The following is a 141,130-nucleotide window of genomic DNA, read 5'->3' as shown; positions in this document are numbered from 1 at the left end:
TCCAAATACAAACCAGAGCTTGGGCCACAGGACTCAGGAGACTAATACAAGATAAATAATGTTAATTTGGAGGCACTGCCCAAGTCCAGTTTGAGGCTGGTGGACAGCTGGTGCTTCCACCTCCTGTATGATAAAGGCACACATGGTTTAGGGAGCTCCTTGCAAGCGGTTTTAATCGATGTCTAGTTATGCTGCTGGACTCAGCTCCTGGAGAAATTTGTGGTTCTGTCCAGGCAGAAAGGGAGCCCAGGCACTGCCATCCTTGGTTCCAGGGTCTTGACTCTCTGTCTGTGATGTCTGTGGACCAAATCCACCCAGCAGGAAATGAGGAGGGGTTTGTGTGAACTGATCCTGGGAACAGAAAACTCTGGAACCTAGAGAGTGCACTGTGGAGCAGGAGCCTCTGCTCACGCCCATGACTTCACATGGCTGTGCCTCACGTCCCTCACTTTAGCACAGTTCTGCTGTTGACATTTGTGCACATCTCAGCAGAGGTGGCCAGCTGCAGCAGGAGCACTCCTTCAGTCTTTGCTGGTAAGGGAAAGCCCAGAGACCTGCATCTTCTGGGGAAAGAGCAGAAGGTTGGTGTGCTTAGAGGGGCTGAGGGATACACTGATTCAGTGCATCCTCTGCGAAGATCATACCAAGAAAATTCTTCTTTCTTATGATCTCTTATGGTCTCCAAGGAAGGTAGCAAGGTACACCCACGTGCAGGTGAGCAATCCTAAGCAGTAGCAGACTGCTCCGGATTTGAGAAGCAGCTCTTACATTGGTGGGTATAAAATGAGTCATTCCTGCTTAATATCCAGAGGCTGAAGCTGGATGGCGAGGCAAAACAGGTAGTATTTAATTGTCCCATAAAATGAGTGAAGATATTCTCAGAAGATTTCTTGTAGGGACAGTTGCTGCATAGAAAACATAGAACTGTCTGGTGCTAACGTCTCCTCTAGAGAGATCAGACATTTCAAGTGGCACTTGATGAATAGTTACTGAAGGATTTTGCAGGCCTCCCAGATGAAAGAGGTTGTTGGAAAACAGGACTATGGGGTGGCTTTTCCACCGTGGTTGTTCATCACCAGAACGGCTGTTTGCAAACCTGCCTTTTTATTTACTGCACAAAATCTTTTTGAATGGAGTTTTTACACTAATATCTAAAAGGACAGCTGTACAGTTGTTAATGGATATACACCTCTGTTGGCTTTGAAGCTGCTCAGCGTATCTGCATTAAAGAAAAGTTCACTGCATTTGTTGAGAAGTGCCAGAGAACCAGGATAAATTAACTCTAAGCTCTGCTGGACTGAAAAGCAAAGGGGATAGAACAACTGAGCTAAAAATCTAAGGCCATCACTGCAGCAGAGAGGAGAGAACAACATGCAATATTGATAATGCGCTGGCTGGGGTCAAGGGACTGTGGCTGGAGATATGCAAGAGTACTGTCAGAACAAAGCATATGACAGAGGTGTACCCTATACCCAAACACAGCTATATGTCCCAGCCCACTCCCACTACATCAGAGCTCTCTTTGGGTCATTAGTGCTTGTTTTAATTTATTTCGCCAATTTTATCGCTGGAAACACAGTGATTTACAACCTTTCCTGAGTGCACAGATTAATAAGTCTTCTTCTCACTTCCCCTAGAGACAATTAGCACGTGGCCATGATGGGAAATGACTGCAAGGAACACACAGGCAATATGCTGTGAGAGCTAGACATTAGGCTGAATTCTGCTTACGCACAGGGTCACTTGAAAGCCAGTAACCATGCTTTCCTCATCTGGAGGGAAAAGCCACCCCCATCACTGAGCAGAACACACAACAAAATGGACTGAACCACCTCTGGGGCACATCTGGTCACAGGGTGCAGTTTGAATTCAGAATCCTCTGGAAAGCTGGCATCTATTGGCCAGGAGGGGGCAGAGACCCCAGCCTCCTGCCTGTTATGCCACTGATTTTGTGTGTGCCCTCGAAGCCTCTTCTGCCTGCCCTTTTGGAGCTGACCCTGCTTTAGGTAGAGGTGAGTCCAGACACCTCCCAGGGTCTCTTCCAATCTGAACTGTTTTGTGACTGTGACACTCTCCTCTTATTACAACAGGACCCCAAGTTGTAACTCAGCCTGGGAAAGAGTTACAGCGACTGTCCTTAAGGCTACAGACCTGACTTCCAGCTTCAGAAGGCTTTACTATTAGATGAAACATAACCAACAGATTGAAAAAAACACCCAACCAAAATAATGTGATCATCTTCCTCTTTTCCTTCAGGTTTGTCTGTTGCTTCCTATCCCAAGCCATCACTCTCTCACTTCCAGGCAGCTCCCTCCCTGCAAGCACTTTCACAGACTTGGATTTTAAAACAAGAACCAAGAACTCAAACTCATTCTTTCAAAATCAAAGGAGAAAGAGATGGCAAAAATATGCTGACTATTTTCTCACAGTTTTTTTTAGCTTACTGAAACTTCTTTCCTCCAGTTCGGATAAGTCAACAATACTTTTATTCTTCAAAGCAGAAAAAGATCCAGATTCTGAAAGTGAATATTCGAGAAAATTTTATCAAAAATTTTAGCAAACTTGCAGTCTTTTTTATCTCCACAGGTAATTTTTAAGTAACCCTTTCCACATATGTTCTGATGAAGATAATATGGTAAACCCCACTTTACAAGCAGGAAAACTGAGTCAGATACAGATAAAAACAAATATGGTGCTTCTGCTTCCCTGGGAATCTTCTTTTTTATTGCAGAGTACCATAATTAGCTACACAGTGTTCTCCGATCCACTTGTATAGCTGGAGCTGTAAAGGTGCTGTTAATAACCCAACACTGCCACTGCTCTACTGACCCACACTTGTCACCTTGCTAAAGGGGTCCCGTAGGAAGCTGACAGACCTTTCAGTTGCCCTGAGACACCACTTAGGTGGTGTAGAGCTGTGAACACAGGATTCACCAGAGGTGACTGAGGAGTGTGTCCATCACTGTCCCTCAGCAAAGCCCTGGTCTGCATCTGCCTGCTCTCATCCTTTCCTCCTGAGCAGCTCAGTCTTGGTTCTCTCCTGAAACCCCATCTCTGAGCATCTCAGACTAAACCAGGAAGGTTTGGGAGTGACTCTTGTGGCATTCCAGCAACTCCTTGGAGTTTGCTGGTCTCCTCTGTCTCCTTTTCCTTTCCTGTGTCCCGATGAACGTGGCCACTGCCCACAAGCACTATGTGCTCACTGCCTTCCCAGCAGCTGCAGCTTATAGGTCTTGTGGGGCATATCCCCACAGCAATTGTATGACCTCTTGAATAGCACTGCTGTGATTTTGCTCTCCCATTCAGGTTCCAGTGACAGCATTGTCCTGCATATTATCCATGGCTTCCATGGAGCTCATTGCCATGGCAGGGCCCATATGGAGGTCTGTAAGGACAGTTTCTAGTGTTTAAAACATCACTGAGGAGCTCAATTTCTCTGCTCAGGCAGAGCTTGTCCTGTCCTGGGAGTGTCTCATCTCATCTCTTTGCTCAGGTTATCCAGGGTTGCTTCCACCCTTGGTCTCCACAGATCCCCTTTTCCCTTCCCAGAGCAGCAGTGAGGCTGAGGGAGCAGCAGGACTACAGTGGGTTTCTGCAGAAGATGATGGGTCAGAGAGGCCAACGGGAGTGACTTTTAGGGTGTAACAGAGCTGACTGTGTTGCCTTTCCCTCCTCTCTGAACCCAGCCCCACTGATAGACATTAGTGGGTGGGAGGCTGGCTCACTCCAGAGAGCCTTTGACATAAAGGGAGTTTTCACCCCACCTCTTCATCAATCAAAACTTAAACTTATTTGTGCTTATACGCTACTTCTTAAGTAGAGAAAATAAAAACTGGGTTTAGGAGAGTGCAAATATTTAACAATAAAAAAACCACATTAATTTACCCTTTTTCATTTCTACAGAAGGATCCTTAATGGAGTCACATGACTCTTATTCTAAGTGATAAACCACAGGTCATAAAGCACCACTTTATCACTCTGCACAAGCAGTATAAATAACAGCTATTACCCAACCTCACTCCATCTGATAAGCTCAGAGATTTTCTAATATACATTTCTGATTTTTTTAAATAATATTCATGATCATTTCCTCTTGAGCGTTATGAGTCTCTGGCTATGTGGCCCTTGAAACCAGGGCCTGCAAGCCCTTGTACCATCTCCCTGATTTATGGCCATGTTGGTTGGGACTGACGCCCTAATGAAATCTGTGACACTGCATTAATGGGGCTGTTTGTTACCACCAGAGTTCAGCAGCTGGCTGTAGTCTCAGCACTGCTCAGGATGGTACACACACAGTCTATAAAACCCACCCAGTGGGCAGCAAACCTACCCTGCTGCACACACCATGGCACCAGCAGGGGCTGCCTGGTGAGGTCAGTGAAACCTCGAGGGTGCAGGTAGCGGGTCACGGCTCTGCACCTCCTGCCGCAGCTGCACGAGCACACGGAGTGCGTGACAAGCTCGGGGTCTTCCCTGGGCCCACGGCTACACACACAGACACACGGCTCTCAAGCGTGTAATTAATACCCAGCCCCCGGTGCGGAGTCATTGAGTTGCACCAGCCACAGCGACTGTGCACCATCAGATTACCCACTAACAAGTGCGTGCATACGGAGTGTATCTGACACACATCCCTTGTGCCTGCAGCAGCCCCGCAGCCTCAGCGCGATGTGCGGGCAAAGAAACGCTGCCCACGCCTCTCCACCGTCCTGCCCAGGGCTGGCTTCCCTCTGGTTCCTGAGCAAAGCCACAGGCCAGCACGAAACACCCGCCTGCGATGTGTGTGTGCTTCCGCAACACTTTCCATCGTGATCTACTTCCATCGACTGAGACATCTAAGTCAAATAGCCACCCAGTTCTCATCAACTCTGATGGCAGTTTGGAGGATGATTCATGTCCTCAGCTCAGAAAAACTGAGCCAGCATGTACGCAACAAAGATCTTGTGTATCCACTGCACAATAAAACATATCTGCAAGACAGTTATTTTAATACCAATATGCCCTATATAGAGATACATTATCGTGAACTCAATCTTGGACCTACCACAGCAAGCAGAGAGAGCTCCAGCTTTCTGTAAGCAGGGAGTGTTTGCACCTCTCCCTGGGCTAAGTAATCACCCTGAAGTTTTTACCACAGGTACATGCTTGAGTATCTAGATCTAATATAGACTGACTGAAGCGGTTCCTTTTTGTTGCAATCAGCTGCCATCAGCATGTGCTTTCTCTTGAGTTTTATTTGCTCCTGTTCATCTTTGTTTCATTTTTCCTTTTTTAAAATAGTGTACAAAACAAATGCAAAGATTTATGTTCATGCAATGCAGACTCCTATGCAACAGGAAACAAAAATTCCAAAAGCAAATATTTAGCCTTAATTCTGCCCTGGGGTAAAACTCTGTCAGCTGCTATAACCATATATTACCTATCAAATAATTCAACACAGCACACACTTTCCTCCACCTTAGGTACATACAAGGAGGAGTCTTAGTTCCTGTGCATTTCATTTTACAGTTTTAAATGCAGGACTATTCATTGAACTGAAAGCCTTCTTCGGAAACATTTTGATGTGAAAAATGGCAATACTATGGAATGTACTGTTGTGCCTTTAAAATGCAATGTCCTTTTTCAGGATTGCTTTTGTAGTATTTTTAATAGTCAAAATGGCTTAACAAGAAATCGGGGTTTGACCAATTCACATCTTCCGGAATTATTAAATAATTATAAATAATAAAGCATTGAGCTTAAAAATGGCAATTTAAAATCAGTAATATTGATATGGCTAAGTTTCATTTATCCTGGAAAGGAAACAGCTTTGACAAGATCATTTTTTTTAATAGAACGAGTGTGATATTTTTCTATCAGGTCTCTTTAATTCCAGTATCATAAAAATGTGGTATATCTTTATTGATAGACTTTAGCTGGTGCATTCTCTTCTCTACAGCATATATATGTTAATGATTTTCTCAGCACTGACATACAATATGTTTAACCAGACGATTTTTCCTTTCACTCAGTTACTTCTCTGAGCAGTAATTTAGTGGGCAGTTCTCAAATGACAGCTCTGAGAAATACATACACCATGTCTTGTTAAAAGTGTATTTTAATGATGTCTTGCTTGACCATGTTTCTTTTTTGTAGAATTGTAAATAATTCCTACTCTTCTTGTGATCTGTAGCTGGAGAGACACAAGACTGGAGGAGACCAGCTCTGCAATCAAGTGCAGTGCATTTGCAATCACTTTGCAGCAGGTGTTCAGTCTGGAAGAAACCACAAATCCCTCCCTATGCCTCAAACCTGCTTGTGTTAAAAAGACACACACACCCAACAAATAAAATCCAAAACCCAAAGCCCTTGGAAAAAGTAATAGCACATCACAGGAAAATAGCAGGAGATACCTGGAGCCAGAGCATCACCCACTGCTGGGACCTGCATGGGCAGAGAGGAGTGTGGTACATGAATAGGCACAGCTGATCTCAGCACATTGCAAATGTAACTCTAGTCAGGCAGTAGATGTGCTCTCTTTAATGATATTACTGAACAGATTACATAAATGAGTGAGAATTTATGTACAGAATTTGCATGTGTTTGCAACTGATCTGAAACTTATAAATACATTTCTGTATTTACATGCACAAGTAAATTAATATTGATTTCCAACCAGCAAGCACCACCAAAATGGCATTCAAGTGCATGTTTCCAGGTGCAAAGTATTTAGCTAGAGAGCAAAGGAAGCGAATTTGCAATGAGAGCTGTGAAACTGTGGATGCAGTTGTGGAAAGAATGACTTGCGCTGTTTGTGTTGCAGCAGTGCTGGAGGTTGCGGGCACCCTGGGGATCTCCTGGGCAGAGCACTCTGCAATCCTACTGCAAAAGGGCTTCTCCCCAGCATGTGCTAGTGAGACAAGTGCGTCATCTTAGGAACACACAGGTCTAATTCCCAAGTGGGTGTTCATTCCCTGCCCAGAGAGCTTTATTATATTGGGTGCGCGGTTCAACTCGATGGGTAGGCCATTAAAGGTTTACAAGCCATTGACATGAGCTCGCTCAGGGACATTGTGGCTGTTGCATGTACCAAGTCTGCTCCTGCATTGCTTCATTTTCAAACCCCTGCATAGCTGCCATCTGCACACTCTCAGCACCCCTGCTCCCCAGCTTCTCACTCCCCAAGCTCTAACACAATCATGCATTCTCCAAAGAGGATTCTCTTCCTGACCATGCACATTCCTGAGCTTGGATCCACTCCTTCCCTCACCTTCCTACACAGCCTCCTACCTTTCCTAGAGCAGGGCCACTATCCTGGGGAGACATGCTGGTTCCCAAGGCACCATTCCTCACTGTCCTCCTGCTGTGTGCCCAGTCCAAAGTGAGAATTTTGGGACAGGGCTGGAGAGGGCAGGGGGAAGAGTAGCTGTTGGGGCCGTGTGAGTCAAGTCTAAACACTTCTCCTCTTCACCAGAAAAGGCAATTACTTTACCAAGGATTCGGTTTTTAGCCAAGGTATTACAATCACATCTCTCTGGATTTGCTTTTGTTTTTTCCTTCTCCTTTCCCTGAAACTCCTCCTGATGTTTGGTGCATTTTTCTTGCGTATGCTTTGTTGTTTTTGGGTTATTTTGTTGCTATTGTTGCTTGCAGCCACCAGAGAGTTCCCCTTCCTCTGGTTAATGGCTCATTAACTAGCTCTCTCCATGCAGGAGTAGGGCCTGGGAAGTGCTGAATTCTGGAAAATCCTCACCAGCACGAACCATTTGCCAGCAACAAAATCCTCTTTTCAGAGGGGGCCCTGTGTCATGGGGCAGCAAGGGGAGACAGTCCATGGATGGGAGGGATAGGGACAGAGCCCACAGGAGTGTGGGGCACAGGCATTGTTGCTATTTCTTGAAAAAAAGACACTGGCTGTTGGGAAGAGGGGGGAGAGGAGACAGGAGCTGGATTGTTAGAGGATTCAATGAGCTGTGCCCAATGTATTCGAAAGGTGCTTAAGACAGCCAAAGCTCCTCACCAAACATACACTGCTGTGAACAGCACAGCAGTGCCCACGGGCTGCAGAGAGGCAGCCCAGCTCCCCCGCCCCTCACACAGCACACCCAGCGATGGGCACCATCCCCTCTGCCCCTGCCCCGCACCACCACAGCATGGTCAAGGCGTCAAAGCTTCCACCCATGCTCACCTGGACTTCTGACTACCCAAGAAGAGGTGCCTACCTCAAACCCTTCCCCTCCCTCCCATCTGCACTTTTCCAGGTAGAAGATGACTTGCAGCTTTAGGCTGTCCCACTCAAGCAACCCAATGGCCAGGCCAGAGAGGAGGTACAGGATTTTCCATAGACGTAAAAAAGAGAATTCAAAGCAAGTCTTGGGATTGACAGGACTAGTGAAACCTGTTTACTCATAGCTTTGTGTCCTGATTCCTTTGCCCTCCCTCCATCACCACTACAATAATGGCAGGAGAAATTCTCCTCCAGTGCCTTGCATTGCCCCAGAAGGACCCTCAGCTTACATGCTGTCACTGGCTCCAAGCCACATGCTGTTTGGTCACTGGGCATGGAGGGGTGGTTGGCCAGCAAAGAAGATGGAGTAGTCCTGGTGCTGGCACCAATGTGAACCTCGCTTCTTTACCCCATCATTAATTTAAACACATTTTATAGGCACAGAGTAGTTTAGTGGTCTCTGTCCGTGTGTCAAGTATGGCTGACATTGACAGGGAGGTTAAACATTAAGGAGAGGATGGGGACAAATGACAGACAGTGCAATTGCCTCTGCTGGGTTACCTGAGCTTAAACTTACAAAAGGTGATGGTTTCATTTCATCAGTGTCAAAATTACCCTCACCTGCAGCTGCAGAACAAAGCACATCTCAGGCTCATGAACATAAGCCACCAGTTTGTCGCACTTTAATCAGGTAGCTCCCATCAGCAAAGCTGCACGAATCACTTTTCATGGGGGTCTTGTGGCTCAGCTTCACTGCAAAGATGAATTTTCTTCACCCACAAGGGCTAGCACCTCTGGGCCTTCTGAAATACCCTGGGGCAATCAAAATTGCACCCAGTCCCACAGTTGCTCAGCTTGCCAAGAGATGTCCATAGGCACAGCAGAGATGTGCAGATCTTGATGTCACATGTGCAGTGAGTGTGGCACTGCTTATGACCTAGGCCTGTGGCAACAGTGCCAGCAAGGCCAGTCACCTTGTTACAGGGCATTTTTGTGCTGTGTGGTACCAGCTCACCTACAGATTACCACACCTGATAAAAGCAACAGTTTCTCACCTTGCATTTTTCATACACCTCCAAGTTCATCACAAATGAAGTAGTGATGATTACCCCCATTTTAAAGGCAGGGAAACTGAGGTATTGCATGTGGATGACCCAGTGTCTCCCAACAGACCGGTGGCAGGGACCAGAGAGAGACGCCCAAGTTCCCTAAATTTCAGCGCAGTGTGCAGGGACTGGATTATCACGTGGACAGTATTCACTGTGTGATGCCCACACTGGTCTCAGGGGAAGCTTTGTAAGACCAGCTTTACACCCAGGGTGGTCTAGGACTTGAGGGTGGCAGGGCAGAAAGGAGACATTCCCTGACAAGTGTTTGCCTCAGAGAAAGACTTGAAAAAAGTTCAGCTCAAGGTCCTAGTGAAAATGATGCCTGCAGGGCCACCCGCACCACTCTCTAGTTGCTCCCAAGCAGTGAATTCATCTGGCTGAAGTTCTGGAGAAAGTGAAAAAAAAAGTACATATGAGGAGACAGAAGCTAGGCCCATCGACCACTCACACTGTTTGACATTAAAAAGTGCTGACAGCAGAGAGGGAGGAAAGGAATGGACGAAGGGACACTTTCATCTCATGACAGTCTCCGGCCAGCCCCAGCCACTGCGTCTCCCTCTCACCCCCCCTTCTGGCCCCTTGCTTTCCTAGGCATTTTATTAAATAGGGTCACAGCCCGCATTGCAGTCCCTCCCACAGCCCTGGCAAAATGAAAACACTTGCTCGTCCCCATGACCCCCACCCTCCCAGATCTCCGTCTCCAGCGTTTCCCCCCACTCCAGAAATGAGATCTCCACCCCACTGCAACCTCGGCGTTTCATAGCCAAACATCAAGGCTAAGGGCTCCAGGGAGGAGGAAGGTCTCCCCCCATTTTTTTTCTCTCTTACATTAATTATCTCGTTTAGTTGAAAGAAAAGTCAAAAAATGGAGCTTCCCCTTGGCAATTTATGAGGCTAGAGGAGTAATTTATGGCTTGATACAACTTTATTTTGTTCCTTCTTTACACACACAAGGAGAGATAAACACACACATACATACACTTAAGGAGACACTAACCTGAATTTATCATATCGAGTACCTGCCTGCTAAAAGAACAGGACTGGACATAATTTACAAGGCAGGATGGCGAGGGGTTCACATGTGGGGCGAAACATTTAGAAGAGTTAATGTTTAAAAGTTGGTCTTTGAAGGCAGGAGGCTCCTCTAGACAGAAAAAGAAAACCTAACTAATTAAAACTGATGTATCAGTTTCAGAAGAAGAATGTGCTGGGAATTAATCTGTGCATGGGCAAAAACAACAGCCAGCCGGGTTAGCCATGACAGCGTAGATACCCCCAGGGAGAAGAAGGTCCCGATTTCAGCATCAGACCAACAGGGTCTGAGATCTGACTCGCTGGGCAGTAGCCAAAGCCCCCTGCCGAAGTGGCTGCTCTGATGCAGGACACAACTTGGGTGCAGAAGCAAATGTGGGTCATCAGTAGGGTTTGTATCATGGCCATGGCATGACAGCAATGTGACCCACTGCGCTTTGCTTGGAGGAGGAGGGAGGGGACCTTGGGCCACAGATGTGCCGCTGGTTGTTTCAGTAGCAATCAAACACTGTGGATGGCCAAAGGAAAGGACTTGCCTGCCCCAGAATGCTGGCCTACAGGGCACGCAACAAAAAGGAGAGAGGGCACAGAGGGCTAAGTGACTGGTCCAAGGCCAGCATTCACACTTCCCCAGTCAGCCCTTCAGCCTTGCTGTGTCTTGCCCGGGGAGTTCAAGCAGGAACATCCTGGCTTCATCTCTCATTTTCCAGTATACCTTCCTCAAGGGTCATCACCCCACTTAGGGATACCTGTGGGCGCTCTCCTAGCACCTTCCCCAGTTCTCCAAACCTCTGTAACTGACATCTAGTGTCCCTCCAGACACTATCCAGCAAATGTGAAGTCTGAGCAATTAAGTGTGCTGAGATGAGAAACATGTGCAAAGCATTTCAACTGATGGTTGATTCTCTTTCATGCACATGAACTCCCCTAACTTCACAATGCATCTCTGTCATCCAGATAGGACTCTGAGCTATAGAAGACATCCAGTGACTCAGACCTGGGTCACAATGCAATTAAATCTGTCAGCCAAGTGCCAGGTGAGCCCCCTGCAGCCAGACAGTTCTTCTACTCCAGGGGACCTGCACCTGGTGTGGTTGTGCAGCAGCTATAACCCCTCTTCCACTGCCTTTGTACGGGACTGTGAACATGATTTCCTCTAAATCTATTCTATTGCTCTTAAAATACTTAAATCCTTTAAATTATTAAGATGAGAGGTAAGTATGTGTGTGGAGGAAGTAGCCAAAAAAAAAAAAAATCATAAAAGTGATTTCAGAAATGCCCCTTACCCAAATGCAGATTCTTTCCAAAATGTGCCTCAATGAAAATTGGTCAAGCTGTGAGTGCCCATTTGAAGTGCTGGGTCTGTGCATCAGGCAGAGGTACACCTGACAATAAACAGCCCCTGCTTGTCAGTCCACACAGCAAATTTCTGGAGCCCACCGAAAAAAGCCCCAGAAGGTGATTTGTATGTAAACACAGAACGCCCGCTCCCTTTGGCAGGGAAGGTGTTCTTTGTCTTACAGCTTTCCCTGTAGACATCAGCTTGTTTACAAATCTTACAGCAACCCACAGCCGTGGCATTAAACAGGTGAAGAGAATAACGCTTTTTTCTTATTGATCTAGGCTGGGTTTCATTTGTAAGCGAAAGGGCAGCTGTCAATAGACTGCATGATCTAAGGCACCAATCCAGAGAAATCTTAAGCACGTGAGTGCCAGGGAGCAAGGATGGGATTCAGGGTTGTCGAATTGGGGCCAGCAGCTTAAACCAGGCTTTATTTCTTGTTGCATCATAATTCTATTGTGTGAATGAGAGGGAAGCATTAATAAATGGGAGGATGGAAAGGGAAGAAGAAGAAAACATGTCTATTTCTTGTCCAATAATGTTAGCAATATATTTATAAAACTGAAACAAGACTAATCATCACTCCTCTGTACCTCTCAGGGAGCCCTGTCTATGTTGTCTGTTTTGTTTAGATTGTGCACTCTTCATGGCAGAGATCATCTGTATTTTGTGTCTTATAAAGCACTGGGCACTTTTATATAATAGTAATAATCTATAAAATGCACAAATAAAAATATCAGAGCAAACAAATGATGTTGCAGAATTGTTTCTGCCTTAAAAGAGCAGCAAAATTCCAGTTAAAAATACCCATGTCTACCTTGATAATAAAATGTATGTGTGTGGTTGTACATGTACATGCAGATATATAGGTGCATACAGCAGGGAAAGAGAGTCAAGGAAGGAATAAGTTCATCAAATCTGCAAGTATGTGGCACCTCAGCATCATGCAAGCTACCCTGGGCGCAATCAAAGCCTTCCAACGCTCCGAGGGACTCAGTGGAAGTGTGCAGGATATTAAGAGTGACAAGCCATCAGGACTGCACTTTCAGACCAGTAGGGAAGGAAAACTGAAGCAGGGTGTCAGTTTGAATTGTCATTATCCCTGTTCAGGAAACAGCATCGGTCAAGGCAAAGTAGTAGCAGGAAGAAAGGAGGTTGGGACATCTGGGGACTAATCCCCCATCCCCCAGGAATTCTGCACCCATTCAGGACCTGGAACCAACTGACTTCTGCATCACTCCCTGCCTTGCCTTTGTCATCTTGAGAAGGGGGGTGACTGCTCCCAGGGTGCTCGGGGTGGAAGAACAAGGGGCAGATGCATCCCTGTGCCCAGGGAAGGGTGTCGGGGCGGTGGGAGGAACTGTACGGTGCAGTGGGAGTGTGCAGCACTGGGCAACACCAGGGATGGAGGGGAGGAAGGGAGGGTGGGGAGGGGAAGGCCTATAATCCCCTTGGTAAATCCATGCCTGAACTATAAAAGGATAATCCATGTGCAACCCTGGCCCCACTTATAGGATTTAGCTCTTAGTGTAGAATACTAATATTTGGCTGTTTGTTTACCCCTGTGAACTAATTTGGCAGATTCTTATGATTCTCACAGGGAGAATTTATTTCGATTTTGATATTACTCAAAGCCTTGGGTCCTGGAGTCATAGGATTATATGCAAAGCTCTGAGCAGACTTTTTTAATCCTTTTTCTTAAGAAATAACTATTTGTTGTGGATGCAGCAAAAAGCTTGAAAGCTGGCCTGCTGTTCCACAACACAATGGCATCATAAAAGAAGCCACTTGCTAATTCCCTTTTTTTTTTTTTTTTAACATGGTGATTTTTAAGCCAGTTTTGCAACTGTGAAAGGTGAATGGGGATCAAGCCCATGATTTTTGAGGAGTCGGCATGGTCAAGCCAGGCTCTCCTTGTAGATTCACATTGGCTTGGTGAGCTTCAGTGTCTGCTTGCCTGCTCCTAACCCAGTGGCACTGCCTTGAAAGAGCAGTATCACAGGCAGAAATTAGATCCTTGAGCTGAAAATAATGTGCAGAGTTTGGGGAAGAAGGAGGCACAGGAAGAAAAAGAGAATGTGTTAGGATCAGGAATTCAGCCTTCAATTAAAAAGTAACTTCCTAACCTTGGACAATGCAGAGAATGGCTTGAAAATGTGATGCATGCATCCCCTTAACACAGAAAGCCAGTACAAGAATCCCAACTATGTTATTTTTATAAGCTTGCTGGTTTGAGGGCTTGCTCTGTGATTTTTGAACAGTTAAAGTTGTTAACACTAAGGGAGAAGTGTCCTTTTTTTAAATGCAAAAACCAGCTTTCATGGTAAAGTGTAAAGAAACAGAAGGAAAACCACAGTTTTCTCTAAATATATTTGTGGCTGTTCCTCTCCCACTGACTGTCCTGAAAGAAATTAAAAGTTGCAAATGTAATCACAGCTAGGAGCAGGGCAAAACTGGATATGTGCTGGAGATTTGACTTTCGATTTATGAAAATATTTGTTTTTAATTCTGTGCCCAAGATCATTTCTTCTGAGAGGATTTAAGCACATGCCTGAAGTGGAGTAACTGCAGAGGGAGTCCACCAAATCAGGGCCTGGAGGAGAAAGCTGACAGTAAAACCAAAATTTATTATAAGAAAAAAAATTCTCTCCCTTAGTAAAAACAGAAGGAATGCCTAAAAAACCAGGCAAACAAGACAGGCAGATGAGAATATTATCAGGCAGTAGAAATGAGGCAAAAATAATTCAAATTATTCACACATTTGGACACTTTGCTGGACTGAGAAGAGAGAGTGAAATCTTGGTGAATAGATCAGGGACACAAGCAAAATTTGTGCCTAGCAGTTTAAGCTGGAAACACTAGGTACAGATCCTAGGAGTCCAACAGCAGAAAGTTCTTAGAGGATGCATGTGCATCATTGGTAGCTGCCTGATTTTGCTCCTTCTCAGATCCTGCTGTGTCTGGCTCTCTTGCAGGACTTCAGCCTCCCGGGCTGCCTCGTTCCTAGAGCCGACCGGAGAAGAAACCCCCGCTGGGGCCCGTTCACTCCCCGCCTCAGCCAGGCTCAGCCGTGTGGCGCAGAGAGGGGATGCTTGGCCACTCCACAACCCCTCCTGTAAATCCCACCAGTATCCTGAAAATCTACATGTGCCTAAATACACTGATTTCTTGTCATTTTGCCCCTCACTCAGATGCTGACGGCCAAGTTCATCTCTGATGATAGCTATTAATAATTAGTCCGTAATTACAGAGAGTGAGGAAATATCTTTTAGATGAATGATATTTTCCCAAATTTATTCCAAAGATAATGTGAAATAAAACAATGTGTTCATACACGCTGAGACAAAGAGAAGGGAGGGTTTGGCTGTCTGATTTTCTAGTGGTTTGGACTCATTTATGTGTGTTGCTCTTTCTATCTCAGCTTGTATTCTGGTAACTGGATAGAAGAACCCCAAACATTACCCAAAACTGGGGAAAAATGCACTACACCAAGGATCCGAAGGGAACCATTTATTTAGTTTATTAAAAGGATCAAGAGGTGACTTGCTTCCCGCATATAAATTTCTTCCTAGGGAAGAAATACCAGGTACTAAAAAACTCTTTAATCTGCCAGAGAAAGCCATAACAAGAGCCAATGGATAAATGCTGAAGCCAGACAAGTCCAATTAAAGTACTGGACCTTTTAAAATTTTGTTTCACTTTGTCCGAGGAAGTCAGGGTGATTAACCATCAGAGCAGCTGTTACGGGAAGCACTGGAGTTTCCCTTTCTCAACATCTTCAGCTCAAGACTCGTATTCTTTCGGGAAGAAAGTTATTGTGTTAAGTAAAGGGGTAGCAGGGGGACAATCTCTGGTCTGTGTTATGCAGGCAATCCAGTCAAATCATCGGAAAATGTTTTGTGAGCTTAAACTGAATAAACAACTTAGCACCCCTCAGTTTATTTTTAAGCAGGAGGCTTCTTTTTTAAAAAATGAGAAAGGGAGAATAAAAATCCTCAGCAGCTGAATAATTGTTCTTATTAAAGAAAAGGGGAAAAAAAAAGGTGAAAAATTTGTAGAAGCAGAGGGATCTGGAGCAAAAAGGATGCCAGGATCCGGGGCAGAGCAAAGCAGCGGGCTCACTGCTGGTCGGGGCTGGTGGGGTTCTCCCTCAGCACTGCAAGCCTTTGGGGAAGGAGCTGCTCAAGGCTCCATGGAGAATCCTGCCTTGCTGATTTCCAGCTGAGCAGCTTTCCGCACTCAATGGCCGTCCCTGCTGCTTTCATGCAGGGATGTACTCTAGCTCGGAAGAGAGCGGTTCTGTTTAGATAGCCCCCAATCCTAGCTTTACCTCATCCCTTCCAGCAGAGTCACTGTAATTAAGATTTGTTAAGGTTTGGAAGAAATCTCATTAATCAGATAAGATCTGAACTTTATTTTCTTTTTAAAGACCCAATTTGATCTCTCTTGCTTGTGGTAATTGCTCTCCTCTTCTGACATGGAAATTCATTTTCCAGGCACATAAAACACAATAGATTTCCATTGTCAACAGCAGCAACCCCAGGAGACTTGGAAATATTCCTCCAAAGGCTAAAAAGAGTATTGGGAGCAAATCCAAACACATGCAGGGAGAGGGAGGATGAGACAGGGTGCTGTGAGAGAGAAATGGGGGGGAAGAAAGGGGTTTGTATGGCCCAAAAAGGAGCAGGGATACACCAGGGGCAGGAGGGGCAGCAGGACCCCCACTGTGACCCTCAGTAAGTCAGGCTGAGCTGGCAGGTCCTACCAAGGGACTCTGCACAAAGAGGAGAAAAGTTGTTGCCACTCCTGGTTTCTGACCTGGGTTGGTAAAAGCATCTTTCTCCTGAGTTTATCAGAAACCAGTACTTCAAAGAGCGATCAGAAAAGCCTCCTGGACGGCTGACATTTCACATGAGGTAGCACCAGGATAAATGACACAGTGTGAAATATACTTCACCACATCAAATCCTATCCATCAGCAGGATTCCTGGTTTCTAAATGTCAGGTATAGAACGGGAACTCCTCAGGAACATCTGAATCAAAGGGTCGATTCCTTCCCTGCCACCTACTCCCCAGCTTCCCAACTTCTCTTGGCCTCCACCATGCTTTGGTGGGCTCTGCCTTCCCATCCAGGCCAAGCCCGGGCAGCCAAGCACTGCTGCCAGGCTGGGAGATGTGCACGGAAAAGACACACACCCTGAACAGGGCTGGGTGTACCTGCAGCACCTTTCACCCGAGAGACTGCAGTCCTCAGGAGAGACAGGACATGGCAGCCCCCTGCTGAATCTTTCAGCCTGGGCACAGCATGTCAGTCCAGTGTGTGGGCATCAAACCTGGGAATCACCATCTTCCCACTGCCCAGGGCCCTGTACCCTGCCACCCCTCTCTCATGCTGGTCCCCCCAGCCCATGCCCTGCTGCTTGCACCACCCCACCCCTGAGTTTGACCGGGACCAGGAGGGGCTGAGCCCTAGCTGCACCATGAGGCCAGTGGCTACAAGCAGCCTCCCTTGTCCTGAACTGTCACGGGGAGAATAAAGCTGAGCCACAGATTTCCAGCACTTTCAGGGGGCCACACAGTCCTGCAGCAGTCCCTGTCGCAGCTCAGTCTGGCCACCTTCCGGAGATGCTGAAACTTCGGTGGAGCAGACAGAGACAGAAACTACTAGCAGCCCACTACATTGTGGGCTCCCAGAAATGGGCAGTCCCGGCAGCTGGCCCGCAAGGCTGGCTGTGGGTCACCGGGGTGGCCAAAGCAGGGAGAGTCCCCTGCACTGCCGGCCACGTGGTGGCAGAGACTGGGCACGGTGAGTGCACGCAGAGTACTAATAGAGACCTAGGGCGAGCGTCCCAGCCCTGCCTGCCTCTCTCATTCTCTTTGCAGAGAGAATCTGCAAACATATTAATCTCATCTCACACACAAACCCTCCGTCCTGATCCCAGAATCCATATATTAGGAGATTTACATAAATTACCAGCTATCAATAGGGCACATGAGGTGCAGGGGCTGAGAGCCAGCACCCTTGCCAAGAATACAGTACAAGAGGATTGGAAAGAAGGGAAAAGGAGGGGCTGCAGAGAAGGGCTAGGAGCACAGACCTGGTGAGCAGAGGTCTGGGGTGGCAGTGTCTGGCTGTGCTCTCTGGGTCTCAGAGTCACTCGCTGCAGCCACTCTATGGCTTGGTTGCAGTGGTAGGTACATAACTAGCAGGGGGAAAGGTATGAGCTCTTCACAGCACTGCATTGCTTTATTCGGGGCTTTGCATTTGCAGCCTAGGTCAGAGCTCACCTTAGCCACTGGCATCCCCAAGTCTCAGGAGCATTGGGGAACCAATCTCTGTGGCTCTACTGGGGAATTTAACAGATCCTTGACTCCCTCGTTTCCACCTGAGTGGCTTTCCCTCTGCTGGGAGAGGAGGAAGGCATAAGTTCGGCCACTGACCACACCACCTGGCCAGAGTCAGGATGCTCTCCACCTTAGGTACACTGAAAATGGCATTCAGGCTTCTCTGAGCCATGAGAAATATAGGTGATGCTTGGTGAGTGTTGTGAGAGCCGTGTACAGAGCCCTGGCATGCAGATGCAGAGAAAACCACCAGAACAGATTCCCTTCCAATGTGTTTCCAGGGACAGACCTCCTCTGAAAAGGGGGTGATGGCCAAGCATAGGGCAGACCCAGAAGTGCTCCAACAGGCACCAGGGCAAGGACGCAGCAGTGTGATGCCGGTTTTCTAGATCCATCCCCTTGGCATCTGCCTGGGGCACAGCCCCATTCCCATGACCCCAAGTCTCAGATCCTGGGCAAGCCTGGGGCTAGCCCTGGTCCCAAGAGGGAACGGAGATGGGTCCTTCCTTCCCTAGGCAGGCAGTGTGCCTGACCTCTTCCGCAGCATCTTCTGAGCCTCCCAGGCAGCAGTCCCGGACCTACCTGCCTGTGAAGAGCCCCATGTCGGGGTTCCTTTTGTCACCAGCCCGCGGCCACCTCGGGCTGAGCCCGCTTCTCCCGCAGTGTTCTGCTGCCCTCGTGGGTCTAGAGCGCTCATTGCAGCTCCGCACCCGCGCCGGCCCCGCGGCTCCCCCCGCCGCACCTTCCCTGCAGAGAGCCAAGGCACAGGTTGTTCCCTTCCCTGCCGGCAGGAAGAGCAAGGCGAAAAAGGCAGGCAGCTCCCCGTTTTGGGTTTGGACCGAGGGAAGTAGGCGGGGAGCACTCAGTGGGGCGCCAGGACCCAGTCCCAACCCTGCTGGTAGTGTGGAAGGGAAGCAGAATAAGAACCCCCTGCACCAGAAACAGTGATCACAGGAGTTAGAGCATCACCTCTTGGGAAGGGGCATCTCATATCATCTTTCCCTCCTCCTTTCCTGTGGACAGGCAGACACCACAGCTGAGGCCAGTGTGTCTGCGGGCTGCTGGGGCTGTACCATAGCTGTGAGTACAGGGAGGTACTGGAAGCTTCTTCCAAGCTGAGGCGAGGTACATGCCGGTGTTATTTCTAGTGCAGGGAAAGATAGAAAAGTAGCCAGTGGTGCAAAGAAAAAAAGCAGTGCAAGCCAAGGAAAACAGGCCTGGACTTGATTTCCCTGCTAGAGAATCAGATTAAATGGAAAATTTTTTCTTTTGTTTTATGATGGGGGGGGGGGGGGGGGGGGGGGGGAGGGCAGCAAGAGAAATGGGAGTAACCAAAATTAGAGTTCACATATATGAGATCTTCTGACAGTGTGACTAGAGTACACAGAGACCTCAGCAGGTTTGGTTTGTGTTGGTATATGACAACATATGTGGCACAATGAAAATATGACTTGCACCATATGTTTGTACTTGTCCAGCATCTAGCACAGCAGACAGCATCCTTCCTAATGCCAGTGTTCAGGTACCTGGTCTCACTTACATCCCCAGAAACGCAAGGTATGGTCTAGAAGAGAGAGGCAAGTCCAATCCAGGTCTAGCAGATGGGCTCCAAACTAAGGCTGAAACTGGGTTCAGATTCATGCCTGGTGTATCTGACACATGAGGGCCCTGTGCCAGCAGAGATTTTCATGGGAGAAATGCTCCTAAGGTATCTCAGTTCAGAGTCAGGTTTTTGGCCCTCCTGATAGCTCAGCTTGAAGCCCCTGCAGCGGCGGGCGCCCCTCCGCAGGCCGAGAGCATCCCCGCTGCGCGGCGGGCACGGCGCGGTCCCCGCGGCAGCCCCGGAGCGCCGCACGGAGCGCGGGCTCCACGCCGTGGCCATCCCGCGGCAGCGCACGGCAGCTCCGGGCCACTGCCCGCCCTCCCCGGCGGTCACCTGCGGCTGTGCCCACGCTCGCCCCACCGCGTGGCACTGCCACATACCCCTAGAGCTGCCCGTTCCGATCCCTGCCCTCGCTGTCTTTCCCACAAGGGAAGGGGTTGGTTCTGTCTGTCTGCCTTCCTTCTAGCCGGGCTTTTTCATTGCTCTCCCCCTCCACTTACCTCAGACGCCTTCATCAACACCATTGTCCCCAATTTGATCACAGTCCAGACACTTCAAAACCCGGCCCCTTTGGGTCTGAGCTCTCCTCCTTCGGACCCAAAGGATGGCTCTCTATTTGTTCACTAACTGATTATTTGTCTGCCTTAAAGCACTTGGAAAGCACTGCCACTGTCACATGCTGGGGCTTTCATTTTCCACCACAGCCACCCCCCTTCACTGTAACCCTCATGCGGGGCCATAACATGGGAATTTGCCCATCCACTCCTGCTCTTTTGTTGTCCCAGTGTGAATGGGCATTTGCAGACACATCCAGCATCAGGTAGATACACTTTCTCCAGTGCCTGGAAACAACTGGGCAGTGATTGTCTGGTTGTGCTGTGGGTGAAAGACCCAGTATTTGACAGAGCCTTTCCAGGGCAACATCTAATAAACCAGCAACAACAATCCAGTCTCTTGGATGCGGGAGGCAATCCCAGCATCAGCAGGCACCAGCATCAGCTCTGTCCTGCTGGGGAAGGAGTCAGAGCATCTGACAGCTGTACAGCAACTGCCAGAGGTGACAGCAATGCCTTGGCCACTGCACCAAGAGAGAGCTCATCACAGCTGCTCCTGAGGAGCAGAGTCCTCCCCTGCAGACCTGGAGAGTCACCTTGGGAAAGGCAGGTTGTCATCACAGCACCAGAGACTGCAGGTACAGAAAAGGCAGCAGCCGGCCTCATGGCAAATCCTCCTGCAAGACGGGCCAGGCCACCCAGCAAGGTCTGGCTGCTGTTCAGCAAGGGCAGCTGCAGCCCAAATAAACCAAAAATCAGCACAGCAGCTGGAGCAGCACCCAGAGGTCAAAGGCAGCTTGAGTACTGGAGACCAGGGGAGTGTGACTCTTTCCATACAAGTTTCAGATGCTGACAGAGAAAGAAAAGAACCTACAGAAAACCCAGACAAATTTCAGTCAAAAATGAGATTCAGTGATGGGCTTTATATGAAGTGATGGGAGCCTTTCACCTCTGGAGCAAATTCTTCAGAGCAGCAGTAAATTTTCTGTCCTAGTGCCTTCAAACCCTGACAGGAAGCCCTTTGGGAAGGAGGGGTTTAGACAAAAGAAACAAGGAGAATTCCCTCAGTTACCCGCAAGCTTACACCAAGTGACTGAACAGCTGCTTTTTGACTTAAAATCTCTCCCTGGCTGTGCTTGAGCTGCAGAGCTCTTTCAGGTGTGACAGCCAGACCTGCCTCAAATACCATAGCCTCCATGTGGGTGGGGACAATGGGACAAGTGACTCAGGTGGTTTCATAATCTGTCACAGCAATAGCCAGCACATGCACTCTATCAACCCTACCATCTCTAGTTTGCCTACTGATCATCAAACCACCTGCTACAGCAAGCAAGAGGAGCATTTTTCTGTTCTTGACCTGTGTAAAAGGCACCACCATCAGTTGCCCATCTCAGAGAAGTGTTTGAGTCACAGGAGCAGTGGAGGTGACTGTACCTACTCAAAGAGAGCAGTCTTATGGCTCAGCAGCTAATTACAAAGTCTCTCACACAATTGCTCATGGACTTTCTCCCCTCCTCTGGTCATAAGACAGAAGGCAGATCTATGTGTCATCCTTCAAAGGACCTTCACCAGGATGACAACAACTGTACTGTAATCCCTGGACACAGAAGCAGCTGCCAGTGCAGGTAGGACCTTCAGGGCCAGGGGCAGACACCAGTTGTCCGCTGAGAACCATAAAGCCCTCCCTCTCTTAGTCTTCCTCAGAAGCATGTCACGCTTGTAAGCAGCTCAGCAAAGGCTCTCCCAACTAAGCCCACATTTTCCCAGCAATTCCCTGGGGAAACTAGTACATAAAACCTCACAAGTTCAGGGTCCTGCCTCAGCCTGTAGTTCATTTGCTCATGCTGAAGGGCAATTCTGTGACTGCGAGCTCACATAGAAGCCCCCTCTGATGCCAGAGACTTCTATCTAGGCCAAGGCATGCCTCAGGCAAACACACCAAAATAAATATTTCCAAGAAAATCCAGCCATTACACATTTACTTCCATCTGCACTTGAATCCCCTCAACCCTGGACCACAGCTCTGTTCCCTTCACCCGGAGGCTTCATGCCTGATCTGACCGCAGCTCTAGGGCAGGATGAATGAAATTACCTCTGATGCATCTGAAATCCAGGGAACTGGAAGCAAGCACAAGTCACAGTGGGGAGCTTTGAGTAGTCCATAGGTCCTGAGGATGAGTTTGCATCTAGCACCATGCATGCAAGGCTCACAAGAGGATTTATGGACAGACAGAGAAGAGGGCAGAGAGTAGCAGGAACTGATGATCGTGTACCCAGAAAGCCTTACTGTTCTTTAGTCCTGCACTTCCCCGTGGAAATTGGGCATTACATCTCCACCCAAACCCCAGCAGACATGGTCCTCTCTCTCAGATGGCAGGAGGTAAGAGTTGGTGTTCTCAGCAGAAAGCTGAGGTAGGTAGGTAAAGATTTTGTTGCTCTGGCCTCCACAGGTACGTGGTCTAGGAGACCTCTGCCTCCAGATCTACGTGCAGACTGATGACATCAAGCAGGCAAAGGACAGGGATGAGTAACCCCTTCTGTCTGAGGGAGGAGACTCAAACCCATTGGGTTTAGTGCTGCAGGAGCATGGAAATACCCAGAGAAAATAGGAAGCTGGCAACAAGCTACAGTCCACAGGTAGTAAAGCAGAGAGTATAACAGGCAGGGAGCTAGTTCAAGCAAATGCAGAGCCCTTTAGAACAGACAAGTCTTGAGAAGAACTTCACATTCAAAACTGACCACAGCAGAGAGCTTTGGGAGTTTTCTGGACAATCCTTGGAGGGTTGACTTCATCTGATTGTTATAAAGCCAGGGGAATTCTGTAGGTAAATGCATCTGCACTCAGTAGTGTTAGACATGCCTCATCAGCTTGATTTCCTAGTTGGACGATGTCTTCCCTATGGTACTTATGTATCAGAAAGAGCAAGAATGCTTATAGATGTAAACACTGTGAGTGCTTAAACCAGCAGGTGACACAAGGCAAGAAATACAAGCTTTCTTTCTAATATAACACATTTAAAGAGATAGGATTAAAAGCAAGAATTTTTTCAATGGATAAAAACCATATACGGAAAGTAAATTTTATTTAATAACAATTCATTAAAAGTTTCTCCCACCATTATTTTCACCAATTTCATTCAGAGTTGAATCTGCAAGTGAGATAGGTATGTTGTCTTACCAAAGTCCAGCCCTAGGCAGTCTGCTAGATGAAGCCAAGGACACCATCAGATGCCTGCCTGTAATCTCACCAAAGTTACACTTTGCTAATGATCCAGGTACTTGGGTCTCCATTTCCAGGATCAAATACAGGAAAAGGCATGTTTTCATGGTTGTGTATGAACCAGTATGAAAATTAAAGATCCCGTGCAGAGAGCTGAAGAGGACCTACTGCTTTACTTGCATCAGCTTAGGGCCCCACTGTGTTCCTTGAATTCCTGGAAAGCAGCCACTTATGGCCCAGAAACACTGATTTTGTTTATTTTTATTTCACTTGGGCAGATCTTACTCACAGATTAGTTTGAGAAGATTTCTCCCCAGAGAGGATTGGAATCAGCCAGGCTTTGCTGAGCCAAACTGTTGATATCCTTGGTTTTCCCATTTGGTGCCCTCTTTACTCCTTCAGAAGCTGTTCTCCCATTAACTCTTGTGCAATTTTGTCTCCCAGATCCAGGGCCTCAGGGCAGTCAGTAAAGCCAGCAAAGCTATATTCCTCCTAGTATTCAAGCTACTTTCTTTCCTGTATCTTTTGGGAAAAGTACAGCCAGGTGACACTGGCAAGTTGCTTTCCTCCCCCCACTCACAGGTAACTTTTTTCCTGTCAGAAAAAGGGAAGTCAGCACAGCAAGAGAAGAAAAACACCTTTCTGGTACTTCTGTCACTCAGGAAAAAATCACTTTCACATGCTGGCATGTTCCCTGTAGGTGGTGGGATCAAAGTGAAAGGCTTGGAGAGGTTTGGAGACAGACACCTTGCTCGGGCAGTGAGTCCCATGGTTATAGATGTGAAAGATCCAAATGCAGTTCCAGTAGATGACAGAGCTCCTTTGGCAAGGTGCAAAATAGTTGCCCTGAAGAAGGATTTGACTGCTGCGTGTTCTGCAGTAGCTGGAAAGCTGCTATCCTGGGCAGCATAAGCAGATGGAGCCTGAAGGCACAGGAGATGAATGAGACCCGGCTCTCACTTTCTGGGAGGCCAAGGCAGCCACTGACCTGCAGTGCCTCCACAGCTCCCAACCTGAGCCAGGCCTGATCCACCTCGCCCATCAGTTCTGCCTCATTGACCACACACAACCTCTTCCACATGCTGCTGTAAACAGTAGGCTCTTGGAGGAGGCTGGAAGATGGTACTGGTAAGGTTCATGGGCCACCTCTCCACCTCATGGGCTCTCTCCTCTCCAAGCATAGCCACACTGCCATGTGGAGGAAACCTTTGGCAACTGTCTTGTGCTGGGAGACAGGGCTTGTTGAGCTTGGCTGAGTAATCCCAGCCACTCCCGTCACTGCAGCTGCATGCATCCTTGTTCTCCCAACCTAAGGATCACTGCCTCGCTGAATCACCCCATTAAATTGCTAATATCTTATTGTTCTTTAAGATTTTGAAACTTGCTGCGAAACGTTTACAGATAATTTTTTTTTGCCTGCAGTCACTGTGCCTAATGCCCAGTCATTGAGTGCCATATGTGTTTATATGCACTGCAATTTTCCACTTGATTACATTTTACCACAAACACTTTCATCCACTCCACAAAGACAGCAGCAACACATCCATAATGTTCAGAGCAGCCCAGACAGACAGAGCTCAGACACAAATGTCTCCACTGGATGGGCACTGCAAAATGTGAGATTCTTAAAACCAACTGACCCAGCCTCCAGTTCTGAAGTCTCCAAGGGCACAAACACCTCAGTCACCTAACGGAATGTGCAAAGTTAACTTCATGCTCCAGTTTTCCCATTAAGCACCAGGTGCTGCTTGTAAGTCTGGAACAGCTACACAACATGGACATGCTTGCCAATAACCAAGGATATCTCAGATTTTCCAGGAGACAGAATGACCCAGACTTCTACAAGGATGCTTAGCACCTGAACCTGAAAAAAAATCCATTGGGGCAGCAACAGCAAAGCATGCAGCACAGACAAAGTTCTGAAATTAGATCCTGAACCCTGAAAAGTGGAGGCAAGTTCTCATTCAGTCTTCAACAGACTGGACATAGTCCAGCTTGTCCCCTGTGGGGGATTTCAGCTCCCAATGGCTACACCTTCCCATTTGCAACTAGGCAAGTCACCTTGTCACCTCAAAGAGCACAAAGCATCCTGGCTGAAGGTCAGCCCCTGCCTGGGGGCACGGCTCTCCCTAACTCTAGCTGGCTCAGGGCCACAACAGTGCTGGTGCAACCAGGTCACAGACTTCCAGGAGAGGAGAGGCAATGTGATCTACACAGCAACATTGGCATCCCCAAGTGAGCTCATTCGTTTCACCAGTTCAGCACAGCACAGAGCAGAGAATGCTGGCTCAGCTGCAGCAGTGAGCCAAGCCTCAGTACTGCGCTGATGTGGCAGTGCTGCTGTTGCTTCTACAGTCCTTGTCCTGCAGCATCCCACCGTCTCCACTGCCTGGTGTGGACACTCACTGTGGGGAAGTGACAAACATCTCCCATGTAATGATCAAGAGCTCTCAATCCATTACCATCCACCTAAGCCTGCATTGCTGACCAGCTCTGCTGACAGACATGGGGCTAGTTTGGTGAGGAGGCTCTTCATAACCCTGGAGACCAAAGAAAGTAGCCTACAACATCCTGCCACAAAGGATTCTACACAGAGAAATAGAATAACCTGATGCTTCCCTTACATCCTGGGTTATGTGGGCTCTATAAACACTTTATGAAATACAGTACTTCAGCTGATGAGTTCTCTTGGGCAAACCCATAGGAACACAGAATAACCTAGGTTGGAAGAGGCCTCAAGAGATCATCTAGTTCAAACTCCTGCTTAAAGTAATGAAATTACATCATGTTGCTCAAGTCCTTGGCCAGTCAAGTTAGTATTTCTAAGGATAAAGACACCATAACCTTTCTGGGCAAGCAGAATTGAATTTTTGGGTATCACAACCCTTCTGGGCATGCAAAATTGAGTAACAGAAGAAACCAACAGTGAGAAGCCACTGCTGCTTACCCCCAGGTTCTTCTTTCCATGGTTAGGCCTCGTAAAGAGAAAAGGAAAGCAGATGGCATTGAGTTTGGCTTGCTGCTCATGTCTTGGGAGGGCAAAGACAAATTTTGTCACTGCAATGCTACATGATTCAAAGCCTGGAGTGCACATAACAGGCAGGGACCCTTAAAGACCTAGATTTCACTATGTCTGTTGATGATTTTAAACAGGCTTTTAGGATAGCCAGCATTAAGTGCATTGGTTGGACTTAATTTCATACATTCTCTCTGAAAAAGTCATACATTCTCTCTGAAAACTGAGATAAACTGTTTAAGACCTCTGGTATGTTTGTTTCTTGTGTTATATCCAAGAAGGAAACGTTACTACCTTTTACTGGAAGTAAACTGTCCAGGGACAGGCCATTTTCTGCTGCTAATGAACATCTTCCCTCCTTGACTGATCTCATGGGAGCGAACATAACCACCCAACACTGGAGAAGAAGCACAAAAGCTGTTAGTGGTAACAAGTCAGGCAGCCCAAAGCCAGTGTTCCTCACCCTGGACCCATGAGCACAAGCCTGCAGAAAATGAGGCAGATGAATGAGCCTAGCTGCCAAGAAGGGCCACCACTGTTCTGCCAAGCATTTACAGCCTCTCTTTCAACAACACTGATTAGCACCACCAGCACAAAATCAATATTTACTTGAGAGAAATGCTGGTTGGGAGAAACCCAGCAGTGACCTTGGCAGAGGCCACTCCCAAGACATGGGGCAGCATGTCTGTCAGAGGGAGCACAGCTGCCTGATGGAAAGTGCCTGTTAACTCCTCTTTTGTTTGAGACTTCCTACCTTCCAGACATCTGATGCAGTCAGCCCTGTAGGGCACTCCAGATGAGTTCGTTGCCCTCCCTTGGGACTCAGGCTGTATCAGTTTTTACGTCTGTACCTGAAAGGCAACCTTTTTGAGGAGAAAACAAACAACAGGGAGATGTAGGAGTGAGATTGTGTTTTTTTCCTTGGCTGCTTCACTGAAACCATTCAGTCTGCTTCTAAAACTTTCATGCCTTTCATGTAGGGCAAGAACTCAAGCTTACATGGCAAATAGTAAGCGGGTGTGAGTTTCCTAGACTCAGTTGGGAGCTGTCGCCTGCCTGGCTACTCCTCACAGAGGAGAAGCTGCATTGAGCTTTGGGGTTTGGCCCTGCGTTGCTGCCTCCATCCCATCGCAAGATGTGGCGACTTCAAAGCACAGCTCGTTCTATCCACCACGCTCCTTGGTCTAATAAAGAATTGGAACAGTCTCACGCTAGGGCCTTTTACCTGGGATGAGCCTATTAACTCTCTGCTAGGCTCAGCTCAGGGCTTATTTACTTGTTTGATACACGAGACTAGAAAGGACCCCTTGAGTCATTGTATTCAGTCTCCTGCCTTATGATACTTGACATCCTTGTCCAAGACCTTTACCTCACATTCCATCTGACTTCTAGTGCATCACCTACAACTTCTTTCTCTTCTTCACAATCTCTTCTGTAAATGTTAGTTACAATCCATTGCCCTGCACAAAGGGTCCCTAGACATCCCCAGAGCCCCTAAGCAGAATAGTTAGTATTACCTCTCATTCCCACTGTGGAGGATATTGGCTTTCATGCTTAAGAGGGAAAAGAATAATTCTATATGTACAGCATTCCTTGGTTCCATGCTGAGGGGATAGTGGGTACAGTAAAGCTTGATTACAGCAGACAATAATATCTTTTGGGAACATCATGCACCCTGATGTACCCCATTTTCATTCTAGTTAGGTAACAGGGTATTTGCAAGAGCAGGTACTGTGGCCTGAGAGCTTCTCAGGATGCAGGTGAATGGAAGGCATCCTCATGACAACGTGACAAGTCCAGGTGAATCACGACAGAGACTCAGAAGCAACTTCCTTTCTGCACATGACAAAAGGGAGTTTCTCAGGAAGACTTCCACATCCATCTGCAAAATCATCCCCATTCTTTTTCCCTTGATGATCTCAGCCTGCTCTTCTTTCTCCGCTGACAGCTCTTGCCTCCAGCCACTCTGTTGGAGGCTGATATTTTCCTGAGAAGCCCGATTTCTTCTCAAGTGCCTTTGCACTGAAACCAAGACTTGAAGGGGAGCCTCAGGAGAGGGAGGGAGCTAAGTATGACACGTTCAAGCTATAGTGAAGTGACACATTCATCACAGCGAATGGGGGCCCACATGGCACCCCAACTGTATGCTGCCCCACTGCCCGTTTCCCAGCTGACTCTGCTGGAGTTTCCCCCCTGCTCCCCTCCCCACATTTCTGATGGTGTCACTCCAAGCAAAGTGGCTGATCTGATTGGCGAGAGAACACGAGGGGTGTCAGAGAAGGTGCTCACAGACATTTCTTGGCTGCCTCAACGAAATAAAGGCCATCGCTGAGCCTGTCAAAATGATTAATCGCTTACAGGGAATGAGGGGGAGGAGGGAGAGGGAGGGAAAAGGAAGGGGAGGAAGGAGAAGAGAAAGACAGATGGGATGGGGAGAGCTATAAACAAACAGCAAAAGCAGGAGACACAGGACTGCCTCTGTGCTGGGGAGGAATTGGAAGCAAGAGGCCCCAAGCTGTGCTTGGAGTGAACTGGTGGCAGATGAATGGGTCCTTCATAGCCCTCAATTCCACTTGGAGATTCCTTCCTCAGGTGCGTACCACTCCCAAACACAGGCTCAAAGAGCACTAAGGTCTGCTCCACTAGAGTACTGTCAGACCTGACAGCCCAAGTAACATGGCCCTGTGACGCCTCAGTTCTACAAATCTCTGCAGTTCCCATGAACTGACAGACCAGAAGCTTATTACCTCAAATGCCAAGCAAGGCCTTGCCTCCAGCTCCACAGCCTGTAGTGGCTGGCATTTGACCCAAATACCCACCAGCAGCAGTAATTCTTTGCTGCCAGAAGGATTTTAACCCGATGAAACACAGATGGTTAGGAGCAGCTTCTGAATGTCAGAGGTCCTGGCAGGGGAACTTGCAGCAGAATCAGCCCATTGCCTGTGGTACTAATCTCTTCCACAGAAACCACCCCCTTGGATGCTATTATAACCCTGTGTACCCTCTCTGTGGGCACAGGGACTGTCCTTTTATAGAAGCAAATTATTTGACCTCACCCCTTTAGCTGCTTTCAGCTCAGCTCGAGCCCTCACACTGGATGAGGCCAGCAGTGCTTAAGCAGCTCAGGGAGCACAGAGCATGCAGCAGATCCTGTAACACAGATTACCTTCACCCAGGAGAGCATACACTTGCCTCCCTTCCTGGCTTCCTGAGAGGTTAAGTCACATCCAAAGGTCCTCCCCATCAAAGCATTCAACAGCAAACGCTGACTATTCAGGAAAAAAAAAAACCACAGCTGACACTGAGATGAAAGTCACACTTGTGCTCCTGCCATCCAGTACAGTGACATTTCCTACAGCAAGGGCAATGCCGTGCCATGTCAAAGTCTGGGATTGCTCAGGGTTTGCTGCAAGTTTGTGAAGTGAATTCTGACCCACTACACCACAACCTACCTTCCCCTCTACAAAGAGCATGAGGTGCACTCCTCCAAATGTAAACACACATTTTAAATGTTGCTGAGAATGAGAAGCAGCCCTCCTCTTGTGTTCAAGAGGGGATAGAAGTCACTACCAGACATATCTCCCCATCCTAAGCAATGTGACCAGTGATTCTCCTAACTTCTGTCATTATGAGCTCTGGATGAAAAGCCGTGTTAGATCCTGTCCTGATCTATTTTCTCTTTCATTTGAGTTCCTGTGGTGAACACCAGCCATGGGAAGAGGCTGAAAACCCAAGCTGGTGTCATTTGTCTGAGCTCAGAGCCAGCTGGGAATGAGGCAACATGGCTTCAGCTCTCCCCTTTGTATCTGCTTTGATTTCCAGTCACAGAAAGAATAATCACCCTGATGGAGACCTTCACCCCAAGTAAATGACCCAGCCTTGCAAAGACAGGAATTGCCACTGAAATCAATGGATCCAGTAAGCTTAAGTCTTCAGATGAACCAACCAACACTGTATGCCCCACAAATGGTCTGTCATACCCCCTCCCAAGCTAGAGCTGTTGATTGCATCAGAGGCAATGCCTCTTCATGCAAACTATACCAAAATATTGTTTAGCCTGACAAGACCATGAATGACAGCTGTAGGAAAAACAGGTAACATAGATGTCATATGTACTGATAATTTGATCAAAGCCCACAAAACCCAAACAAATGCATATACTGGATTGTGCATCACTGGATGATGAGGTAAGACAGCAAATGACAGACACAGAGAAGTCACCACTGCATTTTCTTTACCTGTCATGCAGTCCATCAGGTTCCTTCTTGCTCTTGTAGAAAATGGCATTATCAGGAAAAGAGCCTGAAACTGCTTTCATGTTGCCCATCCTAAGCTTTCTGCATGCCAGTCAAGGTCCCTGCCTGCTCTATTCCACACGAGAAACTGCATGCAAGAAGTGGAGAAAGGAGACAGAAAATTTAAGACATCATTTCCGTGTAATTTGCTGTCAGTTTGTGGCCAGGCACTGAGATGGAAGTGCAAGGTGTCAGCAGGGGAAGGACTGCTCTCACAGATATGCTCTCTCCCTTACTAAGTAGGTATCTGAGAATCACTGAACAGGACTGGAAGGATTTTGCCTCGCTGCCGTCCTCCCCAAGCTTTCCAACCCAGCCAAAACCCTGTTTGCTGCCCTGTACCTAGGCAGAGAGGGCTCTGTGGAGCAACAGGAACACTTAGTTATGCATCTTGTGGACTTCACTGTGGCTCTGGTGGCTGCCTCCATTGTTTGTGGGATATTCTCCCCCCCTTCCCTCCTTCTAACAAAGATTCTGATTAATGATCGCTCATTCCTAATTGTCAAATTTCTTTTCCTTCATCCTGTGTCTAATCACCAGTGACAGAAGCCATTACGCAAATGAGAGCAGACGACTTCCCACAACTGTTCTCGTTGGTAAAAGCCTTGTAATTTAAAGCTCTGATTTGTAGAGGAAAGCTGCGTTTCCCCAAGGCGTCCGGGCATCTGTTCCACTTACACTCCAAGAGCCTCGACTTCCGCTCCCTCCCCCCACAATTAGTCCTCTGCTTGCAACAAATATTTGACTTTTCAAGGCAGTAATTAGAACTTACTTTGCATGTGTTTGTCACAGTAACAGCATCTTTCCCTTTCCTTCTAGGCAGCACCAATGCAGAGAACTGCCCAGGAAAGATGGTGGCTTCAGGGCTTCCAAGGACATTGATAGGACAGGTGCTTTCTGTTCCAAAACAGGAACAGAAAGTGAAAACCGTAAGCAAGAGTGCAAGGAAGCTCCTCACACACAGGTGGCAGAGATGCATTTCTCTAAGCATGAAAACACATGAGCAAAGGCAGTACCTCTGCTGCAGTTGCTGCTCTGCTTCCACAGCTGAGACCATGCATCAGCAAAGGCCTGCCAGGAGACTGTTGAGACCCTGTGTGCACTACCCCCATTCTAGGGCTTTAAGGCACAGTTGATTGTGTTCAAGGTCAGCTTGGTCATTGGTAAGAACCGTTGCAAACAAAAGAAGTCTCAGCCCAGGCCTGCCCCTCTCTCTCTCTCTCAAGAGCTGCTTTGATGCCAAGGGTGTCCCCCTTCCCCCCCAGAGTTAGACTGCCCCTGCACTGCAGCTGTGCCTGATAACTCCTCAAACCTGGCCTGATCCTCACCTCTTGGCTTTACCTTAGAGGTGATTTATCACTCCAAATTTCCCTAAGCTGAGCATGACCCTGATCAACAAGGGGGTGAACAAGTGCATCAGTTCAAAAACCCATGCACTTCTCTTTACACAGGCAAGATCCTGCATCCGTGATTTACAAGGATTAAGAATTCTCTTTAGAAGAATCCCACTTTTTAAGGAAAAGGGACATGAGGAGAAAAAAAAAAAAAAAAGAGAAGAAAGGTATTAAGGGACCTAAGTTAATAAAAGAACACAAAAAAAAAGACTACAAATACAAGTGAAAAATCTTGGACTCTGACCTAGTTTTCAAATGAGAGTTCTCATCCCTCAGTTTCCTCTGCTCTTTGCACAACCTGAAACATTTCTGAGCATTGTGACACCAGCTGTATGTTACCCAAGAGGCAAGTGCAGAGCAGAAAGACTACAGGATCAGACATAGCAGATCTCAAAGTTCAGTGGAACAGAAGCAAGGGTGTTCAGATGATGATCCCAGCAGGCACAGCATGGAAGGGTGAGCACCCACAGTCAGACTTTCTGCACCTGGCTTTCATACTCCCTTCACATTCGCCCCGTCCCCCAAGGGTGCGAGGAGAGAATGCCATTTGGGGCAGCCCAGGCTGAGACATCTCTCTCTCTCTCTCCCACCACCCCAACATCCCTCACCTACTATTCAATTCTTCCCTATTTTATTACATCTTAGACATTTGTTCAGAATTAGTCAACATTTCACTAATGGTTAGATTCCAAGATTGCTGTAGAGTTAATATTGCCATAAAATAACCAGTGTCTACCAGGTAGAGAGGACTCCATCTCCCAAGGCTGCTAACATACAGCACAGGTACACACAGGAAGCTTGCCCCCAAAATCTCCTTGACAATTAATTGAGTTCATTAGGCCTGGTTATGTAGTTTGCTCCATCACCCAGTCAGTGACAAGAGTATGGTGACACCATTCAGGTCAGCAAGGAGAGGAATTTTTCCCTTCCCACCAGCTTTCCCTTTCAGGCTCATGCAAGTAGTATGGAGAAAGTTGTGAAGACACACAATAATGCAACAGCTTTCACCAGCGAGGAACACAAGTGGAGTTGTCAGAAGGGCTGAAAGGTAGCTTTATACGCACATGTCCTTAGGGAGCTCTTCTACACAGCCACTCACAAAATAAAAGCCACACCATTCTGTTGTTCAACATTGGTTGTATTTAAGAACTACACTTCAGAAGGTACCATGTGTTTGTCACACCCCACCCCCTGCACACACACCCCTAGCAGAGAACACACAGCTTCCCAATACCATGGCAAGGGGCATTGAAAGCACAAGGTGAAAAGGGAAGGCGGGGGAGTCAGTCCATCAGTGCATTGTAAATGAGCTTTCACAAAGTCAAGTGCAGCAAAACCTCTTCAGACACTTTAAAAGTTAGACCTTTGGCAAATAAAAGAAAAAAAAAAAGGATCCTAAAGTTCTCTAAGTACCATTCTCTCTCCACATGGGATATGAATTCCCACCCTGAGCTTCAAGAGTTGATGGTGTCTAACAAGCAGTACTGAGGACCACCATGTGCTGAATAAATAGCACAGAAATGGGATTTCATCTGAGCATCTTTGACCAAAGGGCACGTGCCCAAGATTCCTGGGAAGGCCTTGCTTTTGGCCAGTCAGGAGCTTAGCCTTCTTCCCCAGTTGTCCAAAGGCTGAGCATTGATAAGCATCCAGCTGAGTGACCTTCGTCTGGATCTAAGCACAGCTCTGGAGAGCCTGCAACATGGCAATCAGACTACTCAGTGACACATGCTTCTTGAACAAGGACCCTGTAGCTGCCAATTACACTTCATTTATTCTGACCAGTAAAGTAGCCAGAAAACTTGCCTCAGGACCTCCTGTTTGAGAAGCCTTTCACCTTTGTGAAAGACAAGCCCACTGCAAGTGGTGCATGAGCTGTCCCAGCAAAAGATGGGACCTGAGGCCAAAGATGGAGCACTTCTCAAGTAGCATGTTACACTTTTATCAGAACCCACATCAGAACAAGCCCAGCACAACAGGCAAAACACTGGGAAGTCTCAACAACACAAATTCTCCACTTTCTGGGATGAGATACATGGGCTATGAAACAGCTTCTTCCACCTCTAGCTCTTGGGACCCATTACAACCGCATCAAAAATACAAGACCTTTGCACCACCCCCCAAACAAGGGACAGCAGTGCAGCACACCTCAGGGAATAAAAAGCCAGCTTCCACATGAGCCTAAGGCTTCTGCATGGAAGAGGAGGAAAGCAAAATTATTCTTCAGAGTGATTACTGAGGACTCAAACAGAGACTTATCTGGTTCCTGTGCTCTGGTCTTGTCACTTCCCAGTCTGTCAAGTCCCAGAACACAAAAAGGATCAAGATAAACTTAATCACATTTAAACAAAAAGTCCTGAACTCTTTCACGTAACTGTACAAGGAAGAGAACCACACACTGGCATGGATTTATCTGTTGGACAGGAGCCACACAAAATCACACAAACGTGCGCAGCCACACACACTTGAGTTCTTGCAGTTTCAGTAAAAAGGGCACTTTCCTGTGTTAGTCTGAGGAGCCAGTACCCCTGCTGGGGAGAAGTGAGGCTCTGTACCTATCTGACACTGTGTTTTGACAGCTGAGCTCAGCATCCGTTGGAAATTTAATTTAAAAATGTGGCTTAATCATTCAAGACTTGGAGAGTGCCCTGGCATTTATGCATCTCCCTTCATAATGCTACATCCCCTTTTAACCACACTGCAGCTTCAGAAGAGCAGGAGAGAAGCCTTCACTCCCCAGAAAAAGCTGTCAGAAAGGAGATTTATCTAGACTCATACAAGACAGATGTTATTTGGAGAGCATTGGATTTGGTGCTCACACACTAGATAAATTCATTCTGATCTCTACCCTGCACTACATCCAAAGTGTAGGTGTCTTAGGTTGAACTAACTGAATCATTTGTCCAGTTGCTCAACACACACAGGCCATCTCACATGTTCATTTCCATTAATACGAAAAGGTGCCAGAGTTGAGCACGGACAGGTCCTCTAACAACAGAGGACTGCGAAACCTAACATTTCCCACCCTGTATCTACTGCAGGCACCAACACACAAACCCAGCCAGGAGGTCCAAGCCCCATGAGGCTGAGGAAACAATATTGCTCCTGGTTATCCTTCAAGCTCTTCTTCATATGCCTGAAAACCCTGAAGTAACACATCCGAGCGCCAGAAACCATGCTCCTTGTTGTGGCAAACAGGGCAGAGGGAAGAAAATAAACAAGTTAGTGAGCACGAATCCAGCTTCCAATAAGTGCAGACTCTTTCTTGGGAGGTTCAGTTAGATGAGAGTGGAGGATGAATAGGGTACTAATGGTTTTGCAGTTCCAGTAGCCCCTTTATTGTAGTGGGGGCCGGGATAGGCCAGGAAACCCATCAGTCTGTTAAGTGCTGCGTGCAATACTAGCGCTCAGTATCTTCCATTGCTTGTGAACAAAGCAGCTCCAACATCAGCCACGGGCACCAGGCATTAGTCATACCGGCCCTTAATCATCATATTCAACAAGGGACCCACCTGTTCAAAGCAAAAACAGATCATTAGCCAGGACAGTTACACACAAATGGCAGTGCAGAGCCTGCTCCCTCTGCATCACAGAGCCCAAGATACACTTAATCACTTCCAAAGTAGCGATAAAACACTGGGACACCCACAAACACATTCTTAAAATACCCTATCAAAATTGCAGGGTTCTCTGCCAACAACTGACTTCAAGCGACACCAAAACATTCCATCCAGGGTGGAAACATCCTTGAAACATTTTTACTTCCCACACAGCATTTGTGATTTCTAAGTAAACGCTATTAAAGGGAGCCAATAGTCATCAGGAGTTGCTTTTTTCAGGGCAGAGAAGGAACATTCTCACTCACTGAATCCTCTCTGGTCCTTGGGGTCAGTAAGAAGGGGGGCTAGGACTGATGATTTTGCTAAAGTTTTTTTTTCAGTCAAGACCATTTCCACATCTCAGCACTGCCTAATCACAGAGGGAAATTCAGCATGCTATGGCAGTAAAATAATCTCATGGGAGAGGCTAAAGAGGAGTTTCTGCACAGTGGTAAGGATTATGGACCATGGAAACATTTCTATCCTCAACCCCCATTTCCACTTTCAGATGATCAGATCTTTAAAGGCATACTTTTAGTACCTCAAGTCTTTTAGTACCTCAGGGTTTTTTTTTCACATGTACCAGTTGGTTAAGATTGCAAAGAATTCAGAGATGAGCAAGACACATGTTGAAGAAGAAGCACATGACTTAATAGAGGAGATTTCTGTTATTTAAAAGACTTGGATTCAACAGGTAAAAGAGTTTCCTTTTTATTGCAAATAATGGGTATCATTGCTGCACAGAAGGCTAAGAAGTGTTTGGGAACAACATTTTCCTGGCAGTGCCCAAAGCCAAAGTACACTTTTTCCCACATACAAGAACAACTACTTCATTGTAGTGGTCCTTTCCAGAATTGTAATTTTAAGAGCTTGCCTTTTTGTAAGTAAATGACCTTCTGAAGACTAGAGGAAGAACCATGCATAGCAAAAGAGCAATCCTGCTTTCTCCCACCCTCACTGTGGCACCTGCAGAGCCAAGTAGCTGTCATCTCAAGTTTTGCATTATGCCTTAATGATTTCAACAGCAGTGACCACATGGTTCTTTTCCATACCTCCTGTGGATTTCCTAAGGCTTCTCCCAGCATCTTCTCAATGTTCCTCATTATCGCCACTTTCTGATGAGCCTTTAATGGATACTCAATTCTCTTTGGGGTTGGGGCACCCTGAAATACCAAAATGAGCTCATTTGCATGCTTCCTGTATTGGCAGCTTGTTCCACCTTCTCCCAGTCACCCAGTTCTTCACATACACAACTCAAATGAGGAAAAAGTAGCTTCCAGAAGCAAAGGACTTGGTGCCATGAAGTTCTCATATTGACAAAGTGTGCCAATACATCTCTACCTGAAAAAACCCTCTGGGATGGAGCTATCCAAGCTGTGCTGGAAGGTGCTTATACTCACTTTGTACCAGAAGTTCACAGTGATGGTAATCCCTCCATTCAGGAGAGACTCAATGTGGTGCCACCTGCATGGAAATCACACAAAAAAAAGAAAAGAAACTATTGCTGTAGCTTATAGTGAAATACCTTGGATGATGAATTCAAACAGCACTAGACAAGCCTTGCCCTATACCTCCCTCATCAAGACCTCAAAACTTCTGGAAAGCTCTCCTTATTTAAATATAGATCTTTTTCTCACACATGTTATTGAGTACACGTACAATTAATGCGGTGTCAGGGAGAATTACTGTTCCCATCCAACAGACAGGAATTAGAAACATACCGGTCCAAGATATCACAGAAAATATCATGGTTGCTGGAGAAGTCAAAACAAAATACTCTAAGAGCCAAACCAACACTAATTAGCAGGAAACCTTTTAAACCTGTTTTTTATCACGGTGCAGTCCTGCCATCGTTCTTACCAGTACATAGGTATGTACAGCACGTCCCCAGGACCCACCACCGTCTCATAGCCAACCACATTCCGGAAGTTCGGAAACTTCTCATAGTCAGGATTGTCAAAGTCCACCTAATAGAAGAAAACATCAAGAAACTCAGAAGAACTTCCTGCAATAACAGTCCTCACTATTGGCTCTCAGTGTCAAATCATCCTGGTCTTCCCTACATGGCTTTTACACTCCCATTTGTATCTTAACTTCATTGCGAGGTCCTGCAGTACCCTCCAAGTACTATTTAGGTAGGAATCTTGCAATTTGTCTGTCAGCAAACCTGTGTTTGACCAAGTGATCAATGAAACAGAACAGAGAAGGCAGCAACTGCAGCCCCGTTGTGCTATCAGTAAGATGATTTTTATGGCCCTAGCACTTGCGAGTTGGGACCAGACACAAACAGAAAACCACCAGTCCATCCACCAACGCGGCCACCACTTAACAGATCTGAACAGAGGTTTTGCAAAAGCTCAGCAAGTGTTTTGCAGCTTTAACTCCACTGCAGCTTCCTCCCACCTAGCATCTTTACAAATGCCCATTTCTGGCATGGAGCAGAGAAAAGATCTGCTACTCTCACCTGGCTCTGTCTGTCGCACGGATGGTGCACAGGATAAGGGTAGAGGCATTCAAACTGATCAGGAGGAAACAGGATACACCTCTTGTAACCCTTAATCTGAGCAAAGAAGTTCTGTTGCTCATCATAATGAGCTGGTGTCACATTCCCTACACAGAGAGAAAAGATAATCAAGACACTCTCATGTACAGGTATGAAAGAGAGAAGCAAGTTACATTCCTTGCTAAAGACAGAAAATACACTCCCACATATTCAGAAACTAAACAAGGAAAATGACTACAGGAATGTTACAAACTGATCACACTATCAGTCAGCCTTTATTGAGCTGTTGCTACTCCACTTAATTTCCATTCTAAATCCATATTCAGCAACTTATGCTCTACAGGATAAGGATTTCCAGCTTGTTCCAATGAACAGCAGATGGTGAATGTTGACAGGAAGCTTCTTCATAAAACATTTTGTTTAAATGAGAAGTTGTGGAACGGACTATCAAAAATTATTAGTCTAGAGAAAAGGAGCTTAACAGTCAGATTTGGAAAAAAGTCTTAGAAGTTTTGCAAGAAAACAAGTAAACAATCTCTCTCACCAGAGCTCCCAATAGCACCCGTTCAAGTCTGACTAACAGTGCTTGACTGTTGCCACTAGATCTTAAATTTAATCAAATCTTTAAATACAATGGGGCATTTTGTACCCCTCACAGCTGCTTCCCAGGCTGTTTGCCAATTCAGATATTACTCTCTTGGCTTGCAAGAATTAAGGTAACAGTTAACCCCGTAACTTCATTAAATAGATCATACAATCACATGCTGCTGTAAAGACATTCCTTTTTCTAGCACATGCTGGCTCAAGACAATTCCTTGGTTCTTGTGCAAAACCTATTAATAGGATTTTAGTGATTATATGGCCTGTAAGGAAGTGATGGTCCACTGTTTTTATAATAAGTTCTCTCAGCTACTAAAACAAGTGGCAAAGACAAACTACTGTAGATTGCATATGACTTGCTGCAAAAGGGAAAAAAACATCCAAGTTGTGTAATTGAACAATTATAATTAGATATGTTGGCCACATTGATTATAGGCCCTTCCACTTCACAAAATGGTGTACATTTCTTACCCAGTTACTGAGACTACTTTCTAAAAGAACGTTCTCCTTGCAAACAGGCTAGTGGTACCTCTGTCTTCTAAGGCACCTGCCTCTAAGTCAGGCTCCACATGGATTTGCAATTCTATTCTACCCAGATACTTTTAGAATTTACCCATCTTCAACATTCCCACTGTTCTCTAGCCTTTCAAGACAAAAACGTCAGGTCTTAATGAAAAGAGAATTCCTCCTCACAGTGCACCAGCTCCAATAAGAAAAAAGGCTTCACAAAATAATCAGATTTCCTCCTGGGCAGACATTGGACATACTCAGAAAAGCCCAGAAGTCTAACGCTGGTCAACTTGCAAACCTTTCTGCATTTTTAATCTGCAGACTCCAAGATTTTTAAATCTACAGCACCTGAAGCATGCAAACAGTAAAAGGTCCCAGGATATGATTAGCAGTTACTGGAAACACAGTCCCACAAGCATCACACAGAGCCTTTCCACAGGCACATTACATTCAGGCATTTACAGTACATGCCTGGCAAGATACAGGCTATGCCTTTCCTTGTTTCCTCTTTATAACCCAAGTTAAATTGTGACATCAGTCCCCTCCCAACCCAAAGCTTTAAACTACCTCCTCTGAAGGAACACATAGAAACTAGGGGAAAATCCATTTGAAAGACCTTCTGGAACTGAAATATGGAACTGCTGACCCAATCTTCTCCCTTTCCCCTCCAATCTGAGGAAGCTATTTACCTTCCATGCCAATAAGAAGCAAGTTAGAAGTCAGTTGACCCCAGCCACGTTTCCCTTGCTGCTTGTTAATCCAGTTCCAGTTGAAGCCAAGGAAATCCACCACAATCTTCCTTCCAACTGTGTCATTCAGTGTTTGCTGTAGATATAGCCTGAATTGTCCAAGAGACAAGCAGAAATTAGGTATTAAGCTCTGTCATGAACACAGACATACATACCTCTGTCTCTTCAGAAAGATTTCAAAACAGAGACGTACTTCCTAGAGATTCTGCTCTATCACTACACACCTTGAATACCTGTGGAAGGAAACAGTTTCAAAAAGTCCCCAAACTTTGCAGAAAGGTTCCCAGTACAGAATAGAACAGAAATCAGTTCAGCTTGAACGATTACAAGAGAAAAAGATAATTTTAAGCCAGAACAACCCTCTTGCAGGGCAGGAGGGGGAAACTCTAAACAGACTGGCCATCATCAAATATCAAATTATGTTCATGTCTAATCCCTAGATGAATGCCACCCCTTCTAACTAACCTGCAACATCAATTACCTCTTCCAGCAGCAGTACATGAGGCAAAAAGAGGACTCAGGAGAGCCTGCACATTTCAGAATCAAGTTACTTAAAGCCATGTTTACATTTAGACATAGAGGATCAGAGGAATCAAGCATCTGTAACAACAGTCATAGTATTACAGACTACTGTCTGCAATGCTGGAAGAAAACGCATTTTTAAGAGTAAGGACTGCCTTCTCTCTTGCAACAAACACACTCAAAGCTGAGAAAAGAGAAAGGTACAGATGACAAGTGGGCATGGGTACAGTGTTGCTTCCAATTAAGACACAATTAAGCATCTGTAAGTCTTTTTAGAGGGCTGCAACTGAAAACACTAACTGAGGGTTTAAGTACAGCTGGTGATAGTTATATTCCATGTCCACCTGAAGGTCCTCTCAGTAACTTACAGCTCTGTTAGTGGCACAGGCCATCACCACCAGTACACAGCACATGCACAACCTGGCCTCGTATTTCCCAAAGAGCGTTAGCTCCAACTGCCTTGGGATTCTGTGGGAAAGCCTGAATGTCATAGCCTGTACCTTTTTATCAGATAACAAGCTTCTCTACCAATACCACAGTCTGCCAAAAGAAAGTGAAGCTTAATTCTTTCTCTATACAAACACTGCCTCACACAGAGGAGGGGAAAAAAAAAAAATTCCTGCAGCCAGCGTGAACAGTTTTTTTGGTATGACTTTTTTAATCAGGTAACAAGGCTGATGTCAACTAGAAGCCCTGCAGGAAAAGCAAGGCTAATAAAGTGAAACAAACAAACAGTTTAAAAAGTTCAAGACACTTTAATCATCAACACTCACTGAAGAGAAACTTAGCCCCTACTTAGGCCTGAAGAAACAGAGAAACCTCCACACTCCATATATCACTTACCTCTCAGCACTCTCTTTTTGTTGTATTTCTTTGAGTCTGTCCACAAACTCGGCAAACTTCATCTCTTCCCTACTTGACTTGGGTTTGAAGTTCTTAAAATTGGCCATTTTCTTCTCATCGTAGTACAAAAACTTGTGTGTGCTGGCACTATACACTGAGAAGTCCCCATTACCAATGTTTTCCTGGAGGTAGTCCAGGTCCCATTTCAGAGCAGGATAAACCAGATTTGTATCTGTCAGCACCACCGGCTCCTGGAGAGAAACAGGAAGTTTATTGATTCAAGGACCACTTGAACTTAAGGAACACATTCACTCTTGCACCCACACGACCTCCCTTTCAAAATGGGGAATTGGAAAAGGCATTTGAAGTAAACAGATACCTTGTTCTGGGGAGAAAAACAAACGAGATATGATAGAAAGTTCTAAGAAAGTGGTGGCCTGGGGTTACAGCAAGCTCCTGGTAGCAGTGGGACAGATGGCACTATCTACTCAGCCCATCTCTATCAGCGAGATCAGACAAACATTAGCTGGCAACACTTCTGGGCCTGCTTGGTCCTGCCATGTAGCCAGGAGACACAGTAGATTCTGGCTGGTCACTTCCAGCTTCAGCTGTGAAGGGGTAAATGCCAGCAAGAAGATACCTCTGAATCCAGAAACAGAACTCATCTCTGTTCTCAGAGGATTGCAAATAACCAGCCATCAAAAAAACATCTCTTCTACAGCAAAAAAAAGAACCATTACAAAAGGAACACAAAGGACATCGCCTACCTCCTCATCTACCAGCAGTAAGCAACCTAATCAAGGATGGCAGTGCTGCGTTCCCAAGCTGTGCATGCACAACGTCCCTTCTTGAAGACTTTTCTTAAAAAACCCAACTACCAAACCTACCAAAGCAAGACTGAGCTGGTACAGAACCAATACAAGAGCCACCACTGCAAAGCAACCTTTACACCTGTGGCTGCTCGTACTAAAAAACAACCAATACGTGTCCATGGTTTTACACAACGTTCCACCGACTTCCATCCCGACAACAAAGGGCTTAAAACAAACTTTTCCTGCAAATTTCACAACTCAACGCTGTAGTGTCGAAGAAAACTGTCCACTACAGCAAAGAGGAGCGGGACAGCGGCTACAACGGAGACAACGCGGTACCCCGGAGGGACAGGGCCGGGATGAGGAGGTGACTGCGCCCGGGACCCCCCTCACCTCGTTCTCGATGAGCTCCTCGGCGCGGGGGTCGCTGTGTCTGAGCCGCGGGATGGGCCGCGTCTCGAAGGAGTAGTGGCGGAACTGGGAGTCGCTCCAGCCGGGCCCTGCCGCCACTGCCGGGCCCTCCCGGCAGCCCGCGGCCGCCGCCGAGGAGGAGCAGGAGGAGGAGGAAGAAGAAGAAGAAGAGGAGGAAGAGGAGGAGGAGGAGGAGGACGAGGCCGCCGCCATCGCCGCCTCCGCCGGAGAACCCGGACCGAGGAAGCCAGAAGCGGAAGCTGCGCACCCACGGCAACGCCGGAAGCGGAGGGCGAAGGCGGAGGGCAGAGGACCATAGAGAGGGAGGGAGGGAGCGGCGGCGGCGGCGGGAGCGCTCCCGCGCGGGCGGAGACTGCAGGGGGCTCCGCTGCCCTTCGCCTCCTGTCCCTTTCCAAGGCTCTCGGACATCCCTGGGAGCTGGGAGCACAGGCGGGTGAAAGACCCACTACAGAGAACAGAAAGGATCGTCTCGTTGCCGGGCCCCGTGCCTCCCCGCGTGCCTGCAGCCTGCAGCCCCTTCCCCTCAAGGGCAGCGAACCGGGCGCAAGCGCTGCCTCTCGGGCATTTCCATTGCCCTGATGGAAACAGCGCTGCCCGCTGCCTCAGTCTGCCTGCGGGAAATGTACTGCGCAGCTCTGCGCCCGAAAACGACAAGGTTAATTAACACTTGCTACGAAAAAAAATGTGTAGCACTGCCTGGTGCAACTAACACCCAGCTTGTGATAGCGACTACATCATTTTAGCAGGATTTCATGAACTGTGTGATAGAAGCTGGAGCTGTTGAATTATTTTCTTGTTGTATGTTTGTTATGTGAGATAGAGTCTACATTTGGCTTTTAATCTGCAAACAGCAAGAATGATGATCGCTATTTCCCAAGAATGCATGCCACATTAGGCATCAGCTCTGGAGAAAATTTTGGTCTCTGGCATTCAGTGGCTTTCACCTTACAGTAGCTGGGATTTGTTCTTCTGCCTGCACAAAACTTTGCGTTCATGAGAACAATGCAATTTCCATTTGTCCTTGAAAAATTTATTAATACACTTAGTTGCTAGGGAAATGAATGCCCACTCACCTTTTAAATCTGCTGTACAGGTTAACAAGAAATTTTACAGTGTGTTTGCAAATATACTTGGGTGCTTACGAAACTTGAAACACAGCTGTGGAAAACTCAAACATAATTCAGAAAATAAATACCCAGTGCTGAAGACCTGATGTAAGAAGCAGCTGACCACAATCCAAGCCTGCAGTGAGGCCTGAGCCCAAGTCAATGGGAACCAAAGGTCCCCACTTCCCGTGCTGTCCCCACACTGCTGTAGGCTGCAGAGGTGGGACAAGCACCAAATGCTGCTCCATGGAAAACAGCAGCAGCATCTGCAGTGGAAGGTTGGACTCTTGGGTTAATAACTTTATTAGATAATGGAGTAACTTCACTGCATACTCGTTTGTAAGAGAGTTGGCTGAATTAAGACACCATCCCTAAAATGACATCAGTAGGCCTTTCTTTGGGATAAGTGAAAGGATCCTGTTCTTTGTCTGCAACAAAGCCCCCATCTCAGGCATGCTGTATCTCATATATTTTTGTGGTTCATCACTATCTTCATTCAATTATTAGGTTTACAATTAATGTTGTTATTAGAAGGAATGGCTTTAATGACAAATCGTCTGTGATAGTTTTCGAGCTGCAAAGGTTTATAATGTAAATCTTTATAGAGACGTTACCCATTACGGCTGATGTGAATAACTGAAGGAAAATGAGTTCAACTACCACAGAGTTTACATAATGAAGTAAACTGCAAAATCCTTTAATGCTCATATTGATTTTATTTACAATAATACATTGCTTACATTTGAAGAATCACATTGCTAAATTAACATGCCATTTCTGCGGTCCACCTTCCCCTGGCTCCATGGAGATAAGACGATTCCATTTGGGTATTGACTTTAATAATATTGATACTGATACAAAGAAGGCGATTTGCATAACGCCGCCGGGCACGGCATCGATCCGACTGAGCATCGATCCGGCTGCTCCGCAGGAGGCTCCCCGCGTCTGGAAGGCAGTACCTGCCATAAATTTCCATTGTCCCGCTTCAGACGATGGCAGACAGAGCACCGATGCCTTCTCCGTCCATTAACCTCGTGTCAGCATTACAATAACAGCGGCCAGATAACTCATGCCCCGGCGGGGACCGCTGCCCGCAGCGGAGACAGCCCCGGGCGGCCGCGCCCCCCGCCGGCCCCGCCCCGCCGTGCCGCCGGCGGCCGCGTCTGCGCGCTGGGGCGATGGCGGCGGGCGCTCTCCGCGGTGTCCTCTGGCGCCGGGCCGCTGTCGGGCTCCGGGTGGCCCGGGCCGCCCTGGCGGCGCCTTCCGGGGCGCGGGCGGGTGAGAGGGAAGGCGGAGGCTGGAGCGAGGGGCCGGCGGCCGGGTAGGGGTGTCTGGGGCGGCGGGCCGGTGGCTGCGGGATCGGGGCGAGAGGGCGGCGCGACCTCCCCGGCCTGGCTGCGGCTGCCGCTGCCGCTGCCGCTGCCGGCGGGGCCCGCGCCCATCCTGCCGCGTTGCTCTCCTGCAGCCTCGGAGATGTCCAAGGACATGATGCCCGGGCCGTATCCGCGGACTCCGGAGGAGCGGGCAGCCGCTGCGAAGAAGTACAACATGCGGGTGGAGGACTATCAGCCCTACCCCGACGACGGCTTGGGGTGAGCTGGGTGGTGCCGTTGTTCCGCAGCTGGGAGCGGGCCGGGGCCAGCAGCTCCTGGCTTTGTGGGGAGGTGCTGTAGGCTGGCAGTCCCTGGTGAATGCCCTGGCTTTGCTGTTCTGTGAGCTTAGAGCTTTGAAGCCACTTCAGTGTTTTAAAATAGGAACGAATGGAATGAGTTAGAGGCCTGTGTGAATGAAACACGAGAGACTTCAGGAGAGAAATATGAGAGACTTCATATGCTGTTGTAGTGCAAGGCTAAGTGGGATGAACTGAAAGCCGTCTCTATAGTGTTACAGGAGATGTTTAAATGTTGGGGAATACTTTGACATGTGCCAGGATAACTAGGGTTCCATATTTTAGTTAAGCTTGTGTTTTCTTTCATCTAGTATAGCCCAAAAAGGCCAGTTTGCGGAATGCCATTTGTTATGGTGATTGGTATCAAGGTAATTATTGTTGTGCTAGTTGTTTTAATGCATTTCAAAAATGTGTATGCATAAAATCTATAAAAACAAAGTAATGTTTAATCGTTCTATTTGTATAGGCCTGTCTTTTAGTGTCTCCTACAAATTGTATCTAAATTAGTACACGTTTCTTTATTTGGTGTTTTGTTTGTTTCTCATAGGTATGGTGACTATCCCATGCTCCCTAATAAGTCTCAATACGAGAGAGACCCCTGGTACCAGTGGGACCAGCCAGACATGAGGCATAACTGGGGAGAGCCGGTAGGAATGCTAGTACCACTTCTCAAGTTGCTCACCAGTGCTACTGTTACTAAATTCTAACATGCACATCTTGTTAGTGCTTTCTGTTGAATCCTTTGTGTAGTTTCGTCACCAGTGCAGGTGTGTGTTGCCTGTGCAAGCAGGGATAGTCAGTTGAAGGCAAAGTTAGGCTGTGGCCATCTAGGTAAATACTGTGAAAGTGCTGAGGACAGTTAACTTATTACATACGAGAAGGGAGACTTTACAAACTTAACTTTCCCTGCAGGAGTAATTTTATTTGCCTGATTGGACTCAGTATGAGAGTGTGGTTCAGAATTGTTTAGCAAAGAAGCCACCGTTTGAATAAAGTCCTTTTAGTGCAATGGAAATAGCTACTGTTGCTTTATTACTCCAGGGCTTTTTTGAGGTAGGCTACAAATAAGGATGTTCTCTTTCTAAAGGAAGTTTGCAAAATGTCCTTAAGACAAATGTGTATAGATCATATATGTTAGCTTTGAAAATCTAAGTTCCTCAAATTCCTTTCAGGAGTAGCTCTTCTCTTAGTGCATGGTCTTTTTGTGAATGACTGCAATGTGACTGCAGTTACTGAGCTTGGTAATTGACTTGTGATCTCTTTACTAAAAGGAAGAGTTCACTTAAGTACGTGTGCTTAATATATTGTAGTAAAACCGTGTCAGAGCATTTCAACATGTGTACCACAGAAAAAGGCATGTTGTAATGACTATAAAAGCACATGAAAAAACCCCATGTTGATTCTGCGTTGTAGTGCTTGCTGCAGGAAGACTTGTGTACAAGCCCTTGCACGTGGCATTGGCAGTTGGGAACCAAGAGGAATGTACTAGTGTATTTCAGGTGTCAGCAGATGCCTCTGTTTAGACAGCTTTGATTTCTGCTCAGTCTGGCTCTGGGTTTGATAGGAAATGTCTCTGGGGGAGCTAGAGCTGGGAATCTGGAGGCAGTACTTGAGCTGCAAATTAGTACGTTCTCTGCATTTATTAATGTGAAAGGAGACTGTAGGCAGAACATGCTTGAGACTTTCCTATTTATACTTCAAGGCTGAAGCTTAAATGCCCTTTTGCTTCCATCAGGAAGGGTATTAGCTTGCTACCAGCCTTGCTCTTGTCCTGGAGTAACAGCAGCAGATCCTCTACCTGTTTTGAGAGACCGGCTTCCAAGTGTCGGGTAGCTGCTTCTTTGTTTGAAATAGCACTACTTCTGTTTGGGTATGTGACTGAGCTTCCATTAATGAGGGTTGCAATTTATACCATACCTTTCCAATGGTCCTGGGGAGCAAAGCTGAGGTGGAATGATTATGCATAGAAATAAAACCTGCTGCTATCCTATGTTTAAGCATGTTGCCTGGTATAAGCATAGGATGAAATGTAGAGTCTTTTGAGTTTTACTGTAAGCAATCATTTTTTGTGACTATAGGTAAACCATGTACCTCCTCTGTGGCTTTATCTTCACTTTTGAGGTGGAGATGAAACAGCTTCTGGCAGTTTTGTGAATGCTGTAGTGTGCTGCTTCCCTTGAAAAAAGCAGCTTGACCACTGTTGGTAAATGTGCAGTTGTTTTCCTCTGTTCTTTAGATGCACTGGGACTTTGACATGTACATTCGGAACCGGGTTGATACGTCCTCCACTGTCGTTCCCTGGCACACCATGAGCAAACACTTCTTTATCTTTTTGAGCATAATGCTGATCATGTTTGGTCTTGGAGCGATCTACCCATCCTACAGGCCTGTGGTGAGTGAAACCTAAGAGTAAAGGGAGGAAAAGTAGCAGTGTTTCTTGTCATTGCCCATGCCCATAAGAGTGGTTTTGCTGAAGATGAGTGATGGGTGTGAATGCAGAACTCTGCTGCTGGCAGTGGATGGGCCAAGGGATGTCCTGTGGCCTGAGTTGCTCTCTTGACTGGCCTGGCTCAGCTCACAGATTCTGCTTCATAGTGAGCAGTCCCTGTTCACAGGGGAACTAATTTTAACTATGCTTCTTACAATATCCCATCTTTGGTCTAGGTACTCTCCTTCCCTGTGCATGCGTCTACTCAAGTGAGATGCTTTAACTCTTCTCTTGTCCAGTGTTTTTAGTTATATCTCATGAGCTGTATCATTTGGGGAATGTGCTCTTGAAAAATGAGTCTGAATACACAAACAGCTTTTGCAATATATTATCCTCATGCTGTGAGATAAACTGTTGATTAAAATTAAAAGCAAGACTGCCTTGATATTTCTGTTAAACAAAATAGTTTATGCAAGGAACCCCCTATTTCTGAATTTACTTTCCTCACACTCTAATATTTTAGCTGAAGCACTTAAGAAATAGAAATTTAGGTCATAAATGACAAGCCTTCATTTTGGTGGGGGTGGGATGTGGAGAGACATTTTCCTCTTACCCTTATTTGGTGAATGTGGTGAATTTGCCACTCTTTGTATCTCCTTGTAGGGACCGAAGCAATATCCCTTCGATGACCTGTATCTGGAGAAAGGAGGAGACCCCAGTAAGAAGCCACCAGCGGTGATACACTATGAAATTTGAAAGTTGTTCGAGTGCTACATTTCCGTCAGTTCTGCTGGGGAAGGAATCTTCTCTAGTGTTCGTGGGCAGATGTTAACACTTGCTCTTCAATGTTCAACTGCTGACTGCAGTGAAATATATCAATGACACCTACTGTGCTAGTTGTCTTCTGTTGGTTTGAGAAGGCTGAATTATAGCTAATGAAGCTGAGTGACCTTTGCCATTTTTCTAAATGGGATAGTATCTGTGGGGCAAAGTTACGAGTGCAGACCTAGGACTGCTGGTCATTTATGTACCTTGTGCACAAACATTCCTCAACTGTGCCTGTTTATGTGGGCAATACTGCCTGTTACCGAGGTGTTTAATGCATGTGCTGCTGGGAGTTGAACTGGAGTGTCACCGTATACTGTGAAACAACAGGCAGAAACAGATTGGCAAGTGCCAGTCCTTTGGAGTCTTGTGTGGATAACTGTCTGCCCTTACTGGTAGTTGACTTTGATCTCTTCCTGGTCTAGATGCCCTCTCAAGTTTGCACAACCAGTAGGAAGCACTCGTGAGGCACAGAGCCTTGCAGTGTGTAGCTTGAAGCTGACAGCAGAGCTGTGTGGACAGCAGCGGTACAAAAAGGCTAATGAGCATGTTCAGCTCTGGCCAGACCTGCTTTGATCCAAGTGCACAGGTGCCCATAATCGTTCTTTTATGGCCTGAGTTCATCCACCTAGCCTGGACTTATATCTGACCCATGAAGTCTGACTGTTGTGCTGCAAACCGCTGGTCTTGGACCTATAGCTTCAGCAACAGTTTGCTTGGGAAAGTTATAGATACAGTTATATTAAGCTCCTAGATTTGTCCAGCTTCACTCTAACATATGGTTTTTTTCCCTCTTGTTACTGGAGGAGACAGTACCTCTAGTACTGATTCACAGTGAGTGTTCTCAACTTTGCTGTTCTATGCCTTAGACCCCACTGTTTAGTTGCAGGAGTGTATGATCATGGAAAGCTGAGAGCTTGGGCCGCTGTAGGTGCTTCCTATAAACTGGATGCTGTGGTCTGCTCTCAGCACCCTGTCATGGCTCATAGTTTTGTACTTTAAAAGAAGTAGGTATATGAAGACACTGATTCATGGTTTTCCCGTCTGTAAAGATTTTAAACCCCAAATTCTAAAGGGACTGTTGGCTTGATTTTTGTGTAGGGCTTTCTGTAAGGATGTATGTTCAAGGGAGTTATGGGATTGAATGCTAGGACATAGTTTTATTTGCACCTAAATATTTTTAACTCCTTTGGAGGTGCTCAACAATCAACATTTCTCATAGCTTTTGTAAGCTGTCACCTTTTCTTCTTGTTGCAGAAATGCTTCCTTTTAAATTATAGTCAATGATGTTTTATCCCAGAAGGGTATTTAAGTGGTTTTTTGAGCTATGGGGACCTTAAGACTCAATTCTGTTTTGCAGGATAAAACACTCCGTAGGGATACTTTAGCCGAGAATTACCATCCACAGCACTTAGATGGCAGCACTATATACAATGTTACGAGAGCTGTAAGAGTCTTCAAGTAGAATGAAGGTGATCAGAGCAGTGATAGGAACCCTGCCTTGGTGTGTGTGATAGTGCAGCACTTGCACTGAGGCAGGTCTCGGCCCATCTGGCTCATTATGCAGCATTCCAGTGCTCTCTGCTGCTGCCCCCTTTGTGGACTTCCAATCCCAGTTTCTTCTAAATGGTAATTGAATTACGGTTTTCTTCATGGGGAAGGCACAATGGGTTGGGCAGATAATAGGGCTCACAAATCCTTAAAAATGGGGTTTGTAATGTAGGCATTCTTTTCTTAAAGCAGGAGAGCTATAAGGGAAGAAGGCCTGGGTCGTTCTGCATATTTTTTCCCGGCAGTTAAAATACTTTTAGAAAAACACATTCCCTTCTTCACGCCCTCAGGATTCATTAAATTTGTAGCTATGGCAAAGTTCTTCTGAGGGGGGTGACGGCAGCCGCAGCAGAGCCCGGCTCCAGCTGTGGTGTCCTTGGCCTCCGGCGTGAACCATCCAGGAGCGGTGGACGGAGCCGGTTCAGGTATCTGACAGGAAAGCTGCCCGGGAGCGCCGGGCCCCGCCGCGGCCGCTGCTGAGGGGCAGCGGGGCGGGGTTCCGGGGCCGGCCCCGCGCAGGCGCGGTGCGGTGGGGCGGGCGGCGTTCTGGGCTCCCCGCGGCCACCGTCGGAGCGCCGGGCTGCGGGAGCGAGCGGCGCGGGAGGCAAGGCAGCCAACCGGTAAGGGCCGCCCGCCCCCCGACCCGGCCCGGCCCGACCCGGCCCGGCCTGGCCTGGCCCGCCCCGGCCCGGCCGCGCGGACACCGAGCCGGGGCAGGGGCCGGGGGCTGCCCCTGCCCTGCCGCGCCCCTGTCCCCCCAGCACAGGGCTGCTGTGCTGCCCTGCCCGTCTCGCTGTCGAGACTCCGCTCCCAGGTCCCATGGCACCGTTTGTTCTCCGCCGGCCGGCAGGCAGCGGGCGGGGAACGGCCGAGGGAGCTCAGCTGTGTGACCTGGGCCGCGGAGAGGCCTCTGGCGTAGCCCAGAGCCTGTGTCTGACACCCGTGTCCGAGGTTAACGCTTTCCTCCTAGACCCTTGCTCTTTTTCACCATCCCACCGTGTAATGCTGTTGTGCAGACAAACACACGTGAGACGCGTGTGCACTGCCATCTGAGCAGCACTGTGTAGTGGGCAACAGCTTCTGAAACTGCGCAGAGCACAAGAAGTTTCTTTACATACCATGGGAGCTGTCATGGAGGAATGTGCTGAGCCCTGCCCTGCAACAACCCCGCCTTGAACACACCAGTGATTAGCTGAGATTAGCTGAGTGTCTCTGTGCTTTCTGTAATCGGGGTTTATAATAAGCACATACGAGAACAGCTTGGCTATAGGGTGTTGGGGAGCTGTGGAAGGAGGGTGTCAGAACAATGCAAGCGGAAGGGGCAGTACAGAGATTTTAAATTGACACTGGGATGTGAAAACTGTAGGGACAGTTTGTGTCTTAACCATTGTGTCATGGTTGAGGGGTGTTTTTCAGGTCTTGGGGTGGCTGCTTGTCACCCGGGTGACCTTGGACAAATCTTTTTGTTCTGCCCAAGTTTCACTTTTAGCTAACTGGGGGGAGGTCAGCCTATCAGGTCCATTGTGTGCAATGCTGGAAGTCCAATATCAGCAGGAACTGTTCAGAGAGGAATGGTTGGGTGTCCAGAGGCAGGAGGAGGACTGGGAAAGTCAGTGGGAGGGGAATTCTGATTGACAGTATTGGGGTGGTGCAAGAGAGAGAAGGCCTCTCTAGAGTGCTATTACGGATAATAATCAGGACAGCTTTGAGGGTCAGTTAGCTCATACAACAACCATAGTCTTATTATAATGTACTGTAAAGCTGTAAGTATTTCAGGTTAGCAAAGGTGAGGAATTTTTGCCTCTAACAGCATTGTTTGCATGGTCTATTGTGATTTGGGAATTTTCACTGTTTAGCTGCCTGCTCTCCATTTCTCAGTAGTGAGGTGTGCTCTGACTTGTCAGGTTTTGCTTTGCAGCCTGTTACCCTTTAATGTCTGTGCAGGAAGCCATGGCTGGGGAAACCTTTGGGGCTGAGATGCATTAATATATTAGATCTGTAATCGGATGGATGTCTGTAGAAGAACGATGAGGAATTGTCCTGATTAATTAATTAGAGGTCCCGAGAAAAGCATGAGCTTTCTTGGAAGTCTTAGATGCTATTTTGAGAGACGACAGCAGGTGGCAACCTCTCCTTAAAAATTCTATTGTGGAAGAGTTCAATGCTTGCAAGTTTTTCTCAGGCAGCTGCAGGAGTTTGCTAAAGAAGGGCTTTTTCCCCGCGTTAAGGATTATGAGTCCTCTCTTGGATCCAGACACGCACAGTGTATAGAAGGATCACTTCTCTAAAAGTAAGACTTAAATCAGGCTTTTTTATTTTCCCCTTGCAAACTCAAATCTCACTGACTTAAGAAGGAGATGCTGCTGTATCTCTGCAGATCCTCATTTGCAGTGGACGCGAACTGCTCGGATGTTCTTAAGAGATGGTGTGATACTGTGATCTTTTGGCTTCTTATGCACCCTCTGTGGGCCTTCTCAAGTGTTGGAACTACTGCTGGTGTGCCTTTAGGGCCAGGGACACAGGGAACCTGTTCAATACCTATGATCCAGCACTTCCAGTTGTTCTGTTGACATTGAGCCACTCTAAATGGAGTATTGTTTGCTTTCCTCCATTTGGGTGGGTTACCATGACCAAGACACTTTACCTTCACATTCTGTCCTGACTTAAGTTTGTGAAAAGAGAACAGTAATGATGCAGTAATTGACTTTCTTACGTAAAACACTCTATTGACAAGAGAATCCAAACAATTGATTAATACTGTTCCACACAAGTTTTGCAGCTTATCTTTATTTGCTCATTAAATGTAAATTATTTCACCCATGCAGTCAGTCCAGCACAGAGGTAAGGAGGGGGAGCTTGTACCATTTACCCAAGTTTGCGATGGTTGCACTCTTCACTGATTCCTTACCAGTTAATTTCCTATAGGGAAGAGGTCTCTTGGCCATTGTCTGTTAATGTTCACAGGGAAGTTGCCCTCTCAAAAGTCAAGAAACAGTGAGGTCTGAGTGTACAGCCAGCTCCTACAACTGATGGATTGTAGCTGGAGGAGGAAGAGGCAAGAAAGGGACTGGTAAGGAACATACCAGCTGTCCTGCCCTCCACACTGGTGGAGTCAGGTAGAACCTTGTGCAATAGACTGTTGCTAGCAGATTCACCTGACTTCTGGGGATATTTTCATTCCCCTCTGCCAGTGAAGGGAGAAGACCTGGACAGGGTTCCTGCAGTAGTACAGGAGACATGAGTAGGTTCTGGAAAATCTTGAGAGATGCACTGCAGAGAGAATGTGGTGGACCACTAATGAATACTCCACAAAGTGTCTACTGGAAGATTGGAAAGTAAGCTTTAGAGTTTTGTTATGGTGATGAGATGACCTTACCAACTCTGTTCCTTTGGGGCATGAAGAAATAGTTGCACTTTTTTAACTGTTCAGAGTCTGTTGGGCCTTAACTAAGTTGGGATAAGCTTAATGTGAGAATAGCAGTTGGCAGTTTGAGCTTTGGGAGACACTGCTGCAGACTAACGCTAAAAAGCATTAAATAGATTCTAGTCAATCAGCATATACTAATAGTACATGGGCAAGAGAGAGGGGATGTCCTTAACTGACTGGTGGGGGAGAAGAAACCCTAAGAAGAGGTGTAGAATTATTAGCTGGGAGGTCCAAGCCCAAGAAGTAATGCTGACCAAACTTCCCTTGTGTGGACCTCAGGAGGCCGTAGTTTGTTATAAGCCCTGCATCTGAACAGAGGGCCATGTGATGCAGGTTGTGGTTTACGCAGTGTCAAGTAACCAGGAGAGGTTAATCACAGCAAGCTGACAAGATGCAGAGGGTTTTGCTGTGCTGCCTGCTGACAGTTTTGCTTCATTCAGCATGATACCATCTGAGCGTACAGTTCTGTTTAGCTAGAGTTAAAAGACTGCAGTGCAGCCAAGCTCGAAAAGTTTAGGAACTGCTCATGAGAGTGACACCACTAGCCTGTGAATGCTATGTCCACACATCACTTACGATGCTTAGAAGGTCAGTTTGTGGTCAGCGATGGAGAGGTGCTGGGTGCTTTCTCCTCAGCAAGAATGGGATCCTATGCAGAAAAAGAATTGTTTGTATTGTATTCAATTTTATTTATACTCAGTTTTGCAGCCTCCCAGCTGCCTGCTGTTGATGTTTGATTTTCAGTTAACCTGCTACATTGTTGGCCGACTAATCTCTATCTGGAGACATGGGGAATTTTGTTCCCATTTTACAGGTGTCACTTGATCTATCCTGAGTAAATAAAAAGAATTGCTGTCAGCAGTGCTGAGATTGAAACTCAGTAGTTACTTGTGGATTACTTCTCACCTTCTACCATTTGCTGGCTCAAAGAGAAAGTCAAATCATTTTTTTCCTTTTGTTTTTCACGGGAGTAAGAACAAAGTACATTAACTGAATTGGCACATTATAGCATTGCACTTTGTTTTCTGTTGCCACGTCACTTTTCTGCTTGGAATTTAGCCTGCCCTGAGATTCCTTCTGCTCCCTTTTTGCTTATGTACATACTGAGATTAGCTTGTTTGGAGAGAGCAACTAGTGCTAGAGCAAAATACATTTGTTTAAATTAATTTCTGCAGCTGATCTAAACCAGCCTGGACTGAAGACTTGAGTATGTTGTTTAATTTAGATCCCCTTCCTTTTTCTGAAACTCTCCTGTTATTGGGACATATGAAAAAGAGAGATATATATGAAAGAAAATATGAGGTCAGACAGTGGGATTGTAGGGGGTGTTTTTTAATGACTTCTTTAATATCCTGATTCATTCCAGTAAAACTGTATTCACTACCTCAGGAAGTAGCAATTAACTTCATTCTTTTGAGAGCAATGTGTTCTCATCTTGATAAGGGGAATATTTTGTTTCTGATGTGACCATTTTCATGTCAACTGTATCTCTCTGTTCTAAACTGTGTGAAATTTGTTTCGGAGTCTAGAAAATGAAGCTAAAAGAAATTGAGCGAACAGCTGTGCAGGCATGGAGTCCAGCGAACAACCACCCTATTTACCTAGCAACAGGTAAAGTTCTTCACAATTTGTGAATATTAGAATATGAATCACAGAGAAATTTTATGTAGAGTTGTATGGGTTTTAGCTTTCAACAGTTTCCACCTTGGTAGTCTCTGGAAAACTTAAAAGCAATATACCAGAAACATTACAGCTTTTATGTGTTTTTCAAGTAACTAGTAGAGGATTACTTCTATGCCCAACTTTGACATTTTAAAGGCGAGTGATTTTTCAAAGGTTGAATACATGATTTTTTTTATTTCTGATTTGTAATTAAGGCTGTATGGACTCCAGTGCTGCTTGCTATTCTACATTACATACTTGCTATGCCTGTGGGGGAAAAAAAAATTAATTCAAGTAATGTTCATTTAAGGTCACTTTTATTTGTCTGTCTTCAGTCATTATCATGTGGCTTGACAATCAAATACTATAAACCTCTTCTCCCTAAAGTTGCCTGTTTTGATTAACATTCCATTTTCAGTACTTCTGCAAAACCTTAAATTATGTTTTGTTGATTTTATTAATTAATCACTATTCTTACAGAAATTTTATTTCCTGAAGCAGAAAGTCAACCTCAGTCAGTCACCGAGTTGGCAGCAGGCAAGTTTGTCTGTGTGGAGCTGACAGCTGTGGTGGTTTTGTTGGGTTTGCATGGTAGGGCTTGGTAGCTGGGGTGGCTTCTGTAAGAAGCTGCTAGAGGCTCCCGCTGTGTCCGCTGGAGCCAATGCCAGCCAGCTTCCAGGCGGACCCACGGCTGTCTGAGCCCATCAGCGGCAGTGGGAGTGCCTCTGGGATAACACAGTAAGAGGGAGAAAAAATGCCCTATGGAACTGAAGCACAAGAGAGGAGGGAGAGTATGTGAGAGAAATAATGCTGCAGTCACCAAGGTCCATGCAGAAGCATGGGCCGGAGGTGCTTCAGGTGCCAGAGCAGAGATCCCCCTGCAGCCCCTGGTGAAGACCTTAGTGAGGCAGGCTGTCACCCCCACAGCCCATGGAGGTCCATGGTGGAACAGCTAGACGGCTACAATCCACCATGCTAGAGCAGGTGGATGCCAAAGGATGCTATGGCCCTGTGGAAAGCCCACGCTGGAGCAGGCTCCTGGTAGGTCCTGTGGCCCCATGGAGAGAGGAGCCCACACTGGAACAGGTTTGCTGGCAGGACTTGGGACCCTATGGGGGACTGAGGCTGGACCAATCTGTTCTGAAAGACAACCCCATGGAGGGGACCCACATTGGAGCAGTGTGTGAAGAACTGCAGCCTCTGAAGAATTCGCATTGGGGAAGTTTGTAGAGAACAAGGCCAGAGTTTTGGTTGAACCAAAGGTCTTGGCTTCAGTTTGCTTTGCATCAGAAACTGTGTTGTTTCATAATTTGTACTGCTTTTTAACAGTCCTTTGGGCACTTTCCGTGCTGTAAGCATCCCTGTGGTAACTGGGGGACTGTTTGCCTGGCAATGTCCCACTAGGCAGTGTTAAATCAACTTTTAGCTTTTATTCTGTAAGAATAAGGAGAAGGAAGGGAGCCACCAATTTGTGACTGCTAGCTGTCTGTGGGTTGCTGAGGCACGTTTAGTTGGTTAAGGTTGAACTTAGGCTGTAGAGTAGGTTTAGAAGGTCTGATTAAGACATGTGGTCATGGTTGAGGAGCAGTGTGCAGAAGTACTTGGGATCATAATTGTAGCTGGATTTTATGATGTCACTGCAGTTGTAATTTAGAGAAGAACTTAATATCAAAAGCCATAGCTGCTTGGAGGAGGTACATGAGTTACATCTATCCCAAGAAAGAAAGTTAACTGTGCAACAGTAACCTTGGTGTCCAGAATCTCCTGAAGAACTTTTAATTTCTTTCGAATTTGTTGTCATAATTGTTGATTCCTTTTTCTGAGGTGTTCAGACATGTCCTGTTTTGAGCTGTTACAACACCAAGGTTGTGTGACTATGAAGAACAGGTTTTCAGTGCCTTGCTCTTTTTGTATCTTGTGCTTTTGATAAAAATACCCACTTGTGTTGCCCTTGTACTTCTACTAGGAACATCTGCCCAACAACTGGATGCATCCTTCAGTACAAATGCCACCTTGGAAATATTTGAGGTTGACTTCAGGGATCCCTCCCTGGACATGACGCAGAAAGGAACACTTCCTGCCTCAAACAGGTACTAGAGGCTCGTACTGATGTATCAATCAATGAAACTGGAAAGGGTTTTCTGGTGCAAGAAAGGAGAGGAGGAGGTAATGTTTACAGCATATAAAGTGATCTTTTGAATCAATTGACCTCTCTTCAAAAATGGAACATTTTTGTTGATACAGATCATATTGGGTATAAAAGTAGGGCAGTTGGACTGTTACAGAAATCTGAAATTACTTGTATGATAGTCAGTCAGTAGAGACATTATGTATAATGTGAAGTTGCTGGGACTAACAGTTTGCACTGAAGAGGCTATAGAGAGTGAAACTTACCTTCCAGCTTTTTAAGACAAGATGGTTTCTTAGGCTCATCAGTGTGAGTGACATTACACCCAGTGTAAAATACAGCCGTGATTTCTAACTAGTGGATTTTAAAGGGTGTTAGCATATATTTCAGATAACAGCTCTGGAAATGATGGCACATAGATCTCTTAACTAATTTTCAGTAAAGTGTAGGCTAGAGGATTTCACCCACCAAATCCCATGTGAGGTCCTAACAGTTTTAAACAAACAATGAAACAGCCAAAAAAATAGAGACAACCTCTTCCTTTTTAAGTTCCCTTTAAAAGTCTTGGGAAGGAAGCTTATTTCCTTTTTTTGCATGCAAGAGCCACAGTCCTCTTAAAAGGGAGATGATTGTTTAAAGTGCAGACTGATGGATATGTTTGATAGGTTGAAACATGGATGTGAGTTTTGGTAATGAGGAGGGTGTCCTGCTTTCCACCAAAAATCGTGGCTTATGCCAGCTTTATTTTCTTCTTTTTTTAGATTTCATAAGCTGATCTGGGGGAACTTTGGAAATGGGGCTCTGGAGTCTTCTGGAGTGCTCATTGGTGGAGGGGATAACGGAGTCCTGACAATGTACAGTGTGCACCGCATCTTGACTTCAAAGAGCGACCCTGTCATTGGGCAGACAGAGAAGCATTCCGGTCCTGTTCGAGCCCTTGACTTCAACCCTTTCCAGGTGTGTAACATTAAGATACCAAAGGAAAGTTAACCTCTGTGTTAGAAAATACGTTCCTTTGTGCATAGAGATTTATAAATTGACAGAATAATTTTTAAATTTAGAGGCATGGTAGTTGTGGCACAAAGCTGGTTTGAGACTCAGATTTGGGTTCTGTTCGCAGCTTTGCCACTGAATTCCCCTGTCATCTTGTTCAAATCTCTTACCTCTCTATAAAAACATGTCCTGTAATATTGTTGTATGTTAAACCATTGTTCTTTTGAAATTAGAGCTTCTATTTTTTTCATTTGTGCAGTTGGTATTTAATTCAGTGGGTCTCTGATCACACTTGAAGGGACTGCAACATAAACAAGGAGTGAACAGACCATGGTTCTTGTGGTAGCACAAAGGCAAATGGAAAATTGTCTGCAGTCAGTTGTGAGAAACCTGCATCTTCTCAGAAGAAATGTCCTTGGTGCCAGGATGCAGGGCAAAGGTTCAGCTGGCCAGAGATGGTGGCTTCCAGGCCTGCAGCAGAATTTCATCAGATTAACAGCAGCCACCTGAACAAAACAAACAAATTTTAAATGTGTCCGTACTATGCCACAGTGGAAGGCATGCAGGCCAGAGACATGCTTGGTTTATAATCCAGTTAGTACCTTTATACTTGCCAGTGGCTGTGAAATACAGCTCTCATCTCACTTTGGAAGATTTTGAGGTTTTTGCTTCCACTTATTTTTAAGAAATCTGTACTTTTCCCTTGTGAGCAGGAATCTCAGCTGAGCTTTTCCTTTTACAGAGTAATCTCTTGGCTTCCGGAGCCAATGATTCTGAAATTTTCATCTGGGACTTGAATAATTTCAGTGTGCCTATGACTCCAGGGACTAAATCCCAGGTAAACAAGCTTTTCCTCTGGGCAATACTCCTGCAGTTTTGTATCTCAGTAGGCAAGACAAAAAGATGTGTGTGGACACATACCAGCCTAGTCAGTGTGTGAAAGGGGAATGACTTTGATGTCTGTCAGCAGAAAGATGAATCAGAAGAGACTGATTGGTTTCATGCTTGGGGGTGGAAGAACTGCTGTAAAGGGGAGGTAGGCTGGCAAGTTCTGGAAGGATGCACTTTGCATAGATGGGTAAGCTCTTTGTGGATTTGAATCGAGTAACTGACCAGTTTTATCTTGTGATCCAGTTGGGGCATGTATGATGGATTAAGAAGGTTTATTGGACCTTCTCTGAAGAATGAATTTTTTTCAGGCTTCAGCTGAGGCTTTTCATACCTCATGAAAGTCATATCCCTAGCAGAGCCAGCAAGCCATTAAATGCATCTTGGCTATTGCTCCCAGATAATGTTTCCAGAGTTTGAAGAGGAAGAAGTTTCTGATCTTCTGATGCTTATTATATTATTCAGGGCAATCAACTCCTGAAAGTAGAAAAATCATAGTAAACTTGGCTAAAAGCAGGCCAGGATTTTCCTCCATTAAGTCTCTTGTTTGTTTCCTTGCCTATCTCCTGCATTGCAGTAGATACAGTAACAGCAATTAGCCATGAATACTTCATCGTTTTCCATCTCACTGCACTCCTGAAATGTTGCACAAGGTCATCTTTCCATTTAAGTTCATCTAAGAAGTTGGGGTAGAAACATACATATATGCTCAGCTGCAGTTCTCTCTGGAGTGATTTATAACACATTTGGCCGATGTAGAATCCAGTACCTGCTTCTAAAATGCAAAGGTACTTTTCCAGGTGACATTCCCTCATAGAATTTTACTGTCCACTGTACTCTGAGTAAAGGACTTTCCCATGTCGTTCTGGTCAGTGCTGCTGGTATTTCCAGTTAGTTGATCAGCAGTTGAAGAGAGAAACCTATGTATCATCAAATCTCTAATCCCTTAGTTAAGCTAGTGGCAGACTCCTGTGATTGATGTTCCCTCAGCTTGGGAATAATGGACGTGGCCTTTCCTGTCTTGGCAGCCTCATGAGGACGTCAGTGTGGTGTCCTGGAATCGGCAGGTGCAGCATATCCTGTCCTCTGCTCACCCCAGTGGCAAGGCTGTGGTTTGGGACCTCAGGAAGAATGAGCCCATCATCAAAGTTAGTGACCACAGCAACAGAGTGAGTGGAAAAAAGCCTGCATTTCTAACTACCTTAAAACATGCCACATGTGACTACAAAGCAGTGGCACAGACTCTTGGCATAAGGGGTTTTATTCTAGGAGCTGTTGGAACTAGTTCTCTTGGAGTTGTAGGGCCTCATTTTATTCTTTCTCTAATGAAATGGGGCAACAAGATCCCTTACTTTTCCTAAAATTCAGGCACTTTTGCATTCAGTTTCAGTGTTCACAACTCATATATGAGAAGCTTCCCAGCTTTCTTCCTAGGTCAGCTTTGGACTTTGACTTCTGTGTGGTTAGTGGGGATTTTTTTGCTGTATAGAGAAGGTAGAAATACTTGCTGCCTGGAGCAAGACATTGCTAGACTTGGTTTATGTCAGGCATTCAAGGCAAGTTCAGTACAGAATGACATGGCTCTGTGCCATTTATGCTTTTGGCAGCTTGCTTTGCTGAATTTTCAGCCTGTGCTATTTTTGTCCCTAGATGCATTGCTCAGGAATGGCCTGGCATCCAGAAGTTGCAACCCAGCTAGTCCTTTCCTCTGAGGATGACCGTTTGCCAGTGATCCAAATATGGGACTTACGCTTTGCTACCTCTCCTCTTAGCCAGCTGGAAGGGCACACCAGGTGAGGACTTGCGTGTTGTGTTGCATCTTTTCAAGTCAGATATCTGGGAGACTGGACTTGGGGGGGGAAGTATGATTTTCTCCTTGGTCTGCTTTCTTTCCCAGATGAATCTGGTTGAAGGTAGAGATGAGAACTAGCATTTCTGAGCCTGAGTGCGGGTGCATGGTGCTTTCTTAGTGACTGGGTGACAGAGTTGTCTGTACAGGAAATACGACTGATTTCTTTCTGATCTATTTTAGGGGAGTTCTCTCTGTTTCTTGGTGCCAGGCTGACCCTGAACTGCTGTTGAGTAGTGCCAAAGACAACCGAATCTTGTGCTGGAACCCAAGTATGGGGGAGGTACGTAACCACAGCTAGCAGTACACATGGTATACTTTATAGAGTTGTGTGCTTTGCTGTGTGTTTGTGTCCTTCCCTGTATTCTTGTGGAGTGTCAATGTAATTCCCTCAAGCATGTCTTCTGCACTCTTTCTGTCTGGAGTGAATGAGTGTTGTCCATATCCAGGCTGAAATCGGTTTTCATTGAGTCTAGAGATCATAGAGGGAAGAAAACATTAATTTAAGATTTAGTTTCAACTATTTATGATTACTCTTGCTGTGCTCATACTTTAGTGTTCTCTGTTTCCATGTGTTTCTTCTTTTTCCTTTTCCTAGAGTAGTAAGTTCTTTTGGGAGGAAATTTGAAGGAGAACAAGTTAGAGAGGGTCACTGAGAAGCCAACAATGTAGCTAAATAATGTGTGTAAACTTTGTTTACAGTAAAATGGTTTCACAGGTATGTGCTTACCTAGTCACACATCTGAGAATTACCATACTTGGTATATTTAGGTATCACCTGAATTAAACTGGGCTTTTAAAAAAATTTTTATGCACACCCATTCATTCAATGCTGAGTTCGTGGGTAAAACTGAACTTTGGACAGTGCAGTTGATCTTGATGATAGCATGGGGAAAGTACTCTAACAATACTGAACAAAGTCCAGCTGGGATCCCCAGGCTAGATTCATTTCATGGGACAATATCCTCAGCTGACCACTTTTGCCTTGGAGGCAAGGAAAAAAATGAATCAATTTTCCTAAAATGCATGAAATGCTGCCGTTGTAGTTTCATGGGATTTGATGTTCACTTTGTCTAGATCTCTAGTGGTTAGAAGACAATCAGACTCTAAAATGTTCCTGATGCCTAATTTTTACAAAAGTATTTTCACTGTCTTTTAACGGAAAAGTTAAAAAAAAAAAATTAGTGTGGCTGACTAATCTTTGTGCATGCTGCTGTAGATTTCCAGAGTCCAAATTCAAATTAGACTTTCACGTATAAACGATTGTTAGGGGGCTCTTTTTGACTTGGTACCAATGAACAGCAAATTTTCAGGTGAAAAAGCTGGGAAGGTTTGCAGTATTAAGGATTAGTACAGTTATACACAATGGCTGATCTTATAAGTTTGAGGGAAGTACTGGTTTCTTTGGGTTTGGGCAATGTTTGGTTTTTTAGGATTTGTTTGTTAGTTTTTCTATTTGGCAATGTAGATTTTAATATAAGCAAATTACATTAATTTGCTTGTACCTGGAAAAGAAAATACAGATCATGTTCCCACAGAAAACAAAGTTGTGATTGTCTATGCTTTGTTCCTATAAACCGTAAAGGAGATATATTTATTTTACAAACCAGAGGTTTAAAGTCAAGGCTGCATTAGTGAGTTGCCCAACATCAGGCAGGAAGTCTGTGACTGGGCCATGAATTGAACTTCGGGTTTTTGAGTGCTGAACCATAAACTTGTTGGCTGCAATGTCCTTCGTAGTTCATGTGCAGCTGTTACATTCCTCTCTTCTTGTTCTTTTTTTTTTTCTTTAGGCTCTTTATTTTCCTTGTCACATTTGTTACTCCACACTATTCTTTCTGTTTATGTGTTCTTGCTCTTGACACATTCTTGCCTCTTGAGTTCTGGTTTTATTGTATTGTTTTCTGGTGTCTCTCCTTTGGTTAACAGAAAATGTGACAATGCTCTAGTACTCTGATTCAGCAGTATTTGGGAAGCAGAGCAAAAGTGACTTCTTGCTTTTGGATTTTGTTCTACAGTCAGAATCCAGTTTTTCATGAGCTTTCTGTGACTTCCAACTGTTTGGACTCAATGTGCTATAATTTGGTTGCAAATGCACCCTTCAAGAAGCAAAAATAAGAGATTTGTATGGAATGGTGACATGTAAATAAAGTGATGTGCTTGCTGTGGGCAAGTAATTCGGGGAAAGCAGGAGGCTATTAGTGTTGTGCTTCTGTCTTCTCTCTTGCTATGATAGGTGGTGTATGAGTTGCCCATTCGGAGTCAGTGGTGCTTTGATGTCCAGTGGTGTCCTAGGAATCCTTCGGTCTTCTCTGCTGCCACTTTCGATGGGTGGATCAACGTTTATTCTGTTATGGGTGGGAACTTGGAAGCTCAGCAGAGGACGCAGGCTGACAAGGTGAAGTCCTGTGACCGTGTTACACCTTGACAGACTGGCAGTTTCTCCCGTGACTGCTCAGAGTGGTAGAGGCACACGTGTGTAACAGTGTGATTTTTAAGCAATGCAATCTGTCCCATGCACCAGGACCTATGGTTGTATGGTGTGGGAACCGGAAGCTACCTGTGTGGGAGCTTAATAATCCCACCAAATCCCAAAGGTGACCACATGGCCTCTGACAAAGTGTGTAAAGAGAACCAAGATCAAGTGCAGTTGTGATGTTAAGATCTATTTTATTGTTATTACCGTTAGACTAAAATTAAAGCAGCACACAAGTTTTTCTTGTCATTAAGTTAACATTAAATACATTGATACTAATTAATAGGATACATTATTCTTCATTATGTTAGAAGATAATTTTATAAAGTGGCTTGCAAACAACTATTAGCAATTTTCCTCAAGTGTGTTGACTACAACTTGGAGCATGTTAATATTTTTGATACTGAAACCCATTACTTAGTCAATGAATAGATGAGCAAACTCTGAACAGATTAAATGTCACTACTGTCTAAAATTTTAGTTTTAATCTTGTGTCTGGTCTTTTAATTCCCTCCCTCTGTCCCAGCCAACAAATGCCTTACAATACAGGTTTTAAGAGAATACGTATGAGCTGGCTTAAGTGTTATTTATATAGTCATTTACAGCTGACTGAGTTTAGTTTCATAGGATTTGCAAGAGACCGAAAATACTTTATCAAGCAACAGCTGTGGGAGATTAAGGATTTATTTAACCCATGGAGAATTTTCTTTATCTGTGTTCTTTATGTGCATGCACCGCACTTCCACTGTTCAAAACTGGGGAACAGTAGTGTCAAATAATTCCTGCATAAATTGAATAACAAGCTAGAACACAAGCAGAAGGAGATAATGACAGTTATGGTGGCAGGGAGTTTGTGACCAAGAGTTCTCTCTCTTACAAATTCAGTAGTCTCAGGACAGAAACTCTGTTGCAGGCCTGGTTGTGTATATTTATTTCTTTAAGGTTTAGGATGTTTGATTTGTTGGATATAAGCTGTTCTTCAAGAAATATTCTTTCTTTGGAATTGATTTCCCCTGAAGAAAGACAAAACATTGCCTGTGATTCTAAGGTTTGGCAACCTTAGCTTGATCAGGCTGATGTTGCTTCCTTTTGGGTGTGCTAGTTAGCTGAATTTTAAGGTTATTTCCTATGGCCCAGTCAAACTTGAGCAGGATTATCTTTAGCAAACAACAAATCTCTGCGAATGATGTTAAAAATGAAAAGTGCTTGTGAACAGCATTGTGCCTATGTTCACTGACTCCCTATATGTAGAAATCTGGCTCAGGGGCCACTTTTGACTCTTGTCTAGACAAGAAAGTTTTATTTCGTCAGTCTCATCTAAGCTATAAAAGCTTGAGACAGTCCTTGAAATGAACCCATTTGAAAGACTCCAGCAACAAAAAGGGAGTCAGAATTCCTTTGTAAGAAAAACAAGAAATAAGTTGGACAACTTTTGACCATATGTTGTCATTATCTTGCATAAAACAAGTAATTTTGCAACTGCTATGTTTGAGCTGGGTGCTAGGCCTAGCAGTGTTTGTTAGGAAATTTGCATCTTGCTAAGGAAAAATTACTTGAAAATCTCTTAGGGTAAAAAATTCCTTGAGAAATGTTTTCTGGAACTGTTTTGAAATGCCATTTCTCTTGCATCGGGGCTTGGTGTTATTCCAGAAGGAGGTGCTGTATTAGCCTCGTTCTTCATCAGTGTGGAAAGTAACTAATTCCTAAGCAATGTTTTTTTGTGCTTACTCCATACAGAAAGGAATTGAATTATATTTCTTCCTATTTCCATCTGATTCTAGATCTCTTCCTCCTTCAACAACCTGGATCCCTTTGGCACAGGACAGAGCCTTCCTCCTCTGCAGGTGCCAGAGCAAGTAACTCAGACTACCTTGATTCCACCATTAAAAAAGCCACCCAAGTGGATTCGCAGACCTGTGGGGGTTTCATTTGCCGTAAGTGAATGGAGCATCCTTAGCTGAAAATGCAATAGATGTGTTGTCATGTGACACAATCCTTTTCTTTCACTGGAGAAACCTGTTGCTAGTTGGTTTAATGCCTGTTTAAGGTGCATTGTGGTGTCCCATGAAGTGAATTTTGTTTACTCTCTACATTCAGGTATATTTCCAACAAGAAAGAGTCCTGTAGCAGAGAATGGGAGATTATAAGTAGGAGTTAACAAATCTAAGAAAAATTCGTAAAAGCTGTCCTTGTAGGCTGGCATGCATTCCCATTCTTTTCTCTCTGTCTCCTTCCTATCCAGGCATTTAATTTTCTTCACATCTTTGCTCCTAGATTGTAAGGCTGAATTGCTCTTTTAGCCTGTTGCTTGACTTGTTCTCTGTCTGTCTAGTGCCTGCTCTTCACCTGATAGTTTTTATCATTGCAGTCTGCCTCTCCATGTAACGGAAGAACTAACAGTTCCAAATGGTACTTTTTCCTCTGTGCCTCTCTGGCATTCACAATTGGCTAGGCCTTACTGGATCTGCACAAGCGTCAAGTTTATCAGTGTTCAGCTGAAGGGCTCATACTGTGAACTCCCTCAATGTTCATACTGTCCATACACACTAAACTCTTGGGTTCCTTGTGATCACTGCTGGAGCTTGGGTCTGCCTTGCTAAATGAAGAACTGAGTAGCTTTTACCTTTGTTTATAAGAATACTTACTGTGTCTCCCTCTGTTATTCTCAGTTTGGAGGAAAACTGATTACCTTTGGTCTTACCAAAGCTCCTGGACAGCAAATGCAGCAGACTTACCCACACCAGGTATTCATCAGTCAAGTCACTACTGAAACTGAATTCCTACTCCGATCCAAAGAACTGCAGATGGCCTTGCAGTCAGGGAACCTCCTTGATTACTGCCAGGGCAAGATCCAGACAGCCAAGCTACCATTTGATGAGAACCTTTGGAACTTCTTGAAGGTAGGATGGCTGTGGTGAAATACAGAGGTCAGTTCTTTTATGGTCCTGGGGTGGAATATGGTCCTCTCTAGCCATTTATATTTCTGTTCTTCAAAATATAAAATGGAATTGAATGAATAGACTAGTTACTTATCTAAAGAAAGTTGAGGTCTTGGAGGTTGTCTTGGTTTTCATTAGGAGTGGATTTGTTTGGGCTTCCTGAAACAGGATGTTTTCATCTCAACACACTGCCAAGCTGTATCTGCCTGCTACCTGTGGAGCTGTACATTATTATTTTTCAAGGTGAAGTCCAAATGAGCATTGAGATACCCCAGAACAAGGGAGAGAGCTGTGGTGGCATGAGGACTGACTAGCCTTCATGGACAATTTGGTAATGTGAGAGTTTGGTAATAAGAGGTGGTCGTCCTTCTGAAGAGGCAAGGCTTAGTCTTGGCAGGGGTGTACAGACACTCATAGCAGACTGTGTGGAGGGCAAAATACTGGGATCTTTTCCATAGTATTATATTTGCATAGAGAATCTTGAATAGGATGGCCAGCTGTTAGTCTAGGTGGTGACAGTGGTCTCCATTGCCACAATGTCTTCAGTTGCATCAAATGAGACACATCAAACTGTCATTTTTAGTCACTTTTTATAATCCATCTGGTGTGTGGTTCCAAGAGACCACTCCAGCACTAAAAGGATCTATTACAATTGATTGTCTTAAAGTACAAACCAGGCTTCTGTACAAGAAGTGTCCTGCAGCACCATTCCTGCCTCTGCAGGAACAGTTTCTGAAATGGACTGTTTACAAGTATCTTATCCATGTACAGTTTGATCATTTGTGTAGTAGGAGCAGCATGGGACTTGACTGAGACAGGCAGATTCTCCTTGCAGAATGCTAATCATGCATTAAAGCATATAAATAGTGCCTATCAATTAGGCTATGTGCAGCCGGTGGGAATTTTTTGGATAGTCTGAAATCCTCATCCAGGGAGCTTCTGTAACAGTTAACTAATTCTTGTGAGGCCAGCTAGCAATTCAGGCAACCACCTTGTCTCAGTTTCATCCAGACTCAAATCAGTCAATTTTCTCAATGAAGAGATTAGCTTGGCTGTTCCTAAACTATCCAGGGAATTGATGACCAAGGACACTGGGCAGGTTACAGTCATGGTCTTGATACACAATTGTATCTCAGTTGTAACTGTGGCAAACTTGAGTTTTGCCCTTTTATTGTGATTATAACTTAAATTCTGTAAATGTTCCCACAATAGTCATTAGGTGGACTTTTCATAGTTGAGTTCTTTATCTATAAGCTGAGCTCTAAACTTTGCTGCTGCCAGAAGGAGCTAACTATTGTCAATGTGTAGATGTCCATGATTTTACATGTTTTTTATCTTTTTAATATCCATTGGGACTCAGGTGAATTTGGAGCAGGACTCCAGGATTAAACTTCTCAAGCTGCTGGGCTACAGTAAAGAGGATCTGCAAAAAAAGGTAAGGGGTATTTCCAATAGAGAGAAACCTTTGCATGACTAAAGCTACTGCAGGAGAGTTTGTAGGGTCCCAACTGGAACTGAGCAAGTGATCTCATAGCACATGAAAGACCAAACTGTATGAAATTTCAGCTGGGACTCATGTGAAGTATACCCCACTAAAAAGCAAATGCAAGCACTTGTAAGGGTGTAACTGTAGGTGTAATGAATCAAACCAAAGGGGTCTTGAGCCCATTTATCTTTTTTTCAGTTGTTGGTGCACTGGGAAATGTTTAACAACAGTGCAGTTGTGAGAGCTTCTTTTAGCATTCAGCTCTCTGCATCTCAGGAGATTCCTTAACCGGGAAGAAGGTGACAGGTGGAGACAGTCTGTCATAGCACTGATGGATGCTTTGAAAGGAATAAATAGCCACTGATAGGCAGCCAGCCAGGAATAGGGTGAGGTGGAAGTTTTCCAACAGGTGAAAGAGCTGGGAGAATTGCTTCTGGGACTTGGCAGTTTCTTGGTAGTTTTGCTGTCCAGGTGCTTACTTTGATAGAGACTTAGATACTCTGTGTGTGTCTGTTACTTTTCTAGATTGCCTCATGTTTGAGTAACGGGATCCCAGATAAACAGCCTCGTCCTGAGGCAGATGGTACAAATGCTGCACCAGATCAGGTATGTCCTGTACCTCTTGCCAGCCTGGGAGAGCAGAGGAGGGCAGAATGAACTGCAAGGTCTAATTCCAACCGCAACTTATTGGGCTCAGTGCCGGCATTGCAGAGGGCAGTTCACAGGCCTGTCAGACCCTCACAGGGTCAGACTAAATGATTATAACTTTCCCTTCTGGCTTTAAAACTAATCCATGAACAAGGAAGAAGGACTCCTGGCTGTTATTCCTGGAAGAAGGCTTGCTTCTGTGTTGATTTCTTCAGTGGTAGAATTAGCCTCACCGCAGCTTAACTTCATGCTACTGTTCTGGATTTCCTCTGTGAAGCTTCTGCTGTGGTATTTCTTTCCTTTTCACCTCTGTCCTCTGAAATGTATTTTCACATAATTTTGAGATGTCCATCTTCAGATGCCTTCCAACGCCTGGTACACTGTACATTTTTCTCCTCTGAGGTATCTAAAACTTATGTCCTCTGATTAGTAATCTTCTTCACAAGCCTCAAACACTGGCTGAGATACTTTAGGAGTAGCAATTGTGTCCTGCATTTCAGTAGAGCACCAGGCATGGCTGTGATCCAACCTGTTATTTATAGATTTTACTTGTTGGTCTTGTCTCTGTTCCCTCCAAAATAGTTCAGCTTGCTCAGGGGCAGATGGTTGAGCTGATGAATGCTGCCCAGCAGTGCTGTTGGCATTGCAGGTCTTGCACCATCATTCTCCTAAGCTTTGTTAGTTGCAGCACTGCTCTTGTTACTGCCCTTGTGAAACTGTGCAGATTGATAGTGCAGTGACAGGAGTTTCCAAATTGAAATTAGATTTATATGAGCATGCACAACGAAATGGAGAGCAGCCCTGTCCCACTCTGTGATCCACTAAACTGTTTTGGGTAGGATCTGTGTCTGCAGTGAATGAAATAAGTTCTTGCACTTTTTGCACAGCTTTTGATGAATTCCAGCGATGATGTAGCTGCTGTTTCTTCCTCTTCAGCCTTTTTTGATAACCTCATCCCACAGAATATGAGCACATTGGAGATTCCTGTCACAGAAGGTACGTTACATGAAGAGTATTTCTGCCCTCTTAGGAAAAGGGGAGAGGAGAGAGAACCAGAAAATTAAGGGGGACCAGGAAGAATCTGGTTCACTCCAGCAGACGGATACTTTTAAAACACATGACCCCTTCAAGTGTCATGCAGCATATCTCATTGAGCAGAGAAATACTTTTCCCAGATAAGAGACCCATTAAAAATACAGAAGAATCTTCTAGATGATGGAAGACTTAGAGTCAAGTCAGTGGGTTTTTTTGGGTCTCCAAATTTTCCTTTAGCTGGGCTTTTAGCTGTTACTGCTTTTTACTGCCTGCTCTTTAAAACAAGCATCATCAGTGCACCTGAGTGATAACCCTTTGGGTTGACTCTACTTATCACTTCTGTAGATACAGATGGACTCATCAGCCAAGCCCTTCTGTTGGGGAATTTTGAGGGTGCAGTGGAGCTGTGCATGCGAGCAGAGCGCTTTGCTGATGCCATCATTTTAGCTATAGCTGGTGGGGAGAACCTCCTAAAGGAAACCCAGAAGCGCTACTTTGCCAAGCGGAAAACAAATCTCTCTGTGGTAAGCGATGGTTTTGTGTGTACACTGAGCAGGGGAAGGTGTCCACTGTCCTGGCAAATTTTTCTCTGAATATATGTGGAAATGCTTTTTCCATAATGCAGGAAGTAGAATGTCAGCAGAATCTGGATGTTTCCTATCATGGGACATTTACTCTAATATCGTGGTAGTTTTATGACAACTTTATGTTGTCTACATAGTGTGTCTGTGTTCTCTGTCCTTTTTTTTTTAATGGTTTCTGTCTCAGCTTCTCGTGCTTGTAACCTGTGGTGCATACTGCTCCTTTACAGCTCAACTAGGAAGTTCCTAGCTTATTAATTTATGAATGAAAGTGTAACAGAGGTTGGGATATCTTAACACTGTGTTCCAGTTACTGATACCAGCTGCTCTGAAACAAGATATGTGTTAGATCTTTAGTCTTGTCTAGTATGGCTGTTTCTATATTCTTTGAAGTGCTTTGTTGGGCATTTTTACTTTCCTTAGAGGCATCAGGTTCCAATTACTGTTAACACAGGGATGCTGAGATTGTTGGACCTTAACGTACAGTGAGGTAGTTGCTGCATAGTGGGAAGTGTGTTTGAAAGTGAGCTGTTGCTTAGGCTGTGAGCTTATCTTTGTCTTCAGTGGTTGACAGGCCTTCTGCTTCCCTTACAGCTGCTTTCCTGCATTGTGCAGCAGAACTGGCAAGATATTGTTTGCACGTGTGATCTACAGAGCTGGAAGGAGGCACTGGCCATCTTGTTAACATACTCAAAGCATGAAGACTACACTCAGCTCTGTGGTATGAAGTGTAATATGTTTTGATACAATTTCCCTTGCAGGGGGTACCTCTGGACTGCTTACAGAAAGAAGTGGATAGAGTTAAGAAAGGAAAGCACTTCTTACCCATTACAGCTACCTGGAACTTAAATAAGTGTGGACTGTTGAGTCAGGAGAATGATAGATGCACACTGTAGCTGAGAATCATGGTGTGAAGTTACATATGTGGGTATTTCCTGTGCCCTCTAGGAGTAGCATGGAAAAAAACAGGATAGATGCTATCACTAAGCTGAGACATGAAGAAAGTGATTTTTATTCCATAGAGAAAGGTATTTCCTTTACAGTAAAAGGTTCAGTGGGCTTCACTCCATCTAAAACAGGTTTGAGCACCCTACTATTGCCTGGAGATTCCCACACCTGTTTTGGAAATTCAAAAAAAAAAAAAGGTGTTGGACCTTTTCACTGAATTCATCTGTCCTTTCTTTCTTTTATGTGTTGGGCAGACATACAAAAATTGGCAGATGTAGGAAAGGTACTTTTTTTTCAACCAAGTTGGCTTTGGGGTTCCTTCCTGATGCCCATTTCTGTGTTATCCAGCAGTTATGCAATGGAGCTGGTGAAGGGTCTAGATCCCAAGTCTTATGAGGAGCAGCTGAGGGAGCTGGGGTTGTTTAGCATGGAGAAAAGGAGGTTTGGAGTGACCTTACTGCTTTCTATAACTACCCAAAAGGAGGTTGTACTTCTCCAAAATAGCAAGTAATAGGACAAGAAGAAACAGCCTCAAGTTGCACCAGGGGAAGTTTAAATTGGGCATTAGGTAAACCAGCTGCACTCAACGGGTTGTCAAGCATTGGGAACAGGCTGCCCAGGGAAGTGGTGGAGTCACCATCCCTGGAGTTATTTAAAAAACATGTATATGTGGCACTTAAAAACTTGGTTTAGTGGGACCTGGCAGTGTTAGGTTTATAGTTAGACTTGATCATAGTGGTCTTTCCTGATCTAAATGATTCTATGATTCTAATTAGGTGCAGATCCAAAACATCGGGGTTAATGAGCTCTTCAAAAGGGGAGTGTGTTAAATGTTGGCTACATCTCTTCCTCTCTAGATGTGCTGGGTGCCCGCCTGGAGTCAGAGGGAGATGCAGCCCTGTCCAATGACGCCTGCCTCTGCTATATCTCATCAGGAAATGTGGAGAGGTTGGTGGAATGCTGGGTAAAAAACCATGAGACTTCGTCACCGCTTGCCCTACAGGTACAGGTGCTATAATGTTGGTTTGACTCTTCTTTAGGCCAGTCTGGTAGCCCTGAACTGTTTGCATTATCCCATCAGAGTATCTGGTTTCCAGCAGACAGTGGAGACCTGTTTGTACTCACCAAGGTATCTCCTTCTAGCCTGAATTGTGGGCCTACTTTGAAAGGAGGCTTGCTCTCTTAATCATTCAGTGTTTGTGTGTTTACATTGCACATAAATCCAGCCATGGACAGGAGTTACAGCCTACCTGCTTCTCTTACATACTGATGTCATCTCTGAGCTTCCTTTTTCTCAGGGAAGTTTGAGCTGTACCTGTTTTCTTACTGGTAGTAGCCTGGGAGTACATTTGCTGCTGTGCTTATCATGTATAACTTAATGTTCCAGTTATCTGGCTGTACCTTCAGAATAGCCTTAGCAAAATAAAATGAAGTCTGGACCATGTTATTCCCACTGCAAGTAAAATGATCACGTAGGGGGAATCGCATCTTGCAGATGAATCGGTACTTCTAAGTCAATGTTTTTACCTACCTCTCTTCATTCCTATTGATTATTTCACAGAATTACAGAATAATCCAAGTTGAAAGGGACCCACAAGGATCAAGTCCAGCACTTAAGTGAATGGCCCATATGAGGATTGAACCCACAATTTTGGTGTTACCAGCACCATGCTCTGACCAACTGAGTTAATCTCAGTAGTATTACATTTAAACCTAAGTCACTAAGCCCTGTTGTGTCTGTCACTTGCTAGAATGAGCTAGACAAGTCTTCCACTTGGATATCTGTAGATAATGCCTTCTGCTACGGAGTTCCCTGGTTTTGTAATCCCACTAGTAAGTGAAAGCAACAAAAACAGGCATCTTTAGCACTCCTGGTTGTTTTTGAAACTGGCCTCCTCCCAGTTGCCAGATATGAGCACGTATCATTCCACAGCTGTAAACACTCCTTTGATTTCTAGGAGTCGAAGGAGTTTTGAGTAACTAAAAACCTTCTGGTCCTTTTGTCAGCAACAGTAGTTTTTTTGCATTTCTCTTGGTATGGTTTTAAGCCTTCCTCTTCCAAGCTGAGAGCTTGTAACAGTAGTAGCTTCCTAGTAAAAAGATTACAGTTGACTGAAATGTTCTTGTGGCTTCTGATTTTCTTTTCTTCCCTTACTGTTAAAGTAGCAATGTCAGGGTTTGCTTCTTGGTTCCTGTTTTTCTCCAAGTGCACCTGAGGAAATGGTCATCAGTGACAGTATTTGGTGCAGAGTGGAAGTAACTTCTGTCCACATTGGACCCAATGTCAGCTGAAAGTGGGGAGGGCCATCTGGTATTGTCTCAGCGTGAGATGGACCAGTAAAGCTAGTCAGATTCTGAGCAGTCTTATTTCTTTGCTCCCCCTGGCTTATTCAGGATCTTATAGAGAAGGTAATGGTGCTGAGCAGATCCATTGAGATGCTCCGAGGCACAGCAGGACCAGCACCAGGCCCTGTCTTGGCAGAACGAATCACCCAATATGCCAATCTCCTGGCATCACAAGGATGCTTGGGAGCTGCAATGAATTACCTACCCAGCAGCTCTAAAGAGGTGAGTGAGCAGCAAGCTGTTGTGGAAAAGAGTAGTATAGCGGGGGGAAATGGTGCTTTGTATGAGAGAGCTGGGGTTTTGACATGCATCAGGACTTAAGGTTTCACCTTAGTTATGCTAACTTGAGAATAGAGGGGGAGGGGGGAAGGTGTTCCAGGAAATGGGTTTTGTCTTCATTTGCATTTTCTTTGTAGTGCCTTTGATTCAGGGAAAAGGAAAAGAGCTATAGAACTGTAAAATGGACGATGGAAAACAACATTAGGAAGCAGCTCTCCAGGGAAGCTGCCTCTCCTCCTGAAACTAGCTGGTAGAGGAAGGGAATGGGGAGGTCACCTGGCAGTTTGAAACAAATCCATCTAGTGCCTAAATGTGGGTAGGGTTTGAGGAAGGAATACTCTAAGGACTGGAGGAAGGATCAGTGAGACTTCATCTGCTTGGGAGTTTGGCAGGTGATGTCCCAGACTGTCATTTACCATTTGCTGAGGTTTTTTTCCTGGTGGCTGTTGGGGAGATGGTTAGTTTTGCAGTTTGATTCATAGTGCTTTAGGTCAGGATCTACTTTAAATGCCTCCCCAGCATTTTCCATCTGGGGCTCTCAAGGTGCTTCTTCTAAAGCACAGTTTGTTTCAGCTCCTGATTGAACAGCTCCGAGACCGGCTCTTTCATGCTCAAGGAGACAATGTGGGTGATCAGCAGCCACCCCCTTTTCCCTACACTCGTGTCAGCGTAGGGGTCAGTAAAGCCCCAGCAGCCAAGAGTGGTTCCACCCTTGAAGGAGCAACCCACAAAGCAGGTCCCAGACATCCAGAGAAGGTAGGCCTTAAACTCAGGTGTTCATGGCTTGGGAGGAGGGAGGAAGGCTACTGGGTTGTGGAAGGCATGTGAAGTAATATGAGATGACATAAATTGCAGACACTGAGGAACTCCTCAGTGATGTCCTTCACTGGAGCAAACATAAGCTCTGTGATTATCCAAAAGTGAGCTGTCTGGCATCTTTTCACAAAGCCCTGTCCTACATGCAGTCCCTAGAGGAGAATGTTACTAGTGTAGTGATCCACTGAGATCTCAAATCTTAGGGTGAAAGGGGATGTGGTCATTTTCCTATGCTCATGTTACCCTCATATCTTAGTAAAATTAGTGTAGTATGGCTTAATCTCAGTTCTTGCACAAGAAGACTGTTTGCAAAGTTTTGCTTCCAACCTCTATTATTCCATTATTGTTCCTCTGTTCGTCCGGTTGTGCTTCCAGGAAGTCACTGTATGGGAGCTTGCTCCTGAGGACTAATCCTTTTGAGAGCTGGAGAATACTCTGAAGAGTGTGGTGCTCATCTTGTTGAGCAAGTTATGTGGTGGGAAAGGCCTTTGATCGAGTGCATCCAGGGCACCAACAGCAGCAGCAAGTTCTCTTGCCTGAGAAGTGACAGGGATAGAAATTTCATCTGCTATTATGTGTATACATATGACTCTGTTGGCCATTTGCAAGATCTTTGTTTTTTAATTGCAGCCCAACTATCAATCATCATTTACCCCTTCAGCACCATCTCAGCCTTCAGTGCCTTCCCTCTTCACACCTCAGCCAGTGCCAGCGATGTCCATGGCACCTCACCATGTTGCCCCTCCCCAAGCCAGCACAGGTCCACAAACAAGTGTCTATTCCAGAGGACACCCGTACCCACAGTACAACTTGGGCTTGAATCCAGCAACTGTCTCAGGGCCAGGTAAGCATTGTCTGATAGTTGTGTCCATTTTCTAGGTTTCCTGAGGTTAAAGCCTTCAATATGGGTGGCTGCTGTACTTTTTTCCTCACAGGCCTGTTGTACTGACAAAGAACAAGTCAGCCGTCTGACAATCTTCTCAGTGCCTCTGACACATCTAGCTGTAGCGACTGTTGCTGCATGTGCACTGATACTAAGCATACATAGGGGTGGAAAAGCCACAGCTGGCTTGGTGACAGTTTGAGTGATGTAGCCTGGGCTAGGGGGGACACAGATATTAAACGGTATGGCTTGAAGAAGGGAAGACTTACTACCAAGAAGGATAGTGTCGTGAGTAGTTGGCACATGAAACAAGTGATGCTGATACACTCTCTGTTGTCTGTAGCTGTGCCACAGTCTCAGCCATTTGGACCAGTGGGAGTCGGACCTGTTGGTCCTGCTCCCTTCTCCAGCCAGCCGTCTCTGCCAGGACAGCCCATGCCCATTATGTCTCCTGGTGTTCCACCACCCAGACCTGCCCTCTTCACTCCAGCCTCAGTCCCATCATCTCAGCTTTCTGCAGCTTGTCCTCTCCCTGTGGCAAGCCAGTCTCCTCTAGACTACTCTTCAGCACCTTTCAACTGCCCCATGAACATGGGTTATCCTCAGGGTGGTCCTGGAGCTCCATCTACTAAACCCTTGCCAGCAGCCATTCCTCCTCCTCCCACAGGTAAGTACTGCTTGTGTGACTTGTGTGTCCAGGACAAGCCAAGATGGGGTTTGTAGTACATGATGGACATGGATCTTCTGAGGTCTGGTCTGTCCCCACAGAGGCTGGATGTAGTGCTGAGGCAAACCTTACAGGCACAGAGTGCTGAGTCTTGCTGTGGTGGTGAAGCAAAACAATGGTAACAGTTGCATTCAGCCTGTTCAGTTGTTCTTTCTCCCAGGCTGCGGTTGCAAGATGTTGTCTCTTCAGGTCCTCCATGCACCCTGAATAGGCATCTGCTCTGACAGAAAGGGTGGTGGTTCCCTTGGAACTCCTGGTGGAAGGTTTGCTCATCCCGCCCTTGCTTATGCAACTTACATGAGAAGTGCATTTGAAATGGTGGGAGAGCAGGGTGCTGCTTCCCTCTCCATGAGATACCCCTTACTTAGCTTCAGGATTAAATTCCTCTGTCTGCTGTACTCCAGTGCTCCCATTTTTTTCCTGTTGTCATAAAGGGCTTGTCTGGGAATCACTTCTGGATTCCTCTCTGCAGTGTTGTAGACCCCTCTGGGTCTATAGTTTGAATCCAGTCTGGCATGTGAAGTCCTTGCTAGCATGATGAAGAGAAAGAGGGTTGTTGGACCTAGTTCCCCATGGATGGGCATTCCTTCTATTTCCCAGAATATCACCATATCTGGTGTTTGTTAATGCTTTGTTTGCCATCTCAAGGAACAGGTTCAGCCAGGCTGTGGAGATCCCTAACAACAAGGCTGACAATCCGTAGATTTTTGAGCAGATGCTTCTCCAAGCCACACGTATTCTGAGAGTGAAGGAACTGAGGCTATGATGTTTGCCTTCACCCGAAATCCTTTGCTGACCTGTGTTTAACCAAGGATAGCAAATCCCACTGTGTGAAGTCTGTGGGAACTACACACAAAGGCTCTAAGCTACAGCTGGACAAATTCCTTCCTGAAAAGCTTTTTGGTATAATAGTCCAGTGAAATTACTCAGTGAGTGAAAGCTGTTGGTGATCATGCCTTTTCCACCCTGCCTTGATTTTCAGGTTTCTTCCCTTGGCTAGATCCCCACGTGGATCATGCAGGTAGTACCCAGAGAAATCTCCAGACCTGTGGGGCAGGCAGTGTTGCTGCTTCTAGTGAAATGTGTGCATGTATTGATGTGTGCGCATGGGTGCATGCTCACTGCTGTTTGTGGTTTTGTTGCATGCCTGGGGAGCTGTACAGCTGGGGTAGGGAATAGACCTGTCCTGAGGACTAGTAAGTGACAGCTGGGGATATTGGAAGTGAAATAAAAGTACTATGCTATTACTCATTAGTTTAGGTACAGAAAACAGGGTCTCCCCCTTCTTCCTTCTCTATTTTCCTCCAGTTCTGGAGGTATTAGACCATTTTCAGTCTCTGTCTTTTCAGGCAGTTGCTGGGCCAGCAGGACAGGGAAGCAGACAGTTTTCCTGTCTTGGTTCTCTAAGCAAGGAACGGGCCAGTGGTTTTAACTTATCACTCATTTTCTCCCTGTTACACTCCCAGCCTTGTGCACAGTTTTTCTTGTGCTTTCTGCCTGTGGTTTGGAAGAGGTGAGTCCCAGCAGAAGCAGTGGTGGAGTAGAGCTTCCCCAGCAGGATTTGGGGGCTCTCTTCCAAGAGGAGCTGGAAAGCCCTTTTGGCTTTAGTTAAAGGGTGAGGTTTGGCTTTGAATCTTAGTTCAACTATTGGGGAAAATTTGGACCCAGGGCGTTTTCTGACTGATACTTAGTACTGATTTCTCCCCTTGGGATTCACTGGTGGTGGAGGGTAGTCATTTTCTAGTCTGCATTGTCAGTGGGGTAAGACTCAATGTCTTAGTGGTCTGTCACTGCAGTGATTGGTGCTCTTTGGAGGGACCATCTGCCAGGCACGAACCTCACAGCTTTATTTAGGAAATCCAAGTACTTACAGGCACTTACACCACCAAGCAGGTCTGGCTGTGTGAAGTGGGACTCCAGAGAGGGAGTTGTCCCTTCAGCAGAGAAACAAAATACCTCAGTTTCTCTCTGTTAAAGAGAAGATGATTCCATGACAAGGATTTCAAGCACTTTCTTAGGCTGAAGATGCCCTTCAGGAATTCACTGCTGAGAAATTCCCTTTTCCTTAGCAGCATTTCCCCCCAGTTTTAATGGCAATGTATAGCATGCCTGGATCAGCAGTGCAAACTGGCTTCCTTGAGAGTGCTTTCTTGCCTGCTGTTATTGTTCTGGTTTTAATTTGTATTTTTCTTAATCTGAAATGGAACTGTAAAATCATTCAATCTGACTGGCCAAAATTGCTTGCTTTGGAAATTCCTGAACATAGTATCTACAGCTCATGAGCATCATTACTAACACAATGAAGAGACACCTCCACTTGTAGAAATCCCAAGTTCCTGAGAGTGTCAGGGACACGGCGAAGGACAGCAACATGTTGTCTTATCTCCTTTCTGGCCAGGATAATCCCTGATTCCAGCCTCTGGTGGTCTTGTTTTTTCTAGGACAGGCATTGCTGGAGACTGCTGCCATGGGGCACTCCTTTCAGGGATGGTGAGAAATCCTATTTCACAAGTAGTGTAGGAAAGATAGCATTTCACCCCAGCAAAATGCAACAGGGTCTCTTGTCTCTCATGTCTGATGATTAAGTGCCTGGCTTAAAGAGCATAATTTAAATAGCTGTTTCCAGTGAGGATACAGTGCCACTGGGTTGGAATAGTGCCAAGGATTGCTAGGCCACAGGCTCAGTGGGGGCCAGCAGAGTTCTAGGGCACCGAATCCCCAAGCTAGAAATAGGTGCCAACTTAATTAAACTACTGATCCAAACTCATCAGAGAGCGAGTCTTGAAATCATGGGAAAAGGGAGGGCAAGAAGAGGCTGCCAGAATTTTAATAATAAAGGTAATTAAAGTAATAAAGCACCTTTTGCATCTTTCCCCTGTGATTTTTAAAGCTCAGTTCAGGATCAGTAGCTCATTAAGTGTGGCTCTGAGCTCCAGCAATTCTGTTATTGCTGCTTAGAATTATTCCGTTTTCTCACAGATTATTCCTCTCTCATGGGCTTGAGGTTATTAATACTGGGGTTTTGTCTAAAGATGCAGGTACCCTTAGAGGACAGCAGCAGACAAGGTAGTTGCAATTTGACCTTTACAGAATGAAGAGTGGGCAGAAGTCTTTTGATGTCATGTTGTCTGATGGATTTTAAATTACCTGGAGTGAGGTTAGAGTACGACAGAAGCATCTGCTGAGACACCCCTCTGCTCCCAAGGCAGACTGGTTAAGTCTATTCGCTTCCATTTGGCAGTCAGCAAATTTTGCTAAGCTTTGTTTCTGAACATAATTTTGGAAGGGAACCCACCCCTAAATCTTTCCGCCTTTATCAGAACAGCCTGTGTGGCTTTGGACTGCCACCATGAGCACTCCTGTAAGTGCTGGTGAAAAGCCCTCTCACCTGCAGCATAGCTCTTGCTGTGCTACCACAGTGCCAAATTCTCTGGAGAACCCCAAGAACTTCCTGAACTGTGAGGTGCACACTTATGCAGGTCCCCACCAAGCTTCCAGCCTGACTCTGAGGCTGACTTCTGCAGCTTATACAGGATCCAGAAAGCTTCAGGTAGTTCCAGAAAAAGTTTTCTGTGTGGGAGTGGGTGTGTGCCAGTTCAGTCTGATCAGACATCACCTCATGAAGGCTGTGCACATACTTGGATACTAAGAATGAAATTAAGAAAGGGAAAGCTAAGCAAGAGCATCTCATGGGCCTGTGAGCTGGGTTTGAAATTCCTCAGTTGAAACAGTCTAAAGGTGCAATGACAAGGGAATTGGAGCCAAAGGGCCTTCTCCTGAAGGAAGTTCTAAACTGTGCAAGCAACCATGAATTGTTGCTGCAGCCACCTTCTCACAGTCTGAGGTTTGTGTCTTGTCCTCTGTCCTGGCAGCTCAGGAATCTTGGAGTGACTCCTCTACTGGAAGAGGAGGCCTTCAAAAGAAAAAGGTAAGTTTTAAGCTACAATATGTGTTGGTTGTCTTTTAGCCAGCGAGTTCCATGTAACAGATACATTCCTATACATGCTCGCTGTCAAACTCCACAGGTCTCTGTCCCTGTAGCTCTGTCTACGTCTGCACTGCATGCATGGCTAGGACTGGAGTCTAAGTAATCTTGACTCTTTGCCATCCAAAGCCACATGCTATTCTGCAGGGTGGCTGTTTTCTGACATGGTTATCAGCTCTGATGTTGCATCCTCTGTCAGTACTTCCCAGGCTGGCTACAGTAATTTGTTGTTAGTATGGATTTAATCTTATGCCCTTGCCTATACAATTTTTTTGATAGTGGCTGAGGAGGTCACGTTCCCTTCACACCTGACAGCTGGTGGCAGCATTTTCCCTCAGCTCAGTGGGACCAACAGTGATTTTCCTCAGATGCCGATACCAAATGATAAGGCACTTGTGCTGAGAGAAGTTGAGACAGGTGTAGCTGTGAGCTGCCTGCCGTGTTGGTCCTGCAGCTCTCTGCCTTGTCATGATTGTACTGGAGGGCCTGTGAGCTGAGCTTTTCTGCAACAAATGCTCTCAGTACCCCATTTCTATCATTGCTGCCTGCTGGCAGGTGTGACGAGAAGCTTCTTTGGCATCCTTCCCACCCCCCACTCCTCTTTTTTAGATTGGAACAGACTTCTCGCCCTTTTTTCTGGCAGCATAGCTGGGAACCTGCTTCAGGCTGTGCTCACTACAACAGGATTAGCCTCTTGTTAAAGCCATCTCCTTTTGATCTAGCCCTGTTGGAGAGAATCTGTCATGACTCTCTGGCTTAGCAGGGGCATGATGAAGTGTTTGCAAGGGGAATCTCCCCCCATGTCGTGGGATTTTCCCCAATACTTGCTCAGTTGGACACTTCACTGCTGCTAATCTCTACATTCAGGACTCGTGCCGTTGCAGAGACCAGGCGGCTTTCTGAGGACCAGTGCTTTCAGGGGTAACGGATCTGTTTGATTGAACAATCCCGGAGGGGTTTTCTTGCTGTCGCTTTGACTGTTCATCTGGGATGCAAGAGGAAGGGCCCCATTCTCTGAGTCAGGGGGCTGAAAGAACAGGGATGTGTAACACATCATCTTGAGAACTGAAGACATAACTCTTCAAGTTAGAAAAGAAGCTGAATTTTTCTGTGGAGAGGCAGCCAACCCTTCTTCCTTGGACTTAGTTTTCTTGATTTTTTTTTTTTTTTTCTTTCCTTCCTTTGCTGACAGTTGCCTGAGAAATTTACTCCTCTGGCCCCCATCACAGCTCCAGTAATGGGCCTGCCTGCTGAACCCCAAGGGATCCATCCTCAGCTATCCAGGTTGCAAGAATCTGGCCAGTCACCCCCAGGAGCACCCAAGGAAGGCAGCCTACAGGTATCAGAGAAAGTGGGGCATTCCCCAGCCACCAGCATCTTGTCAAGTAGAAAATAACTCAACTTTTGAGGTTCTTACTGCTTGGCAGCTGTAGAGGGCTTATGCTGCTCCCTAGCCCTTACAAGGCATCTCTGCCTGAGTATTAGAGGAGTTGCCAGGTTGGAAAAATGACACCTGGGTATGGGTGGGAGAGAGTGAGGGAGACCAGGCAGGCTGTCAGCCTGCTGTGAGTTGAGAATCCAGAGGCCTGGAGCTGTATCACAGTCTGAAGATGATAACCTAATTCTGTGCTTGCAGTATTCTCTGGGTTTGTGAAGGGGTGAAATTCCTTCTGTTCTCTAGTTTCAGGAGGGGAATCTACCTGCTCTAGCCTTTCATGTTCCTGTTGCATTCATTCAGCTGCTTTTTTTGTCTGTCAGTATCACCAGCTACCTGTGGAGAGCATTGAGAGGAAGGAGCTGCCCCCTGAGCACCAGGCTTTGAAGGCCACATTTGAAGGGTTGGTGCAACGCTGCTCGGCTGTTGCCACTGATCCAGTAAGTCCTCCCTTCTCTGATCTTTGACTTTTTTTCCCTTATAGATGTTTGACTGGTGCTTCCTTCTTACAGTTGGTAAAGAGTGGAAAAGTCTTGTCCCTATAACCAAGTCAATCTCCATCTGCCTCCTTCCTTTAGGCTGCAGGCTTGTTCATCTTTGGGAACTGAGATACAGTCTCTAGCATTTATCCTCTGCTTCTCATTGCCTTCTTGGAGTAATGATTCTGTCCTCCTGGCTCTTTCTTTTAAGGGAAGTAGAAGAATTTACTCAGCTAATTCAGTTTCACTGGCTTGATCTGCAGATAGTTCCTGCAGAGCTGGTATTACCAGCTATCCTTAGAGCTTAGAGGGAAAGGCTGAGATATCCCAGGTGGAAAAGAAAGCCAAACAATCTTTGTGTTCATGTCACTGTAATTTCTCCACTTTGGTTCCTGGAAGGCTGTTGGCATATGTCACATTGGGTGAATGTGTCAGGCCAGACTGTCTGGAAGCAGAAAAGCAGTGTTTGCACATTGTGTTAGGTTGCTAAGTCTTCCCAGGGCTTGGGGCCACTAAGAAGCCTTCCAGAATACCTCTGCTTGGTAGATGTTAGGATGAACACTGAGCCCAGATTGCTGTCCCAGAGTCAGGCAATTAGAGCAGCATCTCCAGTGTGTTTGCTCTGTGCTTTCTGAGAGTGCAGCATAACAGTCTGGGGGATAACCTAAAGGTTCCCTCTATGGACAGAAAGGCTGTAGGTTTGGGCTTAAGCACTTGACTTAGGTGGTGGTTGAATAGCTGTCTTTGTACAGCAGTGCAAGTCAGCTGAACTTCCAGGCTTCCAGGCCTGTTCCAGCAGTGCCCAGAGCCAGGCATTTGTGTTCATGGAATAACTTACCCATGAGTGGATTATTCAAGATGGGGTTAATGAAGTCAGTCTCACAGTCTTATCAGAGCTTCAGTACTCAGGCACTTTCCTTGGTGGTTACCCAGAGGTTCCCTCTTTACCTTAAGGAGACCAGGAAGATGCTCTTTCTTGGGCGAGCCTGAGTTCAGTCAGGGTGAGCCTGTCTGAGCACCCCATGGGTCAACTAGTGGATGTTTCTCACACTTTGGAAGTAGTCACTCTATCCTGTGGTCTGCAAGCACTAGCAGAAGGGAGGAATGCCTAGGCTGGGAGATGGGAAAAGGGGCAGTCCATCTTTCTGTCCTGGGGAGAGAATGTGCATATATGTACATGTATGTACACATGCAGAGTGAGGGCATGGCTGACTTGTATCTCAGTCCCTGGCTGTCAGAGGCTGCGATGCAGCTGAATTATAAGGTGCTGTCGAAAGAGGAAGGGAGGGACTGAATGAGAGAATTTGAGCTCTGGAGAGATGGCTTGGAAGCTCTGGCAGACAAGCAATACCTGTTTTGCTTCAGAAAACACGAAGGAAGCTGGAGGACGCGTTGCAGCGGCTGGAGTGTTTGTATGAGAAGCTCCGTGAGCAGGCGGTAAGTAGATGCCACCATTCCTTGTGGTCCAGCTGGCTCCCTGAACCCACCTTTGCACTGGGTTGTGGGTCTTGGTGTCTGTACCAGTGTAACCAGCACATACTCTCTGGGAAGACAAGGGGAGTGCCAAACCTTGTAGCGACCATGAATCCAGACAGCCTTTTATCTTCTTTCCTAACTTTGGCCCAGACATAGTGTAAGGAAGAGCTGAGGAGGTATTTGCAACGTGCTTGTACTCTTCAAGAAATATACTGGCACATAGACAGATCCCAGATGGGAAGGGGCAACTGGGGATGGTTAAGTGTGTAGTGTAACTCGCTTAGAAAACTCTGAAGTTGCTAATGCCAATTGCTGATGCCAGCTGGCAGTTGTTGTAGTCTGGGAAAGCAAGGGAAGAAGCAGACTATCCTTCCTGCCAGTGCTTGACTGTATAGGTGCTGTTTGGTGAAGTGGACAACAGTAAGGAAGGGTATGGAGGGAGAGAGACCTGTGTTATATTGCTGAACATGCTGACATTTCTGCTCCCTCTCCACAGCTCTCTCCAACCATCCTCATGGGTCTCCATGAAATTGCCCGATGCATTGAGGCTAAGAACTACCCACAAGGTCTCCTGGTTCACACCCAAGTGGTGAGCAGCAGCAGTTTCAGTGAAGTGTCTGGTTTCATGCCCATCCTGAAAGTCCTCATGACCATTGCAGGCAAGCTGAATGTGTAAAGTGTGGAGCAGCTGGAACAGTGCACACTGAGAGCTGGTGGACTGCCTCACCTGTTGATGTGCTGCAAGTTGTGGACTCTCCTTCTGACTCTGGAGAAATAGGTCTGTGCCAGTGCCTGGAACTGTGCTAGGCCAGCACGCCTAGCCCCATCCACTTTCCAGTCAGCCCACTGGTGCCCACAGCTCCTGGAGACTGTTCTTTCTCTCTTCTTTCTTACTAGTCTGAAGCCACTTTCCAGCCCAGGGATCCCAATTTCAGGCTGTCCAGATTGCACAGAGGTCCTTCTTCTTCCCTATATTCCCAGCACAAAGGGGAAACTCCTTCCCTTCTAGGTTGACATTGCTTTTTATTTTTCAGGAAACAAACAGGGCTGGTACCTACAGCACCACCACAGAAGAGCCTCAGGCTCTACTCCCTGCTGCAGAGTAAACTTCCTGAGTGGTAGCTGGGCTGCCTTGGGAACCTAGGCTGGTGTGTCCTCACTCTGTTGGGCTGCAGTGAGGATCTCTCCTGGCTCCTTTTTTCTCTTCATTCTTATCCTTGACTCACCTTTTCACCCCTCTGCACCCATATCCTGCTACGACTGGGGCTAACTACTAATCTACTCTGGGCCAGCTTTGGTTCTCTTTCTTCTTCACCCAGCTCTCTTGCTTTTAAAAGTCAAGTCTCCTGTTTACCCTCTATCACCTTCCTTTATATCTTTTCCCCCATCAGCTGCAGGCTCAAGCCCATAATGTTTCGGGTCCAGGGATGATTTCCCTTTCCCATTCCTGGGACTCTCCCATTCAGGAATGTTGGCAGGTTGTGCTCTGTCCACTTCTCCCCAGAGCCAGTCACATCCTGTCTTGGGGCTAAAAGCTGCCCTCTCTGGCTCCTGGCCTTTTTAACTTCTTTTATTTTAGCACAGCTGGACTTCTACTCACTGGTGTTACCTAAAGGCTTCCTACTTCAGGCTTTTCAGATGGCCTAGGGACTTTAAGAGCAGCAGGGATTGTTTAAGTCCCATAAAGATTTTCTTTGAGCTATCCTGACCAGCCCAGACTTGAGCAGGGAGAGACAGCTCATTGTTCCAGGTATGGTGCATTCATACTGTCTACAGTTACAGATACATGCAAAGGTGGTTCTCAAAAGCCTCTTGGCACTATGGTGGTAGAAATATGCTGCAGGAGGTGATGCTGTCAGGACTTGAAGATCTGGCTTGTGCTGAGACTTGTCATCACTGTGGCAATTCCTCTGGGAATAGATGAATGAAGCATATCTGTTCTGAGGAAGAAGTCTGGGAAGGCAGATGGGATTTTAGGGCACATCTCTGTGTGTGTATATTTCCCTCTCTTCCTCCCTCCTTGCCTTCTTTCTCAACATCCTTCTTACTAACCAGGCAGCATAATCATTGATCCATAGCTGGGAGTGAGGCTTCTTCCCAAGGTTTGGATGCAGCCAGCCCCTGCTTTCTCTGCTTGCTGCTTGAGTGATAATGCTATTGTGGGCCTGCGGTTCAGTGACGTACACGAATCAGCCTAGTCTACCATGAGACTTAGGAGGGAGGAGAATCAGAGAAGGGAGGAAGAGGACATGTCTCATTCTCTCCTTTCCAGGTCAAAGTGCCTCCTTGTTGCTGCTGTGTTGTTTCTATTGCTGCGGTTTGATGCACTGAGAAATTACAGAATGGTGAAATAAAAGCTGTGTTTTGTGATGCTTTTTTTCATAGGCTTGTCACCTCTGGCTGCAGGGTTCTTCCTCAGTCTGCATGGCCACCCACTGAGGGGGCAGTTGAGAACTGTGTGAGGCAAACCAGATTGTGGGCTCTGCTGCTATGGGCAGCATCCATCCTGGTGTGGTGAGACCTCAGGTCTTACCCACTCCCAAAGGCTGCAGGGTCAGAGCACTGATCTTCTCCAGATCACCTACGTCAGTTGTGAATGTTTATCTGCATCAGACACAAGAAGGCCCCCAGACTCAGGTTCTCTTGGGGAATCTCAGTGGTGTTGGGGATTTTGCACCTGACATCAAGAGCTGGAAGTATGTCAGTAAGTAAACAGAGAGCCCTTGATGACATCCTCTCCCACTGGAAATAAATGCTACACCACTGAAGCCATGCGCTTGAACTAGGATAAGGATTGGACCTGTGTGGAAATTTATACCATTGAATTGTCAGTTCTTATCATTAGTTAATAACTTAGGAATCTGTTGGCTGATTTCATTTAATCTTTTAAGGAGGTAAGAAGGCTGAATTGAAATGTACTACTGAGAAAAAGTTGGGGGAATCAAACTTGCTTCTTATAAAGAAAGAAATTCTGATGTAACTTTTTTTCCTGTCAGCTAGCTAGTATGTATGTACAAGCCTGCCAGTTAGCACACATGAAACTCTGAAATATGCAGGACTGTATTGCATAGCCCAAGGCTGGATGACTTGGGAGGAAGCAAAGGCTTGGAAAGATTGTTTGGATGGTGAAAATGTGAAGGGCTGTTGCTGGGAAGGGCCCAGGGTTTATGAGAGTTTTGGGTGTTAGGGGCACAGCACATGCATTCAAGGAAAACAAGCCTTTTGCAGCTTGTGCTGGAGCAGTTAGCAAACAGCCTGGCCTAACAGCTGTCCCCCAGCAGGGGCATGCAAAGCTGATTTTCAAAGGTAGCACTTGTGCAGCATCCAAACCGGGTCATAACACAGGTAGCCCAGGTGGCATGCATTTGCTTAATGAGTGCATAAGGGAAGTCCCAGCTTCTGAGATCAAGCCTGGCATTTCTTAGATGCTGCCTTTTGGGACTCAGTTATTGTACCCTGTGCAGTCCAGCCCTTTGCTCTCTCAGGCCACTTCTACTGCTGAGAGATAAGCACAGATTTTCCATGTATTTCTCAGATACATTTGATGTTAGTTCCCTCCAGCACACATAGCTGCTGCTACCCAGGACTTGCGCAGAGACTGGCTGTTTATCCCACCTTTGACGTGAGTCCTTCCCACCTGCCCCTTTGTTGCTCTGTTTTGCTTCATGTTTACCCCTGTAAGCACCGTCCCTGAAGGTCTTTGTAGTGAAAGCAAGCGGGGGCGGGGGAAGTGAGGTGACTCGCTTGTAAGTCTTGGAGAGGCTTGTGGGAGAAGCCCTGTCTCTGCAGCCCTGGTGTGGTATATTACCCTTCAAACCCCACTGGAAAGTGCTCCTCCATTTATAGCACCCTCTTGGCTGACTGGTAACAGCTTCTGGTCTACGGACAGTGGGCACTGCCCCCTCCCATGTGGGCACATGGTTTCACAGCAGTCGGGCACTAGAGAAAGCAATTTCAGTTGGGTGAGTAGGCCTTTTTGTTGACAAAGAATTTGGGGGGAAGGGGGCAGTAGGAAAGGATCCCTGGGCACAGAGAACAGAGCTCTAATCCTGTGGCAGATAACATCATGTCTGCAGGCTAGGCTTGTGTGTGTTTGGGGGAGCTGGAGGGGCAGAGATTGTTAGGCAGTATTTGTTTGTAAAGCCACTTGCTCTGAAGATAATGCTTGCACTAACTTCTATTGAGGGAGCAGTGTGAGTCCCCACAAAGTCCTTTCCCAAAGTGTCTTTGAAGCCAAGAACCCATTGAAAGGAAGAAAGGCCAAGAGAGGGGATTAGTTTGTTCAGCAGCTGTGAATTTCAGTGGGAGGCTGATGAACTCCAAAGTCTTTGTTGAGATGTTTTTTGTAAGGAGCCCTGCTGGAGGGAGAGACCCACACCGGGGCCGCGGCCTTAGACAAGAAGGAATCTGAAGCGGCGGGGAGCTGTAAACGGGCCACAAGGACTTTTCCCAAACACTTTTCGGAAAAGGTGTTGTAAAGAGATCGGAGGGGGATTAGCATGTGAAATGACACTTTCCATTGACTCCACTGAGGGGAGGGGAAAAGGGCTGGCTGGCTGATTTATTAGCATTTTGTTCCCTTCTCTATTCTGCTCCCTCAGCAGCCCCCCCTCCCCATCTCCCCTCCTCCCGAGCCCTCTAAAGAGGCTTGGATTGGAAAAGGGAGCAGGGGGCTGCCTGTTTGTGTGTCATCTGGGTGAAGGTGACCACCTGGGAAGCTGAATGTAAATATTTCTCCTCTGAGGAATGCGCCTTCATTAAACCGAAATGAATACATGGAAGCATCCAATCCTGCCCACAATGGCAGCAGGGCCTTTACTGCTGAGGGCTCCGTGCGCCGGGAGGGGGGACCCGCTGCTGAGGTCAGCACATTCTGCAGCTGCGGTGTCGCCGTTTCCCCAGCGGAAGCAGCGTGTGGCCGTGGGGCTCACACTGAGGTGCCCCACATCTCCCCTTCGCCTGCAGCCACAGCCCGGGCTGTGCCACGGCCTTCGCGGGGCAACAGTGTGGGGCAGCAGTGTCAGCAGGGGAGGGATCGACTACGAGTGGAGGAAGAGGGAAACGGCTTCTACAGCTTTTCCAGCTGACTCTTGGAACGGGGAGGGCCCACAAGGAAAAGGGAGCCCCATGCTGGAGCTTTCCCTGGTGGTCGAGAAGCTCTTGCCACCTCTTTCCTTTCCTGGCCAACCACAGGGACATAGAGAAACTGCTGATGGGGATGCAAGAGAGACCTACGGCAGGGTCACTGTGTTAATAGTTGCTGCGCACAATAATAATCTGTGCACACTGTGGTGGTTTGTGTGTGAAGTGGAAGTGTTTCAGTTTTCCCTCAGAATGGGCCAAGATTTCTTGCAATTTTTGAAAGGCCAGATTACTGCTTGAAATGAATGCTCTTGATCTGGTGAAACCCTAGGTCCAAATTCTTATTCCCTGTGAGATAGTCCTAGGATTTGGGGGCTAATTGATAATGAAGAGACACATACAGGCTGCTGAATGTCTTTAATGTTTCAGCTATGAAGTGGGCAACTGGGCCCTGCCTTCCCCTGTCCCACCCTATTTCCTCCTGGCAGCTGCATTGTGGTTGGATGCATCTTCAAGCAAGCTCAGGGCAGAGTAAACCCTTTCCCTTCCTGGTAGGGGCTGAGGTTGTGCTGGCTGGAACTGGTTAGGTCTTCCTGGGCTCAGATGGGTAAGCAGTGTGTTTCAATCTCCAGGACTCTTATACATACACACACAAAATGGGATGAAAGAACACCCAGCCACTTAGACACAACAGCATTTTGCAAGCACTTGGCTACTGATTTATTGCATTGGCTATCGGTTTACAAATATTGGCTACAAGATGGGTCTAATGGCCAGTAACAGCTCTGCTGGCTTCTCGTCTGGCTAAAGGACACTTCAAACAGCAAAGTAGATGGTATTATCACAGCACTGGGGAAGATTGCTGTGATGGTGCAGTGAGCTTATACAAGTCCTGCAGCTTCTTACCTCCCTCCCCTAACCTCAGCAAGGGAACAGAGATGCATCAACCAAATCTTCCTGCTGCTTGCTTAGCCTATAGAATATATACAATAAGTGGTAGAGGAAAAACTGTTACGTATACATCACAGTAACTGTGCAATAAATTAAACTTCAAAGTGCTTCACTTTCCTATTTACACCACCATTAAATAGTAACTGACATTATTTTCTCAGACTAGGAAGAAGTATTTAGTTAGTTAGCTGACAGGGTAAGAGTGCTTGGCAAGTACATCAGGACATGGGGAGTAGGCTCAGCTGGCAGCTCCTCTCTGGGAGAGATTTGGGAGGAAAGAGGGAGTGGAGAAGTGTGAGGGCATCTTTATGGCATCAGTCAGGGCCTTTGGCAGGAATGCTGGCCTGAAAAGAGAGACCAGACCTGGAGGCTTGGAAGACAAAGAGAAAGCATGTAAAAACTAAGTGATAAGACCCCTTTTTTGGACAGCTGTGTAATGGGCAGGTCAAGCAGCAGCTTTGATCTTGCTGCTGCCATTTCAAATGCAAAGTAAAGCACTGGAGAGCTTAGCAAAGCTGTCAAAGGATGGGACCGAAGCTGTGGGGTTCTGGAGGCTGGCTTGCTGAGAAAGGAGTTGCATGCCTTTTCTATTTCCTCATTGTGTAGGCCTGGGGCAATAACTATTTTAGTGCCTATATTTTTTAAAAGCTTCTTCTCATTTACAGATTACTGATCTGAGTTGCCCAGCTGTTGGTGCCATCTCAGTTTCCTTGTACTTTTTATCTCACTTACTCAAAAGCCCAGAGCAGGTGCTTGTTTGGGGAACAGACAAGCTCAAAACCACAGGAGCCACCAAGACCTCCTGTGTTTTCAGAGATAATGCCATAGTCACTGGATAGAGTGACACTGAGTTCAAGGGACCGAATCTCACCTTGTTTTGTCAACACTTGGAGGTCTCCCCAGAAGATGTTACCCACTGCACTAATGCCCTGTATGGGCAAGGCCTGAGCACTCATACAAGGCTCTTTTGCCTTGTCCAGGCCCCAGTGAGGCAGCAGTGGGAATGAGACAAAACTATGCCAAATGGAAATGGTGCCAGGGGCTGATGGGAAGGGCAGGAGAGGAGAGGGGCAGACAAGACTGTGGAGGAGCAGAAGCAAGTTAGAGCTTTCTCTTGAGCTTGCGGCTGGCTCCGCCTCCTCCGCTCCGCTCGCGCTTCTCCTTGCGGACACAGAAGTACTTGGTGACACGTTTGCGGCACTGCTCGCAGCGCACAGCGCAGCACCAGTGGAACTTGCAGTTGCAGCTGGACACCATCTCAGCTCGCCTCTCCTCCACTGCCAGCCCACAGTCCCCACACAGCCGCCGGCAGCTCCGCTTCTCCCACTTGCTGAGCGCCTTGCCCCTCTTCAGGCACTCCCTGCCCTCCGTGCCCAGCAGCCCCAGTGTCTTGTTCTCCAGGCAGTAGTCAGGAGAGTCTTCCAAATGGACCAGTTCCTTCTTGGAGATGGAACTGAAGGTCTCAGCAATGGCACCCCGGCTGGCAGCACTGTTCCCTGCTCCCTGCAGCAAGTCTACCTTCAGGGCTTTGTGGTACCTCTCCTTGAGGTAAGTGCCCACCTCCCGAAACTCAGGCAACTGCAGCCAGCAGGTCTGGGTGGTGCAGCTGCCCGACACACCGTGGCATTTGCAAGTCCGCTTCATGGTCCCTTTCACTGCCTACAGGGTGAGCAGAGAGAGGGGTTCAGGAAAAACCCCCGGAGGGGCCACTTCTGTACTGCAATGCATGCAGAAACATGGCTCCAGGCCTATGGAGGAGTTTGGTATCAATTCTCCCTGCACGATAGTCCTGAAGCTCACAGATTTGCTTTTCCCAGTGCTCCCCTCTGTGAACTGGGAGAAAGAGGACTGCAGAAAGTCATTAACACTGTAACACAGAAGCTTTGCTACCTTAGAGCAGACACCATTGTACTGCTGCTGTCCCCCCCCAGAAGTTGTTCTAGACATGTGATTTTAGCCACAGCAAATTGTGACTCTCCACAGTGAATGTTCAGAGCCAATTTGGTATGCACCATCAGCTCTGGAGGGAAAGAGGGGCTCACCTTTCTACCTGCCTCATTGTTATGCAGGTTCATAGCAGCTCTGGCATCTTGTCCAGTCTCCAGGGCATCCACAAACTGCTTGGAAATGGCTTCCCCAAAGCCCACATTATCGCTGCAGCCTCCCCACAGCCAGCCTTGTCCCCCTAAGAAAGGAGATGAGATGTGTGCTGTCAAAGAACCAGAAGAGGTTTCAGAAGTGAGGGGAGGGAATGGAAGCCATGGGTCACATCCAGCCTTTCACCTCACAGTACTCCCAGGTTCCCTCCTGTTGAGTTCATGGCATTTCTCCTGAGGCCTGGATAATAAGTGACTCAGGCAGGCTGCAAAGGGGTATGTCCTGTACTACAAGTGCAGGGCTTTCCAGGCTTTCTATAGAGCAGGATTTAGAAGCTGTCAGTTATCATGCATTAGCAGACATGTAGATAAGCCTCTGGGTCTCTAATCACCTCTCAAACCCTGACTTCAGCTGGTCCAGTGTGACTTGCAGGGACAGCATCTTGCTAACATTGATTAGCAAACTGGTGGAGGCATCCTGGTCAGAGGCAACAGATTCCCCTGTGCCTGGAACAGCCCAAGCCTGGCACACGTGTATCGAGGAGGAGGCCCTGGTTTTGGCACACCCAGAATTCTCAGACGATGTTTGGCATCTTAGAATGGTCTGATTTTCTAGTTACCGTAAAAAAACAAGGGAGTCAGTACAGAACTGTGAAACTGCACAAAAATATGTGGAAGGTACTTTTCCTAACTGAGTGGGACTGGAAAAACGCCATGCAATTTTCTTTTTTCCCTCCTAGAGAAAGATGCCAAATTATTAATGAAGATCTGAAATCTGGAATATTCTGACCCTGACATGCCACATTGGTACATCTGGGGAGTTGTGGTTTAATGACCTCGTGCCTCTCTGGAAAGGCCTGGCCCTTGCTTGGACTTCCCCAGGGCATCGTGATCCCCTTTCCCAGAGAAAGACAGGAGTGTTTCATGAGAGGTGGGTAGTTGCAGTGGATAATGCAGTCCAAATCAAGAGCTGGGACTGAAGGAAGTATGAAAACCTTTCACCGACTTGGATTCAGTGCAGTGGCTGAATTGAATCATGCTGTTTTGGTCAAGCCCACAAGTTTTGTGTACCTTACAAGGTTCTAAGTTCACAGTGGAAAGTTTTCATGAAAAACAGATATATTTGAAGGAAAAGGAATATGCCATGACTAACTTGGTTTTCCAGAGAAGATAAAATTTGATGTGTTGTTGCCCAAAAGTCTTGCTCTGCTAGAGACAGGCATTCCCAAACTTTGGACACCTAAGCAGCAGCAGCTGTTTTCAAAACTATCAGCCAGTAAAGTAAATTACTAAATACTGGACACTCCAGAGGAGTTTGTCATAAAGTGACACATACTGACTGCCGAGTGTGGCTGGGTAGGGCATGGCTTTTAAAAGATTTTGATCACTTGAAATTTGACCTTTTTCTATTCAAAACAAAACCCCTAAATGTCAGTGTTTTCTGTGAAAGCTGAGCAGAGAGCTGGACTGGTGCAGCCTGGAGCTCCCTACCAGGGGTGCTGGGCAGCTGAGGGCCTAGATACCACAGTCATGTGGATGGTGCGAGGGCTGTGTGCTGCCACAGTGGTTCTCCTGGTTGTGCTCTTGTGTGCCTGCCATGCTGAAAAGCGCTAGAGAGGTTTATGAATGGCACTCTGCTTTTCTTTTGGTCATTCTGCTGTGGGGCCACCCTGGTCCTGCAGACCCTGGGAACCCTGATGTCCCTGATCTGTGCTGCTATAACAAGATCTACCATTTAGGTGCGTGGCAACAGATCCATTTCTCTGCCCCTATGACACAGTCATTCTCTCCAGAAGCTTAAATAGAGTTCTCGATTTGAACCAGGGAAATTGCAACCCCTTCTACTCTCCTGCTCATTTAGAAAGTACTGGAAAGCATCAAGAGCTTGGCTGGTGTAAAGTGGAGGTTGCTCTGTTACCTTCCACAGAGCTACTTTGTTTTGAACCAGGGACAGCTCTGCTCTGAGCATTATTCCTGGGTGTGGGGACCAGGAAGGGGAGGTTTTTCTGCCGGCCTCAGAGGAGGAGAGAAGAGCTTCTCCTGCCGCCTGGGACGAGAAAGGGGCAGCAGCTCATCTCTCCTTACCCAGCTGTCCATTGCGGGAGTCGTCACAGCCACAGTTGTCAAAATCCCCTAGGCTGCAGTTCCGGGTCAGCGTGTACATGACGCCCGCAGAGCTGATGGCATGGACAAAGGCTGTTTCTCGGTTTGCTGTCAAGGGGGAATACAAAGAGAGCAGATGTGCTAAAGATTTCATGGCAATGGCAGTGTTAGAAATTGTTCCTGCCATGCAGGAGTCTGCACAGGACATCTGCAGTGGGGAAGACTTTGTGGGGTGGAGAAGAGGCCCTACACGTCAGATTACCTTAGTTCGGGCTTGAACTGCATGAAGGCAGAAGCTCCCAAAAATGATCCAGACTGACTCATGCCATTTCAAAGGGTGTGGACGAGAGAGCACCTGGCTGTCATTGTGGGAGCTCAACAGTGGCAATATAGCACAGACAGCCAAATGTCCCCCACTTCTCACTAACACATCCCCAACAGGAAGGAGGCCTCTCCTAGGATCAAAGAGCTCCTTCCCCACAGCTCCCTCGAGCCTTACCTTCTGCTGGAAGGGCTCTGAGCAGTGACCATACCTACCCACCAGGATCAGTTTCGGAATCATCAGCTAGCTTCACTGAGCCTTTGGCTTTCATTTAATACCAGCAAGGTGTGGATCTGAGCAGATAACCTTGACAGGAATGATTCAGGGATCTGCTTCTGGTCTCAGAGGGGGCCTTGTGCTGCAATTTTCTCCTCAAGGCCTAGCTTTGAAACCTTTGTCCACCTCTGCCTTGGGCTCTGGTCCCTTGTCTGCTGCCAGTCCCACCAGAGGCCTGAGTCTCTCCTCTACACCCAGCTCCTGCCTTTACAGAGCAGGTATGAGCCCAGCCCAGCATCAAACATGGATCTAGGGGGCCAGGTATGCACTGAAATATTTCCTGGGACCTGCAAATAGGTAAGGAATAGGATACAGTAACAATGACCACAGCCCCATGCCCTACAGTGGCCTAGGTCAGGGGTACTGGATTTCTGCCTAGGGTGATTCTGACATCTGGAAGATGTAGGAAGACTTTTCTCCTGCCTCTTGGCCAGAGCACAGCCACTGATGAACTCTTTCCTGCTCCCTTTAGCCTTATCCCCCTGCTTGCTACCCAACCAGCCTGCACTGGTTCTCAGCCTCCCTGGGATACCCTGGGACACCATCTAGGCATGGTGTGACCAGCAGCCCATGTGCAGGTCGGGGGGGGGCATCCTTGTGGGGAGGCAGTTGTGTGAGGGTTGGTCCTGCGCCATCTGGGGTTCAGCAGGTCCGTAGGTGAGGCTGGCATTGCAAGGATGCCTTGGAGCTAGATCCCCGTGTGTCTGGGAGCCGATGGGTGAAGGGGTCTCCTGGAGAGATCCCTCTGGGGGATTCCTGGGAGAAGCACTTCCCAGGTGGGGATGGGGAAGAAAAGGAGGTACTTGGGAAGAGAGGAGGGGGCCATGGGCTCTAACCTGTAGCAAGGGGGTCCCAGTAGTGGTATCCAATGCGTTCCTTACCACTGCGCAGCCCACCGTGGCTGGAGAGCTGCAGTGCCCTCTCTGGGCAGTTCCAGCGATCCCAGGCAAACTGGAACTTGCACTCCTCGATGCCGCTCTGTGCCCCAGCCGCCACACTGCTGGAGTAGATGAGATAGGCCTAGGAGCAGAGCTGGGGGTCAGCACAGGGACGATGCATATTTTCAACTGAAAGTAACCTGCATGCCATCTTACAAAGGCAACACATACAGAGCTGAGAAGGTCTCCCAGCCTTGGCTTCCCTGAGAAGTGGTGCTCACCATCAGCAGCAGCAAACCCATTTTCTGCTGTGCTGGGTCAGAGCCTGAGCCTCCTGGGGGAGAAGGCTGAGCTCTTGGCTGTTAGCCACGTTAGGAAATGTGCCAGCCAGCCTCTGCCATGGGGAACCCCTTATCTCTTCACCATGAGAAGAAACAGAGCCTTCTGCTCAGAGATCAGGGAGCTCTAGGCCAGCAGATGCCTCAGCCTACCACCTTCTTCACCACAGCTCCAGGGGGAGAGCTAGTGCTTTGGAGCAAGGTTGCTCCACCAGTGTATTGGGAGCTAGATGGGCCTGGAGGTGTTCCTGGGGAATAGCCAGAACAAAAACTGGGTAAATTTTACAGCTGGTCCTGGCTAAGAAAAAAGGCCTCTGAAAGAGGAGCACAATGATGTGAGGGGTCAAAAATATGGAACAAATTCCTGGCAATTTTAGTTGGGCTCCTTGAGGAAGTATGTTTTACAGGGCTTAACAGCAAATACTTTCCAGCTGGATCAGTGTGGGCCCTGACGCCAACCTGATCCTCAGGAAGCAATAGATGGCAGGTGAGAACCTTGGCTGGTGTCAGTAGACAAATCTCCAGAATCTGGCCCCAACCAGCTTAAAAGAACCCCAGGTCAGCACTGCTCAGGGCTGGTGCAGCCCAAGGAGCTCACAGGTTGCAGCTCACAGCAAATCTTTCCTGGCCTTTCTCTGCCTTATTGCTGGAAACCTGGGGGTGAGGGGAGCTCTGGCCAAGGCTGGGTGGAGAGGAGTGGGAAGGAGGAGCACCTCTCTCTCCCTCTCTCTCCTTCCCTCTGTGGGTTTAGTAGAATCAGGGACAGAGATCAAAGGGATTTCTCTTACCTTGGGGCCCGTCATCAGGAAATTATTCACTGACCTGGAAGACAGAGACAGTGTCAGCAGGGAGGGGATGATGGCAGAGGGGCCTGGGGAATGCCAGGCATCCCATGGCTCTCCTCTTACCCCCCACAGCCTGCCTGTCTCCTGGCTGCAGGCACCTCTAGTCTCTCCCTCATGTCCCCTTGCTGCTCCCTGAGGGACAGGACAGTGCCGTCTCCTTCCCCCCGCCCTGCTCCCCTCAGTCAGGCTGTACTGGGCTGCAGTTCCTTCACTGCTCTGTCTTTTTGCTTTCCTCTGCTCAGCTACCCTCTGTACCAAGCCACCCATTATTTTAGTCCTTTCCTGTTCCCCTAGCCTTGCTTTTTACCTCACTTGACTAAACTCAGGGTAGCATTTCCCCCAGCCCCAGGAGTGGGACCATGCTGAGGGAAGGAGGGCATCACACCACTGCCCTTTGCAGTACGTGTCCAGATGCATCTCTCCAGATCACAATCCCTTGTTTTCCTGTGGTGCCAGCTCTGACTGCCCATACTCTCCTCTTGGTCAGGTTATGGTGATGGCTGAGCACAAATATACATGTCCTCCCCACCCTCCTGGACACTGTGCAGGGGATCCCAGGGGTTTGGGGTGGGTGGGAGGTCCTAGACAAAATTAAGCTTTCTGATGTTCCCATTGAAGGCGTGGAGTGATCATCTCCAAGGGCCAGGCACTGTGGCTTGTCTCCAGCACTGTCCCTATGGGCTTGCAGAACTGATGCTGTCCAGTCTGAGTCCTTCTCTAGTGAGAAAGTCTGTTTTTGTGCAAATGGTCAGTCAGCATCAGGACTCCATATGGTGCAGTGACCACCTACAGAATCTGGAGAATGGCTGGGTGAATCCTGCTTAGCAGTGTCACAGCAGAAAAGACTGACACTTTGAAAAGCCCAAGAGCCAATTCTAAATATCCCAAGTCAGAAATGAAGTAAGAAAAGAGAGAGTGTCCTAAAAATACCTAATCCCAGTATCTCCAGGTTTGCAAAATAACACTCATCACTATTTCTGGTGAGTCTCTGGAGCATTTTCCCTGCTCGCAACCCAGCACTTCAGAGAAAAGGGTGAGTGTTGTTATCACCCAGAGAGGACACTGAGGCCAGAGAGGTGCCATGAGTGGATTGAGACCTTGCAGTGAGTGAGTGATTGGGAAAATGACAGAGCATGCACTGATAGAAACTTGGCTGTTCAGCTTCTTATGAAGATGACGTTCTGCTTCAAATGAGCCACAAGTATCTCCTTGTAAGGGAGAGAAAGGTACTGTCTTTTTGTGCTACAAATCCAACACAGACACTGTGGAGACATTCCAGGGTGAGCTCAAAGCACAGGCAGAGGCAGGCACTGCTGTCCCAAGCTGAGGGTCAAAGTGCAGCCCTGCCGCAGACACAGCAACAGACAGGGTGGCAGGACTGGTGTCCAGACATCAGACACAGGAGAGATTGGGAGAGGACGCTGTCCTGCCTTGGAAAACCAGTCATGCAGTTAGCAAGCCCATTTCACCTCCACTAGAACTGCACCCACAGAGATCCTTTCCAATGTACACCACAAAAGGAGGTCTCATTACTTTACCTTGGTCAAAATCACGAGAAACTTGATCTTTGCTGTTAGAATTTAGAAAGAGTTGAGAGAGTGTGTTTGCAACATTTCTTTCTGGCAAGTCTAGCTTTCTTTTGTTTTAGTTTGGGTTTTGTGGTTTTTTTGGTGAAAATGTGTTTCTATTGATGAAGCTTGCTTTGGGAAAGATTCCCCTGGGTCAAAACAGGAGTGGGCTGTGCCAAGGCACTGCGAGAACAGGAGATTCTTTCCCTTTGTTCCAGGCTTGCGATTCAGACCCGGCTGTGCTCCAGCCCCCATGGGTACTTTAGCACGAAGTTGATGGTTGTTTTGCAGAGGAATTTTCCTTTGGGAGCTGCTTCTGCATTGTACAGCTAATTAAATATTTCCTGGGACTTGGAGAGAAGGCATCTGTAGCCGAGTGATTAGAGCATCGGGTGACCTGAATCACACAGGGCCATGAACCTGGGGCTAATCAGACTGTGTAAGCTCCATGGGTCCCCATCCTAACGCAACTGGGTAGCAGCATGAACAAGTTATTTTTCCATCTGGTTTCCCTTCTGTCCATTGCCTTGACCTTAAGTGCTTTGCTATGGGGACCACACTCAGGATGGTGACAGTGTGAATCTGAGCTGTGAGAAAACTCTTGTAAAATGCTCTGCGTAGGCAAGAGCTAGAAAATTGCAAGTCCTCTCTTATCTTGCTTTTGTCACCAAAACAAGAGAAATATCCTGTCTGCATTGCTTCCCATGTGGGTAGGAAAAACCAAATTCACAGCATATAGGAGGGATTTGCCTCAACCCTTGGATTAGGAACATCTGGGAAGTTGCAAGGATGGCGTTAGGAGGAAGACAGTAATCCACAAATTCAGCATTTACAGCAAACCAGCCTGTTAAGCAGGAGTCAATTGACACAACTTCATTGAAGCAGAGGATCTGCTCCTTCCAGGATATACTTTAAGGTTCACAAAAAGGCCAAGTTCAGGATATGCCAATTCTCCATCTGCAGCTGAGTAAATGATACAGTAGCAATTTCCCAGCAGGATATTCTAAACACTTTATAAAGTCAGAGAGACAGAAGGCATTTTCCTTGAGCTCTCAGATCAACAGGCAGGTATGCTGCTGGCTGGGTTTGTAGGACTTAGACAAGTAAAGGATTCACAAAGATTCAAGTGTTTGGTGCACTTGACACCCCAACATTTAACTCTTGCAACTGCAAGTGGGTTCAGGAGAAGGGGAGATGGGACTGTCGTATGGCTGGGGACTGGCTGAAATTTTTCTTACTTGTGTTGAGGGGGAAGGAAACATAATAATGGAGACAGAATCTGTGTGCTTTGTCTTTTCTCCCATGATTTAGTTAAGAAAAATGCATTTCCATTCTGTATATAGTCTCCAGTAAGGGCAGAGAGCAATTAAGTCACTACTTACACAGATGTAGTACAATAGTGGCAGTGTCTCTAGAATCATCTCTGTGCTGCAAACAGGAATCACTACCAAAATCTCTCTTCATTATTTTCTCTGTGATTTTTAAAAAGAAATTATGTATTTCTACTAAATTTTCATTCCTTTGCAAAGGAAAGCAGAATGTAAAACTAAACTAGCTAAGTAGTTGCATTCACAGCTGGTGTGAACCAGCCCAATTCCCATGACTTCGGTGATTTTTTGTATCATGCACATGAAAGGAGATATTTGAAGCAATTTCTCTTCTCTGAGGAAGCTCATGGGGTTCCTATCTGTGTAAACCCCTTTCCCTCCACCTTCAAACTCCAGGACAGCATTACACAGACTGAAGCGAAGCAGGCTCATAGCTAAGCAGGTAGAGAGAGAAGACCTCCGAATTCCTCTGCCCCCTCCCCAGGCTGTGCAGGGCCCTGGCCAGGGTACAGTGCTTCCCTCACCACAACTCTGTCTCCAGGTAAAAAGCAAATCTAGGGCAAGAGATTTTCATGGGATCCAATATTAGGAAATTATCTCAAAGCTAATGAATATCTTTAGCAGGAGTTTTCTATCATAGTTTTATTGAATCTGAAAGCAAAGAACCCTGCCAAGCAGCTGTCCCATTATATTTTACTCATATCAAATACTAATAAGCCTCAGATAATTCTGTCTCAGTTACAACTTTAACCAGTAACAGCACCACACTCCTCGGTTTAATATGCCCTAAGAGCCTTATCTAATCTCTCATTACAATATTTGTCTGATACCTTACCACCCACTCAGGTTACTGTGCTGCTGGTTCTGCTCTTTAGAAAATGGTAAAGCTGTATTTAGATCTTTGCCATCATTATTGTAAATAGAGAAAATTGATAGAATTTCACTTTGGATCTGAGTTTCGTTCTCAATATGAGCTCCCTGATATTATTAGAAAACCAGGGAGGCTGGAAACCAAAGGCAGTCCCACAGCTGAAGTGTAGAAAATACATTTAGAAACAAACTGCTGCATTAAAGATCGTTATATTATTCCCACAAGAGAGGAGACTGGGTGGTAACTCAATAACCTTTGAAGCTTTACTTCTTTTTTCTTCATTTTTCTCTATTTTGTTATATTTATTTTGGGGTTTTTTGTTCCTAAATGCAACCCTGACATTTTGATCACCTAGAAATACACTGGTTGAATGGTCCGTTAGATGGTAAAATCTAATGCACACTCACAGAAGGGAAGTGGCCACATATATATTTAAAGAAATGTTTTGTTGTTGTTATATATTGCTCCCCCCCATGCTGCCACTCCCAATACTTGTGATTAAATCACAGGAAAAAAAAAACTTGTTGTATTTTAAGCTGTTGGATCAGATAAAGAAAACCAGCACAAATTTCAAGCAGAATTATTTTATGATTCCCACAAACTTGTCTTTTTTCTCCTCAAGGGTTAAGGGATACTGTCTGCAAAATGATCATTTCAAATAAAGGTTGCAATTTTCCTTTCTCTCTGGAACTCATGACCTATGAGCAACATGCAGAGAGAAGCGGGGTTGTCTTGATCTATAAACTTTTCTCTTAGATAAAAACTGCTGAGAGACAGGGAATTTAAACATCCAATTTCAAACTGAAAATGCCTTGGATTTCCATATTTAGCTCTACTTTGTGCACTGAAATTTCTCTCCTTTGAACTGTTTCTTTAAAATGTTGATTTTTTTTTTTTTAATGTATTCTAAACCTGTTTTTATTGAGGAAAGCAAGACACATACACAGGAAGAGCAGAAAAATAACAATAAAATCAGCATGAGCTCTTGCCTAGTCTCTCTGTAGAACATATGTATTCCCCTTGTTCCAGAAGGGAGTTTTATCTTGAGTTTGCTGCTTTATAGTATTTAGACATATACAAATTGTGGCACATTCTTTTAATGAAGGGAGTAGAAAATCTCTGAAAGAACATAAATTTCACTTCCAGACTAACAGGAATGAGTTCCCATTTACTCTTTAGTTTCTCTTTCTGTAATTTTGATTTCTCCATCCATGGTAATAACCCTAGAGATCTGCTGTGGGGAAGACAGGGGATTTTAGTAACTGAATGGTAAAAGACTTTCCTTGCCGTTAGAGATAAGTCTGTAACCTGCTGAGCAGATTCCCCAGGGCATCACAGCAATGGAGAATAAAGTTTGGGTACTCAGTAAAAATCCCATAGGAAAAATACCTGCAGAGCCCATCTCCCTTTGGGAATAGGACTGATATATCCCACAAGCAATGATAGGAGATTTGATGCTAGTGCAATCTCTTTCTGTTCACACTTATAGAACTTTCTGGGAAATAAATATAACACCACCCTTAGGACAGAGCAAGGGGTCCACAGCAAATGGCCATAGATTTATGCACAGCAGAACTGGTCTGATGGGACTCAGGTGGTTGGAAACCACACCGTAGCAAAATCCATACCAATAGCTGCTCCCCAGGAAATCCTAGTAGATGAATTTCAGACATGTAATTCTGCCCCTGTGTGTGCCAAGGAGCTTGGGTCTCAGGCTGCTCAGCCAGAGTGACACTCCTGTGTATCTAACTCACTCCTGCTGGCTCTGAGCTCTTAATCACGGACTGTCCTCCTTGGGGAGCGTGAGAGAAGCCCCACTTGATTTAATTAAGACAAGAGACAAGCTGACTGGGACCCTTTGGAAAAACAGAAGTCCCTGGCTTTTCTATTGGGTTATCTTCCCACTTGAAAGTGAGGGGCCAGGTCCTCAGCATCCGCTCTCCTCTATTTTACTATTTTACAGCTCACAATTTGACCCATAGTTATTTTTGGGAGGCGCAGGGGAAAAGGGGGACTTTCATAGATCTAACCTCTCTGCCAATGAGTGTGTAGGGACTTGGTTAAATATCTGATTCCATTAAAGACAGAACTGAGCTAAGTGAGAAAGATAAGACATTTAGGAAGGTGAAGAGGAATTTCCTTAGGGTATCTGGGAAGAACACCTGCCTGTGACACAGACTGAGGTGCTCTTGATACTCACCAGGCACAGCAGGACTGGAAGAAGGGAGTGAGGAAGAAGATGCCCAGATAAGGGTCCATGTGAAATATAAAATCCAAATAAGGAGGGAGAAAGGAGATCCTAAAAAAACCCCAAACTTAGGTACCACCACCAGAGAAAAGGAAAAAAAAAAGCAGCACAACTAATTTAGGGAAGGGATGGAGTTATTTTCTACCCGGCAGTCCTGGTGTGATGAAGAGGCGGATGCCTCCTGAATCCCACCTTCTGCAAAGGGTAACCAATCCTAAAGTAAGAGCTAAAGGGGGCTGGTGAAATGGAGCCGCAGAACTTCCTAAGAAGAGATTATCTACTTAATTAAAGATTTTTTTTTTCCCTAAGTCCTTCAGCCAATCAGCACTCAAGTGCCAGAGAGAGATTGAACTGATGAAAAGAACACCCCAGGTTCCTCGAAGACAAATGCACCACGAAAGGGATAAGAGGGAGGGAAGAGGGGGGGGGAAAAAAGAAAGAAAAAAAAAGAGAGAGAAAGGGATAAAGAAAGAGACAGCAAATCCCTTAAAGTAATCACTAGATTCAATCTCCACCAGCACTGCCCTGGCTCTCCATTCCCGGCAAAGGCAACTGGAAGGGCTGCTTTTGGAGTGTCCTCTCCTCCTCCTGCCTTGGAGACACCACCAAGCTGGGGTGCACTGGGTGCTCTGGGATGGGGGGATTGGGTTCAGGCTGTCTGTGTCTGCTGCTTGGGTCACAGATATGTGATCATTGTCTCTGCCTCAGTCTCCCCCAGAAGTTTAAGGAGGATCAGGACCAGTTCCTACCTCCATCTGCTTCTCCTTCATCATGGTGACCTGCTCTTTCTTCCCACCTCCTGTTTTCATCAGGCCATTCTCACCCCCAGAGAAAGGCCTCTGACTAAACCTTCCTATTCACCCTTAATTTTTTTGCTTTTGGCATTTCCTAAAAAGTCCATGAGAGGGGTCTTTGGTTTGGAAGGGTTATCAGTCTCTCACTGAGGGCTTATCCCAGACCAACAGCTGCTGGAGCTGCTTAGAAGTGCATCCAGCCCATGGCAGCTGGCCATGTGGGACATCCCAATTACTGTCACAGCACCCATCACAGATACCCTGACTGGCCCTAAATCAACACGACCAGTTGTATCACCATGTCCCAAAGCCATAGGAAGATCTCCACACTATACAATTGAATTTTGTGCTGTGGACATGATCAGCCAAAACAGGCTGAGACCAGTCAAACTCATTTCATCCAGGGCCAGCTGCCAAGCAGAAGGGCTGGACCCAAGCAGGATCTGAAGAGGACTGAGACCGTGTGGCTGAGCCATCAGGCAGGGCTGGCAGGAGGCTTAGCTTTGCTTGGGGACCCTTCAGATAGACAAAAGTCCCTCCTGGGTTGCACAGTCTCAGGAAAGGAAACCTGCCTGGCAGAGATATGCTCTCTGATGGATTTTGGCCATATCACACAGCTATGCTCAAGTCAGGGAGCCCTGTCCAGGCACAGCACGTAGGACACTGCTGGCAAAACACTACATTCACCCAGAGCACTGGCTGTCCAGCCAGGGAACCCCCTCACCCCAAGAGTGGCTGGGCAGTTTGTGGGCACCTAGAGGAGAAGAAAATGCAGGTGCCAGCAATTTATCCCAGGGCCAGCTCTGCCCCCAGCTGTGTCCTATTACAGCAAGGCTGATGGTATTTGCACTCATTAAAGCCCTAGCTCTTGGAGCCCTGAGCATTTTAAAAACTAAGGTGTTATGTACACTGAGAAAAAGCTTGAAAATTTGTCTAGTAGAAGATAAAACCCCAGAAACTGAAAGGTGAAGGAAATGAGCCCTTTATTTATTATTAAATTATTTTTAAAGAATACTATTTATTAATTATATTGGAACAAAATTTCAGTGCTGTGATGTTTACCACAGTTTAATGATTTTGGTGGTCTAATTCATTTAGTGGAGGTGGCTGTGCTCCCCCTCCCAGGCTGTCCTGGGCTCGGTGTCGGGAGCAGCTGCAGAGGCTGATGCTGCCTCAGGGGAGCTGAGGGTCTCTCAAGGGGCTCAGTCCCACTGGGACAATGCTGGTGAGATGCAGGAGATGCCACCATCCTGCACTTGGCATCTACTTCTGATGGTAGGAAGGGGAAGAATTTTCAGTTGTTTCTTGTAAGTCTCCAACTGTCTGTTTCAGGGCTCTTGAACTGGAGTGTCCACATTTCTCAGGTCTGGCAGCAACAGCTGTTTTGAAATCGTGCAACACTTCAGACATTTCTTGACCAACTGGAAAGGAAGGACACCACTGGGTTCACTGGGGTGAGCTGTTTTTGTTACTCTGAGACATATTAAGTAAGAAGATTACAAAAAGTAGGAAAAAATTAATAGTAGGTGGATCCAAAATAAAGAGATGCAATTAATTGTTTTTATTAACTGTTGCAAGAGGCAGCCAGGCCTATCTCCAAGCTCACAGAAGCACCAGCAACTTTGGAAACATCAGCCTCCTCTGCCAACATCTAATTCCAATTAAATACAATACTGACTTTCCTGGAAACAAGCACGTTTTTCAAACCAAAGAACCTGGAGGCAAAGTCTGAAACAAAACCATCCCCAACATGTTTCAAAGTATTTAATTACAGTTCTCAAAAGCTATTTAAAAGATTCTATGAAGCACTATCTAAAGAAATGGGATGCAAAATTGTTTTATATGTTACTCAAATTTTGTTATTGTTACTGACAAGAGCTCTGTAAATTTACTAAATGGATGCACAGAGCAGTAAAATACATTTTATGGCCGGGACTGGTACCTTACCCCACTTGACCCACTGGCCAATACAGATATCTTCTGACCTTTGCACTGAGTACTGTAATATGTGTTTGATTGTTTGTTCATCTCCCAGAATGGCAGGCAGGGCTTGAGGACAACAGCAGATAGAGAACCTGCCACCAACTGCAATAATTGTTTCCAGTTTGTTTTAAAAAAATTAAAAACCCCACAAAATTTTAATACGTCTAGCTTTGATTTCCAGAGTACAGAGAAAATCTGAACTATCGTAAAAGAACTTGTACAAGTAATCACGAAAACCAGAGAAAAGGTGAAAAATAAGGCCTTTAACACTCCTGCTGCCTTCCACCCCAGTAGCAACGCAACTGATGGATATGAAAAAAGAGGTTAAGAAGGGGGGGGTAATAATTTCAAGTCTGGCTCACAGATATCTCAAAAGTTTCTTGGTGTCAATGCAAAGTGCCCAAAGGACAGATTTGTCAAAACAAATAGCCATTAAAAAGGTCAAGAAAGAATTTGACATTTCTTTTGTTAAACTATATGTAAAAGGTATGACATCAAAATAAAGGGAAATTAATCTTGTTTAGGCAACACACAGAATTCAAACCTGAAAGGGCTGAAATAGTCTTAGGAAGGTCCAGCTTCCAGTGCAGTAAATGAATTTCAATTCACTCGACTGCAGCTTTGCCTTTTGGACCAGCTAAATGCAGCTTCAATAGTGTCTAAAGCCTGTCAAAATATCCACCTGCGCCCCAAGAAGAACATGTGTACATGTTGTTCACAATCCTGTGCTGAACATGCCCTGTGCTATTCTGCTTCTTCAGTCAAGTGGCTCCAGAAACAAAGCCAAATAAAGGCTGGAGAAATGCAGTAGCTTTAATGAGATGGAATGGCATGCAATGGAAGCAAACATGGGATTTTTAGCATTTTGGCTCTGAAAAGGCAGGAAATGTGCTGGTATACCCAGAAGTCTCTCTGTTTATTTTTGTGTTTAGCTGTATCAGTCTGAGATTGTGCCATTAAAGACAGTACTGACACACCAGAACACACCAACAACAGTATGCCCTCTTTGCTGTAAGCTTGATTTTGTAACCTAACACTGTTCCCTAATGCTGCTCTCTGTGGGGGTGACACATGCAGGACAGCCTCCTGTGAGGTCTGCTTGTGCTTTACCAGTATTGGAAGTACCCTCACATTTGTAGGTTCTCCATAGGGTTCATGCAGGGACAGCTCAGTAGATCCTTGTCCACTGCAGTGAACTGTGGACGCATCTGTCACACATCATAGGAAGTGACTTCTGTCCGGCTGTGGAGAAGGCAGAAGGGTCAGAGCTTTGGGCTGTTCTTCATTTGTTGGAGAAAAGCTTAAGGAAAATCACATCAAAAGGGTCAGAATTGTTGCAATGGCTATAGAGGGTTGCTTCAGGGCTCAAGGCAAGGACATCTACAAAGCATTTTCCACCTGCAGTGAAAGTACCTCAGTGAAACAGCTCCCCACTTTTCTCATTTCACAGGATACAAAACTGAGGCCTGGAGTGAGCCAGGCAGTGGTTAGGAGATAGATCCAGTGCCCTGCTTCCTAGGCTGGCCCCAGCCACCATTCAAGGCAGCCAGGTTCAAGGGAAAGGCAAAGATCTTTAGGGAAACATCCTCTTTAGTCATGGTATTAGAAGTTGCCTGTGCCCCGCAGCAAGTGAGTTTAGGGCACTTCAAAATCTCTGGTTCATCCATAGTATAAGCTACAATGATTCCTTTATCACATGTTCTCCGTTACAGTACTAGAGGAATGGTCTTGCTGTGAAAATGACTTGCACAGGCTCATGCTGTCTTGGCCAGAAAAAGTATTTCTTTTGAGAGTTCATGTGAAAAACGAGGTTCACTCTCCTGTGAGAATTTAAAGGGTTTAATATAAAGACAATAAGAGACACATAAAATAAAGCAAAGGGGTAACGGCCGGGTGCCTTGGTGCTCTGCCAAGAGCACACCTGATGCTCGAGGTGAGTCCTTTTTATACCATTTTTACTGTCTGTTCTCTATTCATATTCAAACTTTTCCCGGAGCTGTTTTGCATGGCCACTCCTTGGTTCCGCCTTTTTAGAGCATGCGTAGTCTTCTGCCTTGTGGTTTTATTTCTTTTGATTCTTGGGGTTGGGCCCGCTAGGTAAGAGTCGATGGTAGGGTGGATCTCTTAATTCCCCAGACAGTCAGGGCTGATTGCAGCTTTGGGCCTCTTTGCCCCCCGGGCAGAGCGGTGATAGCGGCTCTCGGACCCTCCTGGCCGCCCATTCTCCGGGCGGAGTAGCCTTTGGGCCCTTTTGTTCTCTGGACAAAGCGTTGATCAGCAGCTTCTCGGGCCTCATCCTCTGCTCTCTTGGAGGTTATCTTACTTGCTCACACTTGCTAACATTCTTGCTAAAAAGAGAGAAAACTACATCCACACAGCAAATAGCATTTCTAACATTATATAATACCTACCTTAATACTTTGCGAGAAGCCAATATTATAATACATTTTTATAACAGTTCTGAAAGCAAGTACGAGTCCAGTGCATCTTTTTTCCAGCATTCACAAACTAAGCAGCTGAGAGCTGTGAGAGGGAAAGAGACAGAAGTTCTGAGAGGTGGGTATGGGGATGAAAATGAAAGGAAAGTGAGAAGGTGGTGTGCCGCTAAAGGATAAGCAGGATCAGCTTGGAGAGAAAGGACAGTTGGGGTGGGAGGGAAATTATGTACAGCACACCAGGAAGGTGTAATTAGGTTGAGCAGGACTGAGCAAGTGAAAGCACATTCCTGGCTGGCTAGCAGTTGATGGCATAACCCCTGGAGGTGAGAGGGACCATACTGAGCTCCCAGGTCTAGCAGCACACCCTGGCAGCTCACCAGCCACACCCCACTCCTGTCCCCCCACACCCCAAAGAAAAGCCCGAGTCCCATATGTAGTGGCATTTGCAGTGCTCCCCAGCACAGCCCTTTGGGGACCAGGAGCCCAGGCCATATGCTACTACTCGTCCTGGACACAGCCAGCATCCTTCAGAGAGCCTTGCTTGGGCCACCACAGACGAGATCGGGGTCATGGGATATAAATGTCACAGGCATCAGTGTGGGCAGTTCTGCAAAAGGAGCCTCCCTTCAGCACCCACGAGAGCTCTGCCTCTCAAGGGGGAAACATACTTGGCCCTCCACATGAGGATTTGGGGCGTGACAAAAAAAAAAGGAAAAAAGAAAAAAGGCAGAGGAATCCTTCTGTACTGGCCAGAAGGATTAGTAGCTGGAAGAGGAAAGGGCTATGGATTTGAGAGGTACATGGAACTCTGTGGACCAGAGGATGAGGCAGGTACAGCAGGAAGATGGTTCAGCAGTGTGGTGTAAGTAATTGTTAGTTTGGGTCTTTGGCAGACCTGAAGAACCCAAGAAAAATCTACATGGGAGCTGCTTAAACAGATCCACTGTTGCACCAGAGACATAAATTTCATTTCCCTTTCAGGCTCCCAGTGCTCCCCTCAATATTATTATCAGGAATATTTGTAAACAAAACTACATTTTGAGCTGTAAGAATTAAGCCTTAAGAAGACTGCCCAGTGACATGCTTCAAACTTCTTTAGCTGAAACTGTTCACAAGCTCTGCAAGAGCCCTAAATAACTCCAGCTAACTTACAGCTGGATCTCCTTCACCCAAGTCAGTTTGTTCGGCTCTAGTGCAGAAAGACAGACTGGTTTGGAGTCCCTTTTGTGAGGCTGACAGGAGGAGGTTTAGCTGAGGGATTTGTCCAACTCTGTGATCTTTTTCATCTCTAATTTGCTATGCAGTCTAATGACCGTGCAGTGGCACATGCAGCTCTGTGTTACCCTGTAATTTGTCCCTCTGACGAGCCAGCCTGCCGTGTCAAAGCCGGCAGATGGTGCTCCCAGCTTGGCCTGTGGCTGGGCTGCGGCTCAGCACTGCTGTGGAAGAGTATTCCTGAATTGCAGGGGTGCAGGGAAATACTGCTGTGTTAGACATGGCCGTGTCCAGCACAGACAACAGGCTCTGAACAAGATCGAAGCCTAAAAGTTCTCCTTTCCTCCTCCCTGCTTCTCCAGACCAAGTATCTTGAGGCCTCTGAGTAGGTAAAGTCCAAAGATGATTCTGACTGGTTGTATCACAGCAGTGGTGTGGAGCTGCTGGTGGCTGTGCCCACGGGCAGGGGTCAGCAGTGCCACGGTGCAGCCACCACCCATGTGCTGCAGCACACTTCCCACAGCCAGCTACTGTGGCAGCCCACGAGACTCCTACCAACACCTGGCCTTAGCTCAGGGACAAGTAGATGCTCACCAGCCTGGATGTAAGGCTGACAGTGGCATGCATAGATCTGTATCCACACTTTCTCGGTGCCCCTTGACAAACCTGGGACAAACCCCAAGGTCAGGGGCCAGCAAATCTGGCTCAGCTCTTTGCCGTACAGTAGCAATGAAAACTGCTCTGGGGTAAGTCCAGTGAGGTCCTTCCTCTTTGCCTACAGCTGACTATCATGACTAACCTTCTGCATTTATCCAGAATGAGTCAGACCTGTAAAATCATGAGACCAGCTTGAAAACAATACACAGTGCGAGCTATTTGTGTCCAAGTCTTTAAGATACTCTTGGGGCTTGTTTCCTCTGGAAATGGCAGAGCTGGGAACATGCTGTTCTCTCTCATGAAAGGCAAGCTGACAGTCCTAGGCTCCAGGCAATTGGACTTTCCAGTGCACACCAAATGTCAAAAGGCTTACCAGAAATTATGGGCGTAGTGAGACTGAGCAGGCATATAGGGCCTCACCGTGTTGACCAAAACTTCCTGAGTGTGGGTCCTGGCTGTTTGCCTGAGAGATCTCACACATTTAGTGTTTGTGCATTAAAATACTGGATCCTTTTTGCTCTGTCCTTGGCCAAGGACTCCTCTTGGCCTTGTGTGTAATACTTGTCGCTACTCTTCTCCTTGGGAGTGGCTGCATTTTAGTGGTGAACATCAGATCAGCCCATGGGGTGCGGTGGTTCCCAGTGAGCTGTAAGGAAAGCTGAATCATTTCCCCATAAAACCCAGAGTGCAGGATCTGGCTCCAGTTCCAGCATTACCCAGTGTCCTCTGCATTGACTAGGACTATTTCTTTTGTCAGAATTGTCAGCCAGTCCCAATAAATGGTGATGATGATGAGCTTGGAGGCTGAATCAGGCAGCCAAGATGAAGAAACAGCTCCAAGATGGTCAGGATAAACTGGCACCACAAAATCTATCACCAATCCTTTGCAAATGCCATTGCTGACAGAGCTACTATCCATCTTTCTGTCACAATCTTAAACATGAAGCACTTTTATTGATGGTTGTTGGAAAAATGTTGCAGACAGACTGTTGTTGGACAACCCTTACCCCTTTTATAAGTGTCCCAAGAAAGAGGTGTAAATAATAAAGCATCGCGCTTTTTTGCCTGTTTGGAACAAGCCCCTTGGCTTTCATACTGCGAGCCTGGACAAGGTTTCACCACTGATGTGGGCCACCACAAAGAGGTGCTTTATTGAAGCACAATGCTCTCTGAAGGAGATGTTTCTTTTCCCATTTAAATGGACCAGATATTTTGGTCACAAGTTAAGAGCATGGTCTGTGTCCTAATCAAGATTTTCCCCGAGTCCTAAAGACCAGAGATGCAGACAGTGAAGGAAAGACAATTGTGGCTAAAAGTAACAAGCTTTTTTTGACTGTCACTCAAAGGAAAGATGGCTTTGTGCTGTCAGGTGCTGCTGAGGGGAGTCAATACATGGTGACAAACTTTTGGCTGGTTATGTTCATTTGTCACAACTGACAGCAGTCAGGCTTGCTTTGTATAAATGTTTTACAAAGTCATCCTTATCTCACCTCCATCACTGCAGCATCCCAGGACATGGGCCACTACAACCTCTTGGTATACTTACAAAGTGTCAGCTGTTGACTAGAGGCTGGTAACTGAGGCATGACACAGATAATGCCTTGCCCAGATTCAGGCAGCCACATGGTGTCTCATATGGTACATCTGAGCTGAAAACAGACCAGGGTATAGCCTGCTAATAGGAGAAGGAGAGGGAGCTGAGGGTGCCCATACAGCATATCACTGCTCAGAAGGAAGGTACCCTATAGCAGAAGATGCAAGAACATCCTGGCTTCCAGACAGAGGTTGCTGTGTGCTGAGACCCCAGTACACTGGGATGGCAGTACCTCAGGAGCACAAGAGGATCCTGTATAAAGTCAGCTCTTCCCAAACATTGACATTTATATGGGAACGTCTATCTGGTGTCAGAATGAAAATCAACAGCAAAGTTTGCACTGGTTTCACATTAACATATGCAAAGCAGGAATGAGCCCTACTTTGCAGAGGACAAAGCATTCATTGCCATGAGAGGAGGCGGCAAAAAACCCCAACCACCACATTAAAAGAAACTTTTTATATAGTTTCTTTATACAAATGTTTATATTTATCCATCACAGGGTGGTATTTTTCAGAATAATGTACTTTACTTACCTTTATCCTTACTCATTGCCACTGTGAAAGATGTGCTAACTCCCAGACTTTGTGTTGTCAGATTGCAGTACCTCCTTGGAGACAGAGTCCAACCTTTCCTTTCTTCAGTTTTCAGAAGTATGGCAACATAGTTCAGACCTCGTGCCATCACGGTGACCGAAGAGGAATCTGTAATTCAGACACATTGCACCTGCAGTTCCCTGTGTGACTCCAGGATGGCAATGCTGCCTCAGCTCTTACTCCAGCTACTTATGCACACTGTGCACTCTGTGAAAGGATTTTTTTATTAGCACCACAGGGTGTGCTGAGAGATGATTGCATATGACAGGAGTCATTCTTACAACCACGGTCCGCCTGTTTTTGCTACGTCCGATGCCTTGCATGCAGCTGCTGGAACAGCCCTTACATGCCTGTGGATTGTAACCAGAGGAAGAACAGAATGTCCTAAGAAATTACACGTGTCTTGTTTCTGGGATGCCTTTTATTATGAGTATTTACAGATGGTGTCAGTCATTGGTAGGTGGTTATGCTAAGAGGAGATAACAGATCCCACCCGGGACACAGGCTCCTCTAATTCCAGCTCAGCCTTTGATCATGGATAAATTATTCCTCTTTTACATGCCTTAGTCTCCCTCCCCATTCAAATTCTACTTAGACTGTAAGTTTTTGGAGACAGTGAGTGTCTCACAGTGTGGAGATACAGAATGTAGTATAGGTACTGTCCAGAACAATGGAGACCTTGATCCTGATGGCAGCCTTCACTCATTATCTTAATAGAAGCATCCAAGTCTATATATGAAACAATTTATGTGAACAATCTTTTGGCCATACTGACTCCAGATCAGACATGAGATAAGAAGTGACAGAGGAAAGTGTGCATGTATAAAACCATTTTGTGTCTTTGCAGGGACTGAAGATGTAACTTCTTTGTTCTGAGGGGAGGTGACTGCCCTCCAAGTGGCAGCACTGCACCTCAGACACAATGTGTGTGCCGTTTCCATTGCCTGCTAGAAGCTTTCTTCCGAGTAGGAACGAGAAATTAACTCCAAGTCTTGGATCCCAAAGGGCAATTTTGTAGCAATTGTGATGGCTCTCTTCAGGGAGCAACTCCATAGAGAGTTGAACTAATACTACACTGGCACCAGAGATTGAACTGGTACCTCCATTACAAGGGGATACTCGACCCATCTGAAGCGGGAGCAAAAACACAGGTTTGAGGAGACTAGACCCTCCAGCCTTCCAGTCCCCTTTTCCATTTTAAGTACATACTAGAAACACCACGGGAGATAGGAAGCATCAGTTCTTAAGGAAAACTCCCTTTTGACTACAAAAAGTCTCACAACGGACATTTTAATGGGGATGTTTTCAGCATAAGTAGTGTGACGACCATTAGTACTGTTTCACTATCATTAAGAGAGTGAACTTCCCATCTTGCATGGCAGAAGAGCAGACCCCAGTGTGTACCTCACCTCCAAAGGTACGTCTTCTAACTTTGCTGGGCTGCAAAGAGCGGGTCTGTGTGCAGCCTCTACCAGAGAGAGTTTATTTCATTGGTGTACTACTACCTCTCTTGACCAAGACATCAGTCCATCATCCAAAAGACCTGGTAGTGCTTCCTCAGGCCAGTTTTGTGTCTTATGTGTCTCCTCCACTCCAGCTCAACAGACCCATATCCATGCTGTGCAGGATTTCCTGGCAACACTAGGCATCCTGAAGCAACAGTGAACCTCTGTTCCTCATTTGCCAGCTACTTTCTAATCCAAGCCTTGCTATTTTTATCCAGTTCAAATTTCTTCACTCCTTTAATAAATACATAATGTGGCAATCTCTCAAATGTTTGGCCAAAGGCATTGCAGTTTGCAATCATTTCTGGCCCTACTGCCAGAAAACAACTGACTAATCAAATGGCATCTTGCTTGCTGAGCTGACCCCAGTAGCAAAGTTCTCCTCTCAGAGGAAGCATCTGGATATCAGGACTCTGTCAGCATTTCCACTAAACTGGGGGTTTCTTCCCCTTTCTCTCCCAAAGCAACTGCATTAATGATGTAGTAGAGGAGAATTCAGCAGCATCCTACCAAGTCCACCATCTTCCCCAAACACCAAAGGAGCAAGTGCCTTGTGTGCCTCAAGGGAGGTTATAGGACCTCCAAAAAAATCACTCAGTTCTCTGAGATTTCTGCCCTTGATGTCCCAACAAATGGGAACAGTGTCCATGTCTTCTCGTGACCTCAGACCCAGTGTGCCCTAGATATGATGCCTCTCACTGAGAGCTGAGTGACTCTTCCGGCTTGGACCACCAGCGGACACAGCTGGGGCTTCATCTGAGGTGAGTCAAAGCACACACATTCAAAATGTGCTAAGCCCTATAATAACAGGGAGAAGGTGGCCCCAAAAATGTCGTTTATAGCAGCATCAGCTAAATGCTAATGTGGAGCCGGTTTTCCTCCCACTTTGCTGGTTTATCTCAACAGAACAAAAGCCAGAATTCCTGAGGAACTAGCAATTACTAGTGAGTTTCCAAGGGCAAAACTCAGAAAACATCTGAGGGGAAAAAAAACCCAGTCATAAAATCTCTGATTTCTGGAAAAAAAACCAAGAGTCCCTACCCTCCGAAAACTGTGCTTCACACTATCTTTGGTAGGATTACCAAAATCACCTGTATATAAAAGCCTTGGGCTGCGTGTCCTCTATGCAAGGCTAAGATGGTGGATCATTCCCTTATGGTCAGTCACATGTGTTAATAAATTTCTTTCAGGCATAATTAGGGGCTCAGCCCATGCATTTTAGAGTTTGTGCTGCAATTAGCACAAGGTGGAAACTACTCTGCTGAATAAAGGTAGATTAACCCCCTCTGAGCCTCAGCTGTACATTACCCCTCCTTCCAGGTAGGGGGATTTCTAGGGAACAGAGGGCAGCTGAGCAGTTGGACTTTCCTATAAAAGGAGACTACGGAGGCAGAACTACTGGAGGCATGGGCAGTAGCAAAACTGTAGTGCAGGTTTGGAGATTAAGCCTCAGAAACTCTGTGGTTTAGGCCATTGTTTAAGGCTGATAAAGCAGCTGCTAGAGAATAGGGGAACCAGATGAATTTGAATACTACTTATTATAACTGGTACTGTGGAAGGGAAGGAGGGCAAAGCAAGGCATGGCCTGCTCTCAGGGAGGGAAGCATACTTGATTGAGTAGAGACCTACCTTTTTTAGCTTTCCCTTGTTTCTATCTCTCTTCTGTGATTAGGTATGCTCTGGATAGTGTAAAGGAAACTTTTTGGCTCTGATACTGGGAGCCTGAAGTAACCCTGAGGCCCCAGACCCTGTAAATGTTTTTTGAGAGTTTAAGGTCTCCTGCTGTTGTAGAAAGCAGTGCCCTTGTCCCTGGCCTTACATGCAATGAAGGCTTGTGAAATTCTCTCTTCCGATGATGATATGGCAGCCTGACCTCCTGTGTGGCATTTCTCTGCTTATTGCTGGGACATTGTCAGAGTCTAGAAGTTTATTAATTAAGTTCTGGGGACACAGCTGCTATTTTAAGTGTCTTTGTGCCTTCATAGGAAAGCTATGGTTTTTAGGTCTCTGAGCATCTTAATAGTTGATTTGTAGGCTCTTCCCTATGCCAGAGCAGGTCTGCTGTGGGATCTCTTTGACCAAGCCAGGAGTATTTCTCAGCTGATGACCTCTCAGATACTGGGGGGGCGGGCAGAGCACCAGGAAGTGCCATCAGAGGTGCTGGAGTCTGAGGCCATTCTTGGATGAGGTCTGTCACTGACCTGCTGTCTCAGTTGGCTGATGTCAGCCTTAGCGAGTCTTAGTGTGCTGGCAGTGTCTGGTCAGGACATTTCACTTAAGTAACCCCTTGCTCCTCATGTCACAGAGTGCCAGGGGTGCATCAGCCAGCCATTTGCCTGCCACTGCCCTTATCTGAGGGTTACTGTTCTCAGGTTTCTGTGGTCAGCCAAAGATTTTGCAACTCCCTGGTGCTTGTAGCCAAACAGAAAATCTGGCACTTGTGTTAGTGTGACCATGTCCCTGCAGTGGTTGACAAGAACTGGTCTGAGGGAAAATGACAGAATTTGATCTTCAAACAGTGTCCATGGGGACCCCTACTAGATCTGAACAGCTATCATATCTCCTCTGATATCTGAAAAGCAGGTATTAAGCTGAAAGGCTGCCAGTGGCTATACCCCTGCTCTTCCATCAGGAGGCAAATAAACGATTTGAAAACCTTTTTATTACTTAATGATGTAAATTTTTTTAAGGCTTTTGGACCTGAAATTGACTTTTTCCTTCATTTGCAAAAAGATCTTAATCAAGATTGCAGAATCCTATAGGCTGTGGATGGTTCAAACCCAACTGCTCTGCCAAGCCTCTGGCCATCTAGGATAGGTCCAGTTATTCCTTTAATGGGTGCAGCAGGGGTTTCTTGTATAGGGCTAGGTCCATTGGGGATTAGTACTTCTTGTGAAGAAGGAACGAGAAGACATGGCTGAGGTTGCTTAGCTGATCAGTGGCAGAGTGGGAATGAGCTCCAGTCCAGCTCATGTTTTATGCATCAGATGAAAAAGCACATTTTTTTAACCCTCATGAGACTTTTACAGGGGTAAAGGGGAGTTGGAAGTTTCTACCCTATTGATGGAGAAGCAGTATGCTCACCTTGTTGCATACAGAGCCAGACCAGAGACACTTCTCTGAGGGGAGGGAATATATGTAACTGGGGTTTAACTTGAGTAGGTGTATAAATTACCTCATACAGGTTCCCTTGCCCCGTAATTAATTTAAGTCCTAAAGTGATGGGATTTAATGTTCTTGCTGGCTCCCTTCTGGCATTTCTGGTGATACAGCCTTGGAGTACTCTCACTTGATACCCTAAGGCTTTCTAAATGCCACAAGAGGTGACATCTGTTTAGGTTGCTGGCAGCAGCAGTGTGGAAGCTTTAGCGGGCACTGGAGCCATGCCATCAGCTACCCTACTTGCTGGTGCACGGGGAGAGGTAAAGGCACGTTGCATTCTGAAGTTGGGAGGCTTCTACATGAAGTGTGGGGATTTTACAATGTTTTGGCACTGGTAGAGAGGATTGGAAATGCATTCCTCCAGCTCTACAGGTGCTGACACCCCAAAGGCTTTCCTCAAAATCTGAGGCAGAGGTAGAAGTAACAAAGCTAAGCAAAGTTTTCAGGACTGATATCATCCATTTCACACAAATGAAAGAGATTAGAGGAAAAAGGAAAGCAAGCACTGAGAACATTGAGTGAGTAAAAATTCATAACTAATACCATTAAAGCATAGCTGAGCCAGCTCACTTTCCCTATTTTTCGATCATAACCAATTGGGCTTCTTTTACTTGAGCACTAAACAAATCCAACAGCTGTAGGCAAGGTGTAGGCTCAGGAGGTCCCACAGCCTGAGGGGCCTTCTTTTGCCCTCAAAGTGAGGTGCTGGGCACAAAAGCAAAACATTACATTGTCTGCCTGTGCAGGCTGCTGATTGCAAGTGTTTGCTGACCACAGCTTGCCAGCTCCAGCTGCCAGCACCCAGAAAGCTCTTAAAGGCAGGACCTCATCAGTGATGACAATGGTGGGGGAGGGGAAACACTGGGAAAACTCTGTTCCGTGTCTTAATAAATCATAATGTTGCTGATATCAGTGTGCTGGTATTGAAGGAGTTACTGGAGGCAATAGGAAATAGGCTCATCAAGCAGAAAGTTTTGTTTGGGTGGTGCATCAGCTGGGCATGTGTTAGCACTGTCCTCGTGCACACTTGGAGGTCAGGTGTGCATGAGGGATTTCAGTGATCAGGCTGAAACAGTGCCAGAAAATCTGGAAGGAAATTTCATCTGTCAAAACCTTTGTTTCTTCAGTTTAATCATTCCCATCATGTTTTGGACAGATAGTTTTGAAAATATAACCTAGTGGCAAGAGACTGCATTTTATTCTCAGCTTTGCCATGAATGATCTGGGCTGCCTCCTGCAAGGCAGCTCTGTGCCTGCATTTGTAGTTGGGGCTTTTGCCTCTTGGGTTATAAACTCTCTCTCTGGGGTAGGAGCTGCAAGATCATGTGATCTGCTCAAGCCTTTCAGCACTTACATGGAAGGAGTGCTTCACAGAAGGTGAGGTTATTAGTGGTTATTAAAAACAGAGGTCCAGATATAATCTGGCTGTTCCTTAGGGCTCAAAGCATCTGCTGCTGGCTGTGGTTAGTCAGAGGATACCTTTGGTCTGACTCAATAAAGCTAGTTTTGTTGCAATAGTTATTCAAACAACCTCACATTCTTTTTATAGATGGAAAAATCTGGCTGTTCTTTAATTGGAGGTACAAACTTGACATCCCTGGAGAGATGGGAATCCAGATTACCTGGAGGCAGATTAAAAGGGAGACTCGCAATATAAATTGTCATGCATCTCACTAATTTGCAGCAGTGTGACTTGCAACACTTGCTACTTTTCTGCATTAGAAGTGCTGAGTTTAAACAGATTCTCTGGACATCTGTGGAAGCCACAAGGCATTGCCTATGGAGATGCTTTAGTAAAACAGCAGACTCGAGCAATGCCCATGTTTGCAGAGTGACTAAGTCAGAGTGCAGAGTTGGGTCTGCCAGTTCATGGTCCCCAGCCATGCACTGAAGCATGAAGAGAACACAGCATGTGGGTGATGGAGCAGAAAGCACTCAGCTGGCTCTTACACGGAACCTTCTCCCATTGAACAGATCTTGCCCTTACAGGCGTGCACGTGGTTCCTGTCAAGTCCCTCCACAGGGCTGAATTTGAATGAATTTCCTACAGTACATTTTAGGAGGAGGAACATGTTCCCCACAGCCACCAATTCTCTCTGGCAAACAGTAGGATGCATTTCACTGGGCTTTCCACAAACCGTTTCATGGTTTGTTTGGTCACAGAAGCTGTCCTGTGCTAGCACTGTCTGTCCTAGCTGGATCTGCAGGTGTCAGCATGAAGAGTTATGAGTGCCACACTGTCTTTAACATGTTTTTTCCCAAACAGGTAATATAAGGTCCTTTTTCCTTTGATATGGAATACTCTTAGGGGAAAACACAGATTACAACTGCTATTTCTTAAACTATCTTTTGTTCTTTAGCTGCTGTTAATAGAATCAAGGTGTTAGTAGTTAAGCAGGTAACTATTCACACAACACACCACGCATTCAGGTTCCCTCATTAGTGGGAGCAGCCGTTAGAAGGCCAATGCCAATGTGAACGCTTGGAAGCAGAAGGTCATCCTGGCATACCACTGCCTTCTGGGTAGGTCTTTAGAAATTCCTTCAGAGGGCACTTTGTTTCACCACCTGTATACATAACTCTCTATTCTTAATCTGTGTAGAGCAGCCACTGCCCTCCTGGGTGTGATCCAAGTTACACAACCTGTTGCAGGTGCTAATGTGTGCTGGTGGCCTTGTACAGCATTAAACACTGGTGGTCCAAGTTTATAATTTCTTGCAAATTCATGAGGATTAATTATCTCTGGAGTTTATCAGCCCCTAGGAAACTTTCACATAGTATCTTACCATAAATGTATCTTGACTTTGGCCTGTAATATTTCCTGGTAACTATTTTTCCATCTGAATCTATAGACGCATACAAACTTGTACAAAGGGGGCTTCTATGATACCAGGAGGTAGTATTTAACTGGGGTGGTGGAAAATGTATGTCCTCTGCAGAATATGTGATATTGTGGCATGAGGTGGGCTCAAATTCATTGGGAATAAGCTGGATGGATACCAGTACTTGGGCACACTGATGCTGTCATCTTTCTGTGGATGGAGTTGATATTTACCTTCTCCAGCTGGTTTAAGAGCCTGTGACACATAGAAAGACTCCCTGCCACAGCTCCTCTTTATGTTTTGCAGGCCGGTTGGGGTCCCCCTGGTCATCCAGCTCTCTCATACATGGAGCAATGACCTCCTCTGACAGCTGTGTTGTAATGCTCAGCCCAAATGCTGGTGAAGAACAGAGCTCCTTGCAGACCCTAGAAGGGTTAGGAGGAGCAGTGTAACTGTGTGGCACCCAGTAGATACCAATTTACGTCTCTGCCCTATATTGGAACTTACCAGAGCAGGATGGCCCAAGCTTTGAAACCAGGAGAGAGCTCTGTGGGATCTTAGCCGTATGGCATGCAGTGCTGGTTACTCGTGAATAGGTTCACTTGGGGCTTTCATATACGTGCAGTAATGAGACAGTCTGCTCCTTTAGCAGGTCTCAATTAGCCTGGCTCCTTTTTCAGCAGCACTAGCTCACGCTGGTGCCTTTGCTAGTGCTCCTGGTTGGCTTTCCCTGGTCTCGCCCAGATGTGTCTTGGTCTTCTACTGCTGAAAGAAAAAACCCTATTGCTGCACAGCAAGCATCTCCAAAGAAGTCTGAGCTGTAGCTGGTGTGGAGCTGGCCAGCCTGAATGTGAAGCCAGCCAGAAAACCTGGAGAAAGGAATGTTACCATCTTGGGTGCCCAGAGTGAAGGAAAGGGATGAGTGCTCTGAAATTCTTCCTAAATCCAGCCTTGCCTTTTCACCTCCATGGAGTCTGGCCCTCTGAAGAGGCTCCTGTCCTGAAAAGCCAAAATGGATGGGAATAAGGGTTGGGTTAAAGGAGCCCTGAGATAGAAAAGTTTGAGGGCTCCTGATCACCATTACATGGGCCCTTCCCTACTGCAGGATCCCTCAGATCTTGTTCCCTGTCTTACCTGGAGGGCTGGCTTTCAGTGCAACTGCAGCAGACCCTGTGGATCTGATCTATCAGCAGCTTGATGCTCTTGATCAACGTTACAGCCAGTGGCAGGAGAACAGGGATGCACAGGGGGATCTGACTAGTGTAACCAGGGAAACAGGGGGAGTAGGCTTTTTAGGAGCAACCAAAATGCAGAAACATTCTGAATTAGTAAATTCATTCACCATATAGCACAGTGGAGAAAACCAAGAGGGCTGTGCTGCTGTGTGTGACAGCTGAATGTGTAGTTACCTTTGATGGTGGAGGTGAAGTCGGCAGGTGTGTATCCATGTCTTTCCATCACTGGCATTTTCTGTTAGTTTTCAGACTACATTCAGAAGTCCCACACAGAATTATAAATTTAAAACATGTGGTAGCTTGTGTATCATATGAAAAAAAAGTATAAGCCAGCAGGAAAGTGTGAAAAGGCCATGCTGACATGTCAGTGAAGCAGAGTCACTAGCTGTGGATTTAAGTGCTAAGTGAAGTGCTACAGGTTGTTTCACAAAGCCAAGTTTCTTACCCAGCTTACTAAAGACCTGTCATTTGGGAAATCGGAGGCATGTGCAGCCCTTATTGACAGACCGTGCACTGCATTGTCTTCGCTGGGGCTTTGCAGTGCCAAGGGTCTTCTCTTCTTTATTTGTTTGTCACTGTGACAGACACCCTGCCAGCCATGGCAACTAAAGCATTTGTTATCTGTCATGCCCTTAACTAGAATTAGCTCCCACCCACCTTTCCCTGCTGGTTCAGTCAAACAGCTCTTCAGCAGCCAGGTTATTTCTCAGCCTCTGCTGCTGGTTTCCCCTCGATGGTACTCTTATAATCACTATCTTGCAGTAAGAACATTTTTGTATCAGTGTCCCTATCTCCCCCAACAGGAAGAGCTGCCTAACCCTGTCCTCTCAGCCATGGAAAAGCTATTTGCAAATACATCAGGAAGGCGGCACTTTTTCAGTAGTTATAAATCTGGGCTTTTACTGGGAGGTGCTCTATCTATGCCAGCTAATCTAGAGTGTCTCAGTACTCTACTGAGGATGAGGGTAATCATCTCTAAGCTATCTCACTTTCTGAGAGTTCTCTTTTACTGCTGCACTGTGGCCTCCTCATGACTACGTATCTGTTCTCTCTCCCCAGTAGTCTCCTCACAGAAGGGAATTGAGTGCACTTAATAAGCTAATGTGCTCTGAAGTGGGGTTTGTGTTAAAGATGCAATGCCTGATCACAGATTGATCCTATAAGTATTTACTATTTGGTATGCCTTGAGCAGTCCTATGCACTTAAACATTGGCATTGAACAGCAAGCACATTTATAAGGGTGTGTATGGTACCACCCTTGTGCTAGAGCTGATGCCATGAGGCCAGGAAAGCTCTCTGCCCTATCTCTTAGGAACCAGAGAAGGCCGGAGGCCATTGGCACTGCCACCATACACTGTGCCCAGGCAAACATTTGGGTTGGAAATGTCTCTGTGTGCTGGCCACATGGGAAGGAGGTGTGTACTTTACAGTGCAACTAAAGGGCAAAGAGGCTGAGCTTAGAGTTCTCCTGTGCCCCAGCTCAGTGGCTCTGCTGCTGGGTGGCAGAGCAGCGCTGGGCAGGAGATGCAGAAGCGTTTCTCCAGCCAAACAGAAATCTATCACAGCACAACACATACTGCAGCTGAATGAAAGTAACTCACCAGGGCAGGGAAAACTCAGCTGAAGGGGTTACTGACAAAGATGTGTCAGGCAATTAGTGATCCTTGCAGTATGTCCTGTACCTGCTCAGACAGAAGAAGGAGCTGACAGTAAACATGCTGTTAAGAAATAAAATGTGTCCAGTTCCCCAGGCAGAAGCATTTATTATCTGTCTGTGCTGTTCTGTTAGGTCAAGGCACCCAGATAAGGATGAGGGCATAGAACAAGCTAGGAGAGCTGTGTCTTAACCCATCAATCATTCAAAAGCATTATGTATTTAAATGTGCAATCAGAACTGATTTGAGTCTCTTGAGAGAAAAACCTGTGCATGCATCTCCTAGGAGAAGGTGCTTTAGTTTCAGTGATTCAGTGTCCTTCATTGCACAGGAGTTTTGTTAGGGCAAGGGTTTCTGCAGTAGCAAAGGATGGGATACTATGCTCTGATTTTCCTCAAAGATGAGGGATGGCCTGAGGACCTGCCTTGTGGACCTCAGAGGAACAGGAATGGCTGAACTCTAAGTAGAGGAGGTAAGGTGGAAGGTTTCTGTGATGGCTCTTTGTCTTAAAACGTCCCTAACCATGCTCTGGCTTCCCTGTGCTGGATGAGGAACATGAAGTCTTTTGTCCACAGAGCACAGCAGAAAATCTGGGAAGGAGAAAAGCAGCATTTTCCCAGTTCCTGGAGGATTAAGAGACCTGCACAGCATCATGTAGGAAGTCAACAGCAGAGTGGGAACCAAACAAATTCACTAGTAGTGATTCAGACTAGAGGCTGGCCCAGCCCAAGACATATAAAACTGCACCATCCTTCTGACTGGATAAATTCCACTGAGCCAGCAGAAAATGTGGTCATCATAGTTGAAACATTGTTTCAAGGAGAAAAAAGGTGTTCTGGGCATTCTGAAATTTCCTGGTTTGGGTATAATTTCCTGGTTTGAAATACCCTGGTTTGGGTATTTTCAAAATTAAATGCTTCTAGATGTTGCTTGGAAAAGACTCTTCAGCTGTATTGGTGTGCAAAGGTGGTGATCTTATATACTATTATGTGGAATGGAAGGAGTCAAGTCAAAGGCAAAGGAAGGCAAACACTTAAGGCTGAGACAGCCTCATGAACAACCAACCACACAAGAAACCTGGGACATCACAGCTTTTTGTTTGTTTTCCGATAAATCCAAAAAGTTTGTAAATTTTTTCCTTCAATTTTTCACCTTTCTGAATCCAAATTAAAGCTAGTTGTGAAACAAAAAATTCCCTTTTCGATGCTTCTTTATTATAACCTCTTACACTCTGCTTGCATATGACTCAGCTTAATCGGCACTGGAGAGACTAAAGAAAAATCCCACAAACACAGAAAATAAATCCCACACAAATATTAAAACAAAGCTACTGTATTGTTACTAGCAGTTCTAGAGACATTTCCTGAATACTCTCATGTCTGCAGTATCTTCCACAACATCAACCCCAGCATGTTATGTGGTCATTAGTCCAAAGAACTAATTAGTCTGAGATGGGCTTGTTAGTCAGGAGTGGCAAACTCAGTTACAAGCTTCATTCCCAAAGATTCAATATTTATTATGTGCCATCAAACATCTTGATAATTTGATGGCTGGCCTCCTCAGAGGCTTGGAGTTCTCAAACAAAGCCTGGGGAAGAGAACTGGAAGATCTGGAAGGAATGATGTGGAGGAATAGGAATGCTGCCTCCAAAACTGGGTAAGATTGTGGGACCCACAGTCATTCCAGCCCTCTGTGTCCCCATGCTGCAACAGGGGCTGTCATGAAAGCAGAACTTAGAGCAGGGCAACTACTGGCAGCTACTCCTGATCCTGCTGTACCTGCCTAACATGTCATATTTTCCATCAGTGGCAGCCAGAGAGGCTGTTTAGGGAGAGCCTGCAAGCTGTTTGAGGCTGTTCCAGGTCTGCTGCACTCAGACCTGTGTCCACAAACGTTTTGTGTGTGTTAGAGGGCACATCTTTGCTTTTACCATCTGGTTTTGGACCTCGTTTGCTGTGATCTCCCTAAAGCCTTGGTGAACCTGTTGATGCTGTCTGCTGCCATGACATCCTATGGAAACAATTTCCAGAAGTTGATCGCCCCCAGTAGGAAAAAAACAAATGTACTCTTATATGTCAAGTGCATTTCAAATTTCCAGTAATTCTTGGGGCATTTTAAACCTCCTTAGCTTCAAACAAGGAAGCTTAGTCATAGGCCAAAGCCACCAAGATGCCTCAGATGACATGTTTCTCACTCTGAGCACTCAGAGCCCATGCTTAGAGTTGAGGGCTCTCCTCATTAAAATCCAGGTGTGGAACTCATTGCACCAAACTCATGATCTAAAAGACAGGCACCCAAAAACTAATCCAGGTATCCATATATAGAAGTTACAGATGCACCACCAGCAGATGATTCACCCTTTTCTAAAACAGGTATCTCAGATTGCTGCTGTGAGTCACTGTGGGCACTGCCTCCCTGTCTCCCCTGACTAAGGGATGCATATTTAACCAAAGTGGATTTCACACATGTTTAAAATTGCTGAATTGGAACGTGTCCCTACCATCTTTGACCTGTGAAAAGAGACACGTGAATTCTAAGTCATCTTGAAAGATGACTTAGAAAGATGACTTCTGGCTGAAGGGGGATAGTGGACAGGTGAGTGCAGGGCAGCCTGAAGCTCCGTCACCCGCTTGAGGTGAGAAAACATCTTGACCTCAGTCACAGTTGTAGTCTTTCAGGGCTTTTAAATTAATTATCTTGGTTTTCTAATGATGCACTTACCAGTGATCACCCAAGAACAATCTGTCCAAGCATTTCTTTGGGATTCAGGATCAGGCCAAATCTATTTTAGTTGATGATATGGTTGTAAAATGTGTGATATTTGAATCACCAGTATTTAATTAGGCAACTCAAAAAGACAAGGAAGAAGAGCAATATTATGATTGTGTAAGTCTCCTCCTGTTTCTGAACATTAGGAGTCACATGGCAGGGGTTACCAGAATTGTGTGATTAGCTTAGAAACTTCTAGTTTTATATGACTGTGTAAATGTGACAGAATGTTAGACCTCTCTGTAGATGAAGGAACAAGTATTTAGGATCATTTTGTCAAAATGACAATTTCACTTACTCGGCATATAAGGTGCCTGAAGGTCACAGGCATTTTCAAAAGCGATAAGCATTTCTTCTGTTCGAGTGATAAAGACCAGAGTTTTGTAAAAAAGCTATTTTAGGAGAACTGAAAAAAAAAAAAGTAAAACAAGCAGCTGTGTTTGTTACAAAGCCAAAGTGGCATGTAAGAGCTGTCATCACCGTGGTCTCTATTATGAAATACTATTTGCTCTGCAAAGTGCTGTATCTTTCCATGCAGTTTAAAAAGAAATAAAAGACAGTTTTACAAGCTTGGTTATTTTCAGTTAAGAATTTCGAGTGAGGATTTTATTGCCTTCATGTGATGCCAGCTTTCAAAATACAGTTACAAAATTACCAGATTACAACACAGCTAATATTTACATGTATGAAAATCATACTTTTAAACCTCCATCCCAAATCTAAGTATTCCGCTTTATGAATGATACTTTTGTGTTGTTTATGTATGTATATAATAGTGTCTGTATTTGACTACATGCGTCCATGCGCATACTGAATTGCAATTCTTTGCCTCCCGGATTTTTTATACTGTCTTTTTAAAGCTAAAACCGGAGCTCATTTTTAAACACAAGTCGAAGCGCTCGTATTTCCCACGACTCCAGCATCTGATGCTTTTTTTGAGAAAGTCCAACGACGGGCTGGGGCAGGGCTGGGAACGGGGCTGGGAACGGGGCTGGGGCGGGGCAGGGCCGGGCGGGGCTGGGCGGCGGGATTGGCCCGGCGCGGTCAGGCGCCGTGGGCTGTTGCACACACGCGGCTCGGGCCCCGGTGACCGGCAGTAACCCCGGGGAAGCCCGGCCCACTGCGGGTGTTCCCCCCCGATCCCGGCCCTGCAGCGTCAGCTGGCGCTGGTTGTGCCCGGCCTCCCCGGCTGCGAGGGCGCCTGGCTGCCCTGGGGCCCGTGCTGCCCACACAGCCCGGCTGTGGCCATGGCAGCCGCGGGACGGAGCGCTGCCACGGCCCCCCGGGACAAGAGCTCCCTCAGGGGCTGGGCTGAGGGGACTGGGCATTCGGCGCACCTGCCATCCATCCGGCTGCTCTGCAGGGCGGCTGTGGTGCCATCTCCTCCAGGTGCTCTCCTGGGACTTTGTTCTCTCCTTCCGGAAGTCCCCACAGGCTTGTGGTGCCCTCATGGAGCGTCAGCAGCAGCTGGTGCTTTCTCGCTGTGGTTGGAGCGCATGGCTTGGTGCAGAGCTGGTACCAAGTCCTGCTCCTGGGCAGCTCCTGGGGGAACTGCTGCCCTCCCTTGGGCACCCTCCCTTGGGCACGCTCCCAGGTCCTGCTCCCAGGTCCTGCTCCCAGGTCCTGCTCCCAGGGTCCTGGGCTGGACACGCTGGGTTCCTCACAGCTGTGTTCACTGCATGCCACCTCTGGGGAGTGGATTGCAGCTGGAACTTGGTCTCCCCTAGAGATCACATTGGCATCTTCTGCATGTTGTGTTCAGAGTGAAAAGATGCAGCAAGCTCTCCCCTGACAGCCTGCAGCCCTCCCTGCTCTCCCTCCTTTGGGTCTGAACAAGCAGGCACTTGTTCGCCTGTTCTCTCCTACCCAGCAGAGCTGGCTTGTACATTAACTCTTCCTTTCCCTCTCCTTCTCTGGTGCGTGGGAGATTTTCAGAGGAGCAAAGTTGGGGTGCACCGGAATTGCAACCCAGATGTGCAGATTACATAGGAAACCAGGAATTATCATGCATTAAATACTTCCAGGAAATGACCTAAAAATGCTGAGCTGGCACTGCTGAGGGGCTTGATACTGTAGGAAAACGTATTTTGGGCAGGGGATTTAATAACAGTCTTTAACGAAGAGGGAGAGGCCGTGATTGGAGCTGCACTCATGAAATCCAGACAGAGGGATCATTAACTTTATTTTTAGGCTTGGCTGAATAATCAGGAGCTTTGAAGACTTGACTTGCCTTCTCTGTTTCACTTCTTTTAGGAGGTGCTGTGCTGTCATAGCTGGGATCAAAAATGCACCAGATTACCAGAAGCTGCACCTCTCTGTCACTTCCAGGGACATACTGCTGTGACCAGCTGATGAGCAGGAGCGTTTGGTTTGCTTTTTTCTACAGCTGAAAGCAGCCACATGTCAAATTGGCTGGGCTGGTCACATACCTCCAGGTGGAAGAACACAGCTGCTGGAAGAGCCTCAACCTTCTGTCTGAGTAACTCTCTTTTCAGCCCCTTGCTGCAATTTGCAGTGCCCTAGCTCTGGCCTTCCCACCCAAAGGGCTTTCCAGCAGCAGTAGCTGCAGCTGGAAATCAAAGCATGGGCCTGTTTTTCCAAGAGATTCAGCGTGCCCAGCTGCAAGGGTTTGGCAGTGCCAGCAAACATGGGCTGGATCAGGGGTCCCTGTGTGCTGCAGGTGGCAAAGATGCCACAAACAAGGCCATCCCCTCTGCCTGCTTGTGCATGGAGCAAGCTGGTGCCATGCAGAGATGGCCTTACTTGCCACTGATCAAAAGGTGCTTGGGTGGGGGTGCAGGGAAGCTACTATCAATTAAAGTGATACTTGGTATGGGGATTTCCCCCTTTTCCTTTCACTTCCCTCCAGCTGCAAAAGGGGTGGGGAGGAGCAAGGACGCTCACTGTTGCATGAGGAAAATTCCCCTCGCTGAGGCTGATGAACCCGCCTGACGGGAGGCGGCTGCCGGTATTACGTGTTGTGCCGCATGTGTATCCGCCAGCCACAGGCCCTGGCAAGGGGCCCCGGCTGGAATTAACCTGCAGTAACCCCAGGCACAAGGGCAGCCTTGGCGGGGTGTGCCTGCCTGGCCTGCGCTGGAGTATGAAAGCCATTATAATCCACTCATTCATGATGCTTAAAGAGCCAGAGGCTTTTTTCCCTTGGTTCTCCTGGAAGAGAGAGGGGTTTGGAAACAGTAAGGCACAGCATTCTGCATCCTGATGGAGCATCATGTGCTTTACCAAGCCTTGCCCACCATGTCATCAGTCCAACAAGTTTTAAAGTAACATTTATCGTTTTTATTATGAACAAATAAAATTTCAGATCAGCACAACCAGATGTCTGTTTCCATATTAGTAGAAATTATTTCAAAAAGGTTTTTTTTTCTTTTCCAGTACACAAAACAGAGATACTACTATGCAGAAATCCCTAAGCTGTGAAAAATCATATCCTACTCACATTTCAACAGTGACAGAGCTTAGACAATGTGCAGATTCAACTTTCCAATCCTTCCCTGAACACCCAACACTTGGACTTTTGCTCTTCACAATACCAGCAGGGCTGGGAATGGTTTTGGAAAACAAACCAGTCCATGCTTCTGCCAGCAGCGGTGTGTGTGGTTCGTAGGGCTCCTTCCTGTGCTCGGCTGGTCGGCAGCGAGCCTCACCACACCTCTGGGAGGCAGGGCGTAACCCCCTGTTACAGATAGGGAAACTGAGGCACGGAGCGTTTTTAAATGACTTTGTCCCAAATCACGCAGTGAGCGAGTTGTTAAGCTGGGAACAGGTCCCAGCTGCTTTAGCCATGAGATCCCACTGCTGATTTTTCTGCTTCTACCTTTCACAGACTTGTTTGAGCTAAACATACAGACAATGCGTCCAGGATACAAACATGCCACCAAATATATATATATATATTTATAGGTGTATATATATATATCTCAAACGAAGTTCTACCTAAATTGTTGTATCTGTTTCTTAGTCTAACAAAAATTCTAACTCAAATACATTCAAAATCACCTGCACCCACAGTTCAATGTAGGCAATTAAATAATTAAGAAACCCCTTGAATGTTCATAACTCAGAAAAAAAAACCGAAACGGCAAATAGCTGTCAATACTTCTATGTATATTAAAGAAAGATTTAAGGCACCCAGAGATATTTGCCAATCTACCTTTAAAGTGACTGGACAAACACCAGGACTGTTTGGTTACTGCTCCTCAACTTCCACTCTCATTCCAGATTCTGGACCCGAATCAGCACTTGAAATTTGAAAGGAACTCTTGATGTCAAGCCCTGCTTCTCTGCTGAGAGGATGTGAAATACTGCTGCATTTCACAGCACATATCTCTACTGTAGGGTAGTCACACTACACCTTAAGGACACCAGGAGCAAGGAAGTCATTCTCCCCTTCTCCCCTCCCCACACCCCTTTCAAATTACTGGCTGGAGCAAATTCATCCTCTCTGGGGACTTCCACGAGTTCAGAGGGGTTTACATTAGAGCAAAGTCAGCCCACAATTACAGACCTAACAGTGTTTCTCTTTTTTTGGAGGGCTTTTTCTTTTTTTTTCAAATGGTAGGATACTGCTCTAGCCACAACTCCCTTTGCTCCAGCCAGCACCCAGGCAGTCAAGAGCCTCAGAGCAGTAAGGATGCTATCTCCTGAAACCAGGAGCTGAAGGACTCTTTTCTCCATTTGTCCTTGTTCCTCTTGGCTAGAGACCATATCACTCCTTACGGCTGAAAACCTCAAAGGGTCCCATTGCTGAGCAAAAACAAGGTCATGGTGGTGGCTGGGAGGGGAAGGTGAGGAGACGGACTCATTTTCTGAGTAACAAGCGTGTTCTTGTTAAGAACATCACCGAGCTATCCTGGCTCCTGGTGAGTTTCACTGCAGCAGGAGGAAGCAAAGCTGCAGAGACTTGCTCCCATGAAGCTTCCCTGGCTGCGATGTGGCAGAGATGAGGTGAGGAAGTTGGCATCTGCTCTGTCTCTGCCTTCCCTGGCCTGCCTGAATAAGGGAGATGCTGCAAACCCCACTCCAATATCACTTTGTTCCAGCTACCTCTTGTGCTTTCCTCCAGCTCCGATTGATGCATTGAAGCAACAAAAACAATACTATTGCTACAACTAATAATAATAATAGTCATAAAAATTAATAGTAACTAGGAGAGTTAAGGGGGAAAAAAAAGCATGTTCAGCTCAGTGAGGGGCGTGAGGCCATAACACCCAGAACATAACAGACTGCCTGAACTCAAGCTGGTCTCTGCAACTTGCAGGAAACAACACCCACATGGACTTTTTTCCCCAGCATCCTCCAGCTGCATGCCCACATTGGCTCAGTGATGTAACTGACCTTTCTGCAGGCTCAGCCGCCCTCGCTGCCTGTCTTGCTGGCAAAGGAGCGAGGTGGCGAGATGGCTCGCCGAGGGGGCTGGGAGGCAAGCTAAGGGACTAACAAGGAGCTGTTTTTGCCTCTCCTTCCCACTCCCTCTGGGAAGCAGGGAATGGCAAACCAACACAGCAGACCCTGGGCAAGAAAGCCCAGAGGTAGCTCACACTGGCGGCAGTCTCACACTGAGGTCTCAACTTCCTCGAGCCCCCTGTGCCACCTGGCCCCACATTGGTGTTTCTCAGGCACTTGTTGAGTGGAGCCCCCAAGGATGAAAAGACCTGCTCCTGCAGACACCCTCACTCCTCCCTACACCTGCAGGTGTTCCCTTGTCCTGTCCCTGTGCTCAGCACAGGATGTGGATCTGCAGGGCAGGCACACACATCTGCCTGCCCCCCAGAAGGGACCCTGTTCTTCCAGCACATAAGGCAGCTTAACTCAGAGGTGGAGCTTTGGTTTACATGCTTCTCCTCCTCTCCATTTTGGCAAAGTCCCATTTGCGAGCAAAAATCTCAGTGGTGGGGGTGAACAAAACTCATTATGGGCTGGTGCTGCCCCTTGGCAGCCAGTGGCACACCCCTCCATCTGTCCTCCTCCTCACTGTGGCTCTCCAAAACAGCCGTGGAGCCCAGAGACATGCTCTGCCTTCAGTCCCTTGTGGCACAGAGGGCAGTGCAGGGAGGGAGGCTGTGACACCAGAGGGAGTAGGAATTAAGGCCACCAGCACTCTCCCTCCAGTGCCCACTGCTGCTACCTCATCCCTCAGCCACTGGTGGACTTGGCTAGGGATCTGAGAGAGACTCCAGCCAGAGTGGCTAGGTGGTGAGGAACAGGGGAGAACACTTCCCAAGAGATGTCTTGGAAAGAAACAACTCTTCTTTCTGATGGCAAGAGCAAGGGATGGGGCTGCTTTTCCCAGGAAGAGCAGTTTAGCTATGTCATGTCTGTTAGCAGCCCTTGAGAAAAGAGGAGGGACAGTGGCAGAAACTTTGTGGGGGAAAGTGGGGGAAAGTGGGGGAGAGGGTCACTGACTTTGGCTTAACTCTTCATCTGGCTAGTACAGGCTTCCCTTAACTAAATGGTACATAGCCAACTGCAAGGGCCTCCCTAGGCCACTTCCTACCAGCTTCTTTTCCAGGGAGAGACTGGGACAATGTAAAGCAGGAGACAGGTTAGAGAGGCTGGAGAGGGAAACAGAAAGGAAAAGGAAAGGAGGGAAAGGGTGGCCTTGTGTTATAAAGGCAGAGTCCTAGATCTTAAATACATCACGCAAAATGCAGCATGGGAGGGGGGCATTAAAACTCATTATCATTATCTTAAGCAAACTGGTAGCATTATTCAGTAGTTAGTAAACAGAACATTAAACTTTTGTCCAGCGTGTTTGGAGGGGTCAGGAAGGGAGAAAGGGAGATAAAAGGAGGAAGGAGAGGTGTGGATGTGTGTGTGCAAGGGAGCAGGAACTCAGCCACTCTTGTGACTTCCATCTCCAGTCCGCATTTTCCGAGCCAGGATGACCTCCTTGGAGACCTTCTTGCGATCGCTGGCCAGCCCCAGGAGGCACATGAGGTCGATGAAGGCTGTGGTTAAGTTGAAGCGCCAGCCAAACTCACTGGTGGAGTAGTCATAGGGGAAGGTGTGGTGGTAGTTGTGGAAGCCTTCTCCTGAAAAACACGACCAGGGAGAGGATGTTGCAGAGCTCTAGGTGATAGACCCTTTATCTTGACCCAAAGCACCACATTCCTGTAACAGGCTCTGGATTGAGTCCAGGCTCCTCTCTCCTCTCAGCCCAATTTCACCCTTCTAATATACCCCATCTCATTTGGGCATGACCCAGCATGCCAGGGCTGGCCCAAATGAGGCAATGACAATCATAGAGGACGTTTGGTGCTTTAGAGGAAAACAAGCATGTGGCAAGGAATGGTTAGTCCCTGGCTCCCCAGCTGCACCAAAACACCAGGGATTCTTAATAGTCTTTCCCCTGCCACCACAAGAAATCTAGTATTAATTCAGCTACCAGCAAGATCAGCAGCAAGTCCCCAACAAACCAGGCCAATCAATACTCCTATGGCACTAGCAATCCTAATGCCAAATCCAAAGGACATTTCCAGATGGGAAAAAAAGCAGACACACACTTCTACTAAACAATTGACACCAGTCAGCCACCATCTGTTCTGGATACTGTCAACATTGGCTTCAGCACTCACCCCTTCAAAGACACTGCCTCGACTACTGCTCCTTCCCCTGAATCTCTGCAGTTCAAACCCCTCCCTACTAAAAATTCACAAGCAGATTCTTTGGTGGTGGAAATCAGTGGAGCCCCAGTAATGTACAGTGGTGCAAAACAGATGAGGATTTAGGCTTGGGAGAACAGATAAGGGCATATGCTGATCCTGGGATGTACTTTCCTAGATCTCCAAATTTTCAGTAAAAAACATACAAGCATCTAGCTTGTCTTATCCTCAAGTACCCCCAAAATCACCAGTTGTCTTGAGAACACGTCAAAATGTGCATCTGCTGGTTTTCAAGTTGACAAATCTCAGACATGAAGTGACTGCAGCACATGTTTTTCAGTCTAGTGAACATGGCAGAGAGACTTCTGAGCAGGGTAAATAAAATATTGCTGTTGAGGTAAGAAGGTGATAAGTGTAGCAGAGTCCTTTCCAGCCTGGAAAGAGTCTGATGGGAGCTGATAACCCTGCTGCCCTTATGTACTCACTGGCCAGCACAGGAAACACCCCCAGATGCAAAGGCTGGAAGGAAAGGGTGCAGGGGAAGTAGGGACACCTGGATTCATAGAAATTCCTAGAAGCAGTTGCAGCCCCAAGAGGCAGTCCCTGTTCTAGAGTCCCCTGCAGCAAAGACACAGATGCTGAACATACCTAGGGCCCCCAGGCTGACCAGGGGGTTCTCCCGTGGGTTGATGTTCTGGTCATACGGCCGGTTGCCAAACATGTGAGCAGCACTGTTCACTAGCCAAGTGGCATTGAGCCCTATGGTGTAGCGCAGGATGGCTGGAATGAAGAAGCTGATGACGATGGATTCATCCCAGAAGTACCAGGGCACTACAGCTGGCAGTGTGAAGCACAGCAACACCACTGAGGGCTTGTAGTATCTGGAAAGAAAGGGACCAGGAGGAAGGTGTTCAGTGGCAGAGGCAGGACAGGAAGGACTGATTCAGTCCTCTATTTGGAGGATTCACACTCAGCTATCCAGGGAAAATCAGGTGCAGAAATGCCTTGCTCCTGAACCTTGTATCTTTTACTCTGGATGCACGGAAGCCATGCCTGGAGACTCCCAAGTCCTACCATCAGGTAAGAGACTCAGACTAAATCCTGCTCTCCTCACACAAGCTTAAAACAATGTCCCCATCACCATGAGTCCAGACACCTGCTGCTTTTGGCCTCATCTGTCATTTGCTTCTCAGCTACACTGGTCACTATAAAGGCAACCCCATGCTTCCAGAGTCCCACAGATGGTCCTTTCTCTGGCTTTGGCCCAGTGCTGCAACTCCTCCTTGCAGACTTGGCTCTGCCTGTGAATACACCCACCAAAAATGCAAGCAAGTGGCACAGATGAGCATACAGATGAGCATGTGAGCTCTCTTACACTGGAAGAATGGAAGTAGAGGAAGGTGAACCACTCCGATGACCCACAAGAAAAATCACGCTGGGACTGAACTAGGGACTTCCTGACTTAGGCTGGTTACTATATGGGTTCAGTCCCACATCCCTGCAGCCCTGATGATAGGCTCATCTGCTCTGGGGATCAGTCCCAGTATAGCTCCAGATGGCTGAGAGATACCCCGTCCACGAGGCACCAGTGAATCAAGACTGTCCTTCCCAGTTACTGCCCCTCTCACATCTCCATTTTCAACCCTTCTTTCACCACATTTTTTCCAGAAGACTGAGGGAAGAGGGGTACAGACATGGCCTGGAAGGTGTACAATCTCCAAAGATGTCTCAGAGGCACCTGTGTGTGGGCTCTGGGCCAGCCAAAGCAGCAGCTGGGCTGTGGGGTGAGCAGGCATGGGGGGACTTAGTGGTGAGAAGATCAGCCTGCTGCTGGCAAGATGCTGCAGGGTAGGCAGGCAAGAGAGGAGTGTGGGAGGGCTAGAGGTGGCACTAGATTCTAAATACTTCCTGTAGGAGAGGCACAGCTCATTTCTCACAGTTCGTCTCACAGCAAAGCCTTGGGCATGCTGAAGAGTCACATTTCTCACATGATGCCCTCAAATCCTCTCACATTCCATCAAAGCCACTTGGAGTTCCCAGGCCATTTGCAGTGTCCCTGCTCCATCCCCCATGGCTCCCCACTAGGGTTGACCCCACGTGGCACCCACCTGCGCTGGAACATCACCACTTTGTCAGCCTTTATGTCACTCAGGTCCAGCTTCTGTCCCTTCTCGATGACGTCCGGGTGCTTGCGCACGAGCAGCCAGCCAATGTGGGAGAAGAAGAAGCCCCGCATGGCATTGTGTGGGTCTGCGTCTGTTTCGGAGAACTTGTGATGGACACGGTGGTCCCGGACCCACTCATAGATGTCGTTCTGCAAGTCAACAGCAGTGAAAACTTAGGGTCAGGGCTGAAGAAATTCCCTTCAAATTACAAAATGGCCTGAAATGTTTAAATACTTAAATCCTATTGACCTGAACTCATATCAGTGGCATCATGCCTCATTAGGGTTTGGGGTTTCTGGCCTTTAAAACAGAGGTTGGGTCTTGGTTGTACCTCTCCAGGTTTTGGGAAGCAGCTCCAGGGGTGCCTCAGTCTGCTCTTTGATTGGCCAACTCTGGGCTGGGGGCTGCACCACACCCATGGTGCTGCAGGCTCTGGTTGGTCAGCCTGTGCCCCACCCCTGCAGCAGCCACTCTCATTGGCTGGCTGGTGCCCCACCCTCCCATGCTCAGCTACTGTCCCATCCCCATCCCATCCCTGTCCCCATCCCCATCCCTGCACAGTGCCAGCTGGGGCTGACCGACCTGCCCCTTCCCTGTCCCTGATATTTCCCATAGGTCATCCTGCCTTGCTTGTCCTGGGATTGCCAAATCAGATGTTTAACTTGGGGGGCGAGGCTTTTTTAAACTTTTTTTTTCATTGGAAATCAAACAGTCTTAAAATTAAGGCTCCTCTTTAGAAAAAGAACAAACACACCATTTCAATGACATTTCTCAAAAATACCTCTCTTCAGCCCCGTAACTGTTCCATTTAAGCAGCAAAATCAATACAGTTTGGAAAATGTCAACGCTTTTATCATTTGTATTATGAAATCATTGCTTTGGCTGGTGTTAAGAATAGATTTTCATAAGCCTGTGATCATTTCTTTGTATCAAGATTTCAATAAGCTTAAAGCCATGTATTACACCATCCTAGAAAACATGAAATAGAGATCCAAGCACAGCTCTATTACCTGTATTACACAAGAGGCTCATTAATCTTCTTCATATCCAGGACTTTTCCTGAAAACACTTTGAAGGTAGGGAAAATGAATAACCATCCCTATTTCTTGCCTCAAAAGACTGAGGGACTTGTCCACACAGGGAGCCTGTGGCAGAGACACGACTCCTCAAGTCCCTTTCTAGTATTGTAACCACTCTTCCTTTAAATGAGATAAAATTATTTACCTGCAGGCCATTCAAGAAGGCAATGATAAACATGGGCCAGGATTATAACTCTCACTTTTTTCCAAATACTGGGAACTGATGCCTTCCTTCCAGCCAAGTATCTCCAAGTATTAGCAGCCCTCGCTGATGTTGGCCAGAGCTTCATCATTCAGTATTCCCCCAGAAGAGGGTGGCCCAGCTGCCTTCCCTATCTAGTAAGCAGAGAAACTTAACCAGTAGCTATGCTGGAAAATTTCACCTGTGACCCAAAGTCTCTTTCACATTCCAGACCCTACACAGCACCATGTAACACGAGAAAGCCCAGTCTGAAAGTCAACAGACAACTTGGGCTTGCACATATGGGAAGGCTTCCCCTGTCTTTCTGCGGGGAGGAGGCACAAATTTGGAAAGAGACCATGTAATGCAGAGACCATGTGGTATCACTTCCTCCACCACACCCTGTCTACAAACAGAAATTGGGAGTCTCAAACCTGAAAAATCGGTACCTTGACACAAACTTTAGCTTTTTTCTATGGATCTTATTTTGGGACCACCTCTAACTGCAACCTTGACTGAAAATCATGACTTTTTGAGAAGAGCAAGCAAAGCCAAGGAGAATGTCTTCTTCCTTGGGAGTTTCCAGCTACAGGCTATAACTGTGAGAGCTTCTGTTGTGCTGCAGCTGACAGGTCTTGCAGGTGGAAAAGCCAGTTAGAGGCAGAATTCTCAAATTCTCTGAAATTACAAGTCACAGGTCTCTGAGCAACCAACAGGCATTTTCTGGAGGACCTAAGATAAAACAGTCTATAAACTTCCCTGACCTTAAAAGTTACTGATCTCCTCTGCTGCCACTAACAGGAACGAGATAGATTCAACATAAATCTTCTCTTGATCTCACTGAAAGTAACTATTTGAAAAAATCCATGGGGAATAGTACCAAATTTTCAGTAGAACTTTGGATTAGTTCCTATTGAAGCTGGAATATCTGTGTGTCTCTCATCTTTGTCTATTCCTATCCCCTACAGCAACAGCTCAGCAAATTCTTTCCCCCCCTGCCCTATAACCCTGTGAAAGATGGTCTTTGTACAGGACTAGCTAATACACAGCAACCCATCCTGTTGTCTTGCTGAATGCTGGACCACTGGCTGAAATCGACAGCTTGGTCCTCCCCTTTTCCTTGTGAAAGACTGCTATTTGGTACTAACAGAGAAGAAGAAATTCAGTGGTGTTTTAGAAAATTTTTGAAGGCTTAAAAAACTTTACTCTGTTCTGATTACATGTAAACAAAGTGCTATCCTCTGGAGAATTACTTAAGACCACAGCACTGATACATTTGTGTTCAGCTTTTTATAGCAGAAAGTACTGCATTCTGACACCTTCCTGAGTACTTCCCAGAGACAAGCAACCCTTCAGTACAGTTAAAGGATGGAGAGTTGTTAGGGCTGACTTACAGCAGCAAGCCTGAGAGACCACCAGAATTTACTTTTCTGCACCATGCCAATCTGGGTTTTCACTCTGACTTCCACAGATTTGCAGTTTTGTTTGCTTTGGGGACTGTGAAGTGCTCTCATAGTAGTTAGGCAATATCCTGAGGTTAGTGCTCTTTGAGAGGTGAAGCAATCTCCCAAAGTGCTTAACAGTGCCTGCAGTCACTTGTGCCACTCTGAAGGCCCAACCTTTCTCTCCTTAAAGTATCACTGACCTGGGACAACTCTCTGGAAGCCAGTGGTGTGATTTGTAACATGATTATTCCTAAATATCACTCTTCTGAACCAGAGAAACATCCCCCTAAATCTCAAGAAGTTCTTGGTCTTTATGCAGCAGCAAATTCTACATCCTGCAGAATTTTCTGTCCTTAGCTTTGCAGATGTCTTCTCCTTTATCAGCCACACAGCAAAAGGAGAGTGAGGCAACACCAGGAGAACACTTAACACTTCCACACCTCTTTCATGGGACCTGGTGCAAGCACAGGGAGACCACACCTGGAGGGAAAGGTACATTCCTGTTTGGAGAGCTTTCCTACCCCTGGTCTTGGCCAGTTGTCCTCTCCTCATTGGGTTTGTCTCAGAGTCAACCTCTGATGGGACAAGGTAAAGACAGACTCTAGCACTGCAGTGTTAGATGGAAAGGGCAGTCTTTTTTCTAACAAGAGGTAGTAGGAGAGAGGAACCTCTTTATCAAATTGTGTCCTCTATCTGAGACAGGGATTCATGGGAGCACTTCCTTCTGAGGACCAGTGGCACATTAAGGAAGTGCTTACCTGGAAGGCCATGGAGTTTGCAATAGTCAGGAAGATTCGCAGGGGCAGTGTGGCTTTGTAGGACCGATGACTCCAGAGGCGGTGAGATCCAGCTGTGATCCCCAGAGCACTCACCAGGAAACACAGAAGAGCTACAAAGGAAAAGAAAGTGTTTGAGCAGTTAGAGCAAAGTTTCAGGCAGAGCAACACAGAGGCGGGCCTTCTCCCAAAGCTGTATAAGCAAGAGAAGAATCCATGGAGAGCACAGACTGGGGCAATAAAACTCAATGTGAGAGTGCCCGAGCTACCGCAGGCCTCCTGGGCAACGTGGGGCAAATCAATTCAGCTCTTTAACAAGGAAGGAGGCTCCCCCTTAGAAGACTTGTCACAAGGGTTGGTTCTTTAGCACAGTGCCATCTGTCATGGTGCAGAATAGTCAAAATAGTATAAAGCAGCTGCTTCCATAAAGCACTCTGGTAAAAGTACTACAGTCCACCAGGGAACAGCTTCTCCCTTTCCTCCCACCCGAAACAATCCAGGCTCTCGGTTTCCTATCTCACCACTCCTCACTAAATCTCTTTTGCATTATTTTCACCTAGAGATGGTAGATAATACCATTTTTCAGGGGGACAGCTCAAGCCCAGAGTTAGGCTTCTCTTCTGCTCCTTTTCTGAGCAGAAGCTGGATAGAAAAAGATCTAACCTATCTATCCTCCCACTGAAGCCTGGGCCTCACCTTCAGCTCTACCACTGGCTTAAAATCTGCTCAGAGGCTACCACTCCTAGGGTCTTTTTGATTCCTCCCTCTGCTCATCTCTTGCACCTTTCACAGAAGGAAACCCCAGGGCTAACGATTCATTACAAGTTGTGCCCATGGCAGAGGCAGATCTTGCTGGGCCCTGTTGAGCTTTGAGGCTGCTTCATGTGTTCCCTCTTCACACAGGGCAGAAGGAATTCCTTGCCCTTTGGCAGCTAGTAAAAAAACACATCCTGCTCCCAATACAGCATGTGTTCATATTTGCTCTGGTCTGTGTGCCTGTTTGTCCTCCTGGGACTTCTGGAAATTAACGTCAGCTCCAGCATCTGATTCTAAAACTAAAATGGAGGAAAGACCCAAGAGTTTCATAGCAGCATTACACTAGGAAGTCAGGGTTAGAAGAAAATTGGTTCTGCAAATTAGCTCTTCCTCGAGGAAGGAAGGGTCAGGAAGTTTAGCAGAAAGAGAGCATTCAACAGTTGGTTTGCTCTGCAAGCTCAGACACAAAGAGGGAAGGGTGCACTTCTGTGAACAGGTCAACTGATCCACCTTTAGTCCTCTGCGGGAAGCAATGCCTTCCTACCAGTCCCCCAGGGCAAACTTTCCTAGTATAAATTTGCACATTTCAGCCAATTGCATCCATCATGAAAAAAGTTCCTTATTCTTACACGTAAGTCCATGGATAGGAATTGCTGGTATGCTTGACGTTCAGCCATCCAGTCCAGCCAAATGTCTCTAATCAAGCTTATCTTGAACCCAGAAAACTAGATACTCTGCCAGAAACTTGTCTGGAATCAGAGATCTGAGACATGTGCCAGGCACAGCCAAGTTCTTTCATTCAAACTAATACAGGCTTTCTTTCTTGTTATCCCCTGCTCCCTCTTCCTTCCATCCCTCCTTTTTGTTCTTCTACATTCCCAACCTAATCTCTTATCCACTAAAAGCCTGTCTTGGCTGATTTAACATCATCTTCTGGCCCCTTAAACTTGCATGAACCCTTCTCACTTGCACCCCACTGCACAAGAGTGACCTTCCCTGTCTGCTGATCTGACTGTGACTCCCCATCTTCATCTTCTCCCTTGGTTCCCCTGCCTGCTGCTGAATGCAGCACAAGCCTTGGACCAGAGCACAACTCTCCCAGCACCTCGACAGTCTCTCAAAAAAGCCAAGCATGCAAATACAGCAGGACCCAGCCTTTGCAAGACACAATGGAGCTGAACAAAGATCACAAAGCTGTCCAAGCCTGGAAGGGGAGAAGTGGAGGATGATGGAACAGAGCATTTGGTTCAGGTGTCCCTTTGGCCTTACTGGTGCTAGAAACCTTGAAGATCCTACTCAGTTTCATGACTCTGACTTGAAAGTAATGAACCAACTCACAACCTGTTAATTTTAGATTTTAAGACACATTTAAATCAGTACTATCCCCACAGATAACACAAGACAGACAGTACATGATAAACAATGGCACCTTGCAATGGATGTGGGGGGCAACTTGCTAGGGAAAGAGCCCATCTGTCTGCTGTAGGGCAAGCAGGCCCTATGAATTGATGGTGTACCAGGGACACAAATGAACTATGTGATTTTTCATGATCTTCAATAGTACAAGAAAGTAAATGCCAGGTTAGATGAGTAGAAGCCCAATTCATAGCCCTGAGTTTTCAGCTTTCCTTATCTGGTGAATCCTCACATGCTGACTGAGAATATTTTGGTAAAAAAAGCCTTCAGGAAGATGACTCTGGCTGAGGACTGTTGTATTTAAGCTTTGCAGGAAAGGAAGCTCATCTGTATCTCTTTTATACAGGCAATTCTCAGAATTTTCCTGTGGATATCCCTGTTGGGAAAAGACAACAGCAGCAACAAAGACATTATCAGCAAGCGCAGGGAATCACAAAAGAGATGTGATGGGGACACCAACAGACTCAAAACCCAGACAACCCAGTACTTGCTTTTGGTAGCCTTTCCTGGAAGGTTTTGTAAAAAATTTGAAAGAGTACCCACTGCTTTTGGGTGCCCTGGCATAGAACAGTCCCAGCCTTCATCCAAAGCCCATGAACCTCAGC

General features: G+C 46.4%; 5 protein-coding genes and 1 long non-coding RNA gene across 8 annotated transcripts in view; 3 read left to right on the top strand and 3 right to left on the bottom strand.

Moving 5' to 3' along the window:
- Window positions 1–33,236: 33,236 nt before the first annotated feature.
- HIF1AN (hypoxia inducible factor 1 subunit alpha inhibitor) lies at window positions 33,237–42,944 on the bottom strand. The gene is made up of 8 exons (XM_048311671.1): window positions 42,648–42,944; window positions 41,443–41,693; window positions 40,018–40,166; window positions 38,180–38,325; window positions 37,576–37,682; window positions 37,116–37,179; window positions 36,768–36,878; window positions 33,237–35,628 (listed from the first exon to the last, which is right to left on the bottom strand). Exons 1-8 carry the CDS (start codon window positions 42,876–42,878, stop codon window positions 35,584–35,586), a joined length of 1,104 nt encoding a protein of 367 aa, XP_048167628.1. The 5' UTR covers window positions 42,879–42,944; the 3' UTR covers window positions 33,237–35,583.
- Window positions 42,945–44,959: 2,015 nt separating this feature from the next.
- Window positions 44,960–48,778, top strand: NDUFB8 (NADH:ubiquinone oxidoreductase subunit B8). Its single transcript, XM_048311928.1, has 5 exons — window positions 44,960–45,070; window positions 45,258–45,384; window positions 46,009–46,108; window positions 47,698–47,853; window positions 48,553–48,778. Exons 1-5 carry the CDS (start codon window positions 44,971–44,973, stop codon window positions 48,643–48,645), a joined length of 576 nt encoding a protein of 191 aa, XP_048167885.1. The 5' UTR covers window positions 44,960–44,970; the 3' UTR covers window positions 48,646–48,778.
- Window positions 48,779–50,792: 2,014 nt separating this feature from the next.
- On the top strand, window positions 50,793–86,121 carry SEC31B (SEC31 homolog B, COPII coat complex component). Of its 3 annotated transcripts, none has more exons than XM_048310760.1 (27): window positions 50,793–50,885; window positions 55,215–55,303; window positions 57,321–57,444; window positions 58,244–58,439; window positions 59,218–59,313; window positions 60,392–60,532; window positions 61,014–61,156; window positions 61,396–61,495; window positions 63,449–63,610; window positions 65,470–65,622; window positions 66,358–66,588; window positions 67,988–68,062; window positions 68,639–68,719; window positions 69,649–69,757; window positions 70,142–70,320; window positions 70,972–71,098; window positions 72,183–72,328; window positions 73,720–73,893; window positions 74,524–74,706; window positions 75,397–75,610; window positions 75,993–76,316; window positions 77,359–77,397; window positions 80,249–80,304; window positions 81,554–81,700; window positions 82,129–82,236; window positions 83,641–83,712; window positions 84,248–86,121. In XM_048310760.1, exons 2-27 carry the CDS (start codon window positions 55,225–55,227, stop codon window positions 84,425–84,427), a joined length of 3,639 nt encoding a protein of 1,212 aa, XP_048166717.1. In that variant the 5' UTR covers window positions 50,793–50,885; window positions 55,215–55,224; the 3' UTR covers window positions 84,428–86,121. The 3 variants fall into 3 exon arrangements, with proteins under 3 accessions (XP_048166717.1, XP_048166716.1, XP_048166718.1); XM_048310759.1 differs by having other exon boundaries at window positions 82,120–82,236; XM_048310761.1 differs by lacking the exon at window positions 77,359–77,397 and having other exon boundaries at window positions 82,120–82,236.
- A 3,425-nt stretch (window positions 86,122–89,546) lies between these two features.
- Window positions 89,547–102,883, bottom strand: WNT8B (Wnt family member 8B). The gene is made up of 6 exons (XM_048310763.1): window positions 102,610–102,883; window positions 96,586–96,619; window positions 95,463–95,601; window positions 93,966–94,091; window positions 91,827–91,969; window positions 89,547–91,443 (listed from the first exon to the last, which is right to left on the bottom strand). Exons 1-6 carry the CDS (start codon window positions 102,666–102,668, stop codon window positions 90,886–90,888), a joined length of 1,059 nt encoding a protein of 352 aa, XP_048166720.1. The 5' UTR covers window positions 102,669–102,883; the 3' UTR covers window positions 89,547–90,885.
- Window positions 102,884–107,824: 4,941 nt separating this feature from the next.
- LOC125329196 lies at window positions 107,825–128,422 on the top strand. Its single transcript, XR_007205083.1, has 2 exons — window positions 107,825–114,200; window positions 127,336–128,422. It is a non-coding gene; the product is annotated as an uncharacterized LOC125329196 (long non-coding RNA).
- SCD (stearoyl-CoA desaturase) overlaps window positions 128,360–141,130 on the bottom strand; it is a 21,550-nt gene continuing 8,779 nt past the window's right edge. The window contains exons 3-6 of the mRNA XM_048310765.1: window positions 138,336–138,466; window positions 134,816–135,021; window positions 133,356–133,588; window positions 128,360–132,137 (exon numbers count right to left, since the gene is read on the bottom strand). Coding sequence (XP_048166722.1) covers window positions 131,938–132,137; window positions 133,356–133,588; window positions 134,816–135,021; window positions 138,336–138,466 — 770 coding nt within the window. The 3' untranslated portion in view covers window positions 128,360–131,937. The remainder of the gene's footprint in view (window positions 132,138–133,355; window positions 133,589–134,815; window positions 135,022–138,335; window positions 138,467–141,130) is intronic.

Source organism: Corvus hawaiiensis, chromosome 8, assembly GCF_020740725.1.
Source record: "Corvus hawaiiensis isolate bCorHaw1 chromosome 8, bCorHaw1.pri.cur, whole genome shotgun sequence".
NCBI classification, from domain to species: domain Eukaryota; kingdom Metazoa; phylum Chordata; class Aves; order Passeriformes; family Corvidae; genus Corvus; species Corvus hawaiiensis.
The sequence above is the reverse complement of the archived record's forward strand: the minus strand, read 5'-3'. Positions and strand labels throughout refer to the sequence as shown.

Excerpts from the sequence above, each read along its gene's own strand:
- HIF1AN (XM_048311671.1), bottom strand. The coding sequence starts at position 42,878 with ATGGCGGCGGCCTCGTCCTCCTCCTCCTCCTCCTCTTCCTCCTCTTCT. Across the intron at positions 36,879-37,115 it reads CTGTGAACTTCTGGTACAAA|GGTGCCCCAACCCCAAAGAG; the intron begins GTGAGTATAAGC and ends TTGGTATTTCAG. Across the intron at positions 35,629-36,767 it reads CCTTAGGAAATCCACAGGAG|GTGGGTCCCTTGTTGAATAT; the intron begins GTATGGAAAAGA and ends TGCTTTGAACAG.
- NDUFB8 (XM_048311928.1), top strand. The coding sequence starts at position 44,971 with ATGGCGGCGGGCGCTCTCCGCGGTGTCCTCTGGCGCCGGGCCGCTGTC. Across the intron at positions 46,109-47,697 it reads GGCATAACTGGGGAGAGCCG|ATGCACTGGGACTTTGACAT; the intron begins GTAGGAATGCTA and ends TCTGTTCTTTAG. Across the intron at positions 47,854-48,552 it reads ACCCATCCTACAGGCCTGTG|GGACCGAAGCAATATCCCTT; the intron begins GTGAGTGAAACC and ends ATCTCCTTGTAG.
- SEC31B (XM_048310759.1), top strand. The coding sequence starts at position 55,225 with ATGAAGCTAAAAGAAATTGAGCGAACAGCTGTGCAGGCATGGAGTCCA. Across the intron at positions 68,063-68,638 it reads AAGAGGATCTGCAAAAAAAG|ATTGCCTCATGTTTGAGTAA; the intron begins GTAAGGGGTATT and ends TTACTTTTCTAG. Across the intron at positions 80,305-81,553 it reads GAGGCCTTCAAAAGAAAAAG|TTGCCTGAGAAATTTACTCC; the intron begins GTAAGTTTTAAG and ends CTTTGCTGACAG.
- WNT8B (XM_048310763.1), bottom strand. The coding sequence starts at position 102,668 with ATGGACCCTTATCTGGGCATCTTCTTCCTCACTCCCTTCTTCCAGTCC. Across the intron at positions 96,620-102,609 it reads TTCCAGTCCTGCTGTGCCTG|GTCAGTGAATAATTTCCTGA; the intron begins GTGAGTATCAAG and ends TCTGTCTTCCAG. Across the intron at positions 91,444-91,826 it reads ACAATGAGGCAGGTAGAAAG|GCAGTGAAAGGGACCATGAA; the intron begins GTGAGCCCCTCT and ends CTCACCCTGTAG.